Source organism: Macrobrachium rosenbergii, chromosome 10 (genome assembly GCF_040412425.1).
Source record: "Macrobrachium rosenbergii isolate ZJJX-2024 chromosome 10, ASM4041242v1, whole genome shotgun sequence".
In the NCBI taxonomy this organism is placed as follows: domain Eukaryota; kingdom Metazoa; phylum Arthropoda; class Malacostraca; order Decapoda; family Palaemonidae; genus Macrobrachium; species Macrobrachium rosenbergii.
The window spans coordinates 3,304,725-3,448,903 of NC_089750.1; the positions used below are offsets into that span (position 1 = coordinate 3,304,725).

The 144,179-nt window shown below is 36.8% G+C and overlaps 7 protein-coding genes across 27 annotated transcripts in view; 3 read left to right on the plus strand and 4 right to left on the minus strand.

The window, feature by feature from the left end:
• Window positions 1-7,060, minus strand: part of LOC136842420 (uncharacterized) — a 48,651-nt gene extending 41,591 nt beyond the window's left edge. For both annotated transcript variants that reach the window (XM_067109732.1, XM_067109731.1), the window contains exon 1: window positions 6,949-7,060. The gene's annotated coding sequence lies outside the window, so the exon portion shown is untranslated. The remainder of the gene's footprint in view (window positions 1-6,948) is intronic.
• Window positions 7,061-10,428: 3,368 nt separating this feature from the next.
• Window positions 10,429-17,064, plus strand: LOC136842952 (uncharacterized). The gene is made up of 7 exons (XM_067110967.1): window positions 10,429-10,861; window positions 11,529-11,673; window positions 13,529-13,666; window positions 14,036-14,106; window positions 15,385-15,478; window positions 16,200-16,319; window positions 16,882-17,064. Exons 2-7 carry the CDS (start codon window positions 11,530-11,532, stop codon window positions 17,062-17,064), a joined length of 750 nt encoding a protein of 249 aa, XP_066967068.1. The 5' UTR covers window positions 10,429-10,861; window position 11,529.
• A 5,004-nt stretch (window positions 17,065-22,068) lies between these two features.
• LOC136842421 (uncharacterized) lies at window positions 22,069-26,526 on the minus strand. The gene is made up of 4 exons (XM_067109733.1): window positions 26,261-26,526; window positions 25,973-26,091; window positions 23,483-23,715; window positions 22,069-22,699 (listed from the first exon to the last, which is right to left on the minus strand). The coding sequence occupies exons 2-4, from the start codon at window positions 26,072-26,074 to the stop codon at window positions 22,240-22,242; spliced, it is 795 nt and encodes a 264-aa protein (XP_066965834.1). The 5' UTR covers window positions 26,075-26,091; window positions 26,261-26,526; the 3' UTR covers window positions 22,069-22,239.
• Window positions 26,527-27,161: 635 nt separating this feature from the next.
• LOC136842423 (uncharacterized) lies at window positions 27,162-37,013 on the minus strand. Of its 3 annotated transcripts, none has more exons than XM_067109735.1 (5): window positions 36,879-37,013; window positions 31,779-31,897; window positions 31,154-31,270; window positions 29,913-30,145; window positions 27,162-27,883 (listed from the first exon to the last, which is right to left on the minus strand). In XM_067109735.1, the coding sequence occupies exons 2-5, from the start codon at window positions 31,878-31,880 to the stop codon at window positions 27,430-27,432; spliced, it is 906 nt and encodes a 301-aa protein (XP_066965836.1). In that variant the 5' UTR covers window positions 31,881-31,897; window positions 36,879-37,013; the 3' UTR covers window positions 27,162-27,429. The 3 variants fall into 3 exon arrangements, with proteins under 3 accessions (XP_066965836.1, XP_066965835.1, XP_066965837.1); XM_067109734.1 differs by lacking the exon at window positions 36,879-37,013 and adding an exon at window positions 33,979-34,252; XM_067109736.1 differs by lacking the exons at window positions 31,154-31,270; window positions 36,879-37,013 and adding an exon at window positions 33,979-34,196.
• A 1,987-nt stretch (window positions 37,014-39,000) lies between these two features.
• LOC136842424 (uncharacterized) lies at window positions 39,001-47,587 on the minus strand. Its single transcript, XM_067109737.1, has 5 exons — window positions 47,503-47,587; window positions 46,075-46,198; window positions 41,314-41,433; window positions 40,627-40,859; window positions 39,001-39,569 (listed from the first exon to the last, which is right to left on the minus strand). Exons 2-5 carry the CDS (start codon window positions 46,177-46,179, stop codon window positions 39,119-39,121), a joined length of 909 nt encoding a protein of 302 aa, XP_066965838.1. The 5' UTR covers window positions 46,180-46,198; window positions 47,503-47,587; the 3' UTR covers window positions 39,001-39,118.
• A 6,847-nt stretch (window positions 47,588-54,434) lies between these two features.
• Window positions 54,435-109,728, plus strand: Nhe3 (Na[+]/H[+] hydrogen exchanger 3). Of its 18 annotated transcripts, none has more exons than XR_010854207.1 (15): window positions 54,435-54,709; window positions 59,998-60,132; window positions 62,222-62,304; window positions 63,018-63,095; window positions 63,811-63,887; window positions 64,020-64,220; window positions 66,299-66,537; window positions 66,853-67,167; window positions 68,241-68,394; window positions 69,900-69,957; window positions 73,298-73,324; window positions 80,814-81,026; window positions 84,567-84,656; window positions 92,438-92,686; window positions 101,540-107,228. XR_010854207.1 is itself a non-coding variant. In XM_067109744.1 (14 exons), the coding sequence occupies exons 1-14, from the start codon at window positions 54,463-54,465 to the stop codon at window positions 107,725-107,727; spliced, it is 1,935 nt and encodes a 644-aa protein (XP_066965845.1). In that variant the 5' UTR covers window positions 54,435-54,462; the 3' UTR covers window positions 107,728-108,135. The 18 variants fall into 18 exon arrangements, 12 of the variants coding, with proteins under 12 accessions (XP_066965845.1, XP_066965840.1, XP_066965847.1 ...); XR_010854210.1 differs by lacking the exon at window positions 92,438-92,686 and adding an exon at window positions 91,701-91,763 and having other exon boundaries at window positions 101,540-102,151; XR_010854209.1 differs by lacking the exon at window positions 92,438-92,686 and adding an exon at window positions 101,312-101,395 and having other exon boundaries at window positions 101,540-101,676.
• Window positions 109,729-137,382: 27,654 nt separating this feature from the next.
• The window catches only part of LOC136842427 (transmembrane protein 19), a 10,045-nt gene continuing 3,248 nt past the window's right edge, over window positions 137,383-144,179 (plus strand). The window contains exons 1-4 of the mRNA XM_067109751.1: window positions 137,383-137,514; window positions 140,196-140,261; window positions 143,495-143,644; window positions 144,077-144,179. The exon at window positions 144,077-144,179 is cut by the window's right edge and continues 2 nt beyond it. Coding sequence (XP_066965852.1) covers window positions 143,548-143,644; window positions 144,077-144,179 — 200 coding nt within the window. The 5' untranslated portion in view covers window positions 137,383-137,514; window positions 140,196-140,261; window positions 143,495-143,547. The remainder of the gene's footprint in view (window positions 137,515-140,195; window positions 140,262-143,494; window positions 143,645-144,076) is intronic.

Genomic DNA, 144,179 nt, shown 5'->3' on the forward strand with positions numbered 1-144,179 from the left:
ACGACCTTACTGTAACATATAAATAATTAGTTCATTACACGTCATATGCTTTTCCTCTTTAAGCAAATGTATACTTTCAAGACACAAACTCAATGTAAAAGCCTTACTATTTTAAATGACCTTTCAGATGTTTCTTCTTCATTCTCTTTCCAAATGCTTCCTCTGAACGCTGACCTTAAATATGTAGCTTAGTCATCGTACCAAGACTATTAATTGTCCCCAAGTGCAAAGTTCTGTTCCGGTAAAAATCAAATTTTTTGAACGTAAAATGATCGTGTAATTATTCCACTAAAGGCACAAATACGTACGCAGTCATACACCCCCACACACATAAATACACACACACACATATGTATATGTATGTGTGTATGTATGTGTATATACTGTATATAATTGTATATATATATATATATATATATATATATATATATATATATATATATATATATATATATATATATATATATATATATACTGTATATATATATACGCATAGGCACACACACACACAAACAAATATATTATATATATTATATATATTTATAAATATATATATATATATATATATATATATATATATATATATATATATATATATATATACGCACGTGTGTATAATGATAAACCAACGTTTCATTTACCAGGCATAAAAATCCGCAAAGTTTAATAATAATGACCAGAAATTACCTGGAAGGCCCAGGCTCGATTAAGACACACCTCGACTAAGTATTACAGACTGCAGTATGCCATGCGTGGACGATAAGAACAAACAAAAGAAAACTCTCGGCAAGAAGCACGCCGTTCGCAGGCGTGTTAAAAAGTAAACAATCGCCCAGTGTCAAGACAACCAGGGTAATGCTTCTCAGTTATGTGCTGACACTGACATTTTACCCAGAAGGCGAGAGGGCAAGCTCGGAATTAACCGGGTTATTTTCTCTGTACTTTTCTGCTTTGATTACTGCAGTTTCTTGACTTGGTTGAAAATGTTGGCAGATTTAGTGGGTCCAGTGGGACATACCAGAAGACAGCACAGGGCTAGGAACCCCATCCCAAAATAGTTGATGAAACTCGGGAGGGTATCACTTACCGAAGTCACAGCTTCAGTGGAAGATGTCGTATGATTATATATATATATATATATATATATATATATATATATATATATATATATATATATATATATATATATATATATATATATATATATATATATATATATATATATCCTATATATCTCCTTCTTTAATATCTAACTTGGTCTGCCTCGGAAATAATGTATTTTCAAATATGTTACACGAAGGGAAATTTTTTTTAGTTAATAATAAGTTCCTCGCCTCGTGGGCTCGAACCACGGAAGACAAGAGCTACATTACATACAGTGACGCGCATTAAACCACACGGACATCATATATACATACATTATATATATATATATATATATATATATATATATATATATATATATATATATATATATATATATATATATATACAAAATATATATATATATATATATATATAAACAACATAAAAATTGCTGAGAAACAATACCCCAAATGTCATGCTATCCATTTTACCGATTCAGCAAGTAAATGAATGAACAAAGCAATATATAATGAGTAACTGAATGAATGAATTAGAAACTAAACATAAAACTTCCTAACACTTTCCAAAGGCTATGAGTCACTTATGACCTTTATCAAGGCCACCTTAGTTCTCTCTCCCTCTCTCCTCTCTCTCTCTCTCTCTCTCTCTCTCTCTCTCTCTCTCTCTCTCTCTCTCTCTCTCGCTTTCAAATACACACATATAACTCTAGGAATCGTACTATGTCGATAAGCATGTCTATCAATATATATATATATATATATATATATATATATATATATATATATATATATAAGTATATATATATATATATTTTGATATATTATGATTATCAACATATATATATATATAATATATATATATATATATATATATATAAAATATGGAACGTATAATATATAAATAAAGACAAAATATACTCTACAAATAAAGGACAAAATATTGCAGTAACTGTTTCTCTTTCCTTCGTGATTTTGTCTATATAAATAAAGACAAAATATATATACTCTACTAAATAAATATACAATAATACATCGAAAGGCCTATATAGTACTATATATATATATATATATATCCCTATATATTTTGTCTATATATATATATATATATATATATATATATATATATATATATATATATATATATATATATATATATATATATATATATATATCACTTAATTCTGAACTTGAGGGATGAACGTGACAGTGGTTAATCTTGCTCCACTTTTCTACAACTATCTTATATCCACTGGAAAAGATAAAAACAAAAATACAATATGTACGCAACTGTGTATAATAAATATGAATACAATTACACATACATGCAACAATTATATGTTTCCATATAGATGTAGATCTAATTATGCGTGTGTTGTTCTTGAGGGCGCGTGCACGCGCGTTCGTAACCACACCCAGGCTTACATTATTAAGGTCATTCTGAGGCCATGAATTATTCACGGAGCAATAAAGCATCTCCAGTCTTCTTGTGTTTACTAAATTGACGTTTTTCATGTTAGTCGAATGAACTGTGAATATCAGAGTAAGTTATATAATAGCAAGGTAAATTATATGCATATGTATTATTCATTTGCCTACAATATCGTTCTAATTACCATTCCACGTGGGCTTCGAGCTTTTGAAAAAGCTGATCAATAATTTAATTATTTTTATACATACTAACTTTCACATTTTCCTTATTTTATTCAGTTCCATAAACCATTTTATTTCTTTTCAACTTCCATTATCGTCTCCTTGTCTTATTTCACCTCCTGCATTCCTTACTTTTTTCTTATTGTCTCACCTTTGTCATACTACATCTACTATTTCATCCTACCTTCGTTCGCAAGCAGGTTCTAAGGTCGCCTGCCTCTAATCGCCAAATATATCTTGACATTTTCTCCCAGCATAAATGATCTAACCTTTTGCTAAGCTACAGAAAACGCCAGGACTTCAGGCAGGGATGTTGTGTTGTTGACTATGCCATCATAAAAAGATTTTAATCGAACTGCTGCGTAGAATCACGATTTATATTATAAGAGTATTGATTAGGAACTACATCATAAATCAATGACAGTTTCAACAGATTTTACAGAGAGATTTCAACTTTAGGTTCTGTTATATAATCTACAGTTTGGAAAATTGATTACAAATTCAACAGAGGTAGTCTATAAGGGGTTAGTTTGTGTTATATAATTTACTGTTCGAATTCAGTAAACTTCTCCCAAGTGTTCAGTTTCACCGCTTTGCAGCATTACAAAGACTGAGTGCATTATAATTTCATCATCTCTCCAACAAACTTCACGAAGGGACCTCAATTCCGCCCCCTGTGTCGGACCATAATTTACATTCTGATGTTAATGATTTGCTGCATATTAAAATCATTACAATTTCTCGTAATCTATTCAAATCGCTGTGCGGTTTTATAACGAACAGAGTCGTTAATTATCTAATAAATAACCGCATACATATCGTAATATAATTAACAGCAAAATTTATTCACAGCAATCGCGTTCAGTGGCTGTTTCTTTCCTTCCACCCCCTAGATTTGGTATTTTCTTAATGCTTCTGCGCTCCAGGATTTTCACAATCGTCCTTCCTACGTTTTTTCCTTTGTCTTGCTTTCTTCGGGACTGGGCTACTGCCAACTGTTTGCGAGTTATGTTGCGACCCTAACTAGAAAAGCAGTGTTATAAGCCACAGAACCCAGATATGAACGAAATAAAACAAGTAAGAAGAAACTTCGGCGCCATCGAGTTTTCTGTACAACGTACAATGCTGTATGAGCCGCGGCACGTTGGTGGGCTGTCCTATATCGTTGCAAGACGCACGATCATGGCTAACTGTAATAATCTTAAATAAAATAAAAACTACTGAGGCTAGAGGGTTGCAATTTGGTGTGTTTGGGTGGATGATCAACATACCAATTTGCAGTCCTCTAGCCTCAGTAGTTTTTAAGATCTGAGAGGGAGAGAAAAAGTTTTCTTTTACAGAAAACTAAAAAGTAAAGACTGTAACAGAATAAAAAGAAACAAATAATATAACGCTACTAATCTATGAAATGCGCCTCACGTGAGCCAATGATAAAAACAAAAGAAAAAATGATCTTAATTACAGAACCATTTTATTACGAAATAGTCATAATTTACGATCACTCGATAATCGGTCTGGTTATTCTGTCGAGGATCGGAAAACAAGGACGGTCGAGAATAACGACAGCAAGATGGCTGACCTGACCTGACCTAGAATTTCTTAATTCATATAAAATTAAATAATTTGTACGCAAAAAAAACTAGGACACTTTCACTCAGTATAGTTAAAACTTTTCAAATCAAATTATACACACTTTCTCTGTGTATATTATCTTTAATAAGCCTTGTTTATTGATGCGCATGACTTGCAAGAAAGCGTATTGCATATTCAGGGGATGTATATAGATAAGCGTGACCTTTGCATGACCTGAGTTAGATAAGGGAATTAGGCTGATCGTCACTGAATTTCAACATATGCATATACATACATATATTTATATATACATATGTATGTTTCTATGTAACACGTAAATATATATACATATGTGTGTATATATAATGTATATATACATATATATGTATATATATATTCACACATACATATAAGTTCTTCTTAGGAACTATATATATAATGTATATATACATATAATATACATTTATATGTATATATATATATTCACACATACATATAAATTCGTCTTAGGAACTACATCCTTTTATCATTATATTTGCTCTACTGTCATCAGCATATACACAAGTGGCAATGTAATAATCAACTTGGTAATGCTGGCCTAATGGCATTCGTACTACTGACATTATAAAGCCTATATACTACTATCAAACATACATTCGTCGTCAAGACTACTACCATAACAGCATTCGTACTACTAACCAACATGCCTGTAGCTTGCTTTCATAATTACAGCTGTATCTGAACTGTCATTATAACCACAGCTATGATGCTTCCATATTACTGTCATGTCATAACATTCGCTCATCTACCAGCATCATAACTGCCCTTCCGTCATAATTAAATATGAACTGTCTTATCTAAATTTTGTAGTATTTCCTTTCTGCCACCCCTACAATCGTAATGTCAAAATATAATAGAATTCTATTAATATAATAGAAATCGTATTGCTGGCATAATTACGTTCATACTTTTATAATTACATTTTTCTACCGCACAACGTATTACAATAGAATGTAATTAACCTGTATTAGTACTATAAATGTAATTGCACTGTTGGAAGAAACCAGCCTGACAGTCATAAATGTAATTAACAAATCGTGCGAATGTAATTACGACATATGAGCTTTCCTAATACAGTCATGAATAAAGTAATCATTTCCATATTCAAATTTGTACTACTGTCATAAACGCAAGCATATTACCGCTAAACTTACATATATACTATCATCAATAACATATCCATACCTACTTTCATGAAACCACTGGTACTACTAACATGATCAATACATAATAAATGACATATTACCATTTGCAACACGGACATAAACCACATTCGTACTATGCTCCAGTCATCGTGACTTCTGCAAATAAAAAGAATTTTTCGGGGTAACACATTTTGTGGGTTCCCTGAGCAACCCACACCCGATAGCTCGGCAAAAAAAAAAAATGCTCGTTATAATCGATGGTCGTGAAGGTTATATGGTGGGCAGAGGACCCATTTTCTCGTATATGTGGCAGGGCCAAGGGAAGTCGGTTTTCCGTTGAATTAATTGGGGAAAACACACGCGTACACACACACACACACACACATATACATATAGATTATATATATAAACATTTTAAATCGTAGGAATAAAGTGATACGCTTACAGCCGTTTGCTGAAATTCCAGTAAACAATCCACAGATTCATATTTTTCTGAATTTTAGACACTAGGCCTAAGAGATATGTAATAAAATATGGGGGTTATTGTTGTGGCGAAAATTTACAAAATTAATATATATATATATACATATATATATATATATATATATATATATATATATATATATATATATATATATATATATATATAGAATCTGCTTTACTTTTACTAGTATGTAACTGTGTGTTTTGTTTTGTAAAATCTCACCACCTCAATAACCCCAATATCATACACACACACATATAATACTGTATATAATATATATATATATATATATATATATATATATATATATATATATATATATATATATATATATATATATATATATATATATATATATATATATTTACTAACCACTGTGCATACGGGTCTGCCCCACACTTTCTTCCAGCTGTACTGCACTTTCATCTTACCACCTCCCCCACCCCCACCCCTAAGCAAACACCTTCCCCCAACCCCGACCCCTGGCTTCGTTGTAATTCTTGGCCCCTTATTTTGAAAAGCGAATTCAAATTCGATTTGCAAACGAAACCAATAATGGTATTACCTCCAACTGACCATGGAGCCCTTAGCAGACATTCAATATTCTCTTGAATATTTCCTTATGAAAGCGTCATTTACGAACCAAAAACACATTAAATCACTATGGAAAAATTCTATAATTTCTCAACATAGAGCTAAATAATAAAACAATCTATTGCATAATATGAAATGGTGAAAACCCGGGGCCTCTGGTCATCGATGCCTGGCCCCTCCCACCACCCCCGAAATATAAAAAAAAAAATATATCACCAGACTTACGTTCGTCCATTTTATCTCGGCGCGAATCAAATCCAGTCTTTTTTTTTTTTTTAAACAAATGGCATTCTAAAAGGAAAAGAAATATATATTCAAACGACCCACAAACACTTACGCAAACGCATAAAGGAGGATGACAGAAGCAGCAGCCGCAGCAGCCGAACGGACAAAACAGAGAATCGCAACACTCCCTTCCCTACGGAAGGCTGAACCATACTGAAAGAATGCCGGGTGAAGAGGGTGTGCGGTGCGGGGGAAAATCCAGGCATGTGCATTCGGATTTTCCCTAGACTCGCCTCCCGCCTAGGGAAAATGATTTCGTATTTTTCATATACGCCTGAGCAAGGTGAGAGGTCGACTTCCTCCGGTTTACAATGAGGGGTTTTGGGATTCGTGTTTTGAGGGGAACGTTGCCGTGTATCCACATCTTTATGTTGAGGATCTATTAACTACAAGCCTGAGGATTTTTGTAGACCTATATAGGGGTAAACTGCATAAAAAGAACGTATAGGTCCACTAAATAGTAAAATGTCATCGCCATAACTCTCGTCGGCACGATTATGCTTCGTAGGAGTAACCATATTTTCATTTGCTTATTTAGTTTTTATTTTAATAAATGATGTAAAACATCTCTTATGAGTGACTCTTCCGCTGGTCCAAGAGCAAAATTATTCCCTGATCCAGTCAAAACAGCCTAGTCAACAGTGTCGATAATTTGTTAAAATATGTTTTCGATAACTATTTCCACATGAAATCAATAAATACGATGACAGAATTGAATGCTTACGTTTGTTTGAATGCAGTTTAGAGATGACTAAGCACATTGTTAGACCATGATCCATTCCACTGAGGGTTCATAGACAGACCATTACTATATTACGCTAATCCTTAACACCGGGTTCTACCCACCCTGGATCAACGTTGCAGTTTAACGGGAACTGTTAAAATTTTACATTAAGTAAAAATCTTTCCATAGTTCATCCCACAGCGAATGTAGAATAACTGCATCACGATTCCGTGTGTTACGAAGCCATTTCAGTGAAAGAGCTTAAAGTAGGCCTACCATAAATATGTGCTATAAAAGCATAATTACGTTTCCTCTTATTTTCTGTTATTGTCCAATCGATGCAGAAGTAATTACTAAGTCTTTTTAGCTGTTCTCCATTTATTTAGAAATACACTGTGCGTCAAAATGGAGTAGTCTGAGTTTTGTCCTTAATTACGGACGTTGTCCGTTTAACTGTTCATCCTTAGGAGAGGTTGGCTAAAAAAAAATGCTCCCCTTTCAGTTTTCGACAAATATATCGGGATGAGGTTGCTAGCCCTATGGGTATTGCAGGGTGTTACATGCTGATTTCTTCTGCCATTTCTTGGCAGTCACCAGATCTGCCTACCGTATACAAATTATGTATACACATTAAATACACACAAATATAGAGCTACCCTACCCGCGTATTTATGCACACAGCTGGTGTCATTGCATTTTGAGAGTTTAATGAAGAAAATGCTATTAAATTTTATATATATATATATATATATATATATATATATATATATATACTACTATATATATGAGTCACACCATCACAATACCAAATAGCAGAAATTCGTTAGCGACTACCGTGTAAAAAACAATCAACTCATCCCTTAAGTAAAAACAAACATTTTCAACCGACAATAAAAAAAGGACAACAAAACATACTAAAACAACGGCAATCTATTCTATTGAAGTCAGAAAGAGCGGGACAAATAAAATACAAATAAAGAAAAAGATGAGTGGACTTCATAAAAAGCCTATTGTCCCATATGTGCTGACTCATTCTCCTTCCCGCCTTTTGCTTGCTTGACTCACGCCATACCGCGCATGCGCAGCAGCAGCTCATCGAACGTAAGGGGGGAAAATAAGGAATATTCGGCCTGAAAAGGTGGGAATTCTATGGAATCATCCTATGGCTGTCGATAGCATTAACCCTTTCTTTCAATTATTTTAATTCATTTGAATTTCCAAGAGCAGTGATTAATAAATATAAAGGTTCCACACTCCGACCGATATTTATTTGAGATAAAATAAAGACGAGGAATTATGTAAAATGAAGTCCATTTCTTTCATCTTACACTCACGTATGATTACGGAGTATTTCTCCAGTTTCCCCTCAGGTAGGGAATATTCCCTGACGATTCATGAAGGCGCTTGTCTGTTCCCCTAACGCCGCCCGGCCAGATGGCGTTTTCACAAAATTGCCCTGACCTTGATAATATGCCTCCTTTCGCCATTTCGGCGGTTGATCTATTGCGGAACGACGCGGGTAAAGTTATTCTACATATCGGCAATTGATGGGTAAATTCAAGCCACGAGAAGTCTGCCAATAAATAAGAAAGTTATTCCCAAACTGCCAACTGAGCCCATCTGAGTATTGATCATGAGCCTGCCTGCAGTTTAGTTAAGATAAGAGACGTTATAGCATATTTTCTCATAGTTCACACTCCGCGCGTTAATGTCATCGTTTTCCACTATGAAATGCATCGCGAGAGATAATATACACAAATAGTGGGTGAATATTCGGTAGGATCTTCGCATAAGCTGACGGGCAAAATTGCGCGGGAAAGAATGACGAGGCTGTTATCAACTTCTTACTCTACTTCCTCAGAAACTCGCGAACTTCGTTGATCCACCCACGAAAGAATTCGCGAATTAGAAATCATTCTCACTCCTTGGAAAGATGTGCGCCAGAAATTTCGAATGATTCAACTTTACGTGACGAACTTCTGGCGTAGTTGGAACTTCGACTTGCATTTCCAACTCTCCTCCTCCCCCCCCCCCCCCCCTCCTCTCTCTCTCTCTCTCTCTCTCTCTCTCTCTCTCTCTCTCTCTCTCTCTCTTGCACACTATGGGTCCATTTAGATAAACCAAGTGCTTTTCTTTGTATGCTCTTGATGGAGATGCGTGCGTGTGTGCATGTTTCGTATATATATTTATTTCACCATACGCCTGTTTCCTCTTTGGAGGGAGTGGCGCCAGAATGGTGCATACAGCCTTCCGGCTTCTCATCAAGTCTCAAGGAGTATGGAGTGAGGTTGCAAGACCCACGCTCTCTTTTTATGTTAAACAGATGCTGGTAACCTCTTAAATCTAGGTTTACTGGTGGGCAGTAAGCCAAGACCGATCATAGGCCTAAGAAGCTCATGCTGAGTGACCCACCACACTGTCACGAAGATCGTATTGGTTGATCTTCCCATATATATATATATATATATATATATATATATATATATATATATATATATATATATATATATATATAAATTATCCATATAAGAGATGCTATACATAGAAAAACATTGGATTTTTTCTTGACTTCAGACATGTAACTCTCCTCATAAGAGTTGTAATTATAACTATGCCTTTCCCTCCTCTAAATAAAGTTCACCTGTCTTTAAACCTTATTCTTTATCCCTTTATGTGATTTAGATTGCCGGCCCCATCGGCCTTTGCTCGTGAAGAAAAAACAGGACCTAAGCAATGTTAATTCTGACAATATTATTATTTCAATTAACGTCACTATTATTATCATTATTGTTAACGATGACAGTATGCCAGCAGTACCAACCCTGTCGACGACGGCCACTGGCCACAGCCACTGCGACGCCAGATGATGTAAATTGATCAAACGCTCAGTCCTTCGAAGACGCTGTAAAACCCGGCTGGTTGCCAGGGTCCCGTTGCCAAGGACGCAAAGCCGTTTGTTTACGTTGTGACTTCACTCATTAGACTCCGGAAACCGTCCGTCCATGCGCTTTGAATCTTACATTATCGATGATAATTAACGCGTCATCTATTCAAAAACAATAAAATGGGGTTGAAATAATGTTAAACCTTTCTCTGATACAACGAGGACCGTTGTGATATGGCGTTTGTAGAAGGTTTGTGAAGATTTACAAAGAAATGGCCTAAGATTTTGCGTCTGTGGAGGAGTAACTGAGAGAACCTTCTGGTGAATTGACTGGGGTTAGCTAATCAAATTAACCAAGTAAGTTTTTATTTTATTTTATTCTGCATTCCTTTTGTGTATTACTTGTTATAAGTAAGGCTTAGGACTTGGCATGTGCGTATGTGTGTGTGTGCGTGTGTTAGTGGGTGGGTGTGGGCGTGTGTCTTCTGTAATTCAGTCCAATACATTGATTCCAGCTGTCAAATCAGCTCACTCAACGTCACTTACAGAAAATGATGAGTTGCATAAAAATGTATTGATTTAACGTTCAACGTACGTGAATTTCGTATGATGAATCATATGTCTGTGCATACACAGATGTACACATACACCGCTTCTTACTTAGAATTTCTTTGTTTTAGAGCGATTTTTTTTTATTTTGTCATAAATTTTTTATTTTTCATTATTTTTTTGTACTCTTTTAACTGTTTTAGCATAATGTGTTGGTTTTATTACAACTTTTATTATTGCTTCTGTGATAATTTTTCTTTGTTTTAGTACGATTTATCCTCGTTTTGATATAATTTATCTTTTTTTTAGAATTTTACATTAGTTTTCAATAAAGTTCTCTATGCTTAACTCAGTTCTTCCCAGATTAGCGCGATTTTGTTTATTTGTAGAACGATTTTTTTAGCGCTAGCAATACGACCTGTTCCAAACGTGTCTGGCGCACGAATCTGTGACCTCGCTCCCTCCCTACCTCCAGAATGAAGATCGTCCTTGAGGACATGCTGACGGTGGTCAAGCCACCGGCAGAATCGCTAGACCTATTCCGGACGAAGGTCAAGTCCAAGGAAGACTTCGAGAGGGCCTACGAGAAGATCCACGAGTACAAAGTGCGACCGGAGAAGGTGAAGTTGATGAGAACCTCCGTCTTTTGGTACATGTGGTTATCTTAGTTGAAGAGTTAGGTCAGGTTTGGGAAGAGCACTAGACCTACTACTAGTTTTTATTGACAGTTTTAGAGCCACTGACTTTAACAGCAGTAGTTACTAATAATACTATTTTAGGATAGCTGACAGAAGCGTTGATGTGAACTTGTCTTTTGGTATCTGTGATTATCTTAGCTGAAGAGATAGTCCGGTTTTGAAAGAGTACTAAGCCTAGGCCTAGTCGTTTTATTGACAGGTGTGTTAGGGACACTGATGTTAACAGCAGTAGTGACTATATTAGTAAAGATGAGAATCAGAGACTAGAGACCATATTAATTTTATCGGCAGATGTGTTCGAGGTACTAGTATTAACAGCAGTAGTATAGCTATTATGAGAGAAGCAGCAAGAGTAAAGATGTAGTAGTTTTTATTAGCAGGTATGTCAGAGCTACTAACATTAACAGCAGTAGTCACTATATTAGTAAAGACACGATTAGCAGTAGACATGTTTTAATTTAGCTTCGGTATAAGTAATACGAATAGATATAATAGCTAGACAAGTAGCAATAGCAGCAGTAGTAGTAACAGTAATGTGGCGGCAGTATTAACGATAGAAATCACTGCATCGGAGAGATAAGAACAGTTGTATAAAAGATAAGATTAGCCATTAACGAGAGATTGCAACACCCATAGTTGTATAGCTAGTAGCAATAGCGAATAAAGGAGACTGACAATAATAGCAAGGTTAGAATAGCATAAAATGAGAGAGAGAGAAACACAACAAAGCAGTAACATTTTTTCTAGCAAAAACCTTATTGAAAACAAATACGATAGCTGGGGGGGGAAGGGGGACACTAATTCAGGACAAAGTAATGAAAACCGGTTTTGTAGGAGAGGGGTGGCTCCATCTGCTCTGTTGAAATCTACAAAAGACATTTTATGTAAACGACTAAAAATCTAACCTAAGACAAATCGGTCTAAGTACCAATAAAACCTAGAACGAAAAATGTATAAAAAAAAATAACGGAATACTCCGAGAAATTAATAAACATCTGAAACAGAAACCATAACAGCTGTTAAACGATCGTTTGAAGCGACTATAAAACACTAAAAGAATAACGATTAAGATTAAGATTAAAAGAACTAGGCCAAACGATAAATGCTGGAACGCCATCCACGGTGCAGATAACGCTCTCTCGTACTGGCAGTAAAGACGAAAAGAAAGCTGGCAGGACAATAAGAAGCCGAGTTCTTGGCTGGTAGGCTGCCATTATATTCATGAAGCCGTAAATCTACGTTATAAAGCGTTCTCTCTCCTCTCTCTCTCTCTCTCTCTCGCACACACACACACACACCCTCGCACACACATTATGCCATTATTCCATTTTGCCTTTCCTTGATTCTCTCCAGCCTTGGAACAACACACAAATATAAATGTACTGTACATATATGTATGTATGTATTTGTTGAAGTTAATGGCATTATTTACAGAGACTATTTTTTTTATTTAGACTGTTATTAAGGCAATACTCGAGAAAGAAGTATAGACTGATTCAAAGTCTAAGTAATAAAATAGTCTCCGCAAACAATGCCATTGGCTTCTATAGAAGTTGTATAAGAGAAAATATGCTCATATATATATATATATATATATATATATATATATATATATATATATATATATATATATATATATATATATATATATATATATATATATTTCTCACTCGACTTCTAATTCCAAATCTGAATAAAGAGCTTAGATATACGTCACGGTAATCCACATGGACATAAATATATGCATATTTTTAACGTCATCCGTTTTCTTCTCCAGATAAGCCGACAGGAGGCCCTTGGCGAGGGTCCCCGGGGGTGGAAGGCGACCCCGGGGAAGCACGAGGAGCCACAGGCCGGATATACCGATCCCCTCCCGCCCTCCATGCAGGGGTTAAACATGGAGGAGTTTTACGAGGTCAGAGATGGGTCTAGTGTAACTTATCTTTGTTTCTTTCTTTCTTTGGAATATTATATATATATATATATATATATATATATATATATATATATATATATATATATATATATATATATGCATTTATATAACATAAAACGAAGATGCAACCATTGTATTTGACGGAAACATAATAGTTAGCATTAAGTACCCGTCACCACAGATAAATTTAGAAGCAAATAAACAAATACAATAAGATAGACCGAACAAAAAAATAGTCATCCAGGAGTGTCAACTGACAATTACACTTCTCAGTTAGACGCATAACTAAACTGTGATGAAGTAAATAAGTCAATAGTGGCAGAGAAATGAACTCGAGTAAATTTCCAGGTCGACATTGACTGGAGGATGTTGACAACGGCACGACCCAAAACTCGCCATGAAGAGGAAATATTTTCCAGGTGAAGTATTCATTTTCGTTGGCGCATGACCCGCCCTTCGGAGTCAGGTAATCAGGTAATGGGACAACTGTTTTTTTCGGAGGGTGGCCGGGGAGGGGGGGAAGGCGAGGGTTATACGTGTGTACGTACGAGTTGTCTATTTCGTCTTTGATTGCAGAGAGAAAGGAGCAAAACCGTTACAGATCAAATGACAAAACTAACAGATTGCCCAGACTGGAAGAATCAAGGGCTGATAGAAGGCTGATTCTCTCTCTCTCTCTCTCTCTCTCTCTCTCTCTCTCTCTCTCTCTCTCTCTCTCTCTCACTTTCCTGTCTTCCTAGCTACTTGTAGACCATTAGAATTCGAAGGAAGACCTAATAACGTTTCTCAGCTGCTTGAAAGATTCGTCCCCCAAGAACACGTGGATTCTCTCAGTTGTCTCAAACTGTATGTTATCACTTTCTCTAAATCAGTTATTTATTCTCGAATTGCTTCATTGTATTCTGTAAAGCGGCGTGACGATAACAATGGTTGTTCTTATTCACTCTAAGGAACACAAGATGGTCGTTATGCAGGGATCATATTGCTATTCAACAGAGCAAGTAATCACACAAGCTAAGATGAGACTGAGAGAGAGAGAGAGAGACAGAGACAGAGAGAAAGAATGTTTGAATAGCGAAGGAAATTAAAGGAACTGCCGTATGAAGAGACCGAAAAGAGGAGGATATTTGATTTTAATGAGAGCGAGATGAATGCGTCAAAATTAAGCTCTGGAATGGAAGGAGGGAGACAAGTACGTGTAGCTTAGAAACTTTCAGCTGTCGAGGTTGCCAGAGGATTTTATTTTGAATAATGGATTATTATTTCTTCACAGTTAGTGAAGAGTTAAAATGCCATTCTTTGTATTATTATTGTTCTGGTGGTTTCTGGATTCTGACCTATTACTTTGATCATATCGAAGAGTTGTTGTGGAAGAGTATAGGCCTAAAATATGAATTGACAGAGCAAAGTATCTACGAAAACTTTATTCAGCATTGTATATATTGACGTCAAATACAACACATTAATAATCTTGTTAAGAAATCCGTCAAATTTATCGTTTCTTTTCCAAAGGAATTCCCTACGAACAACGATAAGCTGTAGATTCGTTGAAATGGCTGATAGGCCTATAACCGATAAACTTGGAGTTCCAAGTTTTATTATCACCGGTGTTATCAACACGCATTTGTTGATACATTTAAAGAAATAGACAATATTCATTTTTATATATAAACCTGTCGAATTTCCCATTCCTTCAGATTCGTTGAGATGGGTCGAAGGCAACTCCAGAGAATTCGACAAGATAACGAACTTTTGGCTCAGGGGAAAGACTGGAGAGGGCGTATTGTAAAGGTTGGTAGAATTCTCCAAATTTCACTTTTGGAGACTCTCTTGTTGGCCATCTTTTGGTTCATCAGGAATGCCACTTTTTATTTTTAGCTTATATTTATCCGTTTACCAGCTAAACGGGTTATTGAATGAAATGTTTTCCAGTATATTTAGGTATAAAATATGTAATTCATTTCTGCTTATACGTCTTTTGTTTCTTTTCTCTCCTGATGAAAGAATAATTCGTTATTATATTTACTTATCCTACTTATTCATTTACTAGTGACTTGGATAAATCATTGTTTCATATCTGTTACTAAGTTCGTTCGTGTACTGATTTAATCATTCGTCTGTCCACTGAAATCATAACTATAAATTACATATCATCCAGCTTCTTCTTCTTCTTTCGACCTTATTAAGTCCCACCGTATAGTAGGGCCGGCCGCTCGAGTCATCTTTTTCCCCCCCAGCCCCACCTCACCCATATCCATCTATCTGGTCCACTGATGTCCCCACAATCCTCCTCCCCCCAATCACTGGCATGTTCTTAGCTCTGTTGATTGGTTCCACCTCATATCCTCCAGTTTATTACCCCATAAATAAACTATTTCAGTTTAGCAATAATTAGTTATCTAGTAAACCATTTATCAGCTACTCGAAACTTACTCAACTCAATATATCCAATGACCTGTGCACTATACAGACCTAAGAATCTTATAATTCACCGACCCACCTTACCTGGCAGGTCGTGCCAGGTCGCGGGTCAGTTCCGGAGACCAGGTTGCCGATCTGCAAGGAATGCAACGAGGAACTCTGCCACGGAGGTTGCAAGGAATACCTCTACGTCAAGTTCATGAGATTGCCGGTAATATGGTGGAGTCGTTTTTTAAACTTTTTTCATAATGATTTGTTTTTAATAAGTTATGATAATTGTTATTATTGTTATTAACGTGTGGTTCAGTAGTCACAAGCCTCGCCTGAAAAGCTAGAGTATACAGAGATTGATCGTAGGTGAAAAAAATATGCCTTAGGCTCATTTCCTGAAAAAGTCCATATGTACTTTTGACCTCGGCTGTGAATGATGTACAAAAGAGTTATTCAACTGTAGTGAGACGTAGATGGAGATGGGTGTGGGGGCTAGCAACTTCATCCAAAAAATAATTGGTGATAATTGAAGTTAACACTCCCATATACATATATATATATATATATATATATATATATATATATATATATATATATATATATATATATATATATATATATGTATGTCAGTATGTATGTATATGTGTCTGTGTGAGATCAAAGAGAGAGAGAGAGAGAGAGAGAGACCCATTATGAATCTGGGAAATCCATAGACACATATAAATCGATAGTCTCATTTTGTCTCGCCATATCGCAATCACTGTTTTCCCTCCGTTTCCCAGAAAGAGGAGAAGAAGGAGGAGGACGAATCGGACGTCGACGTCGAGGAACTCGACAACCCCAAACCGAAAGGAAAGAAGAAGAAGAAAGGAAACAAGAAGAAGGGCAAGAAGAAGAAGCAACAGAGTCAGGGAGGAGAGTTCCCTGACGAAGACGCCGACGACGAAGACGATGGCGAGGAGTGAGGAAGGACGGGGGGAAGGAGGGAGGGAGGGTTTCTAGTTGCTATCTGACTTCTATGGCGGGTCGGTCTATTTGTTGACTTCCAGTTTACGAGTTTTTAAAACTAGAATTCAGAGTTAGGCGGTTTATTTTTCATCTCTTGTTTCTTAATTTTATAAATACTTCATGTATATATATATATATATATATATATATATATATATATATATATATATATATATATATATATATATACATATATATATATACACATACATACATGCGACCAGTGTAGACTCATGCTCATGAACACAGGAAAATGGTAACAGCAGAACAGAATGTATAACTTACACATACGAATGTGCATACGCATATGAAAATGACAATGGCATATATGTGATCAGTTTCACACATGCACACATGAATACACATTAAACAATGAACAAATTCATCCTTTCAAACACAAAAACGCAGGAAAGCCTTCATACAGAGTACAGTTCAAAGCATACAAGACATCAAGCACGTTGGTTTCAAAGTCACCAAGGAATAAAAATAGAGTATGGCAATCAGTGGCCTGCTCCTGAGTACAACTGATTCGAGAGCACATTCTTCAAGTGCTGCTAAGGGCATGCGCTTATGTAACAACAGCTTGCGTGTGTTTGCACTTCAAACAGACTTGGAAAGTCAATTATCATTTATCATGATTTTAGTGACTTTTGACGGAACAATGGCTCCATCATAGGAGTGAAATGAGGCGAAAGAATTCAACGTAACTCTTCTTAGCCTCTTGATGCGATGACAAATGGATTTATACAAATTCTCATCACGATCGTGTCCGTTGATCATCAGGATCTGCCTCCGGTACATTAACAGGTTTTGTAGGCTAATGCCCTGACTGACTGAAGTTTCCCGTTTTCTTTAACTGACCGCAATTCCATTCTCTCGCCTGCTATTAGGTTTGCACTTATATCATTCAGGCAAATTAATAGCCATTTCAGTTTGTTAATAGGAATACGCGCTCCTTAATAATAATAATAATAATAATAATTAATAATAATAATAATAATAATAATAATAATAATAATAATAATCTGGATTCACAATAATATATCGATAGAATGTGAGACTATAAAAATGTATAAATAGCTTTCGAACCCTATCCTGCGTTGGACTGAAGTTGAACCTAGGATGGGGTTCGAAAGCTTTTGATGCATTTTTATAGTCTCACATTCTATCGATATATTTTTGTGGACCTCATACAAAATTACTCCTGTTCTCGGCATTGAGAGTTCTACGTAATAATAATAATAATAATAATAAGATTGAGGATGAAATAGGACTCTTTTCTCGCGTGTAAGTCTTGGCATATTTTAAAATGGTTTTTCTGCATCATCCTCTTCTATCATACATTCTCGCTCTTGTACCTATATTAGTTCATTTATCACAAGACAGTTTGCTATTATTTCTGTTTAGAACATTTAAATGCCAGACTACTGGCCTTAATTACCACATGTAATGCATGAGTATATCTTAGTTTAACCTGACCACTGAGCTGGTTAACAGCTCTCCTAGGGCTGGCCCGAAGGATTAGATTTATTTTTACGTGGCTAAGAACCAACTGGTTACCTAGCAACGGGACCTACAGCTTATTGTGGGATCCGAACTACATCATGACGAGAAATGAATTTCTATCACCACAAATAAATTCCTCTAATTCTTCATTGGCCGCTCGGAGCATGCAATGCATAAATCATCAGACCTGTGGTCCACGGACGCTACATCTTTTCAAGAAATGTCCTGAAATATCTCATTTTCGTATGTATAGTCTTCGTAAGTGCTTCCCTCTCTGCTTAATTGCTTTCCTAGTCATTCGTTTTTGACAGATAATAAGCTTAACTAGTTTTCTGTAAAAAAAAACTATTGTGGCGACTTTGTCTGTCCGTCCGCCCTCAGATCTTAAAAACTACCGAGGCTAGAGGGCTGTAAATTGGTATGTTGATCATCCACCCTCCAGTCATCAAACATACCAAATTGCAGCCCTCTGGCTTTAGTATTTTGTATTTGATTTAAGGTTAAAGTTAGCCATAATCGTGCTTCTGGCAACTAAATAGGAAATGCCACCACCGGGTAGTGGTTAAAGTTTCAGGGGCCGCGGCTCATACAGCATTAAGCCGAGACCACCGAAAGATAGATCTATTTTCGGTGGCCTTGATGATACGCTGTAGCGGCTGTACAGAAAACTCGATTGCGCCTAAGAAACTTCGGCGCATTTATACTTGTTTTTTCTCCTGTGAAGGATACGAGACTGAGGTTCTTCACCATTCACTTGGCTTCATACTTATAAATTTTAGCCTCATTCGCTGAGTATGTCATCATGTTCTTGGTCTTGGCAGTGAAAATTTAATTTGTCCATGTATTTCCACAAAGACCAATTGCCTTATGTACAAAAGCTGACAAATAAAAGATTGTATTGCCTTTAAAAGCTTATTTCAAGGTTTATTTTCCTCTAATTTTTCTTACGATATATAAGAATATTAATATGAAATATAGTCACTTTGGATGCTATATGCTCTAAAAATTACCCCAAGATATGGAGACTGGTTCTAGTCTAAGACCCTCAGAGTTGAATTCAAGTTCCAGCTCCTTCAGTCAAAACCTCGGAACTGAATCGTGATGGAACTGGAATTCAAAATTTAGGCCAAAGACCAGGAGCTGGGTCGTATGAGGTCATTCAGCACTGAGAGGTAAATTGAGAGCAAAAAGATTCGACAGGCGTAACGGGAGGAAGATCTCGCAATGGTACTATGAATCGATTGCTAGGAGAGTGTGGAAAGTAAGATGGAAAAACGAGAATATGAACAGAGGTACAGTAAAAGGAATGAAAGGGGTTACAGCTAGGGGCCTAAGGGAACCTCAAAGAACCTTAAGTAATGCCTACAGTGCACAGCCTGAGGTGCACTGACAGCACTGCCCTGCTACGGGACTGGAACGTGTGAATCGTAATTTACTTGTTCACATGGCCACTTTCCAGAATTTCGTCAAATGACGTCATACAAACCAAGCTTCGCTGGTTACAGAATTGTTCCATTCGGTGGGACGACCCTGTTGCATTTTCCCGAGACGTAACCGAGTACCGGGACCTTTCCCTAAAAAAAATCGGAACGCCATATCTTAAAAACAACCCTTAGTATTTTCTTGAAAATAATCTTATGTTTCCCACCCCAAAATTACCATGTAGTTACTAGTACTAACCTAACCTAACCTAACCTAACCTAAGGGCATGGCAGAAAAACCGGGGCTGATGGAATATTAGTATACATCTCGGGAATTTGCGACCCGGTAAATACGCTGCTCTCTTCTTTCCAGCCAGTTAATTTTGAAACTCACCGGCAGAGGCTGCGTTGTTCAAAACCTTTATATAAAAAGTCTTATTTGTTCCCCAAAATTGCGTATACTCGTATGCATGCGCTAATCAGTCCCGAAGCCACTTACTGCACTTGCCACTTCTCCCTCGCCCACTTTAAATCACACTCGATCACTGGGGAAATACAAAACCACTATGACAACGGCCTCTGTTGTATCTCCCGCGCGAACGACTGCCACTGTTCCCGCACAGAGGCTTCTTTAGACTTATCTGTGGATCATACTGTCTCGAAGGTGGCTGCCACCCACCTGCAGGCCAGGTAGTCTTTGTTATTTGGTTTTTGCGATGTTATTCTTGTTCAAGAGGCTGCGTTATGTTAAAATAAAGTACTTGAAAAGCTAGGCGGTGGTCATGAGATGCGTATGTCTGTTGTAAGTGTCTACATTAACTATGAAGTGCAATGTGAATGGCACGTTTTTTTTTTAGCTGTTACATCGTCAGTTTGTTCCATGAATAAGATTCATATTCTGATTAATAATAATAATAATAATAATAATAATAATAATAATAATAATAATAATAATAATAATAATAATAATAATATAATATTATTATTATTATTATTATTATTATTATTATTATTATTCACCAGTAGAATGTAGATTTCATTGATTTAAGCTGTCGTTCTGGTTGGAGTAAACAAATACAAACATCTAAATAGATAATGAACCAGAGAAAGAAATGGTTAGAATACAAAAATATTGTACTGTGCAAGGTTTAATGACGTTACAAAGTCTTGGGATCAAATCCAGATATTATCAGATATCTAGAATACAGGATTTTAAGACAAATTTTAAAGTATGAGTATAGTACGAATACAGAAGTAATTAGACTAAAAAAAAAAAATGAAAAGAAGAAGAAAAAAAAGCGAGAATTATGGAAAGTTTACAAGGAACAGTAAAAGCGAAAGTGAGGAAGAAAATGCGATTTATAACTAGAAATGATTCACAACTTGTTTTCAAAACACTGAGTACATATGAGTCTAACCTCATCTAGTAAGTCATTTATTTATTTAATTTTTAGTTTTCTGTAAAAGAAAACTATTGTGCCGGCTTTGCCTGTCCGTCCGCACTTTTTTCTGTTCGCTCTCAGATCTTAAAAATTACTGAGGCTAGACGACTGCAAAGTGGTATGTTGATCATCCACCCTCCAATCATCAAACATACCAAATTGCAGCCCTCTAGCCTCAGTAGATTTTATTCTATTTAAAGTTAAATTTAGCCATAATCGTGCGTCTGGCAACGATATTGGCCAGGCCACCACCGGGCAGTGGTTAAAGTTTCACGAGCCGCGGCTCATACAGCATTGTACCGAGACCACCGAAAGATAGATCTAGTTTCGGTGGCCTTGATTATACGCTGTACAGAAAACTCGACTGCGCCAAAGAAACTTCGGCTCATTTTTTACTTGCTTTTGTTATGTTTGATGAGATAAACAATTTCTGGGAAAAGGTGGTTTCTTAAATGTATGTATGTTTTTCGCTATGCATATACGACAAACTGCCAGCGCTTATCATCAAACGCACAAGAAATGACAAGCATTTGAGGACATCATTTACGGTTTTGTTTGTGGTAGTTTAATACAAAATTCAGTTGCGCCTGGTATCACTTCTTTTATTCTGCAAACGACAAAAATGATGCCTTTTCCATACACACCAGAGTATTTTAAATTATTTACAAAAAATGATATTCAAATGTTCATCCCTGGGTACGCCTCTGCGACACATTCTGGTGTGACTTTCAGGGTGATTAAGCATTATGCACATCTTTGGGCCTCATCGCGTCACATCCGGCAGTACCCAGTGGGCACAGTGGGTTCTCTTCCAGCCAATCAACTTGTTAAATACTGCAGCTGAGGCATCGTTCCTTTCTAACACGATGGCGTTAGGAAAGTACCCTTCGACCAGGAGGAGTCGACCTAGTATCTGCACCAGGAGACTGGCTAGTCCTAGCCGTCTGTACTTGTCCTCAGTCCTCAGCATGCTCACAGAGCCATAAGAGTTGGTGCAAACCCACGCTATAGGCGTCGCTTCTGGTTCAGCAGGACTGAGGTCGTTCGTATCAATTAGCGTCTCATCCACAATTTCTGGATCCAGGTATATTCCCAGTGCTGGAAGATTCTCTGCTAATTTGCAAGCTAGGTCTAGGGGAATGCTACTCCAGTAGTCGTTGGCCTGCAGCATTCTTTGGACACCTGCTCTCCCCAGTCTCTGGACCTTCATACCAGCTGGACACCTGCTCCAGAAAAGTGAGACTTCTCAAACCATTTTTAAAAAATGGGTAAAGGTTAAAAAAAAGGAAGGTTTGGGACATAATAATGAAAATTTATGAAGGTACTTGAATTTTCCTACTTTGTATCATGCAAATGATATGTTATCAGAATCATTTTGTAATACAATATGACCTTATCAAATCACTCTAGCAATGAATCTCAGCAAAGTGTAGCCAATTTTATTCAAAATCTCCCATTTCTTAGTCAGTGCACATACCTCTGCTGCAAGAGCACTACAGGGAGTGCCGGTTGGTTGGGTCAGTTCTGGATTCCCACACCAGTCCTCTTTTCTTCCTCTAACACCTTACCACCCTAGCAGGTCTTTGAGCCAAAGGCCCGCAGTGGCGTTAGACTGACTTAATCTCAAGCAGCCACCAACCTAGTGCAGGTTCCTCTCTCAATAACCCTCTTTTACGTCATCACAGCAGCTTGTGCAGGTAACTTTACCAATTAAAATTAAATTAACAACCGTTGTGCATGAGTCCCCTGCAGAAGGTACTGCTTACTGTTTGCCTTCCATGGTGAACTGTAAATGGTACTTGAAGCTCTCTGAGTATCGCCTACTTCCTTTTACTCTCCTTCCACTCCCACCTAGCTGGCCAACTTCTTGAACTTTACCTTATTCCAGTGCCTACCTCTCAATGAGGGACAAAACGTCTGATGTTGAGTTACCAGTCTCAAAAGATGCCAGTGTTCCCACCCCCACCCGCTCCCCTTAGTTACACCACTGTCCACAATGGGCCTACCTTAAAAGATGGGTCTGCTGAGTGATGTAGGCATAGGCATTATCTGGCTTATCCAGCAGGCGCATCTGAAGACGCCTCTGAAGGGTGTCAAGCACTGGGCCAACCTGGTAGTCTGCTAAGAAGCCAATGTCAACAGGTGCTTCTCTGACTATGGATAGGAAATCACTGCCCTTCAGCACCTTGCCAAGGAGAGCTACTTCTTCTTCAGCGCAATATATGCTCATGCCCTGTCTCTGGAAAGGCGGAAGAATGAAACTTATGAAGGCAAATGATCAAGATAGCGTGATGGAATGGAATATAGAATTTAGGCCGAAGACCAAGAGCTGAGACCTATGAGGTCATTCAGCGCTGAAAGGGAAGTTGAGAGTAAAAAGGTCTGAAAGGAGTAACAGGAGGAAATCTTGGCAGTTGCACTATGAAAGTAAGAGAAAAAAATATGAACAGAACTAGTAAAAGGGGTTACAGCTTCTAAGCCCTTTAGTAATGCCTACAGTGCACCATATGAGGTGTCCTGACGGCACCACCCCCCTGCAGGACAAAAAACTTTGAGATAAGTGAAGTTTACAGGTCACATTTACCAGATCTTTGTAATTTGATGCCCACACTGAGTCTTAAATGCCTTGCTGTCTTAATATTTTTAAGTAAATTTACCACTGAAAGCCTTGAAATCCGAAAAGAAACTAATGAAACAATTCTCTTTCTCATGCGGGATTTGAATCCCGGGATGAAGAAGCTTTTCATTTTTTTTTTGTATGTCAAGTCTGACATATGCTATGTGCATGTAGCCAAGAATTATAATTTTCCTTTCTGAATACTCGAATCATTCACTTTTTTTTAGCTGAGAGGTAAGATGGCTGAAAGAAGCATGTGGGCAGTTAGCTAGCTAACTTATAAATGCACAAATAATTCCATCGACCATTACTGCTTATGGTGCGTAATATTCAGCTGTTGTCCCCAACACTCTGACAATCTATAATCTAGGCGGATAATACCACTTACCTGAATCAAGTGTCCTCCAGATAATGATGTGCGAATCTGGATAATATTTCGGGACGAAGAACTCGTACTGGAAACCACTTAATCCCCTGGCGTTTAATAGCAAAGTGTTATACATCTGTCGGTAAAAGTGAGGTTTTCTTAACACTTTTCAAGATTAGTGGTATTTTTAGCACAGATTCATTTATCATCTCAAGTAGTTTATCCCTAATGTTAGTGGAAACGAAAAGTTTTAAACAACAGTCTCATTTGCAATGTCATTCATTTCTGCTGTCATTTGAAACTTAACGCTTCATTTTAGTGTTTTTTTATCTGTTCGTAACATTAAAGAAACGAGTCTTCTAACTGCCAAGCAAATTTGTAGTAATTTTGATTCGTGCTGATAACACAAATCGTAAAACCTTCATAACAAGTCTTAAAAAGACAACGATGTTCATCCTGAGTAATTCTCGATATCTCATGCGTCTAGGTTTATTCACCCGCCACAACACCATTCCACCTCCCTCTCAAACTTTCCAGAGCGAATGATGAGTGCAGCTTGGAAAGTACATGGTTGATTTGTCTAACTTCGCTCCTTTTCCTTCAAATACAAACAATTGTGCAAATGGAGAGAGAAGTTGATTTACCGTAGGTCCCAGTGCAAGGTGCTACGATTAGCCACGAGCCTCCGGGCAACGATTACCGGAGATATGAGACTACACCCACCGCTATATCCAAAGTGCAACAAAAAAAAAAGAGAATATCTTTAACTTCCGATTTTTTTCACTTGACCCAATAATTAAAACGTTTTCCATGTAGCTTTCTTTTAAATTTGACTAAAGTTGAAGATAGGAAGATCTAGGAAAAATGTTCGAGAAGTTATCGGAAGTGGAGAGACTTCACAATGCGTTTACTGACATGGATATCGTAAGCGGAAGACTTTCAGCATATATATTATATTTTAAACTTACTTACATATTTATTTATTAATTGATTTACCCCAACAATGGGTAAGATTCAACGATGAGTAAGACTGAAAACTATTTGATAGCAGGGAAAACGCAGAAATGATACGATTTCCGAAACATAGGCCTATTGTTGAAGGATGTAACTGACCAGCCTTTAGATGAATGGATTTTTTCATGTTAAGAGAAACAGAAGTGACATTAAATTACAAAGCTTAATGACTCAGGAAATAAAAGACCTGCTTAACGATTTATTTTTAGGAAATTTAAGCTGTAAAGCCAAGTACTGGGGCACCATTGGGCCATTCCGTGCTTCCGCCGAAGATAAGTGACGCACCAACATTCTTTTGGAATGCCTACAGTGCGCCACGTGAGATGCAGTGGCGGCACTGACCCCCTTCGGAATAGACCTACTTCTTGAAAGATGGATAGTTCAAGTCAGGGAAACGGAAACAGGAAAAGAATCCCAGAGCCATATTGATAAAGACAGACGGCAAATCATCTTTTTAATAATAATAATAATAATTAGGGAAAATTACTAACTCCATACCTGTAGGCAATAGGGAAAATTGTCCTTTATCCTGGCGGCCAGGGTAAACAGCTCTTCCTTCATCAGTACTTGTCGCAGCTGGTAACGGTCGCGTTGGTCCATAGTCGCTTTATTTTTTCCTGTTAAAAGACATTTTTTGGGGGGGAAGTCTTATTGCTGTGCAAGTCGTGAAATGCTCATTTGCATTTTTATAGTAAACTTACATTACGTTTAGTAAAATTACATTACGTTCTAATAAAGAGAGAGATATTAAGTCTAAGAGAGACCGAGAGTTACGGAATTACGTACCGCGCTCAGCTGCAAAGCAGTAGTGACCCCTGAGAGGTTCAAAACTATTCTACGGCAAGTTATTCCTCGACGTTATCGTCTATAAATGATTTCAGTCGTCCGAGGCCCTGCAATCGTTGTATCCATGGACGTTAAACAATAATCCAGTCATCACCGGTTACTAGTCTTCGATAGACCAACTTTACAAAGACTATTCTCACCCTCATAATTTCCACAACATCGACTGACTGTATTTTTGCCCTTGACAAGCGGCACGCGCGCGCCCACAAATAACAAAATATCTGAAGATTTACCGCTTTGAGTCACGCAAAGTTGTTAGACGAATGAACACCGCCTTTCATCAACGAACATTTGACTAAATCGTATCTGCAATTTGACAAGGAGAAAGCAGGCAACATTCCAGAGGCATGATGATTACTAAGCTATTCCATTCCTGTAAACAATAAACCCACTAAAGACGCTCCCTGTTTGATAGACTGTCTATCTAAGACTTGCATGATTTCACAATACAAGGCAGTTGACAGGGCTTTGTTTTTCTACAAATTAAAGAAATCAACTGTCATATTTAGGCAACAATTTGTCTACCCGTGTCACCGACGATAGATTGTCAAATCTTTCAAGATCTGCAAAAATTTCGTGAACTTAAGTGATATATCAATTGTGTTCAGCTCCACTCTCGTGGTTCTCATCCTAGCAGGGACTGGATCTTCCAGCTTGTACTCTACTAAAACCTTATTCAAAGTAGTTGTAAAGGAAGGAATGATATGGAACAAAACTTGATTTAAATTGGTGTCATAGGCCTATAAACTTTGCCCATATTCGCTACGTTCATTTTTAGATAGTTTTCTGAATTACTGCTCACACTGTACACTGAAATGGAAATAGGGAAAATAACCGAAACTAATGATTTTATTTTATAGATCTCTGAAAGGTCATTACAAAAGCAATAAACAAGTGGACCCTTGTCAAAGTTTTACAGACGTCATCAATGCCAAGTAGCGAGCTTGATCATCCACGCTCTTGTATCCCAAAGGAGAAATTATTAAGTCTTATCACGGTCAGCTAACTCAGAATACATCACGACGCTTCAGTCAGCACATTTAGCATTTCATTACGAAGCATCAACAATGCTGCTGAACTGATTTGATCAGAGACCTGCTCACTGTGGCTTACTGTTCAGAGAATAGCCTGTGGGCAAGAAGGATTTTCTCCCAGCCAGTCAGCCCTTCAAACATTCCGGCAGAGGCATCGTTGTCCGATAACACGTTAGCGTGAGGAAAATACCCTTCGACCATGTGGAGTCGGCCTAGAATCTCGACCAGGAGGGTAGCCAGCCCTCGCCTCTTGTACTTGTCATCTGTCATCACCATGCTTACTGAGCCGTAGGGGTTGGTGCAGACACAAGCTATGGGCGTTGCTTCTGGTTCTGCAAAGGTGAGGTCACTCGGATCAACGACCTTTCCATCAGCATCATCTGGATCCAGGTATACCCCCAGGGCCGGAAGGTTCTCTGCCAATCTGCAAGTTAGGTCTAGGGGAAGGGTTTTCCAGTATTTGTTGTCTGCCAACATTTTTTGGACACCTGCTCTCCCCAGCCGCTGGACCTTCATACCTGCTGGACACCTGTATAAAAAAAATGATGATTAAAGCAACGTCGACTGTTTCAAAAATTGAATTTTGTTAAGTTTCTCTCTTGTTTTGTACTGTGATAGCATCATTCAAAAAGGGGCATCATAAAACCTGAATTTTTGTACTATTCTTGTATCACGAGAATGAGATTTTGTGTTTGGTTTATCGCCACCGTCGTTAATGCTTTTAGTTCAGATTATGTCTTCAGGGTTAGACATTAAATGAGTTATCTCTTATCTCTTCTGTCTAGGTCCCTCTCCGCTTGAATTCCCCGTCAGATCTGCATCAAAATCTAAGCCCTTTCTCCAACTGGATACTTCCATATCTACTACTTTTCTGACTAAATGTTGCTTTTCTCCATCTCCTCACATGTCTAAACCATCTAGCAACTGGAAACCACATCTCTGCAGCGTGTTTATTTGTTACGTGATACTTCCAGAGCACTCCAGCAATGAATAATAGCATTTTTTTAGCTACACACATTCAAATTCTCCTCTATATTCTTTGTCAATACTGTCCCCATACCTCGGCTGAGAGAGTAGTACAGGCCATCTTGGTAGAGGCCCACTCTCTTTCATTCCTTTTACCGTACCTCTTTTCATCTTACTCTCCACCCTCTCCTAATAATTGTTTCATAATGCAACTGCGAGGTTTATTCCTGTTGCACCTGTCAAACCTTTCTACTCTGTTTCCCTTTCAGCGCTGAATGACTTCAGAGGTCCCAGCGTTTGGCTTTGGGCTAAATTTTATGTACCATTCTATTATGTTGGTAGGTTGGGCCGTCTATAGAGATTCTTAAGCCGTTTACTATAGTACTCCACTTATGGTTAATTTTGGGAAAAGTTAAGTATACCTTAGTTTAACCAGACCACTGAGCTGATTAACAGCTCTCCTAGGGCTGGCCCGAAGGATTAGATTTATTTTACGTGGCTAAGAACCAACTGGTTCCCTAGCAACGAGACCTACAGCTTATTGTGGAATCCGAACCACATTATAGCGAGAAATGAATTTCTATCACCACAAATAAATTCCTCTAATTCTTCACTGGCCGGTCGGAGAATCGAAAGCTCTACCCACCCCTCCAATGAAGAACCATTTACTACGTGCCTTAGGAGGTGCACTGTAAGCGAGGTTCCTTGCACTGCCTTCTACCTTTTACGCTTCTCCCATTTCTTTTGGTTTCATCCCACCTAGCTGTCCAACTTCATTAACCTTTCCTTGCTTCAACTTTCACCTCTCACAGAGGAACAAACCTTTACTTGAGCCCTACACGAGTCTAGGAATGTACGAGTAGAATGGAATATAGAGCTTAGGCCAAAGGCCAAGCACTGGGACCTATGAGGTCATTCAGTGCTGGAAAGGAAAATGAGAGTAGGTAGGTTGAAAGGTGTAACGGGAGGAGAACCTCGCAGCTGCACTATGAAATAATTGTTAGGAGAGGGTGGATAGCAAGATGGAAGAAAGATAATGTGAACGGAGGTACAGTAAAAGGAATGAAACGGTTGCAGCTAGGGGCAGAAGGAAGCAAAGAAGGGATGCCTACAGTGCACCTGAGGTTAGTAATGCCCTAGAAACAGTTTGCATCCTCATTTGAGTAGTCTACTGTACTAATAATAATAATAATAATAATAAAAACAACTTACTTTAAAACGTGGTTCTGCTGTGTGGCGGGGTCAAAAAATCTATAAATGAAACTTTAAAACGTGGTTCTGATGTGTGACATAGGCCTCTATATACTAATAATAATGACAATATAAACGACTTACCTTAAACGTGGTTCTGCTGTACTAACTAATGATAATGATAATAAAAACGACTTACTTTAAAACGTGGTTCTGCTGTGTGACGTAGTCACATAGTCTATAGGCGACAATATAAACGACTTACCTAAAACTTCTGCTGTGTGACTAATACTAATAATAATGACAATAAAAACGACTTACCTTAAAACGTGGTTCTGCTGTGTGACGTAGGCGTATAGTCTATAGCACTACTAATAATAATGACAATAAAAACGACTTACCTTAAAACGTGGTTCTGCTGTGTGACATAGGCGTAGATGACGTTCCGTATAGTCACCAGGGGCTTCTGGAGAAGACCCTGAAGAGTCTCTAGTACAGGATCGACCTGATAACTCAATAAGAAAACGATGTTGACAGGCGTGTCTTTGATCATAGACGAGAGCTGACTGCCCTTCAGAACCTTGATGAGAAGTGGCATCTCTTCTTCAGTGCAGTATAGGCTCATTCCTTGTCGCTGGAGAGAAAGAAATATGAAATTGAGGACAGGAAAGTTACCAATGGAATATAATATCTAGGCCAAAGGTTGGGACTTGTGAGGTCATTCAGCGTTGAAAGGGGAAATTGACGATAAGGTTTGAAAGGTGTAACAGGAGGAAAACCTCGCAATTGCACTGTGACGTTACGCAATACCTTAGTTTTACCAGACCACTGAGCTGATTAACAGCTCTCCTAGGGCAACAATATTATTGTTAGAGGGTGGAATGTCAGATGGAAGAGAATATGAACAGAGTTACAGTAAAAAGGAATGAGAGGGGTTGCAGCTAGGGGCCGAATGGACGCTGCAAAAGACCTTAAGTAATGCCTACAGTGCACCACGTGAGGTGCACTGACGGCACTGCCCCCCTGCAGGAGTCAAATTACCAAAGAACTAGAGACAGCTGGAGCTCACTCATCAAATTAACAAGATCTGTTACAATTTAATGTCCACAAAGTCTTCTTAACTTCTTTTCCTTGTGTTTGGATAACCTTTCCACTGAAAGCCTTGAAATCCGAAAGGAAACAAATGAAGCGATTCTCTTTCCAGGCGGGATTCTAATCCTGGAAAAGCTCAAAGGTTTATAGCTTTCCTCTATACATGTTCAGTTATAAGCAACACTGAGTTTCATTATCTTGTAAAACCAAAACATTCAGTCAAATATGAATGTGCGCAGATCTCCATCGAACATTGTCGTTTATGGTGTGTGTACAAGTTAGACTATGCAACATGACTCTACACATGTAGCTAAAGGTTTATAGTTTTCCTCTCTTCATGCTCATTATAAACAAGACTGAGTTCCGTTATTTTGGTAAAAGCAAACATTCATTTAATTATGAATGCGTGGATAGCTCCATCGAACTAATGCAGCTTGTGGTGTGCGTGAGTGTAAGTCTGTGTAAAAAACTCTTCACTGCACCTTCTCCACCTATTCACTCCAACACCAGAGCACTCTACAGTCTTATCTAGGCCGATGATACCACTTACATCAATCAGTGTCCTCCAGATAATGATGTGTGATTCTGGATAATATTTCGGAACGTAGAACTCGTACTGGAGGAAATCACTTAATCCCCTGGCGTTCAGTAATAAAGTGTTGTACATCTGTCGATAAAAGTAAAGCTTTGTTAACACTTGTCAAGGATTCACGTTTATTCTTACTGTTCCTGAAACACGAGATTGAAATATCAGTCTTGTAATGATATTCATCTCTATTGTCATTGCAAATGGGAGATTCAAGTGTCGAGTGTTTTGGAGTAATTTTTTTAACGATATTAAAAGCAAGTCTTCTACTGTAGGTGTCAAATAATTTTGCAGTAACACTTATTCGTATAGATGCAGCAAACGTAAAATGAAAAAAGAATCTTTAACTGAATAAATATTAATTGAGAATCGCTAAAACGAAGGAAGGACACGATTTCCTAAACAAATTGCTGAACGATGGGAGTTTCAAGCAGGGGAAAACACAAGCTGAAATCAATCTCCAAAACTCAACACCTGGGGAAATGATAGACCTACCTCTAGAAAGACTGGAGAGTTTCGTGTCAGGGAAAACAGAGACAGGAAGAGAATAATGGAGCTTAATGACGAGGTGAAATTAATCACTCCATACCTGTAGGCTATTGGGAAAATTGTCCTTTATCCTGGTGGCCAAGGTAAGCAACTCCTCCTTCTTCAGAACTTGACGTAGCTGGTAACGGTCGTTTTGGTCCATGGTCGCTTTATTTTTTCCTGTTAAAAGATATTTTTTATAGTGTTTTTGCTGTGTAAGATCGTGAAATACTCATTTACTTGGTCAGAATCAATTCCTTAAAAATATAAAGTCAACGAGTTATACCATCTATGCTTTGATTGCAAAGCCGCGCAAATACCACAGTAACCTTCGAGAGATTGAAAGTTATCTCCAGCCAGTTATTTCTTGTTATCATCTAGGAATGAAGTTATTAGTGGCATTCAGCTCTTCTTTAGACTGCACAGCGACCGTATATATCAATAGGATTATCCTTGTCTGCATATTTATTTCTTCCAAAGATACCCCTTGCTTGGTTATACAGAGTTTTTCCAGAACAGCTGTGTGTTGTCATCTGCTTCCATAGCTTTACTTGTCCCAGAGGTATAGTTTCTCTCTCTATCATTTACACAAACACAACATACACCTAAAAGTGTAGCTTTCGTGCAGGTAGGACGTGTCTGTGAAGTGCTCTGTGAAAAGTGCCTGACTGGCGCAATGTTCAAAGTGAATACAAAGAAAAGGAAGGAAAAAGAGAAACTAAATACTCATAATTATCGAGGCAGCACGTAAAGATGGAGCACTGAATAAAATACCAGAGACGGATGAGTTAACCCAAATCGAGAGAGGGTCAGCAACCTGTGGACATTGCTCTGGGGAAGTTGATGATGAAGGAACTTGCTGTGAAATGTGTGACGCATGGTTCCATAATGAATGTTCAGGTATCGAGGTCAGATACACACCCATACTTCGTCATGATAACATATTGTACATCTGTAATAATTGCAAGAGGCCTGAATAAAGAACGCACAAAAAACTAATTGAAGATGAACTTGAAGAAATAAAAGAAAACACAGATATTAACAAAGTTGGTTCAGGATTCGGCTAAGAAAACTAGTGACGTAATGATCAACATTGATAATGTTGACAAAGATGTAAAGACCATGACAAACATCGACAAAACTTATGCTGAATCACTAAAGATAAAAAAGGTGCTTCTGATCTAATCTACAAACGAAGAGAGCGCAGCAGCAAATGAAAAGAGACAAATTATGAGTGAAATAACGGCGCCAGTTGAACAGGTTAAACTAACAAGAGACGGACACTTATTTAAAAGATTTCCAGACAAGAAAATTTCAGAAAAGGCAAAAATGGAGATTCAGAATATCAACAGTATATCAGTGGATGAGAAGGGTAAACTTAAACCAAAAATAAAAGTAGTCTATGTCCTGAAGGATGAAGATGACGTTGTCGATAACATTGTAAAGAAAAATCCGTGGATAGGTAGCCTCATTCCTGAAAATGACGACCTGAAAATTGTAAAGGAAATGATAGCCAAAAATGACAAATATAAACACTATATCATCAAATGCACACCACAAATACGAAAGGCTATTTATAAGAGAGGTGACAAATTGTGTACGCTGTATAGCCGTTGCAAAGTATACGACTTTTACAGGCCCTATCAATGCTATAACCTAGATGTCAGGAATTTGGTCACAGCGCAACAAATTGTTGAAATAACCAAGCTTGCCCAAGATGTGGTGAAAATCACAAATCAAATGAATGTGCTAGCAACATCTTCAAGTGTAAAAATTGTGTAAAGAAAGGTCATAGTGATACTAAACATAAAAAGTATGATGGCAATAAGTGCACATTATATATAAAGAATGTGTCAAAGGTGAAAATATTTTGACTAATAATCGTCTATGCAATCTAACACAAGAAAGCAAATTTAAACTGAAGACTCTCCTATTCTGCAGGAGCTACGACACTGACGAGAAAACACTGAGAGACAAATGTAAAATATAAGAAGCCCCTTATTTTTAAAACGCACTAGGGCCCGCCAGAGGAAATTATCCCTGTGGAGGGCTGTACAGTACATAAAACCAAACAAAGTGAAAGAAAACGAAACACCATTGGGTACAGCTAACCACGGGTGACTGATAAAACCATTATAGCACCAAGTACATTCTTGCAATGTCCACGATATCGATTATACTGCAATTGCCCTTGACACTGACACAAACACTCACACAAACACACATACACACCCGCATCTGTAGACTCACGGGTCACTTACCTTTCCAAGTGTCGTGCACTAGACGGTGATTGACACTTGTAAGACAAGTGATATGTGCTTTTGTATTTGATTTACTGAAAGCACAGAGTCCAGTACTGTGCACTCCAACAGACGCAGCAGTGGTTGGGCTTGATAAAGATAGCGGCTTTCAGGCTCCGTTACGACACCTGACTGCCTGTGGCGTCACTTGGCGTCGCAGCCACCTGCAACTAAGATAGATAGTAAGAAGTAACCTTGCGTCACCTCCGATTTGAAAGCCGCTGTGCCTACGATTAAAAGCACTTGAATGGAAAGACGTTTTTATTTGGAATAGTTATATATATATATATATATATATATATATATATAGAGAGAGAGAGAGAGAGAGAGAGAGAGAGAGAGAGAGAGAGAGAGAGAGAGAGAGAGAGAGAGAGAGGGAGAGAGAGAGAGAGGGAGAGAGAGAGAGAGAGAGAGAGGGAGAGAGAGAGGGAGAGAGAGGGAGAGAGAGAGAGAGAGAGAGAGAGAGAGAGGAGAGAGAGAGAGAGAGAGAGAGAGAGAGAGAGAGAGAGAGAGAGAGAGAGAGAGAGAGAACCATCCTGTCTCGTCCAGCCGTTTCATTTCGTCTGGTTTTATGTCCAGCCCTCCACAGGGATGATTCCCTCTCTGGTGGGCCCTTGTACGTCTTCAAAATAAGGGGCTTCTTATATATTTTATAATGGTCTTTTAGTGTTTTCTCGTCAGTATCGTAGCTCCTGCAGAATAGGAGAGTCTTTAGTTTAAATTTGCTTTCTTGTACTAAACCGCATAGATTATTATTAGTCTAAGCCATGATCCGTATTATTTTTCACCATTGACGCATATTCTTTATGTACTGTGCACTTATTGCCATCATACTTTATATGTTTAGTATCACTATGACCTTTCTTTACACAATTTTTACACTTGAAGATGTTGCTAGCACATTCATTTGATTTGTGATTTTCACCACATCTAGGACAAGCTTGGGCATTTCTAGTTTGTTGCGCTGTGACCAAATTCCTGACATTTATAGCATTGATGATAGGGCATGTAACAGTCGTATACTTTGTAACAGCTGTACAGTGTACACAATTTGTCACCTCTCCTATAAATAGCCTTTCGTGTTTGTGCATTTGATGATATAGTGTTTATATTTGTCATTTTTGGTATCATTTCGTCATTTTCAGGTCGTCAAAATGAGGCTACCTATCCATGGATTTTTCTTTACAATGTTACCGACAATGTCATCTTCATCCTTCGGGACATAGACTACTTTTATTTTTGGTTTAAGTTTACCCTTCTCATTCACTGATATATTGTTGTTACTCTGAATCTCCATTTTTGCCTTTTCTGAAATTTTCCTGTCTGGAAATCTTTTAAATAAGTGTCCGTCTCTTGTTAGTTTAACTTGTTCAACTGGCGCCGTTATTTCACTCATAATGTGTCTCTTTTCATTCGCTGCTGTGCTCTCTTCGTTTGTAGATTTGATCAGAAGCACCTTTTTTATCTTTAGTGACTCAGCATAAGTTTTGTCCAACATTATCAACATTATCAATTTTCTTTTGGATTTCATCACTGTTGATCATTACGTCACTAGCTTTCCGAACCGAATCCTGAACCAACTTTGTTAATATCTGTGTTTTCTTTTATTTCTTCAAGTTCATCTTCAATGAGTTTTTTGTGTGTTCTTTATTCAGGTCCCTTGCAATTATTACAGATGTAAAAAAAACTACCTTCCAAAATTGTGTATAATAGCAGCAATGACCCGCTAACACATTTCCCTCAATATCGAGGCAAAAATAAAAAAAATAAACACTTCATCTTATCTGTTAAGAAATATATTTCATAATTGCCTCGATAAACGAAAGTGGTGATAACAAAAAACAAACGCGCTAAGAGTGAATGTTGGCAGTGTGAATTGTCATCCTCGTAACCTAGTTCTTGATCAATTGTTTTGTTTTGATGTAAGAGAAGACTTTCATCCCTAGGGTAAGACAATGTGTTAACATATGAGGCTGCGTAAGATTCTCTCGTAAGATTACTGTAAATCTGAGTTCAAATGATATGTGTTTAAATAAATACGAGTAAAAGAAATGATTAAACAAAGATATCAAGTTAGGCCTATATCTGTGGGTTTCTTTACTGTTTCTCGGTATATTCTATTTTCTTTATCGTTAATTACATTTATTGAAGCGCTTATAATGTTTAATTAATTAGCCGGTAAAAGTTCGTTTCCTGTCCGAACTCCAATTCCACTTGACAAACATATTTTCTCGACAGTTTTCTTGCTGTTTTCAATCGTCCCACTCAAGATTTCAACCGGAAATCATTCGTTGTCAAGTTTCCAAACCTCTCACATCTCAAGTACAGAGTATTTGACGGTGTAAGAAAGGTACAGGAAACGAATTAATTCAGGCTGAAATCTAGATTGGAATAATTGAAAATGCCAAGAAAACATCGAAAAAACAGAACAGAGTAGGCTACCACGTAGGCTTACGTCACTTGCAGAACGTCCAATTGCCGGTAAAATTTTACCAGTTGACAATAAAAAATAACACCACGCAACCTAGGGGTGTTGGCTGGTTACAATTTTGCCATGTTAAGCTATGGATGGTGGGGTTGTTTTACCTTTAAGCCGTAATCTGATGAGCTCTTTTCAAAAATGTAGGTTACAATTTCACATCGTGTACATTACGTTTTTGAGAGCCACTCACATATAAATAAAACTAACTTCCGTGGAGGAAAATGAATTCTTTCAAGAAGAGTTCCCTTAAAGTCACTGACAGTATAGCCAAAAACCTTTCGTTTTTCGATTTTGGGAGAGAAACACTACTATTACAGCGCCACGAATTCTTACCTGATCGTAAGTAAAATGCAGGGCTTGGAACACTGCGGGTACGTACCAGAACTTGGAAGAACTCAGTGACTTCTTGAAAAAAGATAAGGCCTCGTCATATTGTTCGAAAAATATCCTGATGCACTAATACTGTGCTAATTACACACCGATTGCACGCGGCGTCCTTTGTGCGAATGATAAGAATTACAAACATTCTGCCGCCATCAGTCGTGGGTGAAATTAGAAATAATCAACGGAAAATTAGTAGGCTAATGAAATAAATGACTTGTCTTCATTTGTTCTGAAGTAAGATCCGAATGAAAACCGGTTTATTACTGGGTGATTTCAGTCGTATTAAAAAAAAATGGCCTGGTTACAAGGAATAAACTTTTCGTCTTGGTTGATCTGATGAACCGCGCCAATAATTTCAAATTCCGAGTCGACAGAACGCCCACGCAAATGACGTTCGCCAATCACGTCAAAACAATGTGACGTAATGATAGATAAGTGGGTGAAATGCACGGGCATGCGCATGGCTGGCGGCTGCTTATGTACAGACGCACTCACGGGAGCCTCAAGAAGTCATGGGTAAGATGAAATTGGAACTTAGAAAAAGTACTCAGTTATTTACATAAGTTTTATTTTTTATCGTGATAAATATTAGTCTGCGAGAATTATGTATATAGGATTTTTTCTTCATTTTTTAATGAAGATTCGAAAGAAATAATAAAAAATCGAGTAGGGATCTGACCTTCCACCTTATCCAACAATAATTCATAGTGCAACTGCTTTGAGGTTTTCCTCCTGTTACACCTTTCAAACCTCCTTACTGTCAATTTCCCTTCCAGCGCTGAATGACCTCATATGTCCCAGCGCTTGGCCTGTGGCCTAAATCCTATACTCTCTTCCTATTCTCTAGGATTCTGAAATCACCGTACAGAATATTATGTTTACACATTTTACTGTACGGTTGAGCATTGCAGAGAATTCCTTTTTTGGATAAAGTTACAGTGATCCTGTCGACACCCCGATGACAGTCGATGCGAACCTTCGACAGCCGACTGGAATATGCTGTCGACGATCGCGTCAATTCCGGTAGGGTTCCTGTTCAACATTCGACTTTCTATAGAATCGACAATGCCATTCATTATGTATATATACTGTATATATATATATATATATATATATATATATATATATATATATATATATATATATATTCATTATATATATACATACATATCTATTTATATATATAGGCCTACTGATATATATATATATTCGACTTACTGTCCTTCATTATATATATATATATATATTGCCTTTATATATATAATGCCATGAAGTTAAGAGAAACATCACGTTCTTCATGTTTTTTACTCTGACATTGTTATAAATATATGTATTCTTCATTCCATATTTTCATATTCAGTTATAAATATATATATGTGTATATGTGTATGTGTGTGTATGTCTGTCCGTGTCTGTATAAGACTGGAACATAAATTTATTCAAAGGCCAAGCGCTGAGACCTATGAAGTCATTCAGCGCTGAAAAGGGGAAATTAAGAATAAAAAGGTTTTCAAGGTGTAACTATGAAAAAAAATTGATAGAAGGGGGTGGAAAGTAAGATGGAGGAAAGAGAATATGAACGGAGGTACAGTAAAAGGAATGAAATAAATTGCAGCTAGGGGCCGAAGGGACACTGCAAAAAAAACTGTTACCTACAAGTGCACTGAAGGTGTTACCCCATACGGGGCGTATACAGTATATATATATATATATATATGTGTGTGTGTGTATGCTAATGAACTTCTATCTATTGCTAGTAACATTACCTGGGTTATGAGACAGGTTGCAGAGCTCAGAGAAGAAAAAGACGAAGAACCACAAATTTCAAAAGTGAAATGAACCTACAGTGTCTTCGTCTGATGCAAATCACTGAATATGACAAAGCTTTGGGATACAAAAGATTCGCAAAGTAAATTCCCTTTTATTTTCCTCTTTCAAAGACTCTTAAGCAGTCCCAGCAAAATCTTTTATTCACTCTTCAGAGCAGAGAGACAGTTTTCTTCGAGAATGTGAGAAACTATTGTAAAATTATTAAACTTTGTAAAACCAATTTCCCCTGACTTCAACTCATTCAGTGTTCCCTAGCTTTTGTTTTCTATTCGGTATATAAAAAATCATAATCTTCCATTGTTTAATACATTTCAAAACCAGATGAACGTAATACAAAAATAAAAAACAGCAGAGGGCAAGAGTTACATACTGATCAAGGCTTCAGTCTGACCAGAATCCACTGACCTATTCTGGTGTCATCCAGGTACTGAAGTGGGTATTTTCCCAGCCCTCCAACTTCTCAAACATCCTCAGCGAAGTCTCGTTGTGCGGCTCCACATTGGCGTGGGGTATGTACCCATCGGCCAACAGCAGTCGACCGAGCAGCTCCGTCAGGAGAATAGCCAGCCCTCTCCTTTGGTACCCTGGGTCAGTCATTAACATGCCAATGGCACCGTACGCGTATGTGCTGACCCAGGAAATGGGTATGGCGCTTTCGTCCGCAAAATCGATTCCTTCTGGGTGGATGACCTCGTCTTCCTTGACGCTCGGGTCAAGGAATACCCCCAGGGCCGGGGCATTCAGGGTCAAGGCGTAGTACAGGTCGACGGATTCCGCTTTACTGAATTTGCTCTTCTCTAGCAAGTGTCTGACGCCCGCTTTGCCCAGCCTCTGGACTTTCATGCCCGCTGGGCACCTGTTTAGGAAAATGCATCAAAATGCTATGAGTTGGTTGGATTTTATGGAAAGGCTGAGAGAGCAATTTAATGGCTTGAGTTTATGTGATTTAAGGTTAAGAAAGTTCTACTGTATTATTCTATTAATTAGAAAAGATAAAGCCTGTTTATTCAAATTGCGAGTGTCATGAAGAACCATGCCCCGTAGGATTCCCGTGCCGTCAGTGCACCTCACGCGGTGCACTGTAGGCATTACTTAAGGTTCTTTGCGGCGTCCCTTCGGACCCCTAGCTGCAACCCCTTTCATTCCTTTCACTGTATCTCTGTTCGTATTCTCTTTCTTGCATCTAGTTGTTCCATAGTGCAATTGCTTTGAGGTTTTCCTCCTGTTACACCTTTCAAACCTCCTTTTCCTTTATTCTCAATTTTCCTTTCAACGCTGAATGTCCTCAAAGGTCCCAGGGCTTGGCCTTTGGCCTAAATTTTATATTCCTACTCCTTATTCCCTTTTTAATGTTATTTTCAAGGTTTTATTGGGATATGTTTATTGCCGTTCTTAAAATGATTATTGTTAACAAACTCGTGTATCAGTAAAAAACCTCAGTTTTGGAAAAAAAAAAAAAAAAAAAATTGTGTGAATGTGAAACCAGGTGATACATGGTTGTGAATTCTTTCGGCCCAATTTACATAACTACATTTTAGCTCGTGACTCTCGATGAAGGGGACTGGAGTATAGAAATCAGGACAAAGGCCAGGCTCTGAGATCTATGAGGTCATTCCACGCTGGAAAGGAAATTGAGAGCAGAAAGGTCTGAAAGGCGTAACAACAGGAAAACCTCAAAGCAGTTGCACTATGAGAAAACTGTTAGGAGAGGGTGGAAAGTAAGATGGAAGAAAGAGAATACGAACGGAGATACAGTAAAATGAATGAAAGGGGTTGCAGCTAGGGGCCGAAGGGACGCCGCAACGAACCTCAAGTGATGCCTGCACTGCACTGCGTGCGGTGCGCTGACACAGAGCTATCCATGAAAAAATCATTCTGTCGAAACCAACAGCAGAAATCCGCATATCACTCGCCTCAAAGGATAAGTTTGTTGCCTGAGGTACGTGAAGGTAGGATGTGGATATTTGCCGAAGGGCCTCTGAAAGATCTCCTGGAACGCCTCAGCCACTGGGTCTACCAAGTAACTCGACAGATGAAATAAATACAAAGGTTTTTCTTTCACCAGAGACGAAAAACTCGCAGCCTTCACAAAGCAGAGCAGCAGGGGAACTTCTTCTTCTGCGCAGTGCATGCCGAGAGACCGAGACTGGGAGGAAAAGAACATTTACCTGGTCAGAAGGACAGTGTTTTGTTGAGGTAGATCATTACAGCTGTCAGAAGCTTGGATTCAAAGGTAGAAATAAAGATGAATATTTTTTGGCCAAAGAAGCATAGATACAACTTCAATTTAGTTATTTCCTTTAGGAGAACGCTTTTCAGGAAATGGTACTTATTATCATTATTATTATTGTTGTTGTTATTATTATTATTACTATTCAGAAGATAAATCCCCTCTGGAAATTATTATTATTATTATTCGGAAGATGAACCCTATTCATATAGAACAAGCCCACCCGTAGATTACCGTTGTTACCAAGATCTAATAGTTATGGATAGTTAGATACAACTAGCGTTTATCACTGCTGTAAAAATTAGAATCGTGACACTTAAATATGACTAATAAATTCATCAAATTTATGTGATAAATTTGCATCACACACCACATCAGTAGTTCGACTCCAGATGACGATGTTGGACTCTGGGTACATTTTTGGCACATAAAATTCGAACCGGAAGCCTTCGCTGTATCCTCTGCTAGCAATCAGGAGGTTGTTGTGCATCTGTAAGAGCAAAATGAAACATTTGTCAATTTGTGGATTAAACACAAATGCAAGTGTGGAAATATAACAGAAATGCAGTATTTGTTGGTTTACATAATCAACACAAAACTCACATTATCTGTCATTTTGTAAATTCAACACAAACCGCACAATTGTCAACTTGTAAATTCAACACAAACCGCGCATTTGTCAACTTGTAAATTCAACACAGATGCTAATTTGTCAACTTATAAATCCAAGGAAAAATTGAGTAATAGTCACTTTATACGTTCAATACAAAATACACATTATTTGACACTTTGCAAATCCAACACAAAACGCACATTTGTCATCTTGTAACTCCAACACAAAATGCACATTTGTCAGTTGTTAACTCAACATAAAATACATAAGTATTGACGACTTCTAAAATCAACACAAAATACATATTCATCAACATCTAAAGAGCTTAACTTAAGGAGGTATTTGATGTACAATTACTTGGCATTAATCAGAATATATCTAAACCCCTAGAGCCAAAATATTGTTATTATTATTATTATTATTTCGGTAGATGAAACCTATTCACATGGAACAAGCACACAGAGGCCATATTGACTTGAGATCCAAGCTTGCAAACAATGTTGGTTTCAACCTCCCACAGCAGACCCCACACTGCGGCAGTAACTGATCATGATACAGAGCCAGTGATTTTTTCATCGCCCTGGGGGAGACGCGAACTCGCAACATCTGAGCGGCATGTCACGACGCTAGAGAGCGGACCAGCTGAAAAGGCTTAAAATTAATCAGTGTCTATGACCTTAAAGATTTCAATAACTTTCCAGTGTCTTTCAAATAGCATTTATAATATGCACTTAACTTATCACTGCAAACACTGAATCCAGATGGGGAAAAGATGAAGAAGCCTTCCCACCTGCAGCTAGGTTCGAACCCACGTTACGCTGGGTTATGGCGATGGTAACCTACTATCCATTTCAGGGACCGTGAGTCATCGATTTTCTCAAATATCGTTCAAACTAATTATTTGATCGAAATGGTACTTTGACACAATGTTTCAAGACACCTCCTGCTAATTTTTGGTAATATAGTGCATTGTCTAATGTTTTAGTTGAGGCGTGTACTCTTGACTTTTAAAGGCAAAGTCGCATGAGTCAGCAGGACTAATCTACACAATCGAACGTCCGCAATCCCCATCCCTTCCCTCTCTCTCTCTTTATCGCTTTTTTCTCACCTCTCCCCCGAATACCTCTCTGTAATTTACAATATGCAATAAAATACCGATTTCCAGGATATTTTTCAATACCAGCAGATAACTGGAGAGTTCACAATGACAAGGATAAAGAGGTTTGACGTAACGACCAATAATAATGCTTAATTTTTCCCGTTTTCTCTTAATAGTATCTTTGGAGGCGTGGCGGTCGGGGTGGTGGGGGAAGGTGCAGTGAGACAGTCCAGAGCCTTCGAGGGTGAGTAGTGGTCACCCGCGGATGACATCCACAAACCTGTAGATCCCGTCATTATGAACATCGAGTTTGATGACGTGGATGGTTCGTTCCTTGATGGTGACGAAGACTGTGAATGAAGTTCCTGCAATATTCTCAATAGTTTGCATCATTTTTCAACCTATGATGATACTTCATACACGTCACAGAGAGAGAGAGAGAGAGACAGTCAGACAGAGACAGAGAATGAGAGAGAGAGAGAGAGAGAGACCGACTTCATAATTCCTTTACCACTCTAAATAGTATTTTTAATTATATACTGAGTTATATAGGTTAAGCTGTGTGATTTCATCCTGGTTACCTTATCTTGCCTGATCGTAGTCATCACGTTGATACGAGTGTTAAAAGGATTTAAGAGATCGTGATAGCAAGTACATTACGTTGGGTGAATAGGATGAAGGTCATACGGTCTTTAGCCTACTCCCATTTATATAAGAAAATCTACTGGTCACATTGGCATATATATAAAATTTATATATAGGCCTATATATATACATGTATATATATATATATATATATATATATATATATATATATATATATATATATATATATATATATATATATATAACCTATATGCATTTTTGATAGCCACAATGACATCTAATCTTTCCGATTTCTTCAAATTTTTTTTTTTAGATAGGCCTATAACTGCGAGTATGAATATAAACGGGGAGCAGAATGGTTTACTATCCATTTCGGGGACGGCGAGTCATCGTTTTTCTTAAATATCTTTCAAACTAATTATTTGATCGAAATGGTCCTCTGACGCAGTGTTCAAGACACCTCCCGCTAATTTTTGGTGATATAGTGCATTGTCAAATGGTTTTAGTTAAGTCGTTTACTCCTGACAATAACAATAATTAGATGAACGCAGAATCCACAAAAACCGACATATTTATAACATCCAATATGACTCAATATAATTTATTAGACAGGAAAGGGGTCAGGGGTGCTGAGACAGGGAAGCCAGGAAAGTGGGTTGAGGGAGGGATGAGGGGGGGAAGGGAGAGGGAGGGACGGGATAGGGATAAAGGACGTTCGAATGCATAGTTTGACGATGCTTGGCAGCATCATGCAAATCAAGAGTAAACGCCTTAACTAAAAACCATTTGGCAATGCAATATATCACCAAAAATTAGCGGGAGGTGTCTTGTTCACTGTGTCAAAGTACCATTTCGATCAAATAATTAGTTTGAAAGATATTTGGGGAAAATGATGACTCGCAGTCCCTGAAATGGATAGTAAACCATTCTGCTCCCCATTTATAGTCATGCTTGCAGTGATAGGCCTATCTAAAAAAAAAAAAAAATTGAAGAAATCCGAAAGATAAGATGTCAATCCGAAATATAAGATGTCATTGTATATATATTCAAAATATATATATATATATATATATATATATATATATATATATATATATATATATATATATATATATATATATATAATATGACCATAGATTTGTTAATATGACCATTTCAAGATTTTTAACTATAAGCATTTCAAGATCTTTGCCTTTCCTGATTTTGATGTCAAAACTCTAAGAGATCAGAATGAATATATCAGCACGAAATGATATATTATTAGGTGCTCACAAAATAAAAAAATACCTTATTCAGACAAAGAGATAAATCAGTATTTATTCCATTTGCATCTGTTGTTAATTCATTTTGAATACAAACAAAAAACAAGTAAACGATCGAGTTTTCTGTACAGCCGCTACAGCGTATAATCAAGACCACCGAAAATAGATCTATCTTTCGGTATAATGCTGTATGAGCCGCGGCCCATGAAACTTCAGCCACTGCCCGGTGGTGGCCTGACCTATATTGTTGCCAGAAGCACGATAATGCCTAACTTTAACCTTAAATAAAATGAAAACTACTGAGGCCAGAGGGCGGCAATTTGGTATGTTTGATGATTGGAGGGTGGATGATCAACATACCAATTTGCAGCCCTCCAGCCTCAGTAGCTTTTAAGATCTGAGGGCGGACAGGAAAAGTGCGGACAGAAAAAGTGCGGACGGACAGACAAAGCCGGCACAACAGTTTTCTTTTCAGAAAACTAAAAAAAAAAAAGTTGCACAGACAAAGAGATAAATCAGTGTTTATTCCATTTACATCTATTGTTAATTCATTTTGATTAAAACAAACAACAAAAAACACAAAAAAAAATTATACATAATAACAAGGAAGGTTATAACAAAGGAACAAAAATAATACGAACGACCTTCAGATATTGCCTGGTATCGTGTTACCACTCGGAGTCAAAACAATTAGAATAGAATATATCTACAATTTAGACCGAAGGGCAAGCGTTGGGACCTATGAGGTCATTCAGCGCTGAAAGGAAAATGGAGTGAAAGGTTACTTTTAACAGGAGGAAAACCTCAAAGCAGTTGCACCATGAAACAGTTGTTTGCAGAGGGTGCAAAGCAAGATGAAAGAGAATATGAAAGGAGGTACAGTAAAAGCAGTGAAAGAGGTTGCAGCTAGGGGCCGAAGGGACGCTGCAAAGAACCTCAAGTAGTGCCTACAGTGCACCATGCGTGGTGCACTGGCAGCGTTACCCCCCTACCGGGTTCAAAACAATTAGAGGCGAGGAACACCTAATTAAATCTACTCATACTGACACTCGAAAGTAAAATAATAATAATAAAATAATTTAAATAATAATAATAAATAATAATAATAATAATAATAATAATAATAATAATAATAATAATAACAATAATAATAATAATAATAAATTTTTAAATCTACACTTATGAAATTGAAACAAATAATAATTAAATAATAATAATAATAATAATAATAATAATAATAATAATAATAATAATAATAATAATAATAATAATCACAGCGACACTCAGAAGTGAAACAACGCCTATTAAATAATAATAATAATAATAATAATAATAATAATATTAATATAAATCTAATAATCCCTATAACATTCATAGACACTGCAATAAAACAACACCTACTTGACTACAACAACATTATAATTACTAATAATAAACTATAAATCTACTCAAACTGAAACAACTCTCTTTAATAATAATAATAATAATAATAATAATAATAATAATAATAATAATAATAATAATAATAATAAACTTTTAAAATCTACTCACAGAGGCACAGTAGGGGACATTGGCCTTAATCTTAGCCGCCAACGTTGCCAATTCTTCCTTCCTCAGCACCTGACGAAGTTCATAGCACTCGCTCTGGGAGCCCATGTTTCTCCCCCTTTTTTTTCTGTCCGGGGAAATTTGCTTTGTTAAATAATCGGATTAGAACCTTTGAATGGGAATCATCTCATAAAGGTGACTGAAGTATGTCTCCTTTGTAATGTAATCGGTTTTGTCTCTTGTCAATCTGTCTTAAGTTCATGATTTTAGTTAAGGAATGTTTGGGGTTGCAAGCTTTCACTCGGCCTATATTCCTTCCTTCCTAAGCAGTGTCGTAGTTCTCATATATAGAGCATTCATTTCGTCATAAATAACTAAAGACATATGTGTGTGTGTGTTTTGTATGTATAGAGAACATGTATACAATGATACACATATATTTATGAATGTGTGTGTGTGTGTGAGTTCTCTCTGAAGAAATGCTGTTAGCAACAGACGGAACTCTTATCAATGTCAATATTAAATCACGCTCTTTAAATCAAGCAAGTAGCAGAATAAAAACAAAAAAGTGTTCTATAATATATTAATTCGTCACCGACCTAAACCGTCATCTTAAGCTTAAATCTCACGATCAGCTTAATCAATTATTTTTCTTGCCACTTGACCAGCAGATAACATGACATCCGCCCTTTGGACTCTTGTAGCGATTGTGCTGTATCTGTGGTTGTGCTTTATCTACAGACATACATTTTCCTACTTGAAACGACTTAATATCAATTTAGTTTGTTGGTAATAGCAGTATATCATGACAGCTCGAACAGTATTAACTAGACTGGAGACTTACGGAGGGCTATGCGTCGACCATGAGTTTAGGAAGAATGTAGCACTATATATACGAAGAATAAATTCCATTTATCATAGCATACCATTTGAATTAAAATAGGTAAACTAGCAATAAACGAAAAGCGTTTCTGTATGGTTGTTCTCTTAAGGGCTGAAATGTGACTGGTTAATTACTGCAATATTGCTTTCCCTAAGTTTCCTCAAATATTCGTGCGTCTGGCAGAGTCGCATCCTTCCTTGCATGTGTATTATCATACGGCACAGACCCACAGCGCAGACGTTGACGATAATCAGATCTTAAATTAAATTAATTGAACCTTGACACCATAGTATGCATCTTAGTGTTTCATATAAGGCCTCTTGGTGATTAAAATGTGGAAAAAACACCAAGTTCGCAAAGATTTTAAATGTTTAAACGCTTCAAAGAATGTCAGTGACGCTAACAAATGTCTAGGACTGATAGCTGCAGTGAGCAGAAACACCATCTTCTGCCATCGGCTTCTTTATTTTAATGTTTGTTTGTTTTAAACTATCTTCAAGCAAATAAAACACGAATAGCTAACATGAAATGTGTATATGCCGCCTTACCTCCGCGTTTCAAGTCTGCGAATTTAAAAATGTGCTAAGCGTATTCAAACCTGCAGTAGCCTACACTGTAGCCTTTGGTACTGGGAGTCCAGTCGGGTAACGGTTGAATAAAAACGGACCGGCGAAGGAGGGTCGTATGTTGTTTGTTTTAGATCAAAATATTAATAAATAGTAACCTTTATTTATTTCAAGATAAGTAAAATATGATTAGACAGACTATCATTTTGATGGGTCTTGATATTATTTTTAATTTCAAGGTTTAGAAAGAGAGGTGTTGTGTGTGCGTATTCTTCTGTCTTCATTTAGTGAAATATATTCAGAGCCCTCACGATAGCAGGCTATGTCCTTTCATTGGCTTATTTTTAGGCCTATTTGTATTATACTAGAATTAATCTTTTTGTTCTGTTTCTTTGGTTTGTTCTATGTATTAATGATAATCATAACTCGTGGATTGGTTTGCAGTATGGTTCCCGTCCATCATTTTTAGAAAAAAAAAGTTAGACTCGCCGAATATAGTCCAATCAGCCAATAACTTTTTTTTTTTCGAAAATCTAGGTCGAGGTCATTCTTATCTTCACAAAGTCCCTCATTCTGTTGTATTGTTAAGCTCCAGATAATATGGCATTCTGGTGTTCTTTTAACTGACAGTTATTAAACTAAAATAAAAAAAATTGTCCTTTGGGTGCAAATTGACCCGGGGCCATGATATTGACAAGTGTACCTTAATTGCGTTACGTAACGGTTGATCATAAGTGGGGCCACTAATAATTAAGTTTTGTTCTTCATCATTTTAGGTCTTTTTATCACTTCAACATTGAATCGGTTCCATACTGGTTGGCGCCTGGGTAAAACACGTCAGTACTCACACTCACTACCACATTCAACCCTGGTAAATCTAGAATGTGAAGAAAATGTCTACGAAAGAATTATTATCACAAGAGCAAAATACGGAGACGATCGTAGCAATATATAGACCTAGGTCAGCAATGCAGGTGAGGACGAACTTGCCTCAAAAACTCTATCGGAACAGCCATGTCGGCCTAGTTTACATCACCTTTTGGTTATCAAAAACGTGCCTAGGCATCGACCACTACTTGATATTAGCACAGGTTCTTCACGTGGGTTGCTTGGAATTACGATACAGCGCAATACATTTGAGTTGTGTTCATTGCGTATTAATGTATTCTGAATTTGGATTGCCGGACACGAATTTCTGCAAGCGTTTATTTTAATCTTGGCGGTTTCAGTCCTTCATTATAGGTCTACGTCCTACTTCCTGATTTTTGTTTATTTGTACATCATTTATGCAGTATAAGTATATATGACTGGGTGCATTTAAGAGCTGCTCCAGAAACAAAAGCTCGTGCTGTCATAAGGCCAGGCTAATCATAAACAGCTGACAGCGTTATAGATGCACTACAATTTGAATAAAGTGGCTGAAATCGTAGTGCCATTTTGTATTAAGTTGTTCTTGATTTGTTATCCGTCCTACAGTCATTGTAGGGTTAATTTGGTTGCGGGCCGAATGTTTATTAACTCAAGAGATACTTGGTTAATTTATGGGAAACTTAGTTAGGTCAAAGGATGCTTAGTAAACTCAAAGAATAATTTGTTAGCATAGGGAATACTTTGCTGACTTGGGAAACAATTTTACCTCAGATGATACTTGTCTTATGGGATACTTTATCAGATCAGGGGAGACATAGTTAATACGAGAAATACTCAACTCATGTGATACTTAGATAAACTAGAAGATACTTAGGAAACTCATATGTTAACTCTCTTGGCAAAGTGTACGATACTTAGTTAACCCATAGCATACTTGACATCTGAGGCCCAGATGCATTTTCCCCGAGATGTAACCGGTACCTTTCCCTGAAAAAAGCGGGACGCCATATCTTACAAACCAACCACAGATTTTTCTTGGAAATAATCTCATTATGTTTTCCACACTCATTATTAGCATGCCAACTGCTGCAACCCAACCTATACCTACTAGGGGCATGGCAAAAACAGCGGGGCTGGTGCAATACTAGCATATATCTCAGGAATTTGCTGCTCATATTTAGTAAACTCACTGGTTACCTTGCTACTTAGGGTATAGTTCGCAGAATCAGTGGGTAGTTGACCAACTTAAAGGACTCTGTTTAGAGAGAACACCCAAGATCCATGCTTTAGTTTATATCTTGTCCTCTATCGCATTCATGACCTTGCACTTGTTAAATACGGGTTCACCGAAGTTGCCAGTTGCTGGGCCACATTCTCGAGGGTGCAATAATAATCGTTTCCGGGACCCGGGTGTTACACGGAAGGGTGGATGAAGTAAGAGAATAATCAGTGTGGTTTAATTCCAAAGTAATCGTTTGATTACTTATGGGGGTTTGAAGCCATAGGCCTAATGGCGTCCGTGGTATGAATAAGATGGAGGGGAATCGTAATATTAGGTCTAATGCTGTTTTAAGTTCGGGCTATTACCTACTCTTTGTCGGTTCTTCTTCGCTGATGATGATGATGATGATGATGATTATTATTATTATTATTATTATTATTATTATTATTATTATTATTATTATTGTTGTTGTTGTTGTTGTAAAAAAGCAAACTTTCGTATGGACAATTAGCAGTTACCGAATTCTAAACTTATAAGCTGCTCCTGTCCAATATATATATATATATATATATATATATATATATATATATATATATATATATATATATATAGAGAGAGAGAGAGAGAGAGAGAGAGAGAGAGAGAGAGAGAGAGAGAGAGAGACAGCTGCCTGTAGCTTTGACAACTTCGGTACACATTAGTACTATACGAAAAGCAGCCCGTCCCCAGACATCGTGCGGTTTGTATCGTCCCCCCACAAAAACCATCGGCGTCACTCACGTGGTTGGCTAATACTATTGTAACTCGAGTAGTCACGGCGTCCGCGTTCACCGTCATCATCATCATCATCATTATCGTTATCCTCCTGAGCGGAGGATCAATGGCAAAGAGCGAGGTGCCGCCACGAAGTCTGTGCTCCTGAAATGTCAAAGCCTCGGTTAGTCTTGACTAAGATTATCGTCGCAGTTTGTAGAGAAGAAGAAAAGGTGGGGATTTAAAGGGTAGACCGGCATATGCAGTAAATGCCTCGCTGTCGAACTTCTCTGTTCCAGAGGTCCTTTATTCCTCACACTGTTGGACTGTGGAACAGCTTCCCAGAGGACGTTGTGCAATTGGAACTTCGGAAGTTCAAGCGGAGACGCAATGCATCACCACCCTAATACAGTTCAACCTGTATTTTAATATTTTACTTATATTTTTATTTATTTATTCATTAACTAGTTAATTTATCTACTTTTCTCATAACTGATCTCCTCTTTCTGTATTTCCCATTACCTTCTGTTACTTCTTTCGAGAGAACAACATATTCTTTGGAAGAGTGGATTTCAAGTCAGTGGCCCCTGTGGTGGGCTTGTTCCATATGAATAGGGTTCATAATAATAATAATAATAATAATAATAATAATAATAATAATAATAATAATAATAATAATAATAATAATAATAATCTGTTTGGAATGTAGCTTAGACAAGAGTCAGTTAGGAGAAACGACAGAGGCCGGAGAAAGACTCTAATTTCATTACCAAACGGAGGGAAGACCTTCTTTGAGACAACATCCCGGCAAGATTATGAGTTTAGAAACTGGATGAACAAACTTTTCAAATCCTCGTACTTAATGTTTATCGTGGTTTTAAATTATCAAATTCCTTCTGACAAAGAGTGGAGAATATATGTGTGTGGATACAAGCCCACATAAATATATGAATTTATACATATATATGAATGTAAAAATCTTAATGTTACCTAAAACAAAGAAGAATGTGTACATATATATATATATATATATATATATATATATATATATATATATATATATATATATATATATATATATATATATATACTCATTAACCTTATCATATCAATAGTCGCACGCCCATGCGTAAAAGAAGGAATATCTAGGGCACGGAATTGCAACAGAGTGACCGCCTAACCGAGATTTCAATATTTTTAATGACATTGCAAGTACAAAACAGAGGCCTTTTAAGTGCACACGTAATCTGTGCATTACTCAGACCGCAGTGTTTTTTAATTATAGTTTTGGTCTTATCGACCGAGACTGTATCTTCCAAATAATTGGGGTATTTTGCTGTGAGTAACTCATTAATGATGAGGTCTCATACTGACACAAGTGCGCGTGCAGACACACACCTACATATATGTACATATACACATATATATGTATATTCACTATTTGTCTGAGGAGAGAGACAGTTTGGTCTCTGAAATATAGCCTTTACTTTCCACATTTTGCCGTTTTTATGGTCTCCTTATATTTGATGTGTATATACATATACAGTGTATATATACACACATATATATGTGTGTATATATATGTATATCTTCTACTTCTTCGTTTAACGTGCTTTTTCCCATTTTTCATATGGGATAAGCACGATGCCTTCTTTTGAAGGACTTTGATTTGGCGTTGGGGTAGACCGTAGCCTCGATCGGCTGCCCTGCCTGACATCGCTTAGAGCCCAGTAGCGCATGTGTATATGTATCGTACCATATATATATATATATATATATATATATATATATATATACATATACATATATATACTGTTATATATTATATACATATATACACACATATATATATGTGTTTATGTATACATAAGTATATGCATGTAGGTATTTGTGTGTAAGACTAAGAAAAACCATTTCCTGAAGAGAGGGTGGCTCCAGATAACAAAAGAAATGCAACAGTCACTGTCACATTCCTTCTTTAGATTTTTTAATATCAGTGCTCTCTCTCTCTCTCTCTCTCTCTCTCTCTCTCTCTCTCTCTCTCTCTCACACCAGCAGAAGCAAACATGCATTATCAGTGCGGAGATTTAAAGTTGGTCAAAGGTCACTCATTCGTTATCTGTTATCTTTCTTATCTCTAGATGGAATGTAATGGGTCTTGTTGCCGTCTTGTCTTGTTATGGTTTCGTTTTGTACACGCTTCCAGTTGTTCTCGTGAATAACAGACGAGAAAAAGGGACGTAAGTGCTCTTTTGAGTATAGAATTGCGACGTAATGGCCCCAGAAGAAGAAGAAGAAGAAGAAGAAGAAGAAGAAGAAGAAGAAGAAGAAGAAGAAGAAGTTTGTTACATTTTCAACAACAAACAAATGGTTGATTAGAAATCTCTAGTGCAATTGTCTTGATTTTTTTTTCATTCGCGGAAATAGCAGTGCTTTCATTAGGGCATATTATCATATTTATTACATTCATATAAGATAGGAACAATGCCAGGCCTCGTCAGAATAGAATATCTCTATTTAAATATAAAAAAAGACCAAATAATTAAAGAGCAAAGTTGACGTTCATAATGAATCTTCTTCTTTGTCTTCAGCGTTGCTCATATGGGGTCGCTGTTTCCTATCAGCCTTCTTCGCCTTCCTCTGTCCATGCATCCTGTCTTCTTAAACCTTTCTCCCGCACGTCATTTGCTGTTTTATTTCATTTCATAATAAATAAGAAATAGGAAATTAATAGGTGCTACAACGTGCTTATAAAAATCATAGCCAAAAGTACTTCACAAATTTGCAGAATGCTGGTTCCGTTACTATTGTACATAGAATCGGTGTTCCAAACTACTCCAGACGGAGTTAATATTCCCACCACAGAAAAAGTTAATATTTCTATCGTTCGCATGAACCTCGTGGCCTAGAGTACAATAAGGTGTAACAGCCTCACATAGCTCATCAATTGTTTAAAACTAAGACGCGTGTCTAACAACAAACTAGTAAAACTAGACTCAATTTGTATAACCCGTCACGTTTTAGTTTCCGTTCTGTTGGCAGTACTACCGATACGGCACAGTCTTGCCATACTGCCTTATCAAATAGGCTGATGACTCATCATCCTCAAATGTCGCTGTAATTATAAGATCTGATTCATTTCAGGGGAAATGATGCGTTCATCACGGTTTAAGTGCTTCGCGAAATGCGAAATGTGGAGAAATGAGATTTTATGGCTGCGACATGATACAACAAAATAACTTAAAGAATTAGAGGGGAAAAAGTGCGAGGCACTGTGAGCTAATGCCTTTAATGGAAGGACGTAGACCATAATGTTATAACGCTAGTTTTAGTAGACATAAATCAAATTATACTATGATGAAAACAATGCACCAATGGATAACAGAATCTTTCAAATGCTTAACATTTTAGAAACATTATTATATTATGTGAGATTATATGTATGTATAACTGTTCATCTAGAGAAATATTTAGTCGAAGATGCTGGCTAGCTGTTACTTATATAATTGCCTTTATTCAATCAGCATTTTTTTCTTTTGCTAGGTGCATGATTATGCAAATACCAGGTTTCACATTGCGCATACATGTACACTATTCAAATGCAAAGTCGAGGATACATTAATTTCTAATATTATGGCGAATAGACGCTTAAGTAAGAGGTGATCGCTCATACTTCGAGATAAAGAAACCCCCCAAAATCTGAAATGTTATCGGGTGAAAACCTCAAAGCCACAAAATAATGATACGTTTATCAGCAAGTAGTTTATCCTCCACTCCCCCTTATCATCTCGTGACGATGACAGTTGTCTTCAAGACGTTTATACCCCGGAGAAGAAAAGGGAATCGAACCCTCTAAAGATCCGCCATACATAACGAAAGTGTTTATAAAAAGGAGTATGATGATTTTAAATAATATAGAATATATTAAAATCAAATATTAGTGACGTGCATTTCGTTTAGTTCTAAAATTAACGAAAAAACGACCGAGTAGAAACCTTGGCAACACCAAGGGAGGGGGATCGCGGTTGTCAGTTGTTTTAATTTTCTATGAATTTCCTCGGGGTTTATTGATTTGGTTCAGATGTAAACATTTCACGATGGCAGGTGAACATCATGTTGGTGTTCTGGCAATTTCTTTCACATCACTGCTACATTACGCCAGTGCCAAGGCCTCGCTGGGCACGGACATTGCCCTAGACGAAAAGTACTGGGTGACGCACCGAATTGACAGCCTTAATATTTTGTTATACACATTTCTACTCATATTAACTGTGGTGACAATATGGATCTTCAAGTATCGGCGAGCAAGATATCTCCACGAAACGGGACTGGCTGTGATATACGGTAATAATTAAACGCTTTTTGTTGTTCCTGTTCGGTGATAGGTGATCAGCACGAGTGTTAATTTTAAATTTAACGTTAATATTCTATGATTTGTCTTTTTATTCAAAAGACGTTGTCCTTTTTCCATTTCATCTCCCGGGTTACTTCTGCTGGAGCTGTCATGTGACAGCGTCAGGTTTGCAATTCGGGAAGATGATTAATGAACGACTTATAATAATGCTTTTCCTCTTGACAATTCGGTTTTCCAAATGTCGACGTGACAGAGTCATTTAAATCCTACTTATTTTTACATTGTCCTTTTTCCATTTCATCTCCCGGGTGACTTCTGCTGGAGCTGTCATGTGACAGCGTCAGGTTTACGATTCGGGAAGATGATTAATGAACGACTTATAATAAAGCTTTTCCTCTTGGCAATTCGGTTTTCCAAATGTCGACGCGACAGAGTCATTTAAATCCTACTTAAATCCTACTTTTTTTTACGAGAACTTGCATGTAAATGAAAATAAGCCTTGGGATAATCCTACTGGACACTTCTCTCCCAACGCCGAATTTATTAGGAAATAAAATTGTCGAGTGATTCTCCACAGGGAATATAAAGGGATCGAATGAATAAAGAGTCGGTAATTTATTTAGTGAAAAATTAATAATTGCATCATTTTCTATTATTAGACTTGCTTATTGTTTTGAAGGGTTTCCAATCTGAGTTCTTGGACATTGGGAGGTGTTAGTAGGGCATACATTATATTATATAGCTGCAGGTTTGCTGGGCGGGTCCCTTCAAAGGAAAATACAGTGAAGGTCTATATAGAGAACATAGTGGAATAAAATATTAATTACCTCAAAATATATAAAACTAATATATTAAGTATATTCAGTGTCATCGTATTTTTCATGTTTATGATGAAAAGCCTAAATAAGTGGAGGTGTGAGATATTGAATAGCCTATTGAAGAATGTATATGACAATTCCTCTGGAAGTAAGTTAGTAATCCAGTCCACTGATATATGCCTCAGTTTTACAAAATAGACCTTTGTTGAAAGTCAGTTACCAGGGTTGGAAATTGTAAAGGGGAAATACAGTATGTGGCTTTTAACAGTAGCCTATATTTTCTAATCTCAAGGTGAGAAGTTTGCTGTGTGAAGGGTAAAAGTTTGTTTCCAGTCCAAACTCCAATTTCAAATGACAAATAAATTTTCGGCTGTTTTCTTGCTGTTTTCAATTGTCCCATTCAAGATTTAAACCGGAAATCATTTGTTGTAAAGTTTCGAAACCTCAGGCTGAAAGCACGTTTACGTGCAAAATGGGCGTGTTTAGTACAGTGCGTTGGGAATGTATGTAAAACATAAAATAACAGTACCATAAACATAACATAATAATACCATAAACATAACATCTTACATTGTTTTGGATGTTACAGCCTAAATGACTCACGGCTGAAACTACCAGGTTAAGGGGACCTCAGGTGTATGCCTGTTTAGGTTGACATACTGTATTCTCTAGGTTGCTTGAGAGACAGACGTCTAATTGTGCTCAAGGTCAGGTTATAAGGGAGGTGCACCCTTCTGGCCAAATAAGAACCTAGCACACTAGTTGAGGTTAGGTTAAGATGGATCTCTGTAAGCGTCCATGCTATATTTTTATTTTTTATATAAATTTTTCATTGATTATTTGCTGTTGTATGCGTGAACTACATACTTTTTCAGTGGTTATGTTGTGATTCATGCAATTTGTACCTTTCTGATGATGCATTGCACTCATTTTTTAGTTTCTCCAACCCAAAACATGGTTTCCGTAAGAGGCCCCCCAAAATTGTTTGATATAGGATTTGATACAGTGTTTTGCACCAACAGTGACGGTAAGAAATGCATGAAACATAAAATAACCAGAGGGACACGTGTATGGTTCAAGTAGGCCTATTTGGCTAGGAATTAAAGTATACTAAAGTATTTACCTAAACCTCAATCATGGCCATTTTTTTTATTTTTGAGGGTGTTGCAGATTCTTTAAGTTTTTCTTTTAAGTAACCAGTAAATAGGCAATGTTTGTAATTTGTGAAAAATGCCAAAATCATCACCATAATGATTATTGCATTTTTTCAAGTAGCCTTTATATTTATTAATAAAAGTGTGAAGACTTCGTAATTGTCTTTAGCGGCAATTTCCTAGGCTAGCCTGTGTCCTCAGTTGGTACTAGCCCAACTGCAGAGGCCAGACATGTTGTATGGGAACCCTCAGGAGCTGTGATATTAAATAGGCTAATTTGAATATAAGCTTATTAAAAAAAATGTTTGAATCCAGTGTAAATTAGAATTCATAGACCTGTCCAGCCTAAGCATAGTTCAGTTTTCAAATAAAAGCATATTGTACTAGAGTAGTACTCGTGTAGGGGAAAGAGTTCTTTTTAACCTGTAATGTATTGTAATTCCCAAAAATTATTTTTCTAATAGTTTTTTTGTTTTAGGAATTTGACAGTTCATTTCTGTTAGAAATGCTTGATTAACTGTTACTCCTCCAGTCAAACAATAATGGGGCCTACAAGGGGAAACTGTGGTTTATGGGTGTAGGAAAACAAAAATTAAACTAACTTAACCTAGTATGCTGTATTCTACCAGACCTAGGGCAGCAGAAATCACAGTGTGAAATAACCTGACCAAGCGTACATTGTTAGGCCATACCTGGAACTTCCCTCCCCCCTGCCCTCCCCTGCCTCTTCCCTCCCCCCCTGCCAGACCTGATTTGTGGTGGTATAATTTTAGATTGAAATACAAGAAGGTGTCCTGGCCTAACCCAGCCTGGCTTAGGGTGTTGGCTCTACCAGACTAACCTGGTTCTCCACCTATCCTGACCTAGGTAACGTAAATCATAGAAAAACAATATTTGCTTCCATACCATGGTTATTTGTTGTCGTCCTCATTGCTATCCTCAAAGGGGATGGGTGGCCATAGCCTCCCCCAAACTTACCCTTACCCTAAGAATATGGTTTCCTAATGTGGTCCCCATTATTTTAAGACACAGAGAGATGGGTTGTTTAGTTGTTTGTAATGGACTAAGCAAACATTTACAACAAAAATACTAACTTTTGTTAAAATCACTACAAAAACTGAAAAAACCAGATGTATTTCACATTTAAAAACTCTTTGTAAATGGTAATCATTTATAGAACATGCTCACATCTTAATACAGTATGATTTTCTTACCTGAGTAGTGTTGATACTTGGGACACTTCACTGATTCTGAGTGCAACATACTATTAAAAATACCATTGTTAATAAGTTTAAGAACCTCTGTAACTTACTGTTAAAGCACAATGATTCCCTGACTTTGTTGTGTTTTGTATGCAAACTGGTGGCTTCTAGAATGTAAACTGTTTCATTCAATATAGAGTTTATGGTTCATTCATGGGATTGTTGAATCTCGGAGTGTACACAAGAATGGCAGTCATGCATTTTTGAACTCCATTACTATATGTGACATTAACCTGGTGAGAACAGAAAAAATGTGTGATGTATTCATGGGATCATTAAATTCCTACTTGTAGCACACTTTACAATTGTAGAAGTATACATATTCAGATTCTGCTGTCAACAGTCTATAGAAAGGGATTGCTATGATGGACCAAGAGATAAGTTAACTTTATTAAAAGCTCACAGCCGAGTATTGAATCCTCTGACTGACAACATTTTATTTGAAGTTCAAAGTCTGACAAGAATTTGAACGCTTCCCCTTCTTTGTGTTCTTGAGTGCTTTAGTATTAGTATATTTACTTTTCATTTTATTTTTTTTCTGTGAAACGAAACTAAGTCTGGTTTATTGTGTCTGAATAACATGTGATATAACCAGTATGTAAAAGAAGTTTGCATACTTACTGGTAAGTAAATGGCTCACTGCAGGTAATGGCTCTTTGCAGCTTACCAGTAAATGGCTCACTGCAGGTAATGGCTCTTTGCAGCTGTGTAGTCCCAGTTGAATAATTAACAACACTTGTCATGTGAAAATACTCGTTTGGCCTGGAATGGTTTAGGAGATGTTGAAAATAAGTAAAAGTATTTCTGTAAATATAACTGGTGTGAATATGTGTCTTAACTGAGAAATGAAGAGAATAGCAGTCTAACTGTATTCTGACTATGAGTGATTTTAGGTATTTCCTCAGTAGTGTAGAACTCCACTGTGATTAGGTACAGAGATGAGGTGCCCATTTTGGAAGAATATCTGTTTAAATGATGTGAGGTGTAGGCTTCTTGTGAAAAATGCTAGTGTCAGGGGGCATTAAATTTTACAAGATGATTCTGCAAATGTGTAAGCCATCTACTTTTTAATGTGTTATACACATAGGCTCATTTTGTAAGTAATTCTTATGCAAATAGGCATACACTTTGATGTGTATGTGCACAGGTGTTGCTCTATTTAATGGGGACTCGTGATTTGGGTGTTCGCGCATAATTTCAAGGAGCCTTTTCATTCCAGTGTTGACACTCGGAGGAATAATTTGGTGACTCAGCCAGTAAAGTAGGTTAAACAGGAAAGTGTAGGTTTCGGTGGTAGGTGGGAGTGCTTTGTGTTGAAGGTCAAAGGTTATCCCAGTAGGGGGATAACATTAGTGGGGTGCCTTGCTTGAGGTTTCCCGGTAGTGGGTATCACATATGGGGTTCCTTGCATGGCACACTGTAGACTGGCCTGAATTGGTTTTCTCCGCCTGTTTGAATCCAGCTTCTTTGACTTTAACTTGGTTCAGTTTTCACCCTTCATACAAGAACAAAACCATTCTGTAAAGCCCTGTTTTGTAAGCTAGGCTAATCTTTGCGGATACTGTACCTTCATTGCTATTTTAAGTAGTTGTTAATTGGAATAGCTACTGTTTATTAATACAGGCAGTCCCCGGTTTACAACGGGGTTCCGTTTTTACGCTGCGTTGTAAACCGAAAATCATCGTAAACCGAAAAATCGTTGAAAATCGTAAAAAAATCCTAAGAAAACCTTACTTTTAATGCTTTGGGTGTATTGAAAACAATGTAAACTGCATTTTTATTGAGTTTTTCATCAAAAAAACCTCCAAATTTTTATTATTCTGCCATTTTGGAGCCATATTTCTTCCGACGGATCGGCATACAACGTGTCATAACCCCGGAACGTGTCGTAAACTGGGAAATAATTTCTGATGAATATATTTGAAAAGCGTCGTAACCTCGGAACGTCATAAGCCGGACCCGTCATAAACCAGGGACTGCCTGTAATAATGCATGGTCCTTTAGTTATATATTATTGTTACTACTTCATTCATTTTATTTCCAGGCTTGATTGTCGGTGCGATATTAAGATACAGTGGTGATCGGACATCACTGAGCCACATGGTTGTTGTGCCTGAAAATGACTCTAAGTACACCGACAATGTTCCCCCAGATACGTTATGGCTCAGATATGCTGGAGGTAAGAGAATTATGGTTAAGATGGGCCTCTTTTTCAATCTTGTAAATTTTTATTTAGTTAAGTGGACTAATATCCATTAATACAGATTGAGCATCACTAATCCAGCAGTTGTTAATCCGGTTCCATCACTAATCTGGGACTAATTTCTTCCAGCACAATTTCAAATTTTCCAGGTCACCACACCCTGCCGTTACTGTTTGTTGGCGTTACTTGTGTGCTGACATATGTTCCCTACACACACACACGATTGTGTTTATCTTTTGGGTTGTAAAAAAATGAGCAAATGCAGTCAAAATATAAATGAGAATAGCATAAAATAGAAATAAGAAAATCATAAGCTTAACAACACTGAACAAAAACTGTAGTGAGTTCTTCAATGCCAGCGAATGAGTTTGTGTGTAAGTATGTACTCTACTCTTTTGGTTTGTAAAAATAGAAAGTGAGAAAGTACAATAAAAATATAATTGAGAGTAGTGTAAAATATAAATTTAAAAAATCATAAATGTCAACAACACGAACCAAAGCATGCTGTAGCAAGTTCTCCAACGCCAGAGAATGCGTTCGTCCATTCATATGTACCTTACACACATGATTGCGTTTACGTTTTGGGTCTTAAAAATAAAACATGAGAAAATACTGTAAAAATATAAATGAGAGAGCATAAAATATAAATAAAAATATCAAAAACAACCAAAAACAAACTGAGATGCCATAGATGAGTTTGTGCAGTAAAAAGTCATAGAAAAATAAAAATGAAATAGCATAAAATATAAATAAAAAAATCAAAAGTAAATAAAAAAATCAACACAAACCAAAACAAACTGGAGCAAGTTCTCCAATGCCAGCAAATGAGTTTGTGCGTTCATACATACTTACACACTCGATTGTGTATATCTTTTGGATTGTAAAAATAAAAGGTAAAAGTATATAGATGAGAATTGCATCATTTTAAAAATGTTACACAATTATAAGCTTGACAACACAAACCAAAACAAGCTGTTGGAAGTTCTCCGATGCCAGCGTTTGAGTTTGTGTTCGTACGCTCACTCCACTCATGATTGCAGTTATCTTTTATGTCGTAAAATTAAAAATTGAGAAAATAAAGTTAAAATATAAGTGAGAATGGTATAAAATATATACAAAAATCCAAGATGAAGAAAATGGGGAACCTGACAGCCCCTCGCCCAACATGTAAATGTGCCTAGTTGCAAATTCCAGCTCTTCACCTTGGAAGCGGCAGTGATGAACTTTCTTTTGTAAGTCAGTGGAATTACCTGTACCATTTATTTTGCCAGTGCTTCATTAAAATTTCACTTGATTATCATTTGATATTTCTTTCTTCCTTGTTAACCAACTTGTACTGATTTACAGTGTATTTTAAAAGGTAGGATGAGGTGGCTAACTGTTGGGTTAAATGTATACTAACCTAACCAGTCTGTAATCCGGAAAAATCACTAATCTGGCACCTTTCAGGTCCCAGTGATGCTGGATCAGTGATGGTCGATCTGTAGTATACATGTATAGTAATTTCAATATTAAAGATAACACTGATGTATTTTTATATTTACTTTTTATGGTAATTGCAATATTAAAGATGTCATTGATATACTGTACAGTATATTTATTTTTTCTTCCTAATGTTGCCTTTTTTATGCACCCTAGTTCCACATACAAAGAGTTACTAGTCTTTGCAGAATAGAGGCAGTGTAGCCACTTTGCAAGTGAATGAAAGAGGATATAAAGACAAATTGAGGACAGTCACTGTTTAAACGAGTCACCTTTCATTATAATTTTGTAATTTGAGTTACCAAATTGAAGCTAGAAAGATCCCTACTAGTTCAGTCCATAATTAGATGTGTTCCTTAATATTTAGTATACTATTTCCTTTAAAACCTAAAGTCATTTATGTTTTATAGAATCATCCTGTTTGGGTAGACGACTAATCATGTAGCTTAAATGGGGGAAATGCAAGCTATCTTTCTTTAAATCCATTTTGTATGGACCTACTTTCTTTAAGGAAATTGTCTCGTTTAAAGTAGTTCCTCAGAGCTCACATTTGTTCTTACAGCAACTCTCTTTTTTCTTACAGCAAAAGCCAGTCAGAATCGAACATATGGTTACTCCTTTAAGGGGGAGATCCCCGAGAGCCTAGAGAACGAGATTGTTCAAAAGGTAAGACTATTTTTTTGTAGGTCGTTGCTTTGGTGCCTTCAGACCACTTGTCACTATCGTAGATGCTTCTTTTCATTTATGCACACAGTCTTGAATATTTTACTTTGTTTTTTAATAACTTATTCTTTCGGCTGTGTAAAGTTTTAAAGTTCTCCGATGTGAAATAATAGTTTTGGTAATAAATGTAGAGTACCTACTTATATTTGTACATATTGGTTCTCTTAATAATTTGAAGGCTAAAAGTTTTCAAGATTTGATCAAGTATGGTAGTTTGTAGATTGGTAAACACTGTTTGAATTTACAGATGATTGTTTCTTGGTGATCTTGGCAGGCATTTTATTGTTTAATGAAGGAAGTTCTTGATACATGTTAGAAGATTATATTATTTTAGTAAACCCTCTGTTATTCCTGCCTGTTTTACATTTTATATAAGAGTTACATGAACCCATTTAGAAAATGTTAATAGATAAAGAATTATAATGTAGTTTGCATCAGGTAGTAGAGCAGTTTTCATAAATATGAATTAGGAGACATACTCTGCAAGGAAACCTGTTCCTAAACTGCATTAATGTTTTGAAAGGAAGGCATATTTTGATGTAACAGACCCCAAGGGCACATTATAATATACTGTATTATATTTGAGTTGGCAAAGATTTTGCAGAATCACCTCTGACATTCATTCAAAAGCTTTTTTTTTTTTTTTGTGATTCCAGGCTACTTTCGATCCAGAGATTTTCTTCAACATTCTCTTGCCACCGATTATTTTCAGCGCTGGTTATAGTCTGAAGAGGGTGAGTTTTTCCCCCCTTGCTTTCGGTGTAGTAATGTACAGTAATTGTGGGTTTTCAAGAGTTTAAAGTGGTTGAATTGCATTTGTCACATTTCACTGAAGATCAGTGGAATGACCTTATGTTGTGCTTATTGTGTTCTTATACCGTAGTGAAATGAGCTCATGTGATTCCCACCTTTGGTGAATTTATTTACTAATATAAAATTTTGTATATACAATTACCAGTACATGCTGTTATGACAGTTTTTTTTTTTTACATTGAGGACCCCATTTCCCTGCTCATATGATTGACATTGCAAAGGAATTTGATACATTAGCACTGTTTCTACTTATGCTTTTTTTATTAAAGATCCTAGCAGTAAGTACAAAGAGCCATTTCGTTTTTTAGTTGGTAATGTCATTTAACATTTATTATATAAGTAATGCCTCTGTAGAAAACAGTCATTTCATATATAATACGGTATTAATATTTTGAGAATAAGGTCAGTATTTCTTTGTGTTAAATCTCAATTCAGTATGATAATTGTGTAATATCAACAGAAAGTAAAATCAACAGCAGGGTGTGCTAATTTATAATTGTGATTATAAATCTGTGGAAGGCATTCCCTTCAAGTTTTGATTGTGCCAACATACATACAATATGTACTCTTTATATTGTAATTGTCGCACATATATCTGAAAATTTTTCTTTATTAATTTTAACTCTTATATCACAGAAACATTTTTTCAAGAATTTGGGAGCTATCTTCACATTTGCCTTCCTTGGAACAACGATATCGACTTTTGTTGTTGGGTACGTACAAGTCTCTGATCATTGTTGGTTCACATATCGTTACTGTCTGATTCTTTATTGCAAAGGTTGATTATGGTCTCTGGCAAGTGTGCAGTTTGAATATACTTGAAGTTTTTCATTCTTTTCTTTCAGAGGTTTGGTGTACGGATTCCTGTGGCTTATAGGCTCTTCATATTCCTTCATAGACTGCTTGTTATTTGGAGCTCTGATATCTGCCACAGATCCTGTCACTGTACTGGCAATTTTCTCAGACCTCCATGTAGATGTTAATTTGTATGCCCTTGTCTTTGGGGAGGCTGTACTGAATGATGCAGTTGCCATAGTTTTATCAGGGTAAGTTACTGTACAACTGGGATACCTTGCAGAAGAGTCATCAACCTGGCCCTGAGGGTAACCTTTTCAGTTAATTTTTTGTTGTTTGTTAGTGTATCATGTTTTTACTTTATTCAAAATCACATAGTGTACAAAGAATGCTTAAGAATTATGCTTTTTCTAAGGGTTTATTATAAATCATTTAAATCTATGATGACATAGCAGTGATGACATGGAGTTATTTAGTTGTAGTTATTTAATGTTTCCTCTGTACATGGTTTCTGTCTCTCTCTGATTGTCTCTGTTTTGATTGAAAGATGGGGCCAGTAGAAGGTATTCCTGTTAAGTCAGGAAGGCTGAGGGAAAGTGTGAGAGATACAGGTGAGTTAGTCTAAAAGTTGTGTGGTTAAAGTTAGTGCAACAGGTAAAAAGCTGTGATGATCCAGGGAAAGAAGATTGTGAGGGTAAAAAAAGAGTTTGTGAGAAAATTATTCTGTTGGCAAATTTTGGAGAATGAGAAAGAATGTCTACGCTTAGAAATTGGATTGCAAAGACGGGTGATTGAGGAAGAAATTCTGTATTGTTGGTAGATGTAGAGTGCCATAAGTGATTGAGAATGGAAACATATATGGCAATGAAGAGCTCTTGATTGGTAAAGTTACTTTGGTTCAAGAAAGTATTTTCAAAATTGTTCTTTGGAATAAAATAGAGTTGAAAAAGTTTGTTAGATTAATTGTTATTGCACAGTGAGTTGAAAAACTAGTTGATGGATTCACTGGTGAGAAAAGAATTCATCATTATCATTAATGATTTTATATCAGCTTTTCCCATTGCAGGGTTAGACTTGAATTGAATTTTCCCTTTGCCCCATTTCCATGATTTCTAAGCCTTCCCACAATTATTTATCCTGCTACATTTCTGACTAGGGTTTCCTTGTCCCTTCTCATCATGTCTAAAACATCAGTTTGTTTTTCAGTCATTGGACACCACATCTCTCTACCACCATGTGTAATGTTATCTTCATTCCATGGTCTGGTCATGAATTTTGTTCTTACAGTTATAAATTTTACACGTTTTTTTCCTTGGCCTTTCCTACTGTACATCCAATGTTTTCAAACATTCCCAAGTAATCTTAAGTCCTCCTTTCAGTACTTCTCCTTTCCATTTTTTTTATTTCCATACTTTTTTTGTGGTCACATTTCTTCATTTAACAGGTTTTCAGTTTTATTTGATCATTTCGTCAATGACCTCATTCCCAGGTGCTTTTAGTAAATCATTTGTTATTCCAGATTGTTTGGAGACTGATCCACTTTTCAAATTCCCAAGGATCTCTTAATTTCCCTATGTTTTATACTTGTTCTTCTTCAAAGATATCTGCAAAACTACATGAGTTGTTCTAGTATTACTTATTTTTCAACTTAATTCCTGTATCTTATTCTTTTGTATACTCAGTTCCTTTTGCAAAAAAGAGGACTTGGAGATATTTCTGATCATAACTGTTGAAGCAGAAGTAAAATAGAATGTGGTTTTAGTTTCAGGGGGGAAAGTTTAGAATGTAATGCTATAGTAAGAAATATGAATTTTATTTATAATGATCAGGTAGATGGAAACATGTCCTGGATTAAAGGCACGAAAGTAAAAGGACAATTGGTAGCACTCAGGGTTTCATATTTGGCACCCTCTAACATTTTTAAGAAGATGAGAATATTTGCATTGTGAAGACTAGGATTAGTAGATTTAAAGTAAAGTACAGGCAGTCCCCGGTTGTCAGTGGGGTTCCGTTTCTGAGGGTGTGATGATAACCGAAAATCGCTGCTAACTGAAAATTGGTGATTTTTGGAACTTTTTTTTCGGCGATTTTCGGGGCTTATCGGCGCCGAAAAGCGCTGATTTTCGGTTATTGGCGCCTCTGTTAGGTATGTATCGGCGCTGATGAGCGGAAATCGGCGATTTTCGGCGCTGAAAATTGACGAGCTCTGTCGCTAGACAAGCACCATAAAACCAGATCGCCGTTAACCAAGCCCACCGTTAACCAGGGACTGCCTGTATATGGTAAACTGTAAGTATACATTATACCTCAACAATCAATAATTTTGTAGGGCAATAGAAGGTTACGGCAGCAACAGCGGAGGATTTGAGACATCAGCCTTCTTCAAGGCCATTTGGGATTTTCTGGTGACCTTCAGTATGTCTCTCTTCATTGGGTCCTTCATGGGCTGCATCACAGCAATTATCACGAAATTCACCCGCCTCAAAGACTTCCCCAACTTGGAAACATCACTGTTTTTCCTCATGTCGTACTCGACTTTCCTCATGGCTGAAGCGGCCGACTTAACGGGTGAGATTTCTTTTTAAAATAGTCTTATGTTTTTGTATTTGAGGAGAATTTCAAATGTTCAGCGAACTTTATTAAAACTGCAGACCAGTAATCCAAGCATTTATGCAATAGATCTGTATGACTTATTTTTTGTGTGAGTGTACAGCAGCTATATTAGTTTTTCTGGAGGTACTATATTGTCACGTTTTGTAATAAGATACAATTAACATTTTATGTATCACAAGATTTTTTCCTGGTCATCCTTATGCTAGCAAGAACAGTCTAATGATATAAGTGATAAAATTTTAGCTATACATTTACCTTTTATTTGCACAGGAATCGTTGCAGTGCTCTTCTGTGGAATATGTCAAGCACACTACACGTACAACAACTTGTCAGTCGAAAGTCAAATGGCAACTAAAACGCTCTTTGATCTTTTTAACTTTCTTTCTGAGAACTTCATTTTCTCCTACATTGGAGTGTCCATGTTTACATTTGACCATCACAAGTGGGATGTTGGTTTCATCTGCATTGCCTTTGTTGCCATAATCGTTGGTCGATTTATGAACATTTATCCGCTCTCCCTCTTACTTAACATTGGACGTCGTCCCAAAATCCCTGTCAACTTCATGAACATGTTGTTTTTCTCAGGTAAGAGTTTGCCTTTTTATTTTTGTATCCATGCAGGGAGAGGGTATTCTTAGTCTTCCATTGTTAGCACAAGAAAAGTTCTGTACTGCTTTTATACACTGAATAATTTCAATTAACCATAAACTACTTGATTCCTGCCATTAGTTGCTGCTCAAGATGCAGTAATACCAATAATGTATGCCATGATAAACACTGAACTTAGTTTTTCATTACCATATTTGCTGACATGTGTGTTCTTTTTTATTGCACAAATAGTTCAAGGAAAATCATCCCCTTGAGCCTTGTCTGGCCTTGTAAAAGTTACAGTATCAGAAATGAATGTTAACATAATGGCCTGACCTATTCACCAGTTTAGGCAAAGACTGCTGCTTTAATTAGAGAAAGAGGCCAAAATTTTCAGGCTTCAGTTCAAATGAATCTATACTGTAATTGGAAGAGCTTTTAGGGTTTGACTAAAGGGGTGTTTTAATTTTTTCCTTAGTATGCCTCCAAAATTTAAGTGTTTCTTGTATGCCAGCAAGTATAGTAATTGCTTGTGATTAACTGTCAACCCATTTTTACAGCATGTAAAAGGCTTTTAAGGTTTCTCTGTTTTCTTGTAATTGGAGTGGGTCATTAATTGGTAACATTCTAGGAAGTTTCTCTTAAAAGATCTGCCAACGAACCTGATCCCCTTGTACAGTATTCATGTATTCATAAATTGACCCCCTGGTTTTGTATTTAATAAATCATTGGTTTGCAAATCCTTTTGCATTTGGTTTAAATTGTTAACCATATATCCACATATAATGTATTTCAGTCAGGAGATTGTGACCTGCTAGTTGCAAGAATTTATTTTCCTTAGTATAGTGTACCACTATTCATCTCTTACTTGCTTCTATCATTATTTTCTCATCAATCTCCAGACGATTATATGTGACAACAGCTGTTTAAGTAGCGAACGTAAACATTTGAAATTTTCTTCCGTAAGTATATTTGGATAGGTGTTAACACTTCAAGCCAAAGCATAAGGCAGTGGTTTGTATATGCAAACCCTAAAATTTCTCATAAATAAAGTAAATTTTTACCCTTAGGTTTACGTGGTGCTATTGCGTTTGCATTGGCAATCCGTAACACAAGCAGTGATTCGAGAAAGGCAATACTCACCACTACGTCTCTTATCGTCATTGTCACTGTTATTCTTTGTGGCGGATTAACTACCCAAGTATTATCATGGCTCGGGATACCGTGAGTAATACCTTTTCATGTAGATTTTTTGGTTCATTATCTTCTCTTGTAGTTCTTTATGTAATAGATTTTAGTGCCTATAAATTACGTTGCAGTTGTTTTACCCTTTTTTTTTCTGAACAGTGGTATTCTTACCCGCATATTATGACTACAGTATTTATTTTCAAATTTTCATTGCATGAATTTCTCAGTCAAGAAATTCTTTTGGTGTGGAAGAGTCAGTTACGAAAAAGGTTGTTGATCGTTTCTGTATATTTAAATCTTTGAAATATTCTGGAGAATTACTCTCTTCATCTGTTAACTTGGGCCATGTGATTATTTCTTCACTTAATTTAGTCCAATTCAGTTATTCCAAAATTCAGTTAATATCCAGTTTTTAAATAATATTTGTTGAAGATTTATTGAGCTCTTCACTTCTATCAACTTTTTCAAACCTAATGGAAAGAGATCTAATAGTTTAGTTCAGCTTGCTGAATTTCTCTTCAAGAATTAAAGTAGTGCCTAGTTTTGCTGTTGTAAGTCCTTTTCTTCATTCCAGTCATTGAAGTTCTGTGTTGCTCGTATCTGTATTTAGATTAGGTGCAGCATATGTTGTCTCCATGCTTGGTTGGATTCATGTAGTCAGTGACCTTTCTCCCAATTGTGTTTCTCTCCAATGCCAAGTGCTACTTTGTCCTCTCCATGGCTACTATTTTGCCTACTGTTCTGTTGAACTCAAGGAAAAACTCCCTCAACCTCTCAGGGGGACCTTGTGAATCCCATCAAGTCACCTTTTCCAACCTTTGCATTCTAAATGCTCTGTTCTGCCAGTCTTTGGGATTCTCTTTCCTGGTTCGTTTTCCCCTGACTTTTATTACCGTCCATCGTTCACGAGGATAAAGGTCTTTTACTTTCCTCCCTTTTTTCTTGTCTTTTCCCTGCAAGGGATACCACCTAAATACTTTTTGGGGTAAACTGGTGGTGGTACTAGAGGTTCTTTGTACTGCCCCCCCTCTCCCCCTGATGTACAGTATTGCTTTCTGCCTTTTATTTCTCATTTGTTTCCTTTGGTTTCTTCTTACTTGGCTGTCCAACTTCTTTACTTTGTTCCAGTTTCCTCCTTTCATCGAAGAAAAAACCCTGTAATCAGCCCTAAAGGAGTTCTGAAATGTATCTCACTGGTCATAATAAACTGTTTTCTGATAGTAATAATAATCATAATAATAATAACAGCATTAATAATAATAATAATAATAAGCTTTGGAATAGATACCTAAATACAGTGTAACAGGAATTAAAATCACACGAGAGATATTTATGCTTGAATTTATAAATCGATAAGTCATGCTTTAGTTAAGTAATACTAAGAAAGAATGGAGAAATAATTATGTATTACAGTGCATTATTCCATTTCAGTGGTGTATTCCTATTCTTATTCTTACTGTTAGTCTAGTTCAGTTTACAATATAGAATAGGTAGTATGGCCTTCCTACGCTCTTAACGTGTCTCTCTATAACCCTTGGCAGTGTTGATGTTGAGGATGAAGAGACACGCCATTTGAACAACTTCCAGCCCATCAGAAATGTGAGTAGGAGTGGATTTTTGTCAGGCATTTTGTAAGCAGCAGAAATAGCTTATAGAAATTATGTCTTTTACAGAGTGAAATGCCTTTTTCATACAAACCCATTAATTATAAAGAGCCTTATTCCATACAAAGCTTACCCAGTTGCACCATATTATGGTGGATGTCATATTGTGTTTCATTAAGTGAGCATTTCCTTGATCTGATTAAGTTTTTCTGAAGCGTTTAGTGTAGGTGTATTTTCAGGTGTTGGTTCTATCGCAGGTTTTTGTAGTTACCTAATGGTATTACTAATTACATTCTTTTATCAGTGGCCCTAATCCTTGGCATTTGCTGGTTCCCTATCCTAATCACTCTGGAGCTTTGGAATCTCATATTACAGCATGGTGTAGGAAGAAAGTTTATTTCTGGAGTTTGTTTTCAGTGTATTTCTATTTCTCTTGGTCTTTAGAGTTCTGAGGAAATGAAAAATGTTCGTTGATGTTGTTGTTCACAACGGAATCATTCATCTGGCAGACACCCGAAGTTCATAACTTGCAAGACAAGATTCTGTGGCTTTACAGTCAAGTGAACGAATGACTTGCAGTACTGGGCAGCTATTATATGACTCGTCTACAGTGTTTAGATGATAATGTATCTTTTTAGATGATAATGTATCTTGAAATTGAAATTATCGAAGACATCCAAAGAGGATGTTTTAAAAAATGGTTGAAATGATAATTCCCTTTGTTAGGAAAAAGAAAGACACCACTGAAAGAAATCTTGTCTAGATGATAAAAATTCCAGGTGGTTGCTGACATGTCCATAAGCAAGCACTGCTCCAGTAATTATCAAGCAAAAGGTCAGAAGCATGTGTTATTAATATTTTTATTTTAGATACGGGAAGTCTTCGTATGGAACAATCCTGGAAGGCTATAAACTTGCAAAGCAGGCTTAGTCCACGTTAAGCATTAACTTGCAAAGGAGATTAAGAGTCAAAGGTTAAGGTAGTAACTTGCAAAGCAGTCTTAGTCAAAATTAAACGTTATCTTGTGAAGCAGAACAAGAGGCATAGGCAGAGCCAGTATCTTAGAAAGTAAAGTCATTCAGAGACAAAGCTATTAACTTGCAAAGCAGGCTTAGAATCAATGTAAAGCCAAGTAAATGTTAGGCAGTAAAAATTGTGACATACAGTGTTCCCTAACATATATGGAGATAAGGTTCATCTTCATACTGTACTGACTGTGCTCACTAATTTGCTCCAAATTACAGTTAAAGCTATCATTTTCATTTCTTTGTTTGGCTAAGAGAGTGACTTAGTGAGAGTACAATACTTCTTTATAGGTAGTCAACAGCTTTCCTCTGATCCCAAGGAAAAGGCAGATCTCTATAGGGGAATTTTTAAGAGAAGCTTTTACTTCTTTCCCCTTTGTTTTTTTTTTTATGCAAATCATTCCTTAAACTAGTGGATTCTTTCAGCAGATTAATGTCGGTGACCATTCAGAAATTATCTCCAAGGTTTATATTCTTAAGGAATGGACTTTGTACACTCCTTTCAACTCAGCAAACTTGCTCCATTGCTGTCTTTACCTCTCCTGTCATTAGACTTTAGTGATTATATAGAACATGATTGACCTAAGTCGTAAGCACACTGTCTCTGAGCCCGACTTGTTTGTAAACCACTTACTAGTTCACGACTTCAGGGCAGTCTTATCTTGCTCACTGATTGCCTTTGTACAAATATTTTCCTGTTCTCCTTACATCATGCGTGCAGTAAATATTATGTTCAAGAAACTGAGACAGCTTTGATTGTAGAATGGTGTAGGATGCCATTCAGGCACCCCTACATTAGCTAATTCCGTGAAGCTGGGTTACTCCACAGCTGAGCCAGAAGTCAGTAGACCATACTATCTGTAATGTTATTCTTTCATATACAGGTATACATATTGCAGAGTTATTCCCCAAATAGCACAGTCTGGTCAAAGTATTTTTCCCGTGGAGGTGACGCTCGTGCTAGAATAATGTTTTGTCATGTTTGAGTGCAGATTTTTAAAACTTTCAGTCAGCGTTAAAGGAGCTGGATTCACGTACAGATGTATGCATTCCTGTTTTCTTGCCATTTTGTGAAATGAAAAGTTCCCAAAAGCACAAAGGGGTGAAAGGTAAGATTCCAGGAGACCGCACTGACGTGTGGTACCTCATCGTGATGGTTATTGTTTTTTTGTTGTGGATCTCATTGCATGGTTTTTAACTTGCCTGAAATAAAGTTTGGTTTTGTGGCACCTAAACGCCAGCTACAGCTGAAAGTTGCTATTGCAGTGTCGTTTGGGTATGAGATACTGTTTTGGGCACTCTATTTCAGATATTTACCTGTTTTTACCTTTTCAGCAGAGTGGTGTATATTTTTTATTGTTAATATATAATTTTCCCTTCATTTTGATTCCTTATCTTTAATTCTGTGATAACCGTTAGCTTTTTAGCTTTAACCAAATTATTAGACAGTTTAGTACTTTAACCAAACTACAAACTTAAGTAATTGTTTATATATTTATGTCCCAATTTTTAGGAACCCATCACTCGGTCTGAATTTTCCATAAATTGGTACTGGCGAGGAAACTGATATTCAAGTTGGTTATGCTGATGTTTCGGCTATTGTAGCAGATTCACTATTGAAACGACACTTATGAAAGCCAGATTTTATCAAATCGTTTGTGTCATTACTATGCTAAGGACATTTTTAAAGATTGGTTTAACATTAGTTAATGACTGATTACCCGTAAGATAATTTTTTGAGCATCATGAAAACCTTATAAAGCTATGCCAGAGGCTTATCATGATTGTGGTGAGGTTTTTTGGGTTTTTTTGGCTTTTTTTTTGCTAAAGGACTTAATTGTAATGAAATTTCTTTTCAATTACTAATATTTTTAAAAGGTGAACACTGAAGTAGAGTAGTAAAAATCAATAATTACAAGTTTGATCTGTTTAAAAGGTGAATTTGTATGTTTGGTGTTTGTGCTGATGCTAAGCTTAATCAGTTTCTCCACGCGTGGCACAAATATTTTTAACCCAATTGCAAAAGAAAAATAATCTTTAAACAACTACTCATACCTTCAATATTCCAGTGTTTCTTTCCAGATGTGTTTTGTATGAGAGATTATGAAATTTCCCCTTAGCCACTTGAAATAACAGCACAAATAGAGACGAGGTTATTAGTGCATCACTTTTTCTTTTTGCTTCGATTCTCATTAGACGCTTTTAACCATTTCAGTTTGTAGCAGAAATGCCTAGATTTTAAGTATCTTTCCCTTTTTTTTTTTTTATTTCTATCTGAGTCGTCAAAATATGTTCTGTTTAATGTTTCAGGATTACAAAAGCATTGATGACTCCAGGGTACGTAACATTTTATGTCTTTTTTTGTCATCTTTCTTGCATGTGGGTGGAGGCTGTGGTAGCTAACCAGTTTAGTCTGAGGGTACTTGGTCCAGAGCAGCACCATATGCTCCTTACTCTTTGCTTTTTCATGGTGTTTCCAGCTTTGCTTTCAGTTGCTATTGTCTGTTTTGCTGCTGCTGCTGTCATTCAACTTGATCCAGTTCTTAAGAAAATACAGTACAGGCATTCCCCGGTTATCGGCGGGGTTCCGTTTCTGAGGGTGTGATGATAACCGAAAATCACCGCTAACCGAAAATCGGCAATTTCAGCGCTTTTTCGGTGATTTTTGGGGGTTATCGGCGCCGAAAAGCACCGATTTTCGGTTATCGGCGCCTCTGTTAGGTATGTATCGGTGCCGGTAAGCGGAAATCGGCGATTTTCGGTGCCGAAAATTGTCGATTTTCGTTGCTAGACAAGCCCCATAAAACCGGATCGCTGCTAACTGAGCCCGCTGTTAACCGAGCCTGCTGTTAACCGGGGACTGCCTGTATATGGATTGCTTCCCATGCCGTAGAGTTAGTCACCTTAGATTTAAAAGATAAATATACTGTAGACGAGTCTTGGTAACCTGTTTTTCAAGTTGTTTGTTTCATGAACAGATGTTCTTATTATCTTTTAAGTGCCACGTGTGGAGTATTGTTGATTTTGCTTTCATAAAAATGCATCGCATATTACCAGTAAGATAAGTCTAGCTAAGCTTAAGTTGTTTTAAGTACCTTCTGTCAGGTTTACTTGTTGTAGTTTTATTGTGGGGAAAATTACTTTTTCTATAAGTGATATCAACAGTGTTACATCAGTTTTGATTCTTACAAATATTTCACACTAATGTGGTACTCTTTTCCTGTGAAGATTCTACTCTAGATGGTTATAGAAATGATTTTGTTATCCTTTTATAATTAATTTTTTTTAGCATTAAAGAGCTTAATATCCCCCTATTAACAAGGTAAATTTGGCAGACCAGAGTGCCATTAGAACCTTGTATTCGTGTATCTCCTGAGACAGTGAAGAATGTCAGCCGCATGAGAAATCTCTCTTGCAAAATGCCGTAGTCTAAATGTACATTCATCCTCCCACCCCCCCCCCACTCCCCGTGCATTGCTGATAATCGTCTCATGCCCTTTTTGATAGCTACATATATATGTGTATACAGTATAGCTGCTGCCATTTTAAAGATGGTATTTTGTGTCAGGATTTTGACACAGGTGTATTACTGTACTGTAGTGGCAAATATTTCTTACGAGATTTACCATCATTGAATTTCCCATGCTTTTGTTTATGCTAATGTCTTTGTTATAGCTATTTATTACAATTGTTATATTTAAGCTCCCCACCTTTAGGCTTCTCCAGGAATAAGGACTATGCTGGCACAGGTTCAGCTTAATCTTAACAAAAATAACAAGTTTCTCTTGTCGTGATTTTGACAAGGGTAGTATTCGCTGTTGTGTTTCATATACCATCTGCAAGCACTTCCATTTTCTATCATCAAGTCATTTTGCTTCGTTGAAGTTCATATACTGGTTATGTTTTTATTTTTTTTATTTTCTTGGGAAAATAGTCTGTTATTAGTTACGTTACTTTTTTTGGGGGGCGGCCAGTGATTATTTTTGTGCACTGCTGTTCACTTATGTCATGGTACTGAAGTACAGCTTTTCAATTATTACATTTAAATCACTTTTAGAACTACTGAGGAGTAATAATTATGGCACTGAGTGATTCGATTTAGGTATAGTATTGTAGAACTTCAATGGAGGTTTTTAGATAAAAAAAAAAGATGCATCATGCTGTGAGTTTTAGGTCAAACCAAGTCCATAGCTTGGTTTTATTGAAGATATAGCTTTATACAGTTGATATTTATTTATTTAGATTTATTTAGATTTTTTTATTTTTATCGTTTTATTTACTTGTTTATTTCTTACGTATTGATTGATTGATGATTTATTTTATTCATGTTTTATTTATGTATTTATGTATTTGCTCAGGACCGGATGTCTCAGAATGTTAAACATTTAATTTTGGAAATGCATACACATTTATTCCTAAGCAGTTTCCTTTAATGTTAATTTCATTTTAAAACTCTATCTATTTTGAAATGCTTATATCTCTGAAAAAGATGAATAGAAAATGTAGATCTTCTGATAGCAAATTGCTTATCCAGCTTGGGTCACTAGCAGTTCACACATTAAAAATAAACTGTAATTGTTCACAACAGTTACTAATAGTCATGCTTTCAGCAGTTTTACTGAAATATGAAATTGGGTGAAATAAAGATGAAATAAGACTCCAATCCATCTGTGACTGTAGTCGCTCCATTAGGCAGGACGGACAGGGCATTAGGATGTATCCCTTCAAGCTATACTGCCGTAGTTTTTAATAAGTTTTTTTTTTATTTTTTCTATTTGGTGGTTGCAGGTTGTGGTTTATGGTCAGGTCAGGTTAGGTGAAGTTAGTGTATATTCCTTTAACTGCCACTTTATATCCTCAGTGCCCATTTCTCTGTATAATAGCTGTTTTTCTACTACATTTTTCCTGACCTTTACGAGTAAAATGAATTCTCAAGTCCTGAATTTTGCATTTTTATATTTGAAATAATGTATATATGAAAGGTTCCTCTTCATATCCAAAGTGGCCATTTTACATCATTTTGGCCTTTGAAAAGGTTTTGAAAAAGTCACTACCATTATTGGGCAGTTGGTAATAATGGTACAGTAGTCAAATGGTGGGCACACCAAGCAATCCATTTACTAAGTTTCAAAATCTGAGAGCTACAGTGATGGTAAGGATGACATACTCAGAATGTAAAAGGGTAACAATGATGATAGCATTTAATTGCTTTTCTTAAATCCAGATTGCTCTCATTCATAAATTTCCAGCAAAGGATACAGTGTCCCTGGTTATTGTAACTGAAGTATATTTTTTCCAACATCTTAAGTTGTGTTGAGGAATATACTTATTCCTGTTGTTTATGGTCAGTTTTTAAAATAAGCTCCATAAATGTGTCTACAGTGTTACCAGCATGATCAACAGTGCCTTATGACTTGACTGGAGGACGATACAGAGAATCACGACTTGATATTATGTACACCGTGTTATGTACCTGCTGTGCGTGTATTCATAAGGAATAGGCTAGTGTCTTTTCTTCACAAATGTATGCAAATGTATGCTGTTTTTCAATTGTCCCATTAGGACTCTGTAAGAACTCCGTTAGGGAGTACAGTAAACCCCCCATATTCGCATTCTCATGATTCGCGGATTTCTCTATGGAACATATATATACATTATTTGCAGAAAATTCACCCATTCGCGGTATTCTTCACTGAGAAATATTCACTAATTACTGTATTTTCATATCATTTTCTTGACTAAATGCACTTTTTGTGATAAAACTATTAAAATACTCAGGTATAAACTTGTTTGAAGTATCAAAATAGGCAGTTCTAAGTGTTTTTAGATGGGTTTTTTAAGTATTCGCGGAATTTAGCTATTCGTGGGGGGGCTGGGGTGTGGTACGCGTCCCCTGCAAATAAGGTGGGTTTACTGTACTACGTATGATGCGGCTTTTAATGGCACACTGAAGACATAGTGAAGGGTTATTGCAACATCAAGTAAATCTTCATTTGCCATTTTTTGTCTTACCTAGCTTTTCAGCTTTGTCAAGCTTTCATTTTTATGCCCCATTTAAGAATCAACCTTTAAGGCTATCAAGAGGGACTCCGACCCTGGTAGTTGTGACGTCAGATAACCCACAATTAATCTTAATCAGCACAAGGGACTTGGTGATCTTTGATTAAACTACTCAACAGCAATAATGAACATGGCCAAAGAATTAGTCGCAAGAGTCACGGTGGCCTAAACTTTGTGGGGATTGGGTTGTAGATCGTTTAGGTAGAGCGGATTTAGGTTTAAAGTGAAGTTTGTGCTAAAAGTACACAACTAAAAATTTAAAGCATCAACATAAGGTACATAATTCACCTGTCTAGCTTTTTGAGTAGTGTATCTTGTACTGCTTAAGAGAAACAGTGTCTCTATTCATCCACAGCGCTTTAGCTACTGAGTGCTTTATTTGTATATGCTTGCTCTGTCTCTCGCTGTCATGCAGTAAAATTGGCAACCTTTCAGTTGTCTGATAAGTAAGTTTATGGTTGATCCTATCCTCTCTTTTTCTATCTTTCTCTTTCAAGCAGTTTAACTGGCAGCTTTTCTGTTTTTTGACAATTGAAAATTTTGTGATTGATTCTCTCTCTCTCTCTCTCTCTCTCTCTCTCTCTCTCTCTCTCTCTCTCTCTCTCTCTCTCTCTCTCTCTCTCTCTCTCTCTCTCTCTCTCTCTCTCTCTCTCTCTCATGCCATTAGATTTGCAAATTTTCAGCTTTAGACATTTGTTAAGTCTTGGAAGGAAGACCTGTAGGAGAACACAGGAAATCATGGAAAAAGGGGATAGATGAAGACCTACACCTGATGAAAGTTCCGGCAGAAGGAGCACAGGACAAAAGTGAATTGAAAGAACTCATTTCACATCTAATTCCTTGAGATGAGATGTTGACGTAGAAATGCTCGTGAAGGCAGTGATTGTTGAGAAGTACTGTACATGGTTCATCCGCTTTCTCCCCCTCAGAAATCATTCAGCTGTTTGTTATTTGTTTGGCATTTATCGCATTTTTATTTGCAGTCATTAGGCTGTAAATGTTTTGTTTAGGAACTTGATAAGGACCCTTTAAATGTGGGATTTTTGTAGTTATGATAGAGATAATTAAACTGCCTAAACCCTGTGGGTTTTATTTACTGTGAGTTTTGCTTTTGGCATACTGTAGATAATACTAAAAGCTTTTTCTGTTTCGTACCTTTTACAGTTTACTTGTTCCTTTGGTTTCTCCCTCCTTAGTTATCCAACTTCTCTACCTTTCACTTCTTCAGTTTTCCTTTCACTTCTTCAGTTTTCACTACTCATTCAAGATTAAATCGTTTAGGTGAGCCCTATTACAATCTAGAAATGTGACTCATCATTTTACTTAATAATAAGAGTAATAATAACCTTACGATATACAATAATCAGAAAGTGATGCAGGTACAAAGGTTAAATCTTTCTTTTAAGAGAGAGATTTCGCTCCCTTCTCCAATATCACTTTGTACGTCTCATTGGTAGGGACAATGATTAGATGTTCATATCTATGCTTGTTTATTATTAGGAATTTTCTTGGCTGCAAAAAAATATGATCAAGTATGTATTACAAGTTAATGTTTTTGCAAATACTGTACCTGGTTCAGCTCAGGACATGAAAACAGATGTAGAAATCTTTTGCACTGTTGATAATAATTGGAAGGGGGCCCAGGTGGAAAAAGTAGTAGGCTGGTACTCGGGGTCCTTTATGAAGCTGATGTTAAAGTGTGCATTTTTCTGGGTATGATAAATGAAACACATCCAGAATGTGGCATGTTTTATCAGTCATAACTTATTTTGATTTGGTCAGCTAGCCAGGAAGGGGTAACACTGTAGTATTAAACTTTGTACTACGTTCACTTCTTTCACCCTTTTTGCATGTGCCTGATAGATGAATTGTCTTACTGGGTTGTGATTTTTAGAACTAACACCTTGGAGTATGGGGCAAAATTACTGCTCTTTTTTGAGGTGGTTGTTTGTGATAACTACCTGTAATATTAAATGTGAGAAATGGAGAGATGATATGAGATTTTTCCAGTGTAGTTACCGGTAGCTATCCAAGAATCACTTGAAAATTGCAGTAGTGTTTATTTAACAGTACACTATTTAGACTGACCCGCTCTTGATTTTTATGAGTAAGTTTTATTAATGACAGCATGTAATATTGAGTGGTCATTTCTTAAATAAGTCTTAAGCACTAGGAATGGTAATATTAATATGGATTAATAAGTCTTAAGCACTAGGAATGGTAATATTAATATGGATTAAGTAATTTGTTATATTAAATATAGAAATTTGAACTGTGTAAATAGTAATTAACCAGACAATGCCGGGTACATGTGTCCTACCGTAGTGCACAAGGTACAAAACTACACTGTAATATAATTTGTGTTCCAAATTGTAATGATGGAAGTTTCATACATAAATGAGATAATGATGCAAGGGAGCTGGAAATGGCTTAGGTGTGGCCTTTGCACAACCCTTGGTAAGGACAGTGCTTGCCATTGTCAGCTGTGACTCTGTGGGCACCAGAAGAGTTGGAAAGTATACCTACTGTAGTGAGAATTATGAAAATGGAGGCTGGAGATTAATGAAGGTTAGAGCACAAGCAAGACATTGGCCCTTAGCATCAGACAGAGTTGGAAGGGCTGATAATGATGATGCTTTAAATTGTTAAAGTGATACATGTTCAGTATTTAGGCTTTTATCACTTACTCCGATACGTTTAAGTACTTACCACAGCTAGTTATCTGGATATGAAAATAGAAAGTGTTTAATTCGTGACTCAAATTAATGGAATTGGAGAGACTTGATTTTCTGGTCACAATCCACAGCTTAGTGCCCAGATTCAGCATGAAGTGCCCCATGCTCAAAAATGAGCTGGCATTGAGTTTAGCTAGATGAGAATGTGTATCAGATCCATACCAAGTATGGATAGCTTGTTTTTCCCCTTTTGGGCCTTGGAATGACTATGGTATTTCCTCAAGGAGAAAAACATTTGGTGCATCTAATTTGCCCCATAGTGGTCCCTTTAAGCAAGAGAATTCACTGTGGAGTAAGGAATCTGGATGATTCCAGTTACTGTATCAATGAATTGAAAACTGTTTCTGGGAAAAATATGCCTTAATTTTTCACACTCGGTATCTACAGCCATTGTAGGTTCATGCTATCAGTGAGCACCCACAGCCACCGTAGGGTTACCATTTGCAGAATACCTGATGCGGCCCAGCTTCCTTGTTTTTCACTTGTACCCCTCAAATTATCTCCATTCCTTTAGTTCAGCCTGAGTTAGAAGCTATGAATGTGACTCATTGGTCTCTTCAGACTAATAATGGGAAGGTTTCTGTAGCACTGAATCAAGTGATGCACAAGGGATATACAGGTAATTACTGTGGGGAAATTGAGATAGTTGAAGTAGCTGTTACCAAAAAGTATTTTGATTAGTTGTCAGGATCTGGTAGGTTCTTTTGGCTGTCCATTTAGCCTGTATAAGCAATGCTTAGAACATCTAGAACTTATAATTCAAGATGAACTTTATTTTTATGTGTATCTCTGTCTCTCATTCTCAAAGATTTTTGATCATCCTGACTCATATATTATGTAACAGCGTCGTTTGTTTTAACAGCATCATGTACATTATGTCAGTGAAACTGGGTTACCATAATATTGTTTGATATTCATAGGCATTAAGAATCTCTAAATTACACAGGTTAGAAAAAGGGAAACTAGAAATTACCAAAATCTCCCATTTGATAGTATGAATTTATAATATTTCTGTTCTTTTGATACCTCAGGGTCCAGGGTCGGAAGATGGTGGTGAAAGCGATTCTTGTAATCAAACGTCAAGCATGTTTGAGAAGGCCTGGCTCTTCCGTGTGTGGTCTCAGTTTGATGTGCGGTTCATGAAGCCGTTTTTGACGAATAGTCGACCCACCCTTCTAGACACGTTACCCATCTGCTGTGCGCCATTGGCCAGACTCCTCACCACCACAGACCAGCTGACTCAGGTATAGTGCTTTTTTTGGTAATTTGTTCCTAATGATATTTCACAGCTTGATTATGTTTTTTATTTGATTTAATTTCACTTTTGGTGCACGGAATGTTTCAGAGGTACAGCGTAATGTAAATATTTGATAGTGGTTGCATGGATCCTGCACTCACATACTACCGTTATTTATTGTCATGGCTGCATGTGAATGGGGATATTGTCTGTTCATCAGAAAAGGGGTTTGTGTTGGCTGTCAAGTTAATTGAAGCTGTCCTCCCTATAGGGTTTCCAACTTGTATTGGTTGGATTTTATGATATTTACAATGGAAGTGCAGCTATGATGTACACAATGTCCTTTAGTTTCTGAGTACTTACGTGAAGAATGGTAATAACCAAGAAATTTTCGTATATTTGTTTTTTCAAAAGAATAAGAATATCTAGATCTTTTTCATCTTGTTTGTACCGAGGGTTTGTATGAAATGCTTTGCTGTTTCACTCTTTGCTACCCCCTTATTTTTCTGAGTATGTGAATACTGTAATTATTCCCTTCACTGTAAGCCTTAATACTGACGTTACATATGTATGATTGAGTGTGTGCTTTTTAGATCCTTTTTCCCAGTTTACCAACTTTGTACAAACACTCTTAAGGCATACTATATCTACATTGTCAGTGTGTGGCTTTTGGAATTGTATAATTCTATGGTCCAGCATGAAAACCCTGCTTATTGTTGCATCTTGACTTCTTACTAAAAGTTATTATCCTTTCGTTAACTCTTTGATAGGGCACTTGTCTCTTAACTTTATAATAGATTATAAAGTTTGTTACAACTTAGTCTTTGAAAAGTTCTGCGTGGCCTTTGCTGGGCCTCAGTGGTAAATAAATTTGTATAAAACATTATTCAAGCATATTTTTTGCTTCAAGAGCTCTTACTATAGTTTTTAAATTCTTAGTGCAATCATTGTCATTTCTTCCTTTGAAGGGCTTACCACTGGTGTAGGTGATAATTTTTGTCACATTGAATCCTTCTCTTTGCTGCAGATGTCAGCTAGTATTCGTGATTGTAGATGTCAGTTCGTATAACTGAATATTTTTGTCAGAATCTACAGAATTCTTAAAAGTTTTGGTAATTCTAAAATGAAATTGCCAATTTTGCAGTAATTTGCTCTATCCCTGTAATTATTTCATTGTGAAAAGAATGGAAACTTTTCCCGTGCTCTCTTCATTCATGTACACACTGCTCTGGGATTGTGCTTTTCTTGTGACTAGCCTCAAATTCTTGGAAAGCTTGTTCCAATCCTGAGATTTTATCCTCTTGTAAAGTGGTGAGATTTGTGTAGATAAGTTTTTTGTTGCAACTCATGGATGTTTAGTTTGGGAATCTCATGGTCACTCAGTCTGAGTTAGTGCTACTTTCATTCAGCAACACAGTAAAGGGGGAGTCCAGGCCAGAGGAAGTAGCAAGTTGTTTGTCACCTGAAGGTCAGCATGCAGGAAACGGAAGCATAACATCAGGAGGACAACAGTAGTATTCCATCTTGTTTTCCACCCTGTTACTAATCTCATTGAGTGACACAGGTATTATGGTGTGGAGTTGCTGATTGTCTTAACCAAAAAAAAGAACAGCAGGATTTTGGCCTGAAATGGGGTGTTTTTGACGTACCACTAGCTAGGACTTTGAGCTTGAAAAATAACTGCCTTTATGTGCTGTATGGTAAAGGATTACCCTTGGGTATTGGATTGCTTCTTTAGGAAAGTATCTGATGCTTTACCTGAAAAATAAAACATAAAAAATGCAAATTTCAGATGATGTGTCATTTCAGATTATTGATGACTGGAAATTAGAAGCAAGATCTCCTGGCCCTTCCTTCAGAAATTTGTCCCGTTCCTTCTGACTATCTGTTCTTTATTCCTTTTCATCAGTGTCCAAACCATTTCAGTGATAGAGATCGCTGTCTGTTTTCCAGCCTTGGGATAGCACATCTCTCAACTCTCCACCACTTCATTTGTCGTACGATACTCTCATTGCACTGGCCGTAAATCTTGATATTCAGCAGTTACTTCTTTTCAAAGTCACCTCCACTTCTTTTGTCAGTAGCTTGTTTAGGTAGCTTTTTGTAGCATGTTTATTTTTTTCAGAATTTGCACTTCAATAATTATACCCTGTTGCACTTCGCACAATGTTTGAAACAGTTTAATTTATGGGTTTTAAGGTTTCTTGCACAGTTTCTTAAGTTTTCTTTTTTCACCTCTCAGTTATTTAGTGATGAAAGTGTATTAACTGCACGGGGTACTGGACTTTGTCAGATTGATTTAGTATTTGTGAGTCATGTTTTAATAGTGAATTTATTTGGTATGTGTGAAGAGCAGTGTAATAATAGGATAGTGTTGTGATATCTGGGATGCTATACAATGTAATGAAAGCAGCTGCTGGTTGGACATGAAAATGTTTGATCAGAAAGTATGCCTTGTACTGGAGATCGTGTTCCCAGCAAGGTTTTGTAGGAGGTGTGATCCCAATGTTCTGTCCTGACTGTGTAACCCTCTTGTCTTTTCTCATATTGTAGCTTTATCATATTTATTCACATTGCTGTAGTAGTGATGATAATTTCATTACCCACACTGTGAGGGATAGCGTCAACTATTTCAGTTATTTTTACTGCTGCTCTGAGTAAGCCAAACCCCTAAAATCAGCTCAGAACATTGAGGGTAAGAAATCAAAGATAAAAGATAGATTGAGGTTAAAAGAATAAATGCACAGCAATACTTTATACTTCATAAAATGAGATTGGCAATAACAGCTGTTAGACTAAATCAGTAGCATAGTATTAAAGGTATATTTATCAAGTGAAGTAGGGTAGACAATCTTGGGGCAAGAAGGGGAATTGAAAGTGTTTTAGACAGTATTGAGGTGTAGTCAGCATACTCATTATAATGCAATAGAATATTAATAAAACTGATATGCAGTGGACCCCCACTTTTTCTTGCTTCACTTTATTGTGGATTTTTGTGGAACATATTGTTCACTTTTACTGGGGGAACTTTCACCAATTCGCAAATTTTTGTATGGACGGTATCTCTAAAATTATCACTAATTCGCTTTTTTTTTTTTATTAAATTAGGCAGTGAACTGTTAAAATAGGCAGTTATAAGCATTTTAATTTAAGGGGCACAGGGTATTTGGAAATTATAAGCAGTTATAAGCATTTTTAGAGGGGATTTTGCATTTCCACGGTGGGTTCTGGAACCTGCCCCTGTGAAAAAGTGGGGGAGCACTGTATCTCTATTTCTTGCTTCAGAGTTGTCACTCTGGAGCCCTGTTTCCTACCTGTTAACCCCTTGTTCTTTGCCAGTGGTTGAGTGAATGCCCTGTTGAGTGTAGCTGTGATACTGAATGATACAGCAGCTTATCTCTTACCTTGTCTATATTACTGTAAATTGAATGAAAAATGTAAATAATCTGGAGCTTTGCTTATGACAAAAGATAAGGCTGTCTTCCCCCTTGTGATGTTTCCGAGTCTCTAGAATAAAACCCTGGTACATTTCTGTTATTGCTACCAGGATCACGATCCGCTCAATGACGACATGCCGCTAGATGATTCTCTCATCAGCTCTGGGGGTGTAAGGACGTCTATAGACACTGGTCGCCAGGTGAGTGTTAACGTTAAGACATCCAGCATTACCTAGTTGTGTGTCATTTCTGTTATTTTTTAGAAAACTGATGGAATGGTCTAGTAATTCTGTGGTCTTTTGGAATGACAAGAGTTTGCAGTTTTTAAACTTGTGTTTTCCATGAATTAAGTCTTGCAGTGAACTGTATATTTGACTGTAAGTAGAATTTGGAGTACCTGTAGTAGTTGTTTTCATGACTGGAAACTTATAGGCAAGTATCATTGTATACTGTGTACTGTCTATTAAATTTATGTTTCTGTCTTCTGTTCCTGCTGCATATGTTATCAGTCTTTGTTTTGAAGACCAGATGTTATAAAACAGTCTTTGAGATCAAATTAGAGTATATTTTTTTACAGCTCTGTACATTTCTTAGTGTTGACTTTTCAGGGAGAGTCATGAAATCAGTTGTATTTTTTTTTATCATTGAGCCAGTATTTTGAATTTGAATAATAGACAAGTTCCAAGAATTTTGTGGAAACAGATTTCCACCAAAAGAAAAACGTGGCTGCCATACCCACTACTTTGAGTATACTTAGTAATTGCTTTTCTTGTTTTAACGTATTTTGGTGTCTTAATGACATGAACTGTGTTAGAAAGGTATCCAATTCCTTTGGACTCCATTAACTTTGTTTGTTGCTCTATAAACTTAGCGTCAAGCCAAGTTATGGTAATGAAACAAAATTTTGACATTTTTGTGACAGTCACACTACTGGAAACAGTCTTGTCTGACACTGTTTACCTGAAAGAGTTCAGCATGCTTATTATATTACAGTATTCTTACTTAAAACTTCATTTTTCTTGATGATTGTTTACAAGGCTAAAAATTTTTCATCACTTAATCCTGACCTTACTGAGGTGTTATCTTTTTAGTGGTGATTTTAACCCTTTGTTCATTTTTGTGATATAATCGCCTCAGAAAAAGGCATCTCCTCCCAAAAGTTACCACTTATAAGATTTGGAGTGAAATGACCTGTTATAAAATGCTGTGGTTGAGAACTGTTTGTAAATAGTCTGGAAATATAGTGAACCCCCCGTATTTGCAGGGGATGCGTGCACAGACCCCATAAATAGCTAAATTCATGGATACTTAAAATCCCTCTAAAAACACTTAGAACTGCCCATTTTGATAGCTTAAACACAAGAAAGCCCCTGTAAAAATGCTTATACCTGACTATTTTAATAGTTTTATCACAAAAAGTGCATTTATTCATGAAAGTGATATGAAAATACATTAATTAGTGAATATTTCTCAGTGAAAAATACCGCGAATGGGCGAATTTTCTGCAAATAATGGGTAGATATGTTCCACAGAGAAACCCACGAATGCGTGAGTCCGCGAATCGTGAGAACGCGAATACGGGGTGTTTACTGTATGTTAACACGACCTGAAGTCATTACTGTTAGTGTGTTTGTAGTGTGTTTGTGGGTGTGTATGTGAAGCTTTGTTGATACAGCTGGTGTTACATGCTGAGAAGATCAGAATCTTATTTTATTTATTTCCATGCATTAAGTGTGTTTTTTTTTTTTTACTCATGTTTGCGTCTTCAGTTAATAAAGGTAATACATTTACTGAGAGTATATTTCCAGTGCAGTTTCTAATGACTTGCATTAGGGACAGTAGAAGAAACTTTGCCTTGGTATAGTATTTTTCATGGCATTATTTTTGCAAGTGGCAAGGCACTTCCAAGGAAAAGTAGCCTTTGTATTTTAAACCATATTAGTATATGGCTCTTTTCTGGCTTGATGAAGATCATTTTGTCAAGACACCCAAAAAGTTTTAATTTATTTGTATACTAAACTTTTCTGTTACAAAATTTTTGGTTACTTTTTAAACACAATTATTTTTGTGGTAGCTATGTTAGTTTGTTGCAGTTGCTCTTAACTCATTTTTGTAAAGAATAAACATTCACTAGGTCAGCAATTAGATATCTCTATTTCAAATGGCCTTCATACGATGGTGAATGGGTAACTGGAATTGAAATAAATTGGGAAACGGTGTCTTTTCTTTTCTGGTGGTGTTCAGACTACATCCCGAACTCCAAATAACCTCTATGGTAATGGTCAACTAGGGGATGGTTTTACCCCATTGGGAGGGCAGCTTCTTTCTGACTTAGTTCTTGCTTGGTATGTGACTCCTGATACCTTTTCACTGTTCTTCTCTGTCAAGAACTTCCCTATCTTCAATTCTTCCCTGTGACTTCTGGTATTTGACTGTATGCTCCAGAACTTAAAAATCAGTTGTCATTACAGGCAGTCCCTGGTTAATGGCGGGCTCGGTTAACGGGGATCCGGTTTTATGGCGCTTGTCTAGCGACAAAAATCTGCAATTTTTGGCGCCAAAAATCGCAGATTTCCGCTTATCGGCGTCGATAATTGGGTATTGGCGCAGATACATACCTAACAGAGGCGGCGCCGATACATACCTAATAGAGGCACCGATAACTGAAAATTGGCACTTTTCGGCACTGATAAACCCTGAAAATCACCGAAAAAAGCACCAAAAATCGCCGATTTTCGGTTATTATCACACCCTAAGAAGCGGAACCCCGCCGATAACTGGGGACTGCCTGTAATGCAATCATTATTCACAACGAGCGTAAATTCATATGGAACAAGCCCAGAGGCCATGCAATTGTATACCTAGTTTCCAAGATGCCCACATGTGAAAAAAGTAAAAAGGGCGAAGTAGGGAATATTAAAAACGAGCTTGATAGCGTGCGCTATGCTGTGCGGGGCAGGAAGGTGGATGTGTCATGTCCCCCCTACCCTCCCAATCCCCTACCTACCCCGCCCCCATCCAGGGCAGACAAACCGGTTTGCAGGAGGAGGGTGGATGTGTCATGTCTCCCCTACCATCCTGATCCCCTACCTACCCTGCCCTCACCCGGGGCAGACAAACAAGATCCACTTGGATTTTATTGTTATGGATGACATTGCATAGATTTGAATATGCATTACTATCAAATAACCAAAGCCAGATACATTTGAATGAAGAGAAAAATTGATGGCCAAAGGAAAGTGCTCAAGTGTACCCAAATGTAAAAAACTCATACAGGCAGTCCCCGGTTAATGGCGATCCAGTTTTACGGGGCTTGTCTAGCGACGAAAATCGGCAATTTTCAGCGCCGAAAATCGCCGATTTCCGCTTATCGGTGCCAGTAATTGGGTATTGGTGCCGATACATACCTAACAGAGGTGCCAATAACCAAAAATTGGCAACTTTCGGCGCCGATAAGCCCGAAAATCGCTGAAAAGGCGCCAGAAGTCGCAGATTAGTGGCAATTTTCGGTTACCATCACACCCCCAGAACGGAACCCCTGCCGACAACTGAGGACTGCCTGTACTGAGACTGTGGAAAGATATGTTATAGTGGCTCAGTTGTAGTAATGAAGCATTTACAAATGATGGGTTTTTATGCAAAACATGATGTTTTGTTATAAAAATATTGTTTTTGTTGCCTTTAAGTAGCCTGGAACTGTTTGCAAGGCCTGGTTTAATCATATTACCTGCTGCACACAGTCCTAGAGTAAGGGAATCTTCCAGGCTTTGAGCTTCTCATGGCTTGCTCTGTACTTTTATGGACATGATACAATTGGGAATCTTTTTTCCATAAATTGCCCATTTTCATTATAATTTAAGACATGCTGTAGAAGGTAGCCTTTCTGATCTATGACTTTTTGCAGCAATGCTGGGAATGTTGATGCTGTCTCATCCGATGCCAGTTCTCCCTTGATCTTTTAAGAATTTGAGGCTGTAGTGCATAACAAAATCAGCCAGTCATTGTTTTCTCTCCTTACATTCCGTCTAACTTTCTTCAACCCTCACACTATAGTTCTTACAGAGGCCAAGTGCTTTTCATGCTTAATTATGCCACTGACATGGATGTGCATCTGTGACATATTCTCTAGCCATACACTTGAAGCTCTCTCCCTCTTTGCAGATACTTTATTTTGAACCCTAAGATCATTTTGCTTTTGTAGGGTTAGCCATAATACCTTCTTGAATTTTATCTTCTTTATTAAGTGGATGCTCAATTCATTTTGTGATCCATAGCTGGCACCTCATATTTTAGGGATTGCTCTGGTCACACAACTGGCTTTTTTTAGACATATTTTACCAAAATAATGGATGCGCACAACACAGGTAGCAAATGAACTAGACAAAAGATGAATAAGGCTTTGTGTTAAAGGCCAAAGGTGTAGCTGGGCTTGTTTGCGAATCACTTTATGTTCAGCAGGGTACACTTACAAGTCATTTCATTTGCAAAATCCTGTATAGTGTTAGGAACGCAGCAAATTCAAGTTTTGCCTCATGGAACTTCCTGATTTTTGTCAATACAGGCAATCCCTGGTTAATGGCGGGCTTGGTTAACAGCGATCCAGTTTTATGGGGCTTGTCTAGCGACAAAAATCGGCAATTTTTAGCGCCGAAAATCGCCGATTTCTGCTTATCTGCGCCAAAAATCGCTGATTTCTGCTTATTGGCGCCGATAATTGGGTATTGGCGCCAATACATACCTAACAGAGGCGCCAGTAACCGAAAATCAGTACTTTTCGGTGCCGATAACCCCAGAAAATTGCTGAAAAGGCGCCAAAATCGCCGATTTTTGGTTAGCAGCGATTTTCGGTTATCATCATACCCTCAGAAATGGAACCCCGCCGATAACCGGGGACTGCCTGTATTTTCAATCAGTGGGTTCTCATACCTGTATTTCTGAAATCCTGTGTGTGCCAAGGGTCTGTTAGTGAGAAGTTTCAGTAAGACAGTCAACTTCCTCTAACAGTGGAGGCTTCACTTAGTTACTAACTTGTTCTTTGCTTCAATTTAAGATTAACTTGGGTTACGTTTTCTCTACCCAGTTGAACAGTAAGGCTTTAGTGAATTTTTCTTTTAAAAATTTATGATGTTTCATAAATGCAGGATACTACATTACAAGGAAGTCAGTCTTGAATCCCCATTAATTGGCTGCACCACTAATTGATTGCAGGAAACTTTCTTACTGTAATTGGGTAAATAACACTGAAGAAAACAAGTAAATGAGAAATAAAGCACCAGTTTGTATAGATACCTCACTTGCTAGTTGACCATTATTCTTAACAACTTGACAGTAATTTGGAATTCAGGACTTTTGTCAAAGGCATTTGTAAAGCAGTGTTTATGACTCTTGTAGCAGAAACTATGTATTATAATGCCACAATGCACTTGTTTGATACTTGACCCATGTATGGCATTGGTAATGGCATAAAATACTGTATACAAATTATGCAAAGATTTTATTCTCGCTAAGATGAGAGTAGAGTTGATATCCCATGATTTCTCTGCTGTGCACAGTGGGTGTATTTTATTTACTCCTCCCACTTGTATTGCAAGAAAAATGTAATTTATATCTGAAGTTTGCTAGTACGTGCAACATAAAAAAAATTCCTGATGATTTTAGGTGGTCAATAATGCTTGTAGCTTTCCTAGTATTTTCATTGCATTAGCCATAGCTAAATAATGTTCAACTTCTGTACTGAGTAACATCCAACCCATAGAAGAATCAGGAAGCAACTAGTTTTGTAACAGAATGCTTTTTATCTTTTGTTGTGAATCAGCTTGAGAGTAGTTGGTTTGCACAGCTATAATATCAAGTTCACTCTTGTTTATATTGCACAGACTAATTTGGGTTGTGATGGACAAACTGTGTTCATTTTTAGTACTGCTTGTGTGTAGGCTTCCCATATTTGTGAAATATCAATTGTAGATCAATATGTAGGAGCCTGGAAGAATGAGTGTATTAGTTTCAAGTTAATTGATGAAGTGTAGATCACGGTTCCACGATTTTTCCACTTCAAAATGTTTTGTCTCATGTTTTCCCATGTTTCATTTTATATTGGAGGTTTTTGGTTAATTTAATCAATTTTGTGCACTGTGTAAAGATTTTTTCTGTACAGTATTACCAATGATTTTATGAATGTTAGTACATACAGTAGATTTAGTGCCTACAGCAGCCCCCAGTAGCATATATATATTTTTTTTTTTACCTTTTATTTGGAAATTTCTGTTTTTCTTTATGGAAATTTTCTAACTTTTGAAATTCAGTAAAAATTTTTCTCTAAATAACCTTATAGAACACTTATAGTGGCAAACACTTCCAAATATCCCCTAGTTTTTTATAATCTTTCATGGAGAAAACATATTTTTTCAGATTATGAACTAGAGTGAAATCTCCATATCATGTACCAGTCAGCTGTTTAGAAAAATTGTAAAGATTAAGGTAGAAAAATGTCAATATTTAGTAGTTTTACAGTCGAGTGGGAGTGTACATTCATTTAATCATGCTTTGCCTGCTTGTTCATTCACCCCACTAATCCAGTGTTATCTGGAATACTCTCCTCAGTGGCATTAATTTTTTTTATGTCGTTTTTGATAACTGTCTCACTTTCATTGCAAACAATGAGATCACACGAGACTTGGTCAGAGTTTGATCTAGCTACATGATTTTTTATTGTAAATTGAGAAAACTACTTCACTGTATTTAATTTTTAGGCCTTGGGTGTGAGGTCAAGTGAAAGTAGTAGTTGGCTATTAGATAATGTATACTCTGGGGTGCCAGAGCTTTGAGCATATGACTTGTACAGTTACGCACACCTTTCAGACTTTCCATACAATTTGGGAGTGAATATCAATCGAGTTGTGTCACCAGAAGAATGTTGTTTTCCTCCCAGAAAATGCTTTTGTGAACAAAACATGGCTGAGCATCCAATTTTTTATATTCCGTACTAAGTTCTTTGGGAAAGCAAAGAAGTAATATTCCTTGGCAGAAGTGTTGGTCCTTTTTACCATATAGCATAGTACATGCATTAACAAAAATCTGTATAATTGGCTAATGAATATCGACCGTGACTTTCCTTTTTAGATTAGTCAACAACAAGACACATCTGTCTTTCTGTTATGTACACTTTCAGATGTCGTAAAATGTATGTGAAGGCCCAGTGTTTTTCATCGGTTTTTTTATATTTATTTTCATCCTTACCATTTCAGTGAAATGTGCACCATTCATAGACATGGGATTTGGACTGTATTTGGATGGAAGGGAAAGTCTTGGTAAATACATAAAAAAAGTAATTTTTTTTCATGCTTCATAAGCCGTATTATAGAGAGCATTGGGTGCCATGTCACACAATTGTTTGTTTTTAAAACTCTTCTGCCATTTTCTGTCAAATAAGCTTATTGTTACTGTATAGTATTTGTGGTTAACTATTTTGATTTTCACTCACTCACTCATTCACTCCTTAAGCTCTCAAGACTGAATGTGATCCCAAGTTAGCTTTAAGTATTTTCAATGTTAGCGAATTATTTAATTCTCGGTGCATTTCCATGGAAATGTTCATATTGTTTTTGAATTTGAATTAGAAAGAAGTACGTATGTGCGAGGATTCAAAGATGGTGTGATCTCCCTCAGTATATGACTGGAAATAGGGGTGAATGTATTACTGTCTCTGAAACAAACTTGTAAGCTTTAGACACTTGCTTTTTAGGCTCTTAAGGTTCAGTGCTTGATATTACTATACTTTTTACTCATAGATTTCTCTTCACTGTTGTGGAAAGCACAGGTGAATTAACGCACCAACCTATGTAAAGATATCTGGTAGTTAGAGCTATGTTTTAATTTGCTTTCTCCTTTGAGTTTCAAGCTTATTTGGTTTCTTTCTTATTTGTTTTTTGTTCCATGGTGATAAACGGGTGGACTCGACGACATTGGCTCCCTGGCACTAAAGCGGGAGAGGGACTCTGGGGATAACCGTAGTCAGCTCAGTATAGACGCCCAGAATTTCATGTAACTTACAAACCTCTTCACCAACCATCATCACTTCCACAACCACTACTAACTACTGTACTACTACTACTACTACTACTACTACTACCACCACCACCACCACCACCACTACTACCACCACCACCACCACCACCACCACCACCACTACCACCACCACCCTGGAACTGCTAACTACCAAACGACCAGACTGGTACGTGACTTGGCAATAAGGCATTTGGTTTGGATGTTAATATCTGTTGTTTGATTACCGTTGGATGTCAAAAAGTTAATATTCTCTTATCCTTGAACCCCCCCTCTCTCTTGGACTCTCAGTGCTCCGATGCCACACTTAATTAGATGTTACATATTTTAGTCAAAATTTTTCACAACAGGCCATTCAGCTTAGCTGTAGCCACCATCGTATATAAATGTCATGTGGATAATGTTTTTGATCCACTTTTATCTCTAGCTGTTTGGTGTAACCTGATTTTCATTTGACACACACAGTAGTTGATAAAGGATTTTTTATTTTAGTTTTTGGTTGGTTTTTGCAAATACTGTACATATACTCCAAACCAAATGTACAGAAATGGAATTGCCTCTCTTCACCTCACCGGTTTGGTTATGTCATTGCCCTTTTTTCTGCGATGTGTTTTATTTTCCTGTAGATTAAGTTCTTTTAATCTCCTGTTTCATTTTCATCTCACTGTAGAGTTGCTTTGCATACTGTAATGCTCTGCAAGCTTTTGCCATGTTGCATGGAATGTTATGACCTGATTTGTATTTAGAACCTGACATTAATTTTGTATATGTAGTGTCCATAAAAATGTGCTCACCTTCAGTACTGATCATCTGAAAATGATTTATAAACTTGAGATGCTCAGGTAAGCATGTTTTAAAAAGTTGCTAGGAAACTTGTAGCAATGCAGAGGGATGCTGTGCTTTATTTTACGATGTACTGTTTATTGAAACAGATTCTCTGAAATTGAATAAATTAGTGAATGTCTAGTGTCAAAGTTACATTCTAGTGTTCCTCTCCTATGAGGATGGGTTAGTATGTTGCAGTTTTGACGTGGTAATCTTTTCATTATGGTCATCCTTGGTTATATTTTAACCTGTGTCCACACAAAAAACAAACCTCTCATATTTTATTTATACTTCAGCTCAGGTAGGCTCATATGGTTGATTGCTGATTACAGAAGCAATTGAGAGTCCAGTTGGTAGATCTATAGGTTTAACATGAAGGCTTTGTGTGTGAATGAGAGGGAACAGTTAGAGAAAATGAAGTTGAAGAAGACGAACAGCCAAGTAGGAAGAGATCAGGTGAAGACACATCAAAAGTATTCGGCAGAAAGGAGTGCACTTGGGTGCCTCACCAGTTCATATCTGGCCATAGCTTACTTTTATCAACTGTACAGACATAATCCTACTTATGAACATTCAACTTACAAATGTTCAGAGATACAAGCAAACAGGGTCAAAATTAAAATTGTTTAGAAGGGCTCCCCTTTGCCACCCGTAATTCAAATTTTGTTTTGCGTGCCTTTTTTCTACTTACAGTACTGTATGTACAGTGTATTGTATTCTAGGATGAAAAAGCATACAGTACTGTATTGATTTTATATCACAGTGTACTTAAATAGGCATGAAGAGTACAGTAACCAACTTACAAATAGTTCAACATACAAACGGCCTTCTGGAACATAACTCGTTTGTAAGTAAGGTGGTGTCTGTACTAATATTAATTTTTTTAACTCCATTTTTTTTTTCCAAAATTAGTGTACAGTAAACCCCCCCCCCGTATTTGCTGGGGATGCGTACTGCAACCCCCCACAAATAGCTAAAATCTGCAAATACTTAAACCTCTCTAAAAAGCACTTAGAACTGCCTATTTTGATAGTTTAAACACAAGAAAAACTCTCTAAAAATGCTTATACCTGTGTATTTTAATAGTTTTATCACAAAAAGTGGTATGAAAATACAGCAATTAGTGAATATTTCTCAGTGAAAAATACCGCAAATTGGTGAATTTTCCACAAATAATGGGTAGATACGTTCCACAGAGAAGTCCGCGAATCGTAAGAACGCGAATACGGGGTGTTTACTGTAGTGGATTTTGTTATCATTTTCAGTAGTGACATTCATCTGAAGCTCTGTGTATGTGCACTTAAATGCACTTACTTTTGTTCCCATAATCATATAGTGTTTATTAAAGCTGGTTGCGCAGTGGAACTGTAATTTTCATGATGAGCATCATTTTCCATTCTTTCGTTTCGTTACATCTGCATATATTTGATTGTTAGAACACTTTGTGGCCTACGTACCATTTACTGCAGAAAGAAGTGTCTGTTCATGTTGAGGTATTAAGTATTTTTGGCCGACCCATAGTCCAGATTTTCCAGTCTCAGCCATTTCAGTTGAGGGATTGAATGGGACACTTGTTTGTTTACAGCAAAGTGTTTCAGTCTTACAAACTTTCCTTGGAGAAGGATTGCATCCCTTTCCACTGCCTAACCATAGTTTAAAATCAGCACTGAAATCGACACCCACCAGTGGCATCGAAACTCATCTTTCCCCTGGTGGTGCACTTTACAAATATGAATTTCTATGATCACGAGTGATGCTGCTTGATCTTGACAAGGATTGATTTACAAATAATAATCCCAGTAATACATGTAATGTAAAGTCACAGATTCATAGCTTGTACTTTACCATTTCATTAGGTAAAATAAGAGTTTGGACACAGTTTATGAAGGTGTTTGTGTTCTATAAGAACAATAACAATATTTTGATTAGAGCACTCTACAGTACTTCCTTTCCTTTCGATTGGACCTCATCTCTGATATATAGCAAGAGTTGAAAATGAACTTGCGCCAGTTGAGACATGGAGGTGAAATGTTTCATCAATTTTTAATCCTTACCTAAGTTTTTTCAGTTGTAATCAGCACACATTTATAAGGTTCTGTAGGGTCTTAGGGCCTAAGTGAAATGTAGAGACTTGAGTGTATGGAAAACGTATTGTATTTGAAAATTCTGCTTACCTCGGATAGATCATTCTACATCATAGTAACCCACATACTTGGTCAACGAATCACCCAGACACAATCCACGTGAGAAAGATAATGAGATGGTAATTATCATTGCACAATCACTGATAGATCTCTTAGGTTCCTAACAGTGTTTAAAGCATTCCTGTGTCCACAGTTGTGAGAGCTGCCTTTGTCCATATGCTGGAGTTACATTTAATTTTCTTCCCTTTCACTCTGCAGATGAATATTCAGCTTGTCTATTCTTTTTTATTTCTCTTTGTATATGCATTTTTTGCTATGTCTAAAAGTTGTTAATGGAGTAACTTCCATTTCATAGTCCAAGGATAATTTACTGAATATCTTTCTTGAACTACCAAAAATGATAATTAGCCATTATTTTGAACAACCAAGTTGGGTAATTAGAGATCATCATTTTTGAACTATGAATTTGGATACAGTAATTAGCAATTATCATTCTTGATCTAACAAGTTTCTGACTAGTGTTGAGAGGAGCTGCTCTTCAGTCCAATCCTTTTATGCATAAAATTTTTAAATACTTTTTGTGATGGTGAGAGAAGTGTTAGATTACTTTGTTTGCTGTTAGGTTTGCAATTGCTACATTCCATTCACAGACTAGCTATAAACAAATAACAGGCTTCTTAGTTGCCTAAAGTTGCCATACAGTTTTCTGATAACTTCAGTCTTTGCATTTCATTTTTAACTTTTGCATTGTAAAGGAAGTTTTGTGGTCAATCTTAATATTGTTTTTGTTTTGCATTGAAAGGCAAGTTTTGTTGCCCTGTGCTTATTTGCATATTTGATTGTTGTGAGTGTTTTTGACTAACAAGTCAATTTTGGTGTTTGGTAAATTACGTGTAAAGGGTTTTCTTTGAAATGGTTTTTCACAAATATATTAATAAATTTGTTGAATAATCAAGAGCTACTACTTAAAGTGCATTTAGTTTCCAAAATCAATTCCATTGTGACTTTTGGCAACTTGTTGAGAATGTAACTCAGTCTTAAACTGGTGGTTAATTTGACTATTTTTTTTTTTTTTACAATAATTGAATGTTTTGATTATTTTTGTCACTGACTTCATGAGTAATCATGTTGAATTATTGAATAATACAGTACTAGGAAACATTGGCCAGGCATTCTACTACACATGGAACTAAGTAGAGATTGATGAGGACTAGCCACCTGCGTGAATGCAGCACATTAAATAGTACAGTATCAGTTCCCCTATCTTTATTTTGTCATCCAGATTTCTTTGTTATGTTAAGTTAAACCTGTTTCTTTTGAGTGGTGATTCATTTCCCTAACAGAAAGTTATTGTTTTGTGTTATTATGTAATTGTTAATGCTGTTTACTGTATGTGTTCAGTGTGTATGCCAACTTTTCCCAACTGAACAATGCATAATCCTTGTTATGTTGATTTGATTGCAAACTATAGAGATTTCAGCTTGTTTCATTGTTTCTTTCATATTCTGTTCCTTGTATATTTTCTCATTTTTATAGTAATTTTAGTTTTTTATTTCATTTATTTTTGCTGCATCAGTAGAAGAGTAGTTTTGATGATGGTGCTGTTATCACACATGCATGGAAAACATGATGATGACAATGAAGATGTTTGTTGCAGCCAAAGACTGGCAGTGAACTTAGAAGTTTTAATTCTCTTGAAGTTTTGCCTGTTTATATTTTAATCTCTGATTGAAGGAGAAATTTAGAAATGTTAATGTAATGAGAAAGTGATTGTCAGTGGGATACTTTTAAAGCAGATATTTTCAAACAGTAGTGAAGATATCAGTTGCATAAATTCATTAGATAAGAAATGCTGTTTAATCTCTTTCGTTTTAAAGTAAATAAGTTTGTCGATAAGTACGGTACATTTGTTAGGTCAGTGGAAGCCTTTGCAATATTTTTTTTTTATTTTTTAGTACAGTACAAGTTAAATCATGTTATTCACTCCTCCTGTATGTAGTATCAAGGGGCACGTAGTCATCCTTGTTATTAAAACCTAATGGTATGATCACTTGGGGAGTAAAAATTGATTATGTGAATTTGAATCGTCACTGAGAAATGTAATAAAGCTTCCACTTTTACATTCACAGAATGCCTTCAGAATTTTGAGAATCAGGACTGCTTGGGTTTTTGTAGCAAGATATTCTACAACTGTAGACTTGGGAATATGTTTCTTAAACAATAACCTACATAGAGGCTGGATTGTGTACATTTCTAAGCATCACACAAGAGTATCCTCTCCTGTGTTTAATTTTGTCAATTTCTTGTTATGCACATTTTTGGAATTGTAAAATGGGACCCTTGATGATTCTCTCAGCTCTTCTTGTATTTTTTTTATCCAAAGTGTTATTGCTAATATCATCTAAAAACTTCAGCACTACAGTTATTGCTGTTTTATAGTAGACATATATTCAGTACCCCTACACATGTATAATTCTTAGTATTTTGGTATATTTTTATATGTTTTATTTGATGGATTACAAATATTGTTCATTGCATTTGTGATGAAATATTCCCAAACAAGATTCCCCAGGGTAAGAAAAGAAGCAGCACTGCAGTAGATTAATATTGCATGTGCACATTGAGATCCATCGGCTATCAGCTGTCAACTTGGTTCATTCATTTTGTGGGTAACTTTTGACAGCACGAATTTGGGCCAGAGAAGAGGGAAGATTTGTATAAGTAGTGGGTTCTAAGTTGGAGCAATTATGTATTATAAAATATATATATATATATATATAAGATTTGTATAAGTAATGGGTTCTAAGTTGGATATATATATATATATATATATATATATATATATATATATATATATATATATATATATATATATATATATATATATATATATATATATATATATATATATATATATATATATATATATATATATATATATATATAATTATATATATATGTATTATAAAAAATATATATATATATATATTATACTGTGCACTATTTATTTTATTACAAGGCATTATTACATTTTCCAGATTTCAGTGCTTTGGGGGAAGATCTTGTGATAAGGTTGTAAGCATAGGTAAAACTAGAGTACTTAATGTGCCTGAGATAATTTTTGTATATTTCAACTGTCCTGAGACTCCTGAGTGGCTTACTGCTTACAGTGTTGTTTGACCAACACTGAACAGTATGGAAGGTTTTCTACCTCCTTCCAGAGCTGCATTCCTCAGTACTTCTAATTTTTATCGGTTCCATTTCTGTGTCATCCCACATAGCTGTCCAACATCTTTAACTGTACCTTACTCAAGTTTTCATCAGAATTTAAGAACAAATCCTTCCTTATAGAAGGGTAGTGCCATTAGAACATTTGCAGCGTTCCATCGGGCCCTAGCTGTAACCCCCTTTCACTTCTTTTTCTGTACCTCATCCATATCGTCTTTCTTCCATCTTACTTTCCACCCTCTCCTGACAATTGTTTCTTAGTGCAACTGTGAGGTTTTCCTCCTGTTACACCTTTTAAAACCTCCTTTCTTCTCAATTTGGCCTTTGGCCTAAATTTCATATTCTAGTTCCAAGAACAAATCCTTTGGGTAAGCTCTTCGAAAGTAGGAAAAATTGTGACTCTGTAAAGAAAATGATGAGGGGAAAATTATGAAACAACTTGAAGCACGTGAAATGTGAAAAAATAAATAAATACAGTGCTAACCCTCATAACTAGGTTGTGTTAAAAAAAATATTTAGAGGAAAGAAAAGTACAGGCAGTCCCCGGTTAACAGTGGGCTCGGTTAATGACGATCCAGTTTTATGGGGCTTGTCTAGCGACGAAAATCGGCAATTTTCGGCGCCAAAAATCTCCAATTTCCACTTATCGGCGTTGATAATTGGGTATTGGCACCAATACATACCTAAAAGAGGGGCACTGAAAACCAAAAATTGGCACTTTTCAGCACCGACAAGCCCGAAAATCGCCGGAAATCACCGATTTTCGGTTATCATCTTACCCCCAGAATGGAACCCCGCCAATAACCGAGGACTGCCTGTACCATCTATAAATTCTATCTTCTTCTAAGCATGCCAGAGCCAGAACAAGACAGTCTCTCTCTCTCTCTCTCTCTCTCTCTCTCTCTCTCTCTCTCTCTCTCTCTCTCTCTCTCTCTCTCTCTCTCTCTCTCTCTCTCTCTCTCTCTCTCTCTCAGGCTGGTCTGTGCCTTGTTATTTGCCCCTAATTTCCGTTACTGTTCTATGTGATAATCTGGCCAAAGCAAGTAGGATTTTTTTCTCTAATTAAACCATTCTTTATTAGCTTGTATTTACTGTTTTAAATTTTTTGTGAATCATCATTCTTTACAGCAGTCGTCAGGATTAATTTACTCTTTACAATCTAATGATTGTGTATTTGACAAATAAATTTAGATAATGTATTATGTTATTTGATTGCCAGAGACTCCAGCTCTAATGTTGTTTAAACTCATAGTTTTATTGTAATATTTGAATGAGAATTGTTTTCATTAAATGAGAAAGAATAACTGTCTAAACTATTTCCCAATTTTAAACATTGTATTACTTAATCCATTTTTATATTGAATTTGATGGTATGTATTTTCATAAACAAAGTTTTTGAGGTAGGCAAACAATGGAGTCTTTTTCCAGTTTATATTTCAAATATTGTATTTATTTGGATTCAAAATGCACTTCATCTTTCCACAGTGAATTGTGCTATAAACAATTTATCTGAAATGTTTATTATCCAAAGAAACCTTGCTTAGGTCAGTAAAACAACTAATACCCTTCCTCCTTTACAGGTAATTTATTCAGATAATGCAAAAACTTATTGCATTTACGTATGGGACTGGGTCCTAAAATTCCTTTGGAGCATAGTGAAATAAGAAAGTTTAGATAAATGAATATGAAAATCACTTAAAACGTATTTTTTAATTTTGACACTTGATGAATGATTTTTATGAATTGAAAGATCTATTCATTTAAAATTAAAGATTTTGACTCTGATATGCCATTTAGTATACAATCAGGTTTAGTTTTTATTTATATATTTTAACTGGAGAACAAAGAATGTTGCTTACCATTAAACCAACAAGGCACATCAAGTATTGGAAACAAACCCTTGAAGAAAGTTTTGTCTGAATTATCAACATTTTCAGTTTATCAGTTTTACCAGTCCAAAATTTATTGTGTGGTAAGTGGTAAGTTAAACTATATACATATATATAATAATAATTCATGAGTTCATTCATTCTTTTAATATTGTGGAATCTAAGAATACCTCACATTATCTAGTAAGTAATGGGGCTGTTTGTGAATGATGAACAAAATATTACAGTGAGAGCAAAATATTTTAGTTATTGCAGTTGTGAAAACTAAGGATGAAGGGTAAGAGGATGAAAGTATATACCATAGCTCTACTGTTGAATTTTTTAAAAACCAGGAATAACTTTTTTATAGATTATTTTGTCCCAAACATTTAGGCTATGTGAACTGACTGAAAGTAAATAATCAAAGATTAATTGCTTTTTGGTTAGAGTTTGGGTGAGTCGTTTGAAATTGGATTTGTTCCTGCGGGGAAAACAAACCAATTCCTTTTAAGTGGAGAATGTCTTTCATGCATAGGTGAATGGTTTAGACTAACTAGTTGTCCATGTTATGTGGAAAGGAGTATGATGGGGATTTTTGTAGGAAAATATTCCAGAATATTTTCCTGTAGAACATCGTTGATCTTGTCCTACACTCTTGATTCCTCATCATGACAGTGTATCAGGTGTACAGTAATAATATATTCATTAGCACTGTATCTTGCTTTACAGAACACAGTATAATATTTGAATGATGGACATAACCACCAGAGTGAATACGCCTTTGGCAGTGATTGATTATGTTGTTAGTGACATGTGAGTAGATTTCTGGTGCAGAATTGCCTTGTTGGCCCAAGTAGATTTGAGTTAGATGTAGGTTATGGTTATTAGTGCAGAACTGTATTGCTTCTCTTTTTTTTAAAATACAGCATTTCATGAATTGATCCTGTTTTTTTGCAGAGTGTAACAAACCCATTGTATGCTGGAGATTTGGGATTGGGATCTGCTGGAAGTGTCCCAACAAGGGTTTCTGTGTTGGGTTCCAGAGGTCAAGATTTATAAGAGAGCTCAAAGCTTTGGTTCTTTGTGTAACGAACTAGATTTCACCAGCTATTCATGATTTTTCAACTTAAGGGAAATGGGATAGTGGAGGGCAAGATATCATTCCGGAAATACATAGCTGGAAGCGACACTGAGACTTTTCAAGATCCGAGATCTGTGAAATTATCGTGGCTTTTGTTGTTACGGAAGTGGCTAAACGCGAACTCGTCAGTCTGGTGCCCCTTTTTTGAGTTGAAGTGAAGTGGAACTGTTTGGAGGATGATGTGGTATGTGTTGTGCTTTCATTTCAGATAAATGTACTGTATATAAATATGTGACATGTTATTGCTTACATCCAGCTGATATCAGATCAGCATCTGTTGACTGAATTGATTGTGAATGTGCCAATGTAAATGATATAGATGGATCTGACTTAGAGGTGTTTTTTCTTCTGACAATTACACTTACAGTTTTGGGCATTTTTTATGGTATTTTACTTTGGCAGAACTATTAAAATAACCAGTCTGATTATCAATGTGTTTAACTGTTGCTGCTGTGACTGCAACTGAAGTGTTTTGTTTCCATACACACATTCATTGTATATGCCTATGTGTAGCATATAATGAAAGCCTCACTAATTAAAAAATGAAGATACCAGGTGCTTTTGTGAGATTTCAGTACATCTTTGAGGGTCGTCAGGGATATACTGTAATTATATGAAAGCAGTACCTCTGCAGTGTGCATTCCCGTTGCCTCTGCTGTAAGTTTTCATCGCCAATTGTGCAGAGATCAGCGAGTGTATATACTTGTGCATTATTTAAAAGCCAAGAAGGAGGAAAAGAAAAATGATGAAATATTCAGTCTGTCACAATATGGTTTCCTTTTCAGCATAGTTAAGGCAGATAACTGCTTGCTACACTCTTGCGAAGAGTTATGGTTTGTTGCCATCATCCTGGAAGATTCGTGGAAGGTGGAAAATCAAGGCGTTCGTAAAGGCTGCTAACTGGAGACCTGGTGGCTTATCCTCTTTGTGTATACAGTGAAATGAAAAAAAGGACTGCAACTGTACATGAGTAGCAACCAGACTAGAGAGTCAGATCCCTTGACAGAGCTGGCTGGAAGGACTGGTTCTGAAGAACAGGCAGAAGTAAGAACAGAAGACTATTAAAGACACTGGACTGCCAAACGGTGAAAGAGCAGAGGTAAAGGGTAACTCGCTTTGAAAGGCCTCTTGTACTTTGATGTTTTTGTGGCCCTCTTTTCTTTTTCTGGCTGATAATTAATGCATTTATGAGAAGTCTCTCATACATATATATACAGTGCCCTCACAGTGTATGAGGCCTCATATAGAGGTTAGAATGATAATAACCAGTTTACAGTATACTGTATAAAGGTTCACTTATCAATTTTTTCGTTCCTTGTTACAGTGAAATGTGGGTACTGAATTTTGCCAGGTTTTGCAAAAATGGTGTAACAACAACAAAAAGATGAACTTTATGGTTAAATTGGTTTCAAAATATTTACAATAAGGTTTCGTATATGCTTATATTAAGGGCTACATGTATCAGTCTTGGATCATGTTTTGTAAGGGAGTCTGGACTCTCGAAAGTTTTGTTGTCTTATCGAAGGACGTAACTCACCGTTTGTCGTGAGTACACTGTATACATGCAATGCAAATGTATATGCTCATGTATATTTTTTTTATATATTCCATGAAGTTAATTATTTAATGTAGGAGGCTAACATAAATGTACTTTTGAATTATTTTCTTAAATATTCTGACAATTATTACTGTTTGGAAGAGGAAAGGTTGTGTTGTGTGGACTATCATTTTTCTTTTCTGAAAGGCATAACTATAAATGAATAAATTGCTTTCATTTTTTCTGGTGTTCGTAAAGTGTAACAATTATCACTCAGTGCTCTTAAAACTTGTAACCATACCCTAGAGCTTTGGTGTTGGCAATTGTTCTCTCATTTGTGCGTGTATGTGTGTGTGTGTGTGTTTGTATGTATGTGTGTGTTGTTTAGTCACATTTTTTGTTGTGCCTGGTATCATTTATATGCAAGATTTTGCTCTTTCATAAACTGTCATTTATTGACGCCACCTCACACATGCTGCAACCCACCAAACGAACGCCTCTCCTGTTTTTTTGAATTAGTGTTTCAAAACAGGGTATATAAGCCATTCAGTATTTTCACGAGCTTGAAATGTATTTGGACATTGACAATTGTATAAGCAGATCTATATTACTAGGTGTTTGAAAACACAGACGGGCATTAAGCTAGTACGAATACTTACCTTTATTAATTTTGAAGTGAATTGCATATGCATTTCCTAATAAGAGAGTGGTTTGCCCAACAAGTAAGAAAGTTGTCATAACAGGGCAAATTAGCAACTAAAAAATGGCTATCCCATAATTTATTTGGTATGAAATTGTTCTTCAGTTTCGTTGTGAAATATTCCCGTAATCTTCTTGCTAACTTACAATGTCCTGTACTGTATTTAAAATGAGCTTGCACAGCAAATCTCTTTCTTTTATGAAAGCCAAATTATTTTTAAAATGACAAGAGATGGATCTGACACTGACTTCTTATCCTTTCTTAGAGGTGGAGTTGGTTTCCTCTATGCTGCTTTCAATTTTCAGGTTTCTTTCCTAGTGTTGCCAGGTATTGTTCGTACTGGATGTACAAACTTTTGCTGTTTTTTTAGTCGTACTGTTCTACTGGATAGAAAGTTGCAAAGAGTGGTTTTAACTTCATTGCTAAAGGAATGAGTTTTCACTTTATTGCCAGGAGACCAGGTTTATTTGTTGTAATGTGGATTGCACTTGAAAAGTCTTGCATGCTCATCACTTGATATGGGTCTTCCCTTGTATACATTAAATCAAAGACTTTCCATTTAAAATTCCCTTGCTGTATGAACATAACCATGTATAACGGTGTTCATTGTTATTTGACACTGCAAATATAAAATCTTGAGGATTCTAGAACCAAGCTTCCACTAAAGCTCAAGAAAAGTAACAGGATAGGTATAGGAACAATTCCTAAAATTACAGGACTACAATTCCTTAAAATACAGAACAGCCTTGTATCCTCAAAATTACTCCAGTGCCTGGTAAACTCCGTAGGAGTCATGAGCAGTTACAATTTGGCAAGGAATCAAAGATCATCACCACTTGATAGGGCCATGCTGAAATACATCAGTGATGATGTTGAGGAGTGTCGAAGTCTTAGGAAGATGTATACTTGATTATATAAAGCTGTTTGATGTTTATAGAGATGTATATCATGAGGAATATACCGTATTATTTAAGTAATTACAATAATGGCTTTAGGAGAATATTTATTTGGTTTAATGGGAACATTTAAGTGCAATCCCAGAATCATTTCTTTAAGAGCAAATCAGGAATTTAGACATTTTTGTAACAGTTTTGTTTTAACTGTTAAGTGTTTTCAAGACAGTGAAGTGTTTTAGATTCATTCCCTACTTTTAGCCACGCAAAAGTCAGTGATAGGTGTAGAATCTCCCTTGTTGAAACATTTCGGCAAAAATTCTTTTATCTCACCATCGTGCAATACACACGTTTATTTTTTCACTGGCATTGAAACAAGCTTAATCACTTGTAAACAATGCTTAGTCACACACTGTTTTTGATTTACAGTATTTAATATGTCTAATAATTGAATTGGCAGGTATCATCTGACCTTTGTTATCCATTTAAGAATGAAACTGTAAGCTCAGTCCTTAAACATGAGAATTGTAGCTTGGTCTGGTATAATTCAACAAAATTCACCTGACTTTCAATGATTTGCACATATATTAGGACAATTATTAACATTGGGCTGAAGTGGCTGTAAAAACATATGCTTTTAATGATGCAATCACAATTAATGATTAAGTTTTTAAACATTTTGATGGAATTTTAATGATAAGCAATCTAAGCATCGATTTTCTGCCGCAAGAAAAAATTTTCCCCCGTAGGGGGGTTACTGATCCTGAAGTATGACGTACGTGGTATACTTTCGACAGTACTAAAGGGTCTTTGCAGCATTCCATTCAAGAGCAAATATTTGGGGTCTGCCCCAAGAGTCAAGAAAGAAACTCGGTGATTTAGTTCAATTACTTTAGAATAATGATAAGTCGTTCTTGTTTGATGATGGTACCTTTAATGTATTTGTTTTTTTTATTTATTTTTTCAAAAGCAACCCAGTCATTCTTAATGCGTAGCACACTTCAGCCACACCTACAAAATTTCTCGCACGTGTGTGCATACAGATAGGCGTAGGTATGATACGATAGGTGGATTAGATGTAGGTAAAAAGAGGACATATATATTTTCAATTTAGGGATAAGGTCACGTTATCTTGAAATCTTATCATGAATTTTATAAGATTTATATGTTTTATCTGAATGTCCCTCGATCGTGTTGCAAATGACGCTATATATACCTTTTCAGCTTGATACACAGAGATTATTTTGTATTTATATAAATAATTATACATAATGTATAGCTGTGAATATGAAATAAATACATACATGATTGTGATGCTGTCCTCTTGACATGTGTGATGAAGTATTGGTAGTGATGTATATCACAAATGTGATTTGTTAGTCTCTTTTTTTTTTTTTTTTTTTTTTTTATTTGACTGCTCATAGTGAGCTGTCCAGTACTGATTGTACCAGATCCTGTACTGTTATATTTGCCTCCCATTTTGCCTTACTTTTTTCTTATTTATTACTGTTTGTAGAGACTATTATTCAAGTCCATCATAAGTATATCTCTAGTATATGGGGTGTATGTATATGTATATACAGCAGTATACAGTATGTATGGATAAACTCGCAGCTTTTGACAGTTTCGTCCTTTCCATTGTACTGTGATTGGTTTCCTTGAACGTTTTAGTTCCATTTTATGTTAAATTTTAATTCTTTTCTAGATTTGTTCATTTATTCACTTTTGTACATAGATATGACCAAAAGAATTAACTTCCAGTTTTGTCAGTACATATATCAGTCACTGTGCACCGTACATGGCACACTGTAGACAGTGCTACATTTGCTTTTTATCTGTTCTCTTCATTCTCTTCATGATTAGCTGCCAAACCCCTTCAGCTTAACCTTGCTCCATTTCGCACTTTTCAAATATTTAAGAAGAAACTTTACATGCAAATCATCAGAGTCTACAAGTCTGACCATGTAGTTTTGCAAAGCTAATTTATGAAAATAATTTCACCAATATAACAGAAGAAAACTCTCCTTTTTTCAAGTCTCAAATTTATTTTACAAAGAACCAAATTCACCAACAATAAACATACTAGTTCATTCCTGCACACTTGTCAATGCAGTACATTTGTCACAGATAAACAGAATATTTTACTGGAGCCTCTTGAATTCAATTGGAGGAATCAACTGGGCATGTCATATATAATATTGTATATGACTGTGTATGTATATGCATATATTCTGTATTTTTGAAATATCAAGGAACGTTATAAGAACACTATAATGTGTTACTGCTTTTATAGCCTCATATATATTAATATATCTGTTATTTTATTTGTGTCCCAAAGCATTTCTATTATTTAAGGAATAAAACTTTCGGAATGATGCGTTCTTTTATTCCAAGCCTGTTTCTTTTCGTTGAAGTTCTCTGTGCACTGACTTGATCAGTAATTGTGAATTGGGATGTTTGCCACTTTGCTATGATAGTAGTATTTGTAGTAGTTTGGGAAATATGCAGTTTTATCTTTATAATCTTGATAGTAGTATTGGTAGTTAGGGCTGCAGTAAAAGTGGTAGTAGTAGTGATAATAATGCAGCAGTAGCAGTACTAGTATGGCACTAACTGTCATCATTATCTTCATCACCATCATCACTATCCAAACTTAAAAAAACTATGGCTTAAGAAACCAGCCTGTGGTCCTAAGATTTTTAGCATATTTTACAATAGATGCTAAACAAAAGTCTCCAAATTTCTTTAGAAACATCTATTCAACACACTTTTTTAGGCAGCTGCTTTGCTTTTGGTTCGTGCTAATTAATATTCAACTGAATTACTGTATCGTGAGTGTTTTCTTTTTTGTTACAGTGTCCCCGTGTGGTTTGATTTCATTGCTCCATTCAGTATTTAAGCTTCTGCAATGACATGCATGTTTTCTGACGAGTCAGCATTTTGCAAGATCCTGACAGTGCACAAAGAAATGAGACAGTGAGTCGGAAAAATTTTATTCTCTGTTAGTGTGATTGACAGACAGACATCTGGGAAATATGTAATGGTACATGGTGAAGCCAAAGTGAAGAGGCAGTGTGTACAGCATTGGGAAAGACAGAGTGTGTGTGTGTGTGTGTGTGTGTGTGTGTGTGTGGCTGTGGTGGACTTTATGAATGTGTATGAAAGAGTTTATGACTGTGTAGCTGGAATTTTAGCCTTCAAAGATTGTCAAGATTTCCATATCACTGTGCATGTATTGAATTTTTGTAGTACTTGTAACTAAATTACAAAGGACTCTATCCTTTCTTTGGACTTCATTTTTTGTCCTCTCAGGACTCATTTTCAATTGATAAACACAAGATGTCCTCAAATATGGATAACCTGCTCATAGTTTGTGAAGAAGGTTGAAGCTGGATAGTATGAATTCTCACCAACAAAATTCATTACCTGGTGTGGTCAATAGACTGTCAATTCTTAAGACAGTGAGGGTCAAGTGTATATTGAGGTGGTTCTCCCAGGGCAGCTTGGCATGAAGTGTAACAGTGCTTTTCCTTCTCTGAAACAGCTGCTTTGAAGGTCATGAGTCCGTCTTGATTGAATCTTATCATCATTCATGCTATTCATGAAATGAATTAACTCAGAGATGAAGAGGTACTGTAATGAAAAAATTTGCCTGTGAATTTCTCTCAGAAAATATCTATGAGTACTAGGAAAGGAAAGAATATACCATTAACACTACGGTCAAATCTAGTACACTGAAGTAGTACGTTCAAGGCAAATAACTAGAAAAATATGTTTCTGCATTTATTATAAATCAAAGAAAAGACAGGGTAAAAATATGGAGATGCATAGAAAGTTTGAAATAAACAACTGTAGTTTAGTGAAAAGAGTAAAATTCAGAAGCACAGACAAGAGAAAAGCCCAAGAAAGGGAGGGAATGATATAGATATTTGAAAGGAAGGGTCATGCTATCGACAAAGTGCGAGAGAGCACATACAGTAATACCTCAAACATTCGGGAGTTAGGTTCCAGAACCCATCGCGGATCAGGAGGAATTGCAAATGTTTGGTACAAGTCACTAAAAATGCTAATAAATGCTTATTTCTAAGAGTTTGAACTCTAAATATTACCCAAATCATGCTCCCAAAGCACTTTACTGTAGTTTCATTTAAATTGTCATAAAAAAAGAATTATATGGTTGACGTAAAAATAGAGTACAGTATCACCTAATGGGTATTTGCCACACTAGCTCATTTACAGTACGGTATACTAATGTTATCCCTATAATAATTCATTGGCTGCCGTTTTCTTTTTCACTCACAGGTAAAGACAAGTAACAAATTGGACTGTGAACTTAATGACTGATGTTTTCTTGGTCATTGTCAGGAAGTTAAACTTCATATGTCAAGAAATAAAACTTAACATTATATTTAAACAGTTCAATAAAATAGTTTTCATTTTCCAGTGAAAATATTTCTTAAAGTTTTTAAATATTAGTTAAGATACCATTGATATCGTGATGCACATTGTGATGGTTAAATATCATAAATATAATGTAAACTTATCAAACTAAAATTTAGTGGTGCAGTGTTATTTGTAACTGGGTGCATTACATTGCTGATGAGCAGACGTTTTAACGCAAATGGAAATTCATCCTGATCGAACAGTTAAACTAGTATGAACAAGAAAAATTCCGTTGATTAATTATCTGTTGTGTTGTCTCTGAAACACCCCTCCCCACAGGGGGATAGTGCCATCAATAAGCCTTTTTTTAAAGTGCACTGTAGGTTATTATTTATACCGGTTCTTTGCAGCATCCCTTCAGCCGATACCCCGAAGCTGCAACCCCTTTCAGTCCTTTTACTGTACCTCCATTCACATTCTCTTTCTTCCATCTTACTTTCCACCCAATCCTAACAGTTGATTCATAATGCCACTGCAGGGTTTTCCTCCTGTTACACCTTTCAAACCTTTCTACTATCGGTTTCCATTTCACCGCTGAATGACCTCATAGGTCCCAGCACTTGGCCTTTGGCCTAAGTTCTGTATTCTGTTCTATGCAATTGACTTGCAACTTGCATCAGTTAACCATGGTTGAAAAATACTCCATATGACAGGCCCCAGATTGATAGACAGATAGATAGACAGGTATTATGAATAGTATTATGAAACCCGTGGGTTGGTGAAATTACTTTGCATGGAAAACGCAAGGTCCGCTGTCAATACAGGGAACTTGGGGAATTGTATATTATAATATACATATATGTGTGTACATATAATATTTGTATTACACTGTCAACCCCTGGTATTCAGAGGGGATGTGTACCACTACCCCCTGTGAATAGGACTGCCTGTTTTGATAGTTCAAACAAAAAAAACTAAAAGTGATTATACCCGAGTATTTTAATTTTATCACAAAAAGTGCATTTAGTCATGAAAATTATGTGAAAGTACAGGAATTAGGGAATATTTCTCAGCGAAAAATACAGTGCATAGGCAAATTTTCGGAGAATATTTTGTATATATGTTCCGTAGAGAAATCCGCAAATTGGTGAGTCCATAATCCGGGAAACTTGCAATAGGCAGGGGTCAAAAATGTATATATGTATGTATATATAGATATATATATATATATATATATATATATATATATATATATATATAAGGTATATATATATAACTATATATATATATATAATATATATATATATTATATATATATATTTATATATATATATATATATATATATATATATACCATTATGTGTGTGTGTGTGTGTGTTTTGTGTTTTGTCAATGGTTTGGACTCACTTATTTTTCACCTGTGGTGATGTGTAATAAATTTATCACATATAAATATGATTATAATCATTATATAATATATATATATATATATATATATATATATATATATATATATATATATATATATATATATATATATATGTGTGTGTGTGTGTGTGTATGAATAATTTTCACATATACAGAATTTGACCTTACAGTATACCTGTCAAGTCAACTTTGTCCTCCACAAAATCTTGACCGCATTTGTAGCCTACTCTTGCAATTCTCACCTTTGTAGCAGAATTTGACATTTTGATGAAATATATTTCTTACCTAGATCATTTTAGATCCGCGGCTCTACAGTATCAAAAATTCCTGCATAAATTACATTGATATCCTGGTAAATCCGGCAGTATATCAAAGATAAATTTTAAAGAACCTTAACGTCTTGAGTGAGCTTGATGTGTTAAATGTTATGCACGTCTAATCCTGTGGACCGAGCCAGTGGAGTTTAGATCACTTTAATAGCAAATATGTTTGAATGCTAGGAATATATTTAGTGTTGTGAATACATATATTACATCGAAATAGCACGTGTTACGTTTGACAATTTTTTATATTGAATTCGGCGATTTGAAACTGTTTGATAAAAAACTGATATTGATTTCTGATTTCATCCAATCGCTTCTCATGATTTTTGAATTTCTTCCTGAAAATACATTGATCGTTACCTGCGCCTGATTCAGCATTTCTCAATGTACAAGGAACAAGGAACTTTTCGAAGTAAATAATAATAATAATGAAAAAGTTTTTTCTTCATCGTTCGTGTATGAAACTGCGTGTGTTCATGGCCGACACGTGTTCCTTCGGATAGCATAAGAATTAGTTTTTTCTCCCTAAGGTAGTTGGAAGCTTTTAAAGCCTTCACTTTGAAATAATCGACAAATTCCATTGTGAGACATTTTGCGTTCTAATATTGTAAACACAAAGAATTGCTGAAAATATTATTTAGAAGTCTGGTTTTGCTGGCTCCTCTTTCAGTAACAATTTGACTGAAGCATTTTCTTATGAAGCATTTTCTTATGTATCCCTGTTTCTAAAAGGAAAGAGAAGGCAATTTCCAGTGCATGGTAGTTAGTTGATTTTGGCGGAGCATTGTCAGGCTGGCAAACAACGCGAGATAAAAGCCTTGTACTGAAATACCAGGAGGTAATTGAAAGGGAGTCCCTTCTGGAGTCTCTCTTCTCTCTCTCTCTCTCTCTCTCTCTCTCTCTCTCTCTCTCTCTCTCTCTCTCTCTCTCTCTCTCTCCAATAAAATCCAGGGAATGGGGCTGCAAACCCCATAACTCCCCACACACACATACATACATATGTGTGTGTTTATATATAATATATATAAAGAAAAAAAAATAATATATATATATATACTGTATATATATACACATAGTATATTGTGCGAGTGGGTTATGGGGTTTGCAACCCCATTCCATGCATGATCTTGCAAAAAATCGGAAAAAGAATAAAATATTAACTCTTTGAGATTTTAAATGTGCATGGTTGTGGCGCAGAGGTCAAGAAGTATATGACAGGTAATGTGTTTACTTAAGAGGAGAAAGCTGGATGTTTTAGCACTTAGCGAAACAGAGGTGCAAGTTCAGTGAGCGCGGGAATTGGACCACTGAGCTGGGTAACAGCTCTCCTAGGGCTGGCCCGAAGGATTAGATTTATTTTACGTGGCTAAGAACCAACTGGTTACCTAGCAACGGGACCTACAGCTTATTGAGGAATCCGAACCACATCATGACGAGAAGTGAATTTCTATCGCCAGAAATAAATTCCTCTAATTCTTCATTGGCCGGTCGGTGAGTCGAACGCTGGGCCAACGGCGTGCTGGCCGAAAGCTCTACCCACCCCTCCAATGAAGAACTGAGAATTGGAAGAACAGAGAGCGGTTGTATCCGGGATAAGGAATGAGTGAGAGGGATAATTCGTCCCTAGATTGACGAACTGAGGAAATGATCTTCGCAGATTTTGATAGGTATTCAGGGCTTCTATTTAGCTCAACTTCTGAGGAAGTTTGGTTAGCAAACGTGACAGCACACGGCTGAAGTTTTGATGTGTCACAGAGTATCAAAAACCGAGACACTTCGGCCGGAAAACTCAAATACTTAGTTACTCAAATACTTTTGAGTTGGTTTGGTCAAATTTATTTCTGGTGATAGAAATTCATTTCTCGCTATAACGTGGTTCGGATTCCACAGTAAGCTGTAGGTCCCGTTGCTAGGTAACCAGTTGGTTCTTAGCCACGTAAAATAAGTAATCCTTCGGGCCAGCCCTAGGAGAGCTGTTAATCAGCTCGGTGGTCTGGTAAACCTAAGGTATACTTAACTTTTTTTGGTCATGTTTAAAGAACGGAATACGTTGAATTAGTGAAAAAAGGATAGTTCAGAAGTATTAGGATGAAGGAGAGGAGAAAGACCTAAAAAGTGCTGGGTAGAGCGTGTGAATAAGGTTGCCTTAATATCAGAAGTGTATAGCACAGTTTGTGTAGATGTAGAGGGTGTTGGGTGCACTGCTGATGAAAGCTTTCTGGAAGCTAGCAGAAGATTTCTGAACGCTGGATCATCCATGATTCATTATTTAGAGTATGTATATATATGTATATATATATATGTATATATATATGTATATATATGTATAATAAAATTTTTCATAATTTTATATATATATAATATATATAAGTATATATATTATAGTGCGTATACAGTGATGTTCAGCAACATCGTCGTCATCATCGTCCCAGTGACCTCTCTCTCTCTCTCTCTCTCTCTCTCTCTCTCTCTCTCCCCGTGTTACCTATCTTCATTTTCTCTTCTGAAGTTGCATCTCATGTGTTATTTCTTTGTCTTTATTTTACCCAAACTACTTCTCTTTTCTTCTGTAGAACCTTAATTAGCAGGTTAATGACGCACCATGCTCTATAGCTAAATGAAAGCAGTTACCTGAGAGAAATGCGGACGTCAGTGCACCTCACATGGTGCACTGTAGGCATTACTAAAGGTTCTTTGCAGCGTCCCTTCGTGAGGCCCCTAGCTTGAATCCCATTCAAGAAAAAAAGTGACACCAAGGTTTGAGGGACAATTCTTTGTTTCTGTTTTTTTTTTAGTAGGAAGTTGCCCCCTACCCCCGGCCCATCCCTCCCTCTCCCAACAGGAGATGCCAGCCCTAACCCCGGATTAAAGGTGAAGGGCTGAAAGTGGGGGTCAACGACCCATAATACCACTGGGTCACGCGCGGCCTTAGATTCACCCGGGCAGTAGTACGAAGTATCAAGTTTGTGTGCAACCAATGTTCCTGCCAAGTTCAGTGACTTCTAGCTTCTTCGTCTTAAGGTCTTTTGCAGCGTCCTTTCGGGCCCTAGCTGCAACCCCTTTCATTCCTTTTACTGCACCTCCTTTCGTATTCTCTGTCTTCCATCTTGCTTTCCATCCTATCCTAACAATTGTTTCACAGTGCAACTGCGAGGTTTTCCTCCTGTTACACCTTTCAAACCTTTTACTGTCAATTTCCTTATCAGCGCTGAATGACCTCATAGATCCCAGCGTTTGGCCTTTGGCCTAAATCTTATATTCCATGCCAGTCCAATCTTCTTTTTCTTCTTCTTCTTCTTCTTCTTCTTCTTCTTCTTCTTCTTCTTCTTCTTCTTCTTCTTCACGCCTGAATCTCTAGTCGGGGTCGCTGTTTTTGATGAGTCTACTCCAGGTGTCCCTATCTTGAATGGCTCACTCACGGAGCGTTTCACGGAAGGATATATCTCCTAGCTCCAACCCTCCCTATCTATCCGGGCTTGGGACCAGTTCTTAGTGATGGAGCTAAAACTGCCGTGTCGTACTGATGACGTAGATTTGATGGAACTCCTAGACAAGTGGTTCTTAACCTTTTTCTTACCGCGCCCCCTCTAATTGTTGGTTCTTCCCTCCACGCCCCCTTTGCATCTATGAGTAAAAATTCCCTCCCAGGTTTAAAGGAAAATGGAAATGAAAAAAAGAGAGAAGAGGTGTGTTTACCCTTTTGGGAATGAACTATTAAGATACTTGACACTACTTCTTAGCGACTCTTGTTAAGATAATAACGAAGATAATCAGAGCATTTTGTGTTTTTCCCTAGGGCTCACCCCCCCTGGAAATTGCTGGCGCCCCCCAGGTTGATAAAAACTGCCCTAGACTTATCGATAGGACGTGATTTTTTCTCAGGTTAGGTTTTGTGCGCATTACTACCGTAAAACAATCCTCCCTGTATATTTGAATAATTTACTTACATTTTTATCTATTTATGTGTTAATTTGTTGATTTATTTTTTGTTTGCTAATAATTGATCTCTTATTTCTTTATTCCTTGTTACCTTCTGTCACCACGGTTACATGAACGCCATATTCTTTGGAAGCTTGGATCTCAAGTTAATGCCTCTGTGGCCTTGTTCCATAAAAACAGGGCTCATGTTCTGAATAATAATAATAATAATAATAATAATAATAATAATAATAATAATAATAATAATAATAATTATGAGAGAAACTTACTGCAGTTGTCTTGAAACTGGAGACTGGGGAAATAATGGTGTCTTGAAACTGGGGAGAAATGGTGTCTTGAAACTGGGGACAAAATAGTGTCTTGAAGCTGGGGAAAAAATGGTGTCTTGAAACTGGGGAAAAAATGGTGTCTTGAAATTGGAAAAAATGATGTCTTGAAACTGGGGAAAAAATAGTGTCTTGAAACGGGAAAAAAATGGGGAAAAAATGAAATGGTGTCTTGAAACTGGGGACAAAATAGTGTCTTGAAGCTGGGGAAAAAATGGTGTCTTGAAACTGGGGGAAATGGTGTCTTAAAACAGGAAAAATGGTGTTTTGAAATTGGGGAAAAAAAGTGGTTTCTTGAAACTGGGGAAAAAATGGTGTCTTGAAATGGGAAGTAATGATGTCTTGAAACTGAGGACAAAATCTTGAAACTGGGGAAAAAAGGTGTCTTGAAACGGGAAAAATGGTGTCTTGAAACTGGGGAAAAATGGTGTCTTGAAACTGGGGAAAAATGGTGTCTTGAAACTGGGAAAAAATGATGTCTTGAAACTGGGGAAAAATGGTTTCTTGAAACGGGAAAAAATGGTGTCTTGAAACTGGGGAAAAATGGTGTCTTGAAACGGGAAAAAATGGTGTCTTGAAACTGGGGAAAAAAGACATTTCAAGGCCTTCTGACTGCAGGTACATATCTCGGACACCGCTCGAGTCATCTGCTAAAGGCGACGCACTCGGTGGCGCATAAGTTCCCGAGATTAAATCGAATCGCAGCGAAGCTTCTAATGACATTCTACATTTTTAAATTCGACTTTTTTTTTTTTTATCCCGCGAAGAAGAAGAACCACCCACATTTCGCAACGCACCCACTGCACCAGCCATGCCAAATAAAACTTAAAAAATCTTTTAAGTACTGGACGCTCCCGTTGGCATCTGATGCAATCGCCTGCAACGGCGTTTCTCGCCTCCCTGGCCGCCGGTTTGTATAATTAGAGCTTTTCAACCTGAGTCTATTCACGTTTGCCGTGACCTGGCCTGACCCTCCTTCGTCGACACCGCCGGTTGGAGGGTGTTGCACAAATTTGATAATTTCTGTTTCTGGGCGTCAGTGGCCCTACGTAAAGTCACTGAATTTACGGTTTAAATTTATAGCTATTAAGTTTGAGAGTTGTCCGCCTCTCTTTGGTTTATTTCAATGGTATATATATATATATATATATATATATATATATATATATATATATATATATATATATATATATATATATATATATATATATATATATATATATATATATATATATATATATATATATATATATATATATATATATAGAAATAGCTGCTTCTAAAAAATTGAGTGTTGTCTTATTCATCCTTGTCTGAAATCTGGCTCTCAAAATAATTAAGCTTTTTACACCTTTCTCGACCCGAATAAGTCAAATGCGGGTCATATACGAACAGCATTGTCTGTTATTTAGCCAAGTACTGGGAATTTTGTTCTGAATAGTCGTATATTCTCAGATACACCCACTTTATTATTATTATTATTATTATTATTATTATTATTATTATTATTATTATTATTATTCAGAAGATAAACCCTATTCATATGGAACAAACCCACAGGGGCCAGTGCCCTGAAATTCAAGCTTCCAAATCGCGAGGTTTTCCTCCTGTTACACCTTTCAAACCTTTTTCCCCTCTCAATTTCCCTTTCAGCGCTGAATGACCTCATAGGTCCCAGCTCTTGGTCTCTGGCCTAAATTTGATATTCAATTTCCATACCAAGTGATGCACTTTTGTAACACCTTCCAAACCACCACTTCTTTCTCGTTTTTGCAACATCGTGGTCTGCAAGGGCCCGTGCCGGCAAAAGGTCTTGATATAAAACACGTAAGAAAACTGCAGTATTCACCCAAACGGTCTTTTGCAATGAAAGAAAACTGATGGAATGAAGTTAATCACAGTCGCGCCTTTAAACATTCTGGTATGAGCAAGCAGGACCACTTCGGGGAGTCAACATTTTGACATTCTTTTACGAGAAGCAACTTGGCGAATGGCGATTCAATAGACCAGTCTTTATACTGAAAGGAAAGTTGATACGATTATAACGATAACAGGGCTGCGTGCTAAGACACATTTCTATTTATATAGGCAAGCCAGACCATGACCAGTTACGAATTTGAGGAAAATTCATTTCAAAAAATGACCAGACGAGCAGGCATCAAGCATTAAGAGGCGTAAACGTAATCGCCTCTTTGAATGCGTCCTCTCTCTCTCTCTCTCTCTCTCTCTCTCTCTCTCTCTCTCTCTCTCTCTCTCCAGTGACCAAGGGTGTTTTTACGTTCGAGGTCTGAAAAGAAAGCGATTAAAGCTATGCTAGCGAGGCGTTTTGAAACACGCCACCGCTATGTCATGCGGCGATTTTAAGTTCATGCGGAACCTCCTTGCTGGGAAATAGGTCAGTGGAATCGTCCGAGGTACCTGTGTGTGACCACTGGGGACAGGGCCCTGGGCGGGGTTCCTGAAGGGGGGTTATTGATTGATTTAGTAACAGCAGTAAGTACCGCTGGGATAATTTTGTTAAAAGCAAAGGATAATGGGCTGCGTCTCATGGTAGTGTTGATCCAGACTCGAAGAAAACGAGAAAAAGAACAGAGAGAGAGAGAGAGGGGAACAAAGAGAGAGAGAGAGAGAGAGAGAGAGAGAGAGAGAGAGAGAGATCTTTCTGCCTCTTAAAATGAGAAAGTTTGCAAGGGTCAGGGAGCAAAAAAAGTATATCTTAGTTTAACCAGACCACTGAGCTGATTAACAGCTCTCCTATAGGGCTGGCCCGAAGGATTGGATTTATTTTACGTGGCCAAGAACCACCACCTGGTTACCTAGCAACGGGACCTACAGCTTATTGTGGAATCCGAACCACATTATAACGAGAAATGAATTTCTATCCCGAGAAATAAATTCCTCTAATTCTTCATTGGCCGGTCGGAGAATCGAACGCGGGACCAGCGGAGTGCTAGCCGAGAACGATACCCACCCGTCCAATGAGGAACTAAGCCTGCATTTCAGGTCAATGGCCCCTGTAGTGGGCTTGTTCCATATGAATAGGGTTCATCTTCTGAATAATAATTGGATGAAATCCAGTGTCTTCGAATCTCTAGCCTGGGCGACTGACTCTGGTCGAAGACAGTTATTCTGCCCTAAAATGGAAGACTGCATACCTGCAAAATTTTCGAAATTGAGATATGCCACCTATTGGGCTCGTGAAACACTAAAACACAAGTTACTGCAGTTTCAGAATGATACTTCAGTACTTTATTTAGGGGGTCCCATTTGCAGTATCTGCAAAAGTAGTAATAAGGCAGGGGAAAACTGCAGTATCTACCATTTTTCTCAGATTTGTATTTTTGCAGATACTGCCGTCTTCCATTTTAGGGCAGAATAATTGTCTTCGAGCAGAGTCAGTCGCCCAGGCTACTCGAAGGCACCGGATTTCATCTAATTATTATTCAGAAGATGAAACCTATTCATATGGAACAAGCTCACCACAGGGGCCATTGACCTGAAATTCAAGCTTCCAAAGAATATTATGGTGTTCATTCGAAAGAAGTAACATAACAGAAGGTAATGGAGAATACAGAAAGAGATTAGTTATTAGAAAAACAGATAAATTAACAAATTAATAAATAAATAAAAATGTAAGTAAATGATTAAGATACAAGAACTGTTTTAGGATGGTAATGCATTGCATTAGCCTCAGGGAGGCTGTTCCACAGTACAGCGGTGTGAGGAATAAAGGACCTCTAGGATTGAGAAATTGGACAGCGAGGCACATCTGTTCCATACTGGTGGTGCTGTTCAGCAAATCTGGTTGATCTTGGAAGGAAACAAAGCAGGGAGAGAGAGAGTATAAAACTGAGAGATCAAACGATAGGACACCTTTTTTACACTTTTTTTTATTAACTGAGAGTTCAAGCAATGAGTCGACTCCATTAGTTTGTTATTAATTGAAAGATTAAGCAATGGGACATCTTTTGTTAGTTGCTTGTTTTATTTTGTACTGAGAGATCAAGCAATAATGTGATTTTTTTTACTGAGAGATTAATGTAACTTTTTTTATTCAAGCAATAATGTAACTTTTTTTTTACTGAGAGATCAAGCAATAATGTAACTTTTTTACTGAGAGATCAAGCAATAATGTAACTTTTTTTTTACTGAGAGATCAAGCATTAATGTAACTTTTTTTTACTGAGATCAAGCAATAATGTTACTTTTTTTTACTGAGAGATCAAGCAATAATGTCACTTTTTTTTACTGAGAGATCAAGCAATAATGTAACTTTTTTTTTACTGAGAGATCAAGCAATAATGTAACTTTTTTTACTGAGAGATCAAGCAATAATGTAACTTTTTTCACTGAGAGATCGAGCAATAATGTAACGTTTTTTTACTGAGAGATCAAGCAATAATGTAACTTTTTTTTTTACTGAGATACCAAGCAATAATGTAACTTTGTTTTTACTGAGAGATCAAGCAATAATGTAACTATTTTTTACTGAGAGATCAAGCAATAATGTAACTTTTTTTTTTACTGAGATCAAGCAATAATGTTACTTTTTTTTACTGAGAGATCAAGCAATAATGTCACTTTTTCTTACTGAGAGATCAAGTAATGTAACTGTTTTTTTACTGAGAGATCAACTAATAACTTTTTTTTTTCACTGAGAGATCAAGCAATTGTAACTTTTTTTCACTGAAGATCAAGCAATAATGTAACTTTTTTTACTGAGAGACAAGTAATGTAACTTTGTTTTTACTGAGAGATCAAGCAATAATGTAACTATTTTTTACTGAGAGATCAAGCAATAATGTAACTTTTTTTTTTACTGAGAGACCAAAGCAATAATGTAACTATTTTTTACTGAGAGATCAAGCAATAATGTAACTATTTTTATTTTACCGAGAGACCAAGCAATATTGTAACTTTTCTATATTTTACTGAGAGACCAAGTATTGGGGGAAACTAATAGATTTTTCGTCACCGACAAAGATGTTTCTGTCAGTAGAGAAGGCTTAAGGGACGCAAGTTACCCCAAATGAAGTATATATAAGTTCAAAATGAATCCCAACATCGATTTAGCAATACCCACAAATAATCTCGTTATTTCCTTATGTTTTGGAAATTTTTCTCCCGTGATTATTCCGATACCTAATCTCCCATATATATTCCCCATACAACTCACGAACATGAAAAAATGAAATGGCGAACGCGTCCTCAAAAATATTCGAGCTGCCGGAGAATACGATTCGCTGACGTGTCGTAGCTGCAGGCTGAAAGGTGTCGCAACACCATTGCCGTTAAGTCTTTTCAATTAGAGGTCTTATCTCCTTCGCGCCTAGGGCTGTCACGTAGAGTTGAATTCCAAAAAACGTCAAAGGTCGCTTCCCTACTTAGGTAAGTGTGCCGACCTTCCGTAAGGTAGGTCAGGACCCGGTGCGAAGTCACGATGTAAGGTCACCTGCGTCATGGAAGAACTTCGGTAGGTATGTTGCCCCTCTCGGGACCTTGTTTTGTTCTGATCTTTCTCCCATATTTCTTTTTTTTTTTTCAATTCGCCTTCTCTCTCTCTCTCTCTCTCTCTCTCTCTCTCTCTCTCTCTCTCTCTCTCTCTCTCTCTCTCTCTCTCTCTCTCTCTCTCTCTCTCTCTCTGGAATCCTTGGACTGCACAGCTCATTAACCGTTCTTTCTCTTTTCAGAAGCTTTGGAATTCCATTCGTACTTCCCTCTCCCAACAGAATCATCAAGGAAGTCGTTGGAATACTGGGCGTTTGACAGTCAATTCTCTCTCTCTCTCTCTCTCTCTCTCTCTCTCTCTCTCTCTCTCTCTCTCTCTCGGGAATCCTTGGACTGCACAGCTCATTAACCGTTCCTTCCCTTTGCAGGAGCTTTGGAATTCCATTCGTACTTCCCTTTTCCGTTTCTCTTACTACCCTCCCCCATCAGGGGGCGGGGGATACCGCCGTCAGTGCATTTCACGTGGTGCAGTGTAGGCATTAATAAATTACGTTTGGAGCGCCCCTTCCTTCGGCCCCTAGCTGCACCAACTTTTAGCCTTTTACTCTTATCTCCATTCCTGCTTCTCGCTGTTTATCCTCTCTAACCATTACTCCTTTCCCAACGGTGGGATTCTCACCCATTTTCGCATTTAGTTCCTTGGACGTTATCTCCTTCATTTTCCGGATCGTTTTATCTTGCTGCCCAATCGCTCCAACACCCTCCGTCGCTGCGTTAACCGCTGAATGGCCGGAAGTGCCCACCCAGTGCTTGGCTGTATAGAATAAAATTGTTATGACGCAAAGCTACAATTTCTTAAGCACTGGTTTCTCTTTTTCTTTAGCTAAAAGATGCATAGCTTTCTTTACGGTTAAACCCAATCCTTTATACATGTTATCCCCTTTTTATGCTTCCCTCGGGCCTGGGCTAGAATAGAGTACAAGGCGGCCCATTCCACTGGTGTCTGAAAAAAATAAACATTAATTTAAAGTTGCAATTCCCTCATAAGCATTGGTATCTTTTGACTCTGTCTGCTTGCTTCCATGTTAGTTTATCAAATGCTTGGCGAAACAAGCAATTTAATGACCATCTGAACAGTGGTTCTTAACCTTTTTCAATGTATGCACCCCTTTCAAATCAGCAGTCAGTTCTCGCACCCCCTGAATTGCTGAAATAAAATAAAAGGGTAAAATACAAAGTTGATATGATGTGTATTAATAACAAAACCACATTTTTTCATCTTCATTCACAGAGCTTACAATTTTATTTTATTTTATTTTTCTTTTTTTGCTGAAAAAATAACATGCGTATATAAAAATATATATTTTGCTTTAGTTATTCATAGGCATCCTCGCACCCCTTACAAGAACCGGCTTCGCACCCCCGGTTAAGAACCGAATCTATCATTCTGTCATGTGTATGAATCAGAACCATAAAACATAAAGGAATGAGGAAGTGATAAACCTACAGATTTTATTTCGAAGGAAGCAACAGACTTGTTTGCTTCTTGAAAGACGGAACATTTGTCATGCATCAACTTATCAACATCCTGTTTATCATTAAAAATTCAGTGTCATAATTCTCCCCTGCATGAAGTTAAATGTGAAATTGTATTCTCGCGAAGGTCCGTCCTTTCTCCGCCATGTTCCGAACGCTCCCACAGACCTGCGTTCTGGTGGTGGTGCTGCTTCCTTGTGTGAGTGATTTACACGGACAAAAATATTCCGCTCGTGTTATCGTTTATAGAGAAGCGAAAATGAAAAGCTTAGAGTCATAGTCAAAGATGTTTTGCGAGTCACGGGAGGCTTTGCATGACAAATCACTATGTCCTCAAGGCTCCCGCTTTTCTGCGAGGAATGTAAGTCTCCTGAGTGCATGAACTGAATGACGATTTCGCGCCTAATTTTGCCTGTTTGTGTTCCGTAGTCTTCCTCAGACCCAAGAACCTTTACACGCTTCTCCCTTGTTTATTTTCCTTCCTTTTTCGGTGACCTTTTTGCTGTTTGCTTTTACCCCTTTCTTTGAGATTCCATCATCGTGCTTTTATTGCAGGTTTCCTGTTACGAACGCGGGGATAGTTTACACGCCAAGATTGTAAAAGATTTGGTCATTTCCTGCTTACGCTGACTTGAGAGCGGACACACTCATTGGTTATACTCGTTCTATTCATTAACATTTTTCTGTAGTAATTTCACAGGCTAATGAGCTATAACTTTTGACCACAGATATGATTAGCGATCGAAGTCTGATCATATTCCGGAAGCGCAGATTGTAACCTGGTACTAGAACTTGATGCTTTTCCACCCGCGCTTTCTGCTCTTAAGAAGCAGACAGCGCATGCGCAGATTTCCCACCTATACAATAAAGGGACGCACTTATTACGACGAAGCTTCGATCCACAGCTTCCTTTTGATAAACTTCTTTTATTAACATGAATTGAATCGGTTATAAAATCATAATTATTCATCTCTAACGATTTAAAGGAAGAAAGAAGTAGGTTCAGTCAGTCTGTAGTAAGTTCTTGTCTCCATCGAGTTCATGATGAAACAAGTAAAAAATGCGCCGAAGTTTCTTCCGCGCAATCAAGTTTTCTGTACAGCCGCTACAGCGTGTAATCAAGGCCACCGAAAATAGATCTATCTTTCGGTGGTCTCGGTATAATGCTGTAGGAACCGCGGCCCATGAATCTCTAACCATGGCCCGGAAGTGACCTGTCCCATATCGTTGCCAGAAGCACGATCATGGCTAACTTTAACCTTAAATAAAATAAAAACTACTGAGGTTAGAGGGCAGCAATTTGGTATGTCTGATGACTGGAGGGTGGGTGATCAACATAGCAATTTGCAGCCCCCTAGCCTCAGTAGTTTTTAAGATCTGAGGGCGGACAGAAAAAAGTGCAGACGGACAGAAAAATCTGGCAAAACAGTTTGCTTTTCAGAAAACTAAAAAGGGCCTCTGCTCCTAAAAAAAAAAAAAAAAAAAGAATGTTTTTGAGGTTTCTTCTTAATGCAGAGGACCTGTTGTAGCCCGGCCTTGATGGAGACAAGAATAAGAAGTTAAGGAGAAGGAACGGGAAGAGAGAGAGAGAGAGAGAGAGAGGAAGGATTCAGAGAGAGAGAGAGAGAGAGAGAGAAATGTTCTTAAACGAGAAATGTTCAAAAGACAAATTATTCGTTGGCATTCGTAAAATTCACTCTGCAAAATTATTACCTTGATAAAGCATTCAGTAGTTTTTTTTATTTTCTATTTTGCTTTCATATTTCCTTTCAGGAAGAAGTTCGATGGTCTAAAATGTTTTATTGTCACAAAATTTTAATTTCGTCTGATATCGGTAACGCTGAGGTTTGATTTGCGTCTCTTCAATTAATAGAGTCGATGGCAAACCGGTTATATATATATATATATATATATATATATATATATATATATATATATATATATATATATATATATATATATATATATATATAGTAATGCAAGGTAGATAAGGCAATAAGTCAACATTCTTGTAAAGAAGCATTGCCTTCGCTTCTGTTCACCTTTACTTAAAATTTAACTTATTTTTACCGTCTTCATAATTATACATATCGAAGCTTCAAGTTTTTTGGTAGGTCATATTTACAACTCAATCATTTACTTTGGACATAAATTCTAGTTAGCTGCACCTGTAAATTTGAAAAAGGGGTGATATAAGCAATATCATTAAAATCCTCCATAAATATAGCGTTGCTGTTTTCTGATGCATCAGTTGACAAATCATTGCCGTCATCTTGATAAGGAAGACCTAAATATATAACTGCACGAATCTCTCAGAATAAGGAAGCATCATTCTGGTTACCAGTTGAATTCAGGAAAATAGAAGTAAGAGAAAATCGTGGAAAACCTCACCTACAATTTCTATATTTTCTTCGTGAGACGTGAAACTGCACCCGAGCAGAGGGTTCGGCGTCGAACACTCGGGAGAAGAGACTACTCTTCCGACGCAGCCGAGCTTTTGTTTATGTTTTTGTTCCTCTTCTTCTTCTTCTTTGGAATATCGCAACTTGAGCTTGGTTGCTCGATTTTGGCGTCAGATTCGAAATAGTCAGTACAGCGAGTTTCGTTCCGTTTCTTCTTCTTGGGAATAGAGAACTTGAGCTTCTTAGTTGCTCGTTTTTGGCATCAGATATGAGAAATTCAGCTCAACGAGTTTCATTCCTCTTCTTCTTCTTTGGAATATCGCAACTTGACCGTAGTTGCTCGATTTTGGCGTCAGATTTGAAACATTCAATCCAGCGAGTTTCGTTCCTCTTCTTCTTTGGAATATCGCAACTTGAGCTTGGTTGCTCGTTTTTGACATCAGATTTGAAACATTCAGTCCAGCGAGTTTCGTAGAACGATTGAAAAGCCGTGAGAGAAGAAAAGGAACAGATATTGCGCCGTTACCAACCTCGGATATGAAGAGGTCAGACGAAAACTTCCAAAATAATGAGTGTAGCAGTTTGGTATCTGTCAGTTATTTATGCAGTGGGACAATAATTGACCGTAGCTGCATTGGTAGTGGCACCAATTGTCCATTGTTTTTTTTTTTTTTTTTTCTAGGAAATACCAGGGACTGGTATTTTCCTCGTAAAGGGATAGTGCCGTCAGTGCACCTCACGCGGTACACTGTAGGCGTTACTTAACATTCTTTGCAGCGTCCCATCGGCCCCTAGCTGCAACCCCTTTCATTCCTTTTACTGTACCTCCATTCATATTCTCTTTCGTCCATCTTACTTTCCACCCTTTCCTAGCAGTTGTTTCACAGTGCAATCGCGAGGTTTGTGCCGTTAAAACCTTTTCACTTTTAATTTACCTTTTAGCGCTGAATGACCTCGTAAGCCCCAGTGCTTGGCCTTTGGCCTACATTTTATATTCCATTGTATTCCCGAAGATTGTGGACCCATAGGTAAATGAGTGTCTCTTCTTGCGTTCGTGCAGTTCTGCTTGGTGTCAAAAAGGATGGGGCTTGCATCCCCACGCCCATTTTTCTCGTTATTAAGAAAATCGAAAAAATGGGTTATTAAGTCTTTGACTTTTCAATGGGGATGGGGACGGTTGTAAAAGAAAAGAACACCAATGTTTGATAAGAGAGGTGTTTGAGGAGAAAGGTCAGTGCAATGGCTGTTAGATGCTTCTCTCTCTCTCTCTCTCTCTCTCTCTCTCTCTCTCTCTCTCTCTCTCTCTCTCTCTCTCTCTCTCTCTCGTATTTTATAATTTACTTATTACCTTTTGTTATTTCTTTCCAATGGACACCATATTCTTTGGAAGCTTGAATTTCAAGTCAATGGCCCCTTTGGTGGGCTCGTTCCAAATAAATAGGGTTCATCTGAATTAAAAAGAAAAGGAAAGGAAAGATAGAAATATATATATATATATATATATATATATATATATATATATATATATATATATATATATATATATATATATTATATATATACTATATATAATCTTCCATCTCTAATTTGTATTTGAAAAGTAACGTTGCCTCAATTACCTTAATCACACCAAGGTCCTCACTGACACGTGCAAGCTATAAACTCCAACTATCTGTAAACGAAAAAAAAAAATAAATAAAATAAAAAAAAACCCAAAAAGTTAGAAAAATTGTCAACGGTCATCGTGAAACTGTTGAAGCCTGTCTAATATTCTGTGAATTTTTGCTTTGCAATGTTCATTAGTTTTTTCTTATATAATCTTCTTCCCTTTGACTGATTGGGATGAGTCAATTACTGTACGTCAATACCGGGCCTCGTCAAGGACGTAATGTCAGCTTCGTCTGAAACATCCAACCTATCAGAGGTCCACACCAGGCCCTTTTCTACTTCCTCGTTATCGCCTTCACTTGCGGGCCACTGTTAAGAGCGAGAGCCATTATAAGAGCAAGAGTTACTGTTAAGGGCGAGAGTCATTATTAAGAGCAAGAGTTACTGTTAAGAGCGAGAGCCATTATAAGAGCAAGAGTTACTGTTAAGAGCGGGAGCCATTATAAGAGCAAGAGTTACTGTTAAGAGCGAGAGCCATTATAAGAGCAAGAGCCATTATTAGGAGCAAGAGCTACTATTAAGGGGGAGAGTCATTATTAAGAGCAAGAGTTACTGTCGAGAGCAAGAGTTACTATTAAGAGCAAAAGCCATTATTGTGAGCAAGAGTTACTATTAAGAGCAAGAGCCATTATTAAGAGCAAGAGTTACTTTTAAGAGCAAGAGCCATTAGTAAGAGCAAGAGTATTATTAAGACCAAGAGCCATTATTAGGAGTAAGAGTTATTATTAAGAGCAAGAACCATTATTAAGAGCGAGAGATACTATTATGAGCGAGAGCCATTATTAAGAGCAAGAATTACTATTAAGGGCAAGAGTTACTATTAAGGGCAAGAACCATTATTAAGAGCAAGAGCCATTATTAAGAACAAGTGTTACTATTAAGAGCAAGAGCCATTATTAAGAGCAAGAATTACTATTAAGAGCAAGAACCATTAGTAAGAGCAAGCGTTACTGTTAAGAGCAAGAGACATTATTAAGAGCAAGAGTTACTATTAAGAGCAAGAGTTACTATTAAGAGCAAGCGCCATTGTTAAGAGCAAGCGTTACTGTTAAGAGCAAGAGTTACTGCTGAGAGCAAGAGCCATTATTAAGAGCAAGAGTTACTATTAAGAGCAAGAGCCATTATTAAGAGCAAGAGCCATTATTAAGAGCAAGAGTTACTATTAAGGGCAAGAGCCATTATCAAGAGCAAGAGCCATTATTAAGAGCAAGAGTTACTATTAAGGGCAAGAGCCATTATCAAGAGCAAGAGCCATTATTAAGAGCAAGAGTTACTATTAAGAGCAAGAGCCGTTATTAAGAGCAAGCGTTACTGTTAAGAGCAAGAGTTACTGCTGAGAGCAAGAGCCATTATTAAGAGCAAGAGTTACCATTAAGAGCAAGAGCCACTCTTAAAAGCATGAGTAAGGTTGACCTAATCTAAAAGATCAACAGCTGTTTGCACTTCCCGTCATCTTTGCTGGTACTTGTTGGTTGCAGTAATCCAGAGGTCCACACCAGGCCCCTTTACCTCGTAATTTAAGCAAGGACTCGTGCCTGACATATATTCATGATAAAAATAGAGAAAGTGAGAAAGTACATTATACTTGATATTTAGCTTTGTCTGTTGAAATAACATCTTGGAAGCCTGCTAAAATCTCTCTCTCTCTCTCTCTCTCTCTCTCTCTCTCTCTCTCTCTCTCTCTCTCTCTCTCGATTTTCATACTCCGTCGGAGATTATATTTTAGGCCTGCGGTACCTCCTTTCATGTACAAAAACCAATTGTAACACTCCTTAGTAGCGACGAGACAGAGATTGAGTGGAGTTTCAGCTTTTGTTATGATAACAAATCACGAGGGCAGTGTGTCCTTAAAACACACATTTCTTCTTCTTCTTCTTCTTCTTCTATTATTATTATTATTATTATTATTATTATTATTATTATTATTATTATTATTATTATTATTATTATTATTATTATTATTGGTGGAAACCCTGACGTTGCATTGTGTATATCTTAAAACCGGAAATTAACAATCCACAGATTGTATATCAGGTCCACAATAATATTCAATGGTATTCTTGTTGATTTTGTAAAAAAGTTACAAAAAAAGTTGCAAAAGCTTTCGAACCCTGTCCTGGGTTCATCTTCAGTCGAACTAAAAATTATTGACATATTAAGTAAATATGTTAGCTCCGGTGCTCCATATTTACTTATTATGTCAATAATGTTTAGTTCGACTGAAGATGAACCCAGGACAGGGTTCGAAAGCTTTTGCAACTTTTTTGTAACTTTTTTATAAAATCAACAAGAATACCATTGAATATTATGGTGGACCTGATATACAGCATATCCCGTTCTCGATCAAGAGAAGAAAGACCTAATCCACAGATTGATAAGATAAATATCTCTGGGCATTTTAACTGCTGACCTGTGAATTAACAGGTCAGTACTGAGTTCGCTGACCTGTGATTTGCCAAGTCAGTACTGAGTGTGCCGACCTGTGATTTGTCAGTTCATTACTGTGTTTGCTGACCTGTGATTTGCCAGGTCATAACTGAGTGTGCTGACCTGATTTGCTAGTTCAGTACTAAGTGCGCTGACCTGATTTGCTAGGTCAGTACTAAGTGCGCTGACTGTGACTTGCCAGGTCATTACTGAGTGAGCTGACCAGATTTGCTAGGTCAGTACTGTGTTTGCTGACCTGTGATTTTCCAGGTCAATACTGAGTGAGCTGACCAGATTTGCTAGGTTAGTATTAAGTGTGCTGACCTGTGATTTGCCAGGTCAGTACTGAGTGAGCTGACTAGATTTGCCAGGTCAGCACTAAGTGCACTGACCTGTGATTTGCCAGGTCAGCACTGAGTGAGCTGACCAGATTTGCTAGGTCATTACTGTGTTTGCTGACCTGTGATTTGCCAGGTCAGTACTTAGTGAGCTGACCAGATTTGCTAGGTCAGTACTAAGTGTGCTGACCTGTGATTTGCCAGGTCAGTACTGAGTGAACTGACCAGATTTGCCAGGTCAGCACTAAGTGTGCTGACCTGTGATTTGCCAGGTGAATACTGAGTGAGCTGACCAGATTTGCTAGGCCAGTACTGTTTTTGCTGACCTGTGATTTGCCAGGTCAATACTGAGTGAGCTGACCAGATTTGCCAGGTCAGAACTAAGTGCACTGACCTGTGATTTGCCAGGTCAGTACTGAGTGAGCTGACCAGATTTGCTAGGTCAGTACTGAGTGTGCTGACCAGATTTGCCAGGTCAGTACTAAGGGCATTGACCTGTAATTTGCCAGGCCAGTACTGAGTGAGCTGACCTGTGGTTTACCAAGTCAATTCTGACTGCACAGATTTGTGACTTTTTTGCACCTTAGATCTGCCAGCGTCACTGACCTGACCAGATTTGCCAGGTCAGAATTGAGTGCACTGACCTGACCAGGTCAGTACTTTGCCAGGTCAGTACTGAGTGCGCTGACCAGATTTGCCAGGTCAGTACTAAGGGCATTGACCTGTGATTTCCCAGGTCAGTACTGAGTGAGCTGACCCGTGGTTTACCAAGGCAATTCTGACTGCACAGACCTGTGACTTGCCAGGTCAGTACTGAGTTCCCTTGATTTGTGATTTGTCAGGTCAATACTGAATGTGCTAACCTGTGATTTACCACCCCACTGCTCACCGCACTCATTACTGACCTGGTAAATCGTAGGTCAGCGGTTCAAATACCACCCTCCAAAACAGGGCTGTGGAATTCTCTCCCACCTTTCATATTCCTTAAGTGAATATGACAGTAAGTGTGCCGCTTCCTTTGATGTCTGCCCCATTTTTATCAACTGTTATTTTTCTCATCTGAATGAAGTATTTTTATTTTTTTCATTATTTTTCAAAATTTTTATACCTTTCCTATTGACAGCTTCATTAAAATAAGCCAATATTCATGGGAAGTTTTTCCTATCTCACTTCTGATGTTTATTTATTTACCCTGCACTAAATAAATAAATAAAATAAATAAATAAATAGGTAAATAAAAATTTGGAGACTTCCTATTCCAAAGCTCAGCAGGTCGTCCGTCTTTATATCAAAACATTCACCAAAAATAGTTTTTTTGAATTCCTCGATGTCTCAACCACAAACGCAGCTTCGTAAGTCATGATTTTAAGGATGTTTTGATGCCTCGTCGCCCTTTTCATTATTTATTCAGAATTTGCAAAGATTCTGGTGAGTCAGCCCCATTAAATTGCTGTCGGGAGCCTTTTGATTTCGGTCAGTATTATTGAAATCTGCCCATATTCTGAATTGCCTTGCTATGGATATGGCGCGTGCACACACACACACACACACACACACACACACACACACACACATATATATATATATATATATATATATATATATATATATATATATATATATATATATATATATATGTATGTATGTATGTATTGTAAATCTAGTTGACAAAATGTATTAAGATATAAAATTGCATTTACAGTATGATGAATAATATAATGATGGATATGCACTATATGTGTTCTCCATGATGATTTGGACCAAAGAGGAAACAGATTCGACTCCTGGGTGAGGCCAAGCATTCAAAATTCATGCGCCTCTGTCGACCTGCCGAATTAGGGGGCTGTCTGAAAGTTGGTCGAGTGTGGTTGTAGCAACCATAGTTACAAAGGGTATGGGCCTAGCAACCTCATTCCTAATTATTCTTTGAAAACCACAAGAATAATACGTGTGTATGTGTGTTTTTCAGTTCTCTTCTATGTCTCCAGAGTCTTCATAGTTATTTTCATCCTTGGATACGCCACGCACCATTATCTTGAAGCTTATCTCCCCCACCCCTTAAGCAATCATGTTGTTATTCTTTCTTTTTTATTATTTATTTTTTTATTTGGGTGCTTGTTGTCAACGCCTCAGAAAAGACGTTGGAGTAGTAGTAGTAGTAAACTGGATTTATCTTTGAAACGGCTCCCTTGTTCTTTCTGTTGTCTCTGTAGACGTTTCTTCTCAGCCGGCCGGTATGTGGGTGAGGAGAAGGGTTTCTGTCTTTACAACGGCACCTCTTTCTCATTGTTTGCAGGTGCATGTTCATGCGCACGACTTCAATTAGCATTAATGGTATGTGGTAAGACATCGCCATTCTCTATGAATGAATTTACTCATTTTCAGAATATGTACATTTCTCTCATTACTTAATCTTTCACAAATCCCCATTCATCTCCAGACTCTTGTTTCGTAGTTCTCATCTAAGTAGGTCTTGGTCTCCCACCTTTTCTACTGCCTATACATGAGCCCAACTGACATTATCATGTACTATTCTCCCAATTCATCTCCATCTCCATTTTACCATTATCTCATCTACATATGGCATTCCGGTAATGTCCAGTATGGTCATTCCTAATTCTGTTATACCATTTGACTCCTAATGTTATTCACAACGATTTATTCTCATATCAACTCAGTCTTTTAGATAGCTTCATCCAAGATCCAGATGAAAGCGGTTTCATTGTCATACCACGACTTATGTCCGTATAACGATCGCCCCAGACTTACGTATAAGTTTACTTTCGTATTTAGTTTCATTCTGTTCGTTTTCCAAATCTTATTCAGCCTGATCCATTGTTTGAGTTGCCATTTTTAGTCTTTAGCTGAAGAAAACCTGAACTGGATAATTATCATTGTTCCTAATTATTTGAAAATTCAGCCTCCTTAATCCATTCTCAGTTTAATATTATTTCGCCCCTTTGTGCATATTCTGTCCTTATTACTTATTTTTTTACTGAACGTATATTGTGAGCCCCATCTTTCTAGATGTATGATGCACTCTGTTAAGCAAGCTTTGAAAATCTAGGTTTTCCGTTGATTTGAACATCATCATCTGTACATCCTATGTCTGTCAACTTTCTGTCTTCACTCGAATCTAAACTATTTCTTCCATCTCCGACTACTTTTTTTTTATTTTTCTTTATATAAGAGAAGGTCAAACAACAAAGGTAACATTCCCTTGCAGCACCCCACTACTTACTACACATTCCCAAGGCATGAACTCATCAACACTTTGCATCCAATTCGTTCATTAATAACCTCAGTTAGCATCACATATTTAACGATAATGCCATAGTAACTCAAGACCTTCAATAACATTGATCTGTGGACACTGTCAAATGCATCTTTGCAATCAATAAAAGTAATCAGAAAAGGAATTTCTAAATTCTATGCGTTGCTGCACAGCATTTCTCAACACAAGTATTTAATCTGTTCAACTCCAACATTTTCTAAAACCAGCTTGTTCATCTCTGTGCTGTCAATGTTTGTTTCTCCACCTATTGAAAACAACCATACTAAACATTTAGTGCAACCTACATAAGTGAATTGCCTCTGTGGTTACCATAGTAAGTCAGGTCACACTTCTTCTTTTAATTGATTCAGTGTTATTTTTCATCAGAGTTGCTCTGATTGTTATATTTGTAATAGAAGACATCTTATGTGGTTTTGCAATCCTGTTAGGTCAGAGATTGCCGGTAGGTCCAAATATTAATCACAAGCTTCAAGATAATGTTGCGTTAGGCGTCATCTGTTGTAGCATTGCGCAAGTAGCACTATCATTATCTAAGAAGTTTATATTAGTTAGCGCAAATGGTGTGTTCTTAAACGGTTTGTTATTATTAATGGCGATTGTAGGAAGTGAAAGAATACGATACGAGATGTGTTTATAACAAGAAAAACACCGTAGCTAACAGGATAGAGGTCTCAAATAAACCATTGTATAAAGACCCGATAAAATCAAGAAAAGAGTTTATAATTTTTAAAGTCACGTAGAGAGAATGATTGAGAATAATGGTACGTAAAAGGTGCTGATTTGATGGCGTGCAGAAACATAGAACGAAGGGGCTTCAGTATTCAAGAATTGGAAAGTGGTTTGAATTATTGTCTATTATGCCGGAAAGTTTTTCGTCTGATTCATACGTGATTCATCAGTCGGTGAATGGTGCAACGACGGTTGTCTTCTGTTTTTCTTCTAAAGCCACCTTATCTCAAGGAATGTGTCAATAATAATAATAATAATAATATCGTGTGAACTTGCAGTCTGGGCTTTTAAAACTGCTATAATTCGACAGTGTTGACAAGCTGCCTTTCGTACAAATGTCAGAGGTTCAACCGTGTTTGTTCAGCTGTTATTCCTGAACTATCAGAAAAATGAAAGTTAGATACCCTGTGTACAATGACAAGGTGTCATACGACTGGATAAATGTTTAAGTTGGGTGACTGACTATACCTTGTAATTATTAGGAGGGGGAAAGTTTCTTAACACCCTGAAATTCTGGTAGGATCACTGGTCTGCATTCAAGATCTTTCGCGTAACTTGTTACGAGGTCGAAAAGAGGAAGAATTGTCAAGAGGTTGTCCTTTAACAAGCAAAATGCTACGATGCGCTCATGGTTTTTACTGTTATTTTTATTCTTTATTCAGATTCATTCTATATTCATTTAAATGTTTAATAGATCGTCTGTTTCGTCTTATCCCATTGAAAGGTCCAGTGCCTGCAAGTGAAATAAAAGGTATATGCGTGGATGGGTATTTTGCAGTAAACTGGCACTTATGTGTTTGTTTACATGACTGAGTTGCCTAGCCAGGATTTACGTTAATTTAAATCATTCTAAACAAGGTAATCTGTCGGTGGAGATTCAATCACGAAATGTGTGTGTGTGTCACCAAGGTGTTATTATGAATAAAAAATCTTAGGAATTTATGCCGTACATGCATTTATAATCAAGTTTTCCTCTGACGTTTGAGAGACGGTAACCAGTTAGTGAATTTCCTCTCTGAGGGAATCAAGAGTCATCCTATACATCGGCGTTTGATCCGTCAGCCGTCCCGTAACTCTGGTGATGAGAAGAGCTCTCCTGGTCTCTGCCCTGTCGAATATTCCCCCTTCTTTCCGATCCCGTGACATACAGAACCGGCCATGAGTGAAAGTCGCAAATTTATGTGGTTGTTGTTGATCTCGCTGCCAGTCTCCCTAATTATGTGGCTGGTCAACGCTTTTCTCTCCACGACGGCAGGAGGTAAGGTGACCCCTAAGGGTAGTTTACTTTTTTTTTTTTTTACCTGTCTTTGCTCACCTGTTGGTTTTAGGTGACGGAATAAGTCGCCCAATTTGTTTATTTCAAAAATTAGTGTTGAATCGAACAGGTGACGTAGTTAGGCAGCTTGAGTTGAAATTCGTGATCTCTGGCTGCGTAGCCTGTGGTAGGCTTGGTCTGCCCAGACCTGGCTGTGTTGGGTAGTTTAGGGTAGCACAATGCAGTTATTATGCCATATCAAAGATAATGTAGGTCTGCATTATATTACAGGGTTAATTTAACCTAAATTGTAATTTCTTGTAAAATGGAAGACGTTTTACCACGGCCAGATGCCTGCTAGGCACTGACTGAGATGAGCTATTTACCTTACTGTACTGTCTTTTGTTTGTGTTTTTGTTTATGTCGATGTCTTTCCTTTATGCTTGGTATTTACCACCTTTTGTTTGTTTTTAAATTTATCCCCGAGGAGCTGGTATTAAACAGAGTGCCCCATTTTACACCTAAACCAGTAGCCTAGTTTCTGAGCTGGAAGACCGCTGTAGGAGTCGGCAGTTTTAATTAATTTTTGTCACTGGACATAGTAACACCAGTGATCAAATGAGGGTCATTTTGAAATATGAAGGGCATAATTTACAAGATATATACCCCAGGAAAATTCCTTCCCTTCCCTTACTGGGTAAGATCTGACCCCCTTAGGTTTGGAAAGGTTAGGATAGATTATATTTCATATAATTTTCAGTGCTGTAGGTTCAGTTAAGCTATATTCCTTTAGTTGCCCTTTCCACTTGTGCACGTATCATATTCTTTTCCAATGGATTAATATTGTTGATTACACACACAAACCATTTAGTTTTCTAACAGCTTTTGATGTTTTATTTCCTTTTGACCATTCCTATAGGTGCAATTCATTTCTTTTTTACCCTTGCAAAAACTATGGTTTCCAAGTGGCATCTCTTATAATTGTTAGATGTAAGGATAGGGGAAGTATAAAAATGATTGATTTATACCAGCAATAGTGATCAGAAATGCATAAGACACAAAAAGTCAGAAAAATATATGTGTTTTCATTACAATATTGTATTTAGTTATCAGGAGTAGGCTACATTAATGCAAACAAAAAATATCTGTACACATACAAATATGCTTTGGAAACTAGATGCACTTTATTTACTCAAGATATGTAAATGTTACCACCTTATTTATATTAACAAGCACTGCAGGTGATCTGAGTCCTGGCCTCATCAGCCTCAAAACTCTGTTCATTTGTCGTTAGATTAAATGAAAAGTTTGAAATAAAGTATGCTTAGTCGGTGTTTGCTAAATTTGAAGTAGGGACAAGATCATCACCATTCTAGTAATTACAATATTTATTTTTAGTTGACTGTTGCCTTACGTTGGCACTTTTTTTTTTTTTTTTTTTATCTCAAACTGTCTTGAAATCTAACGATGCATGTTGACCTGCTTGGGATTAAACTGGGTTTTTGACAGCTAACAGTTTCAAATATCCAAGATATAGGCTAATCAAGTTAGTGTAAACTAGCGCTATTGGTTAGTTGTAAAAACAGTCAGTCTTGATAAGAAGGAATAAAGAAGGCAGGTGATCCTTAAAGTTACTTAGTATGTTTTTTAATCCTTGAAAAAGATTTCAAAATGAATAGGAAATCATAGATAAGTATGGGCCCAACTGTAAATTCTCGTACTGGAAAGCCTTCCAAAAGCTTTACATATGATAATTCACATTGAAAATGAGAAAACGTTGAGTAGGTATGAAAAGCAAACCAAACCATTAGCCGTAACAGAGCCTTGTTAATACTCAAAGAAAGACTTGCATAACTAAGTTGTTTTACCCTAAAATCATGTCTTGTATTTATTGGCATCATTAGCTCCTTTACCTACATCATGCATATTTTATCCAGTGAGTTCCTTGACATTGAATTATCTTGAAATAGCAGTAATTTTCATCTTATTCTTTTTAATAGTAGGTGCAAGTTGACTTTGAACACACACACACACAGTACTTCAACACGTTAGCTGAGTCCTGTCATTTTTACTCTTTAAGAAATAGTATTTCTTTTCATGTGAACTATACAGTAGTAAGTTTGTTGGTATCTGATGTGTTTAGTTAACATTTTATTGTCTGTTGCTTCCTCCTTTGTTAATAAGTTTGCTGCTAACATTATTTTAATACCACAATCAAAAAGTTTGTTGGTACACTGACAAGCTTTTTTCTCAGTACAGCATTCAAAGCCTGAAGTCTTCCATTTAGCTGTAGAATAAGTTATGCTAAATTTATCATAATTCCCAAAATATAACAATGCTGTTTATATGTAGAATATTTTTTGATACTTTTATATTTTTTGAAGCATCCATACTTTCAACTTGAGAACTTTTTCAGGCACATATCTGTGCCGTATGATAATTCATTTTTCCTTCCATTGGTTGGAATAGAGTCCTTGTCATTGAAATTTTAATTTTTTGTCAAAATAGATGTAAAGAACCTGAGATCTGACTGCAATTATTGTAGCCAATTGCTATTGCTAGATGGGGACTTTCCAAAATATCTCTGTGCTGAGCGTATTCTGTAATACTTTTGATCTAACTGAAATTTAAGAATGCATATGAGATTGTTGGTGAAATATTTTGTGTGTAAATTACTGATAATAATTTTTACTTTCATTGAAGTTGGAATAACTCCCCTCATTGCTGTAATTTTTGTCCCAGTTGTACAAGCTCCTAGTTTAACATTTTCTATACGGGATGTTTCTTAGAACATTGTTTTTAAACATGTTACATTGTCTTGTAAGTGTAAATATCCATAGCTGATATCACTGGTAAGTGATTAACTGAAATTTAAGAATGCATCCACTATAGATTACAATGATATTGGCAGTGGATGTTTTACCATTAGCTCTGTAAAATCAGACTACTGTACAGTATAGGTAAAACTTATTTTGCATGCTGTATTGCGACATGAATCATTTATCACAATTTTTTGCGTATAACAGGTATGGTTGTTGGTTTTCTGTTGACGCTGAGCAGTTATGTATTTCTAGTCAATCTTCTAGTTTTCTTTGTATCTTCTTCGAAAGCAACGAAATTCAAGTCTGAGGCAAAGAAAAAGCTAGAGGAAAACTTCAAAGAGGGTGAGTTACTGTTAACAGTTTTTTTTGTGCATGAAGATGCATTTTGCACACTGAACGTAATTAGCATGAGGCAGAGGGCAAGGAATACAGCATGGTTTATTGATAACACGTCATTATTAAGTTTGTTTCTCCTAGTTTAAGGGAAGCACTGATGTCTTAATTTTCATTTACAATATAAGTTTCGTGTATTAACATGTCATTGAAAATCAGATTCTAGTGTGTTTTTACTGACGTGGTTATTTCGCAGATAATGAAAAACTAATACTGTACGTAGCTGCATTTTCAAACTTATGTGGAAGTGGAACAGACAGTATAATGAACACTCATGTATGGAATGTAAAATGTGATTCTTGGATGTGGAAGAGAAAGTGGTAGGAGAACAGTAATTTGCGTGCAGATACATTGTATTAAAATGAAATGATTGCTTAATATTATTATTACAAAATAACTTATTTTAGATATTACTTCCGCCAAGATATTAAAGAAAAAATCATTCTGTACCTTTGACCAGATCTTTGCTGGAGGTCCCGGTAGCTTCATCATTATGCAGTTAGCATTATTTGTCATTTAATTTTCTCCCTTGGGATTTCAAAGATATTTTCCTTGAAAACTGTATCTGTTAGACAGCTGGTAGGAGCTCAGTTTTATGGGTATGGTGAGTACTGAATGTTAATTGTGGTGTTTGGGGATGTTGCCGGGGGTTCATCAATTAAAGCCTAAGTTATTATAGTAATACAGTAATTCTATAGTCTTGCTGTTTGCATAAGTAATAAACGTTTGCACCCAGGGCATCTCAACCATGCTGTCATTTTTGTTTAAAGCTGATTAGAAAGTTGTTTATATCAGTTATTATTGGTAAAGTGTGTAATTTTTTTCCAAGCTCTGGTAGTTTGTTGGTTAAAGTAGGGTTATCACCAAAATTTTGCATCAGGCATACACTGAGACATTGTAGACTTGCACACTGAAATTGAAGTTAAATGTGGTAATCATTGCCTACACATTACTATCTTCCCTGCCCTAGTGTGTCACAACTTCCTGTATGTTTGAAGTATTTATATGTGCATTACTTAACAACCAGCACTGGAACCATTTTGCATTTAAGAAGTAGATGTACCTTGAGTATGATAAAGAAAAAATTCAAGACCATTCATCCTCTGACCGTGATAGTGCAGTGACTAGAGCATTAGGCATGCCTTTCAGGGATTAAAAAATCACACATGTACATATCATGATGCTGTACTTGCCATGAAAAACTCGGTTTAGTGCTACTTATGTATGCATGTTGTACGTGATTTATATGTGGTACTGATCCACCTGCAAATTTTGTGAAGTGTATTTGGACATAAAATTCACGAAGCCACATTCTGCATATTATAAGGGCTCAGAATTGGCATATTGGTCACGTAAGGCCTCATTATATGAAGTTTATATTTCTATAGTGTTTATGGCTACTTCAGAAGTTATGTTAGACCAAGATGATATAAAGAAAGTTTTAGTTATACTAGCTGGTACCCTCGCCTTTTAACACCTTTGCTTGGGTCACGTTGTAGGCCAGACTTAAACAAGACGAACAGTAATGAAATGTTAGTTTTTCATCATTCCAGAAGTTTTAGGATGAGTAAAATTGATGTTATTTGAAACAAGCGATTTTCAGTCATCATCATTAGTGTTTTTGTACTTTCATGGGCCAAGGCATGAAGTGGATTCTTCTCCATTGCCTTCTGTCTTGAGCACATTCTCCTTGAGTTCTCATTTGGTCTAGCTCTTTACCAATGCCCTTTTTCCTTGGTTTTCTAGCCATTCGTACTGATCACTGTTTGAATTTCCTGTCTGTAACTGTTGTGACTCGTGCATATTTTGATAATAATGAAGCACTGTATATGCATCTCTCCCCATAGAGCTAAACAGGGATTTGCATTTTTAGTTAACCATATATACTGCAGGTCAACTTTGTTTTAAGAGGAAACAGAAAGGATACTCTATTTATTTTGCAGATTAAGTTTGTAAGATATATTGAAAGTAGCATTCTGTTTATTTTCAGTTACCACCAACTGATTCAGTTTAAAGTAAAATGTTCCTGTTACCTTGACCAACTGATTGGTTCAGAATTATTTCAAACTTCAAAATGAGTAGTTGATTTTCAGTTATAATTCCTTTGAGGTAAAATGTTCAGTTGTTAAGACACTTTCATTTTACTTAATCTTGGAGGTATATGGACCAACAACACTGTGTTGCATATCAAAATGCTGCATGGCATGGAAACTAAATTGAAATACTGTAATAAGAACCATGAGATTTTGTTCTAGTGAAGAGTGTGGTCTTAAATTTTAGGATCACTTTATATGGAATTTAAGTACAGTATCCTTAATGATGGAGGAAAGTTGAGAATGTTATTTGTGAGTGGATACAATTCATGTCAGGTGTTTTTGTGCTAACTCTCTAGGTGTCTCCTGTTTTTGTGAATATCAGGTGGTTTGCAAGGTAAAATCATTAATGTATGTGCATTTTCCTTTATCATTAAACATTTATGTAAGTGCATTTCCCTTATCATTAAACATAACTTCTGTCCTTTGGTGCTTAAATTTGCCTTGCAGTTACCCTCTTCTAATACACTTCAGTAACGCTAAAAAAGGCATCATTGTATGGAATGCTAGTGCTCGTGGTAATTTCAGTTCTTTCAGGTGCGGGTGTGACAACAAACGGACCCTATCCTTCAGTTTTCCATAGTTATGCAAGGCAAATTTTCGGTAAGGAGGCAGCTAAATTGTTGAAGCTACTGTATTGCTGCTAGATGCCTTAGCTTGCAATGTAATGAGCTTTCCTCTCGAAGCTTATCTTTGTAAATGTCAATAGCTTGTAAGAAACTACTAAACAGTCATTGTAATAATGTATGCGGTACGGTACTTAGAGGACCTAGATTCTCTGTGCAGTATTCATTTCCAACTTTTCTCACTGGTGTAGTCGTCTGTACATTTCTGAAAGTTCTAGAGTTGCTTATAATGATGCATGATACAGTAGCAATGATTTTGATGAATTTTGCTTGCCTTCTGTTGCTAATTCGGGATTCACAGAGTATTAGAAACTTTCGAAGTTTGTTGAACTATCCCTCCTCCCTCCCTATAGGAGGGTACAGTAAACCCCCAGTATTCGCGTTCTCATGATTCGCGGACTCATGCATTCGCGGGTTTCTCTGTGGAACATATCTAGCCATCATTTGCAGAAAATTTGCCCATTCGCGGTATTTTTCACTGAGAAATATTCACTAATTACTGTATTTTCATATAATTTTCATGAATAAATGCACTTTTTGTGATAAAACTATTAAAATACTCACGTATATGCATTTTTACAGGGTTTTTCTGTGTTTAAACTATCAAAATGGGCAGTTCTAAGTGTTTTTAGAGGGGTTTTAAGTATTCGCAGATTTTAGCTATTTGCGGGGGCGTGTGGGATGCATCCCCCGCAAATACGGGGGGTTCACTGTACTATCAGCAGTGTGCTTGAATTATGCATTTTCCCTCTGGACCCTGGTTGCATTGTTTTCTATCTCTTTTTCATCCCTTCTCTCTGATCATTTTCCAACAAGCTGTCAACCTTCTCAAACTTCGTCTTGCTAAAATTTTTGCCCTGTAAGAACAGAGCATTTCGTTCAGGTACTCGAGTGTGGAAATGTGACTCATTGGTCTGTTTAAGTGGTTAATAAATTACAAAACATTGGGTAATTTGATACACTGATACAAACCATATTTTTCATACTGTAAAGAGCATGAACATTATTTATATATATTGCTGGTTTGTAGATAGTTCTGCTACCTTTCAGCTTGTGTTATTTAGATATGTAGTAGTACTAGTTGGCATTATTGCCCTTCAAGTCTTGTCATACTTCCTGCTAATGTTCATTGATAATTAGTGTTCTTTACTCAACCTTGCAGGATTGTATATGTGCATATTGATGTTATAATTGTATGTGTACTATATTTACAATTAGCATCTATTTTTTTTTCCATTTTGTCATTTTTCATGCATGCTAATGTGGGGTGTAGCTATCGCTATGCAAGGTGTGTTTTGCATTTGAATATAGAATTTGGTTCAAGTTTCGTACTATTTAAGGAGGGGCGTACAGTTTGTGCATTTTGGGTTTGAGGATGAGATTTTTACTTTTTTTTTTTCCTAAGAGACTGTTTTAACAGAATAAAGAGAATCAGTAGAGCATGAACTATTTTGAGAAAATATTGATGCAGATACAACTATAACCATACATTTTTAATGTCTTTCCATGATTTTAGGTGTAGCATTTCCAGGTAGCTGTGAAAGTGGAGAGATTTTTTTTTTAAATGTTTTCTGTGCATATTTAAAAAATCGTAGCATGTCCTAGAGTGAGTTCATTTTAGGGTCTCTCCTTTCAAAGTTCCTTTAAAATCCAAAGATTCATTTTTATAAGAGAATGGTCACTCAGTGTCTGTCTCTCACTGTGTCAGTATATGCATCTATTTATCATCTGTCCCTCTTGGCCTCCTTCCTCTTAGTTGTCTGATTCTGATTTTAGCTAGCTACAATTTCATCTTCTTAATTAAGACCGAAGCCTAGAGCTGTAACGTAGTGGTCATGTTCAGCTACCTTGCAACAACGAGCATCATACAAATTTGTCATCATGTTTGTCAAGAAAGTTACTTCATGAACTGGATCTCAGTCTGATTACCTTCTGTCAAGAGTATGAAGACATTCTCTCGTGTTTTTGTTCATCGTCCAGCAGACACTGGCGTATCTTGAATATAGAATATAGAAAGTTTTTTATTTCCAGCTAAGGCAAGGCTGGTCTTGAGTACTTTTTCAGGTGTATGAATGTGTAAGAAATTTTTTTTATGTAGTTTGGTGTTATTGTTATTAAAATAAACTTTACCTGTTTAGTGTACTGTATTTAGGAAATTAGGACCTTCAGCTATGATACAGTATGTTGGTGTAAATAACTTAACTGCATGGGGACAATTACTATTGTTATTGCAGAATTGAGAAGTGAAAGAAAAATAATTATGGTTTTGTGTGTGGGGCCCAATAGCATATATCTGTGTTCTTATTAGTACAGCCTAGAATTTTATGCTTTCATGTTAATAAGTGTTCTTTATTGAAACACAAGTACATGCACATAGAAAACATAACAGAAATTTGACCTTCAGGTGGAACTGAATGAGAATCATGAAGTGCTCTAACTAGTCCAACTTGTTGGGCTTGACCAGGATACCCAGAATAATCTTCACCTTTTGCTTTCATTATCACTTATGTCTTGTGCTATCGTCCCTTTTGCCTAGTGGTCTTTTTGCAAAATGTTTGCCCTCATTTAGGATGAAATCTTTTTAGGTTAACTCTGTTAGGGGCTAGAAATCGATGGTTTGGTTAAATACTGTATGGTAATCATATAGGTCTATAGTAATGAGGACTACTGGTTTTTGATAGTAGATGAATTTAGCGAGATGGACTAATATGGAGTATCTAGTTGGAGAAAGACTGAGGCAAGGAATTGAGTGGCTTATTTTTCCATGTCATGTTTGGAAGAGGTAAGCAGTGAGCTTGATAGTATTTTGTGTTTATTAGACTTAAACCCTGCTGACTACTGTTTCTGTAACAAAGCCATCCATGTTAATGTTTGGCGAGTCTATTAGCGTTTTAGAGGTTAAAGTTGACTTAATCTCTTTATTACTCAGTGTGATCCTGTCATGTAGCACCTACTGAGATGTCAAACTGAAAAGGGTTCAAGGGTGTTTGATAACCTTATGTCCTTGGGCAAAAGATCACAATAAATATTTACTGCATCATGATAGGACTTTCATAGGAAAAATTTTGCAGGTACAAGATCAAGCTTTTGATTTATCCCTGTTTCTTTGTCACAGAGAAAAGTTCTGTAGACAAATTATTAAATTTGTAAAACTGTATTCACTTACCTTTAATACCGTTATTAAAGTATGTTCAACTTGTTCTCTATCAGGAGGGGAACGGAACTGGGTCCAAGTCCTCTGTAATGGTGGCGTTGCTTCAATAATGGCCTGGTTTTACATCATGGATTGTGGGTGTGGAGAAAATCCCATAGACATGGTGTACAACTACCGTTGTTCTTGGCTAAGCATTGCTGTTCTAGGTAACTCGAATTTTTTTCAGCTGATGTTTACTTGATTGTTGTCTTGGTAGAGCTACTACACTGAAAAAGAGCATATATCTAGATTTAATTACAGACTACAAGATGAATTACAAGATCAGTTACAGATGCAAGGGGATCTTGATTATTATACCAATTCAATAATAGATGATTAGCTAAAGTTTCATGAAATTTATTACTGTAAAATGTTTTCAAGCTCGGTGGAAAATAATCTATTAAGGATGTAGGTCTTGCAGATTGCATGGTAAAATATTAATGATTTCAAATTATTATTAAGCAGCTTTATTTTCTTCATAGATATGGGGTGAATAAATGCTTTAATTCATAATCTCTTGAGAATTGATTTCTGTTTATCAGTTCTATTTGTCTCATATTTTGGTATGACCCATAACATTTTATCCCCCTTTACATTAGGTGCGCTGGCTTGTTGCAATGGTGATACTTGGGCCTCAGAGTTTGGTACTGTACTTAGTACAGGAGATCCAATTCTTATTACATCCCTGCAACCAGTCCCCCG

Coding starts and splice junctions, on each gene's coding strand:
- LOC136842423 (XM_067109735.1), bottom strand. CDS start 31,880: ATGGACCAAAACGACCGTTACCAGCTACGTCAAGTTCTGAAGAAGGAG. Junction 31,271..31,778: donor ATTTTCCCAATAGCCTACAG/GTATGGAGTGAT, acceptor TTTTATCGACAG/ATGTACAACACTTTATTACT. Junction 30,146..31,153: donor TCTGGAGGACACTGATTGAT/GTAAGTGGTATC, acceptor CTTTCTCTCCAG/CGACAAGGAATGAGCCTATA.
- Nhe3 (XM_067109739.1), top strand. CDS start 54,463: ATGGCAGGTGAACATCATGTTGGTGTTCTGGCAATTTCTTTCACATCA. Junction 54,710..59,997: donor GGGACTGGCTGTGATATACG/GTAATAATTAAA, acceptor TTTTATTTCCAG/GCTTGATTGTCGGTGCGATA. Junction 84,657..101,539: donor CTATAGACACTGGTCGCCAG/GTGAGTGTTAAC, acceptor GTTTTTTTGCAG/AGTGTAACAAACCCATTGTA.
- LOC136842421 (XM_067109733.1), bottom strand. CDS start 26,074: ATGGACCAACGCGACCGTTACCAGCTGCGACAAGTACTGATGAAGGAA. Junction 23,716..25,972: donor ATTTTCCCTATTGCCTACAG/GTATGGAGTTAG, acceptor CCGCCTTTCCAG/AGACAGGGCATGAGCATATA. Junction 22,700..23,482: donor CAGCAGACCCATCTTTTAAG/GTAGGCCCATTG, acceptor TTTCTGGAGCAG/GTGTCCAGCTGGTATGAAGG.
- LOC136842952 (XM_067110967.1), top strand. CDS start 11,530: ATGAAGATCGTCCTTGAGGACATGCTGACGGTGGTCAAGCCACCGGCA. Junction 13,667..14,035: donor ACATGGAGGAGTTTTACGAG/GTCAGAGATGGG, acceptor GTAAATTTCCAG/GTCGACATTGACTGGAGGAT. Junction 14,107..15,384: donor GAAGAGGAAATATTTTCCAG/GTGAAGTATTCA, acceptor CCATTCCTTCAG/ATTCGTTGAGATGGGTCGAA.
- LOC136842424 (XM_067109737.1), bottom strand. CDS start 46,179: ATGGGCTCCCAGAGCGAGTGCTATGAACTTCGTCAGGTGCTGAGGAAG. Junction 41,434..46,074: donor ATGTCCCCTACTGTGCCTCT/GTGAGTAGATTT, acceptor TTGCTCTTACAG/ATGCACAACAACCTCCTGAT. Junction 39,570..40,626: donor CAACAAACTTATCCTTTGAG/GCGAGTGATATG, acceptor TTTCCTAAACAG/GTGCCCAGCGGGCATGAAAG.